Source organism: Notolepis coatsorum (assembly GCF_963971535.1).
Source record: "Notolepis coatsorum genome assembly, chromosome: 14".
NCBI lineage: Eukaryota > Metazoa > Chordata > Actinopteri > Aulopiformes > Paralepididae > Notolepis > Notolepis coatsorum.
This window is the reverse complement of record NC_140178.1, coordinates 32909695-33031355: the sequence shown is the minus strand read 5'-3', so window position 1 is coordinate 33031355 and position 121661 is coordinate 32909695. Positions and strand designations below refer to the sequence as shown.

The window sequence follows — 121661 nt, the reverse complement described above, 5'->3', positions numbered from 1 at the left end:
CTCCAGCTGTGGTCCATTACTCGTTAAGGGGTGGGTGGATAAAACCTGAGATCATTCAGGGCCTTCTGCCACTATCATTTGGTCGTGTGAACCGGCTGGTTTAGTTTGGAGGCCTTTTCTTTGTGTTGGTCAGTTGGTCTGCTTACCACATACAGGTTGTGTCCTATGAACATGTTTGCTTTAGCCTTGTTTAGTTTCACCTCGGTTTGTTCTGGTTGAGTTGAGTGGAGTTATTGTTTGTTAGTGTTTATCCCTCGCCTTGTTTTGTTTGTCTTGTATTATTATTCCTGGTTTGTTCTCTTACAATACTTACAATATGTCATAACTCATACTCAATATTCTATATCGATAATGATTGTACCTAATAACATTTAATAATAACTTTTAACTTAGATCAATGTCCCCAATAAGGTAAATAATAAGTACAAAGTCACTGAATATTCTCAAGCCTGAAACTAATTTCCCACATTGCATGGTCCTGTAGACTTTTGTTTCCATGACAGTCTATGAGTTGTTGTTTTGCCCGTCTCAAGAAACTGCAAGTGGTGGGATGAAGGCGACATGGGGCGGGCTCTAGCAAGAGGCACTGTGCCACTGGTCTGTTATCATCAGCTTGTGAAAGCTATCTCCCGTGCCCACCCGCACATAATCAATACTCCACTTGTTACCATTATCTCACATGATATGTAGACACTCCCAGTCGTCATATAGACATTCCACCCTACCACACGTCTTAGTAAACTTCTGAATTTCTGAATGTCAAAGACAGCCACTGTAAATCATGCAGTTATTTTAGTAATCAAGAGGAATTCCCCCGAGACACACACACACACACATAGAGAAAATGCATACTCACGCGTTCCCCCGAGGTGTGAGAGCACAGGGTGAGCCAGGCATGATGCCCCTGGGACACAAGTTCACCTTCAGTTTTGCTGAAGGATATTGTGACAGAGACGGACACTTTACTGTCATGGAGGTTGAACCTGTGACCTTTCAGTCATTGCTATCCACTGGGTCCGCAGGCAATTTAAATTATACATATAATAATTCAGGATTTTGCTGCTTTGTTGTGTTGTCCATCCATCCTTGTTGTTGTTTTCCCAAGACTGGATCTCCTCCAGGCAGAGTGAGTGAGCAGATGAGTTACATTCATACCAGTTGAGCGTCATACTGAAGATATATATATATATACAATATGCTGCGAGGGTACATTTTGTGAAAGATCATGCAACATTGGAGTAAGAACAGCAGAAGTACTGCTCACTTTGAAACAATGACGTGCGCTTCCCTTTGAGGGTGGAATGGATGGGGCCACATAACAGGCTTATGCAAATATCATATATTGAATGGCACACCAGAATCTGTACAATATGAGGCCTACAGTAATTGTGTTTCTCTTCTAAAAGGAGACAATCGCAGGAGATTATGCTAAAAGCTAATGAGCAAGAAAACATAAAAGCAGAAAGGGACATCTAAATAGAATAAAAACATTTAATAAAAAGAAGAAAATTACACATACAGTAAATTCAATAACAGTCAACCTTTATAGTTAACTGATCATTTGGAGTTCATGAGGGAGGAGCCAATATTTTTTTTTAAATGCCATTGTCAACCAATAGCAAGATACCAAATTCAAATGGTTGAATTCTTATTGGAGTTTGTAAGCAAGTGCTGTAGACGTAGACGGGCTCTATCAGCTTTAGAACAAGTAGGCTGGCATGAATTATCACTGGTAACCAGAGCCTTGCCAACAATGACCCACCTAGTTACAGTATGTCAGCTAACAAACTTTAAACCATCACAGGGACTTGGAATAATCTTATCAAATGAAGATTGTCAATACACTTTCAATTCAGTCAAATAACAGTGAATTTTAACAATAATTCTAATATTTAAGGAAGAATACTAATTTTCTTCTTCTTTCTTTATGTTCCCAATTGTATGATGTTATCCAATTCTGAGTTTTTGAATTGGGGACTGTGTCGAAAATGTCCATTATCACATTTTGAGTTGAAAGTGAGTACAGTGCAGACCTGTCATGGTAAATGGTAAATGGCTGCTTTTTTATAAAGCTTATAATTTTATAACTGCTTTACAATTTGTTTCTCACATTTGACCCATTCACTCACACATTCACACACCGACGGCGGAGGCGACCACCCTACTCATCGGGAGCAATTAGGGGTTAAGTGTCTTGCTCAAGGACACATCGACACGCTGCCCGGGAGGAGCGGGAATCGAACCGGGATTGCCAGATGACTGCTCTACCTCCTGAGCCACTGTCGCCCCCTATCCATCAACCAATCAATCCATTGCTACATTAAACTTAAATGTATGTTTATTTAACACAATACTGAGTTTGAGCAAGGGGACACCATACACATACTGCCACAATACTGAAGAAGAAAGGCTTTCTTGGCTCCTCCTCGTGTAAACATTTCTGAAGACGTGGAAAGCAAGTATTGTGTTGAGCTGCCACAGAGTGGCAGAAAGATTATTCCAGACTTAAGATATTACAGTGAGCTTCGGCAACAAAGCACCTGCTCACAGACAGACAGACGGAGAAGTATGAATTGTGCAAAATTCTACAACTTTGCAGAGCCACTGTAAAAAGAGAAAAAAATGCTAACTGAACTGAATGAAATATCATTGAACATTTGAACAAAACAGGTGATAACCAAAAATACATGTACTTAGATATTGCAGGTTTGTAATTTTGTTTTGTTTATATAAAATAGAGCTTATACAGGGGATTGTTCAAAAGGCTGATTATTTTACTCTTTAGGCTACATCTCAGCCACAGCTTGTTAATAAACAATTCATATTTGTAAATGTTGTTACTGTTAAAACAGGAAACAGAAGGTCAGAAAGAGAAAAACGTTATAGAGTTCACAAAATCTACCCACTCCAATCCAAGTAACACATTATAAACATTTATTTATTTATTTGTCAGGGACAATGCAATTGATTGATTGATTGAACATTTTAACAGATTGCAGAATGGGTACTGTTTATTTACACAGACAGAGTTTCTAAAAGAGAATATACACATTTGAGGGGGAGGAAACTGTACATTGGGGGGGTTGGGAGAGGGGTGGGGGAAACTGTACACTGGGGGGGGTTGGAAAACATTGTAGCAAGTTACAATAACAGGACAATAACATCACACATCTAGATTCACGGGCCAACGTTCATTCGACTGCTCTTACACTGTTGAGAGTGAGGGGCTAAATAAAGTTTATTTGACACCTCACGCTCATCATTTCTCCGCCTTTGTTCCTACAGACATGGAGCTACCGAGTCTGGGCTCATATAACAACACATAACCCCTCTCCTTTTAGACTGCAGGAACCATTAACATCTTGGGCCATCACATGGGAGCATATAGAGGAGCCTATGATGACATATCTCTGTGGGACCGGTTGCTTGGTGGCAGGCTGTGGAGAGTAAGATATGGTCAACAGAGACTGTGTACATGCACAACACAGGAGGCGCTGTTATTGTTGGAGTTTGGGCCTATTTGTGGCGGGCTGATATTACGCCGGCTCGCCACAAATACATCTATTCATGGGCTAAAGTTCAGGAGGGGCTCTTGGACACCTCTGTTGGTTTGATAAGGGTTTCCGGAACAGCTTCCTTGACCTGCAGAGAGACCTACAGTAAATATTGTAGTATATATTCATGCTTAATTATTAGTGTAAGCATATAAAAAAAAAAAACACATGTGCCTTGTTTCAAGTTTAGAAAATATGTCTGTCCATTTATCCCAGTTTCAAATACATTTTATTTGATTTTATCATTATATTTCACAATCCATTCTGTTGGTTGTCATCAGGTTACTATCTTACCCTGCAGATCATGATACGTCTACATGTGTCCGTCCTACATTATTTCGTCACAGCTTTAGTCAGCCTCTGATATTTAGAACAGTTATTGTTAACACACCACATGAAATTAAACCATTCCTACTACCTTTTTTATTTTCTTCTGTACATTGCATGATCATGTATACATTTATTACGTATTATTCATTTTTTTTTATTATCTTTATTCGCATTTTACAGCTTTTTTCCTGGTCACGCAGGACAAATAGAGGAGGGGGAGAGCGGGAGGAGAAGAGGGCAGGACATGTGGCATGGTCACCGGGTGTGGGAAGCGAACCCGGGACGACCGCTTCGCGACTCAGCACGCTATGTGGTGTGCTACTGGAGCGTGCGCCCCGTATAATTATTTTTTAAATGTTTAAATATCAACATTATCTGGCCATTCTCAGTTAACTATCTCTCAGCACTATCAAGCTCATCTGACGTCACTGGTCTTTCCAAAGACAAGAGTTTTCGCTGCACATAGAAACAGCGGAGAGGAGTTGTCAAGTTTCAAGTTTGTTTATTAATTATCACAATAAAATACACGTACTTTACGGTGAAATGCTTGGTTCTGTATGAGCCCCTGAGAGTGTGCTTCCTACAGTAAAAATAAAAGTAAGTCAAAAGTAAGTACAGAGGAATATACAATATACATATATACAATATACAGTAAAAATGAGTAAACAGTGAGGTACAATGCAGAAAATTAGGTACAAAACTTTGAGGTAAGGTGCAAATGCAAATGAGGTATGAATGTAGTGCACATCTCTTTAATAGATAAATATAATGTAGTGTTAAAGTGTCTAAAGTGAGTGTTAAGGTGAGTGTTTGTTTAAAAGTGAGTGTGTGCATGTGGATGTGTGTGCAATGAGTGTAGATGATGGGTTGTTACATGGAGTCATTGAGCATCCTGATGGCCTGGGTATGGAAGCAGGGCAATGTTTACCGCAGGGCTGAATAGCTAGATGTCATAGCTTCTAAAATTGAAGCTATACACTTTGAAAAATGTAGAACAAAATATGATCATAGGATATTATAACTAAAGGTTAAAACAAGCAGACTCCACATGCTTAACTTGTAACGTTATTACTTGGTGTGTCTTTTTTGATTGTGCACCTTGAAAAGACACCACCGTGTTTGGACCCAACAGCTATGGGTGTAACCCCCCCACCCATTTAATCGCTTCACAACATGTCCAAACACAGGTAGGTCATAAGACACATTCATATAGGACTGGAGCAGTGTGAAATGTTGAAATAAGATAAGACATTCCTTTATTGATCCCCTTGGGGAAATTCAGGCATCATGGCAGCATGGGGGAAGGGGTACAGGTAGTAAAAACAACACAAGCAGTGTAAACAAATAGGTCAATATAATTTACTATCTAACTAACTGAAATATATATTCACAGTATCACTTAAGGTGCAGTATGCATAAGGTAGTGTTATAATTTACTATCTAACTAACTGAAATATACATTATTCACAGTATCACAGTATCCACATGAATGAATGAATGAATGAATGAATGAAAACTTTATTTAACAGATTGCAGAATGGGTACAATACAGTACGGCTCAATACATACAATTGTTAAGGGGATGCAGACCTGAGAAAGACGTTTGTCTTGTTTCCATCAGGGTCCCCCATTTTCAATTCATATAGTATATATGAATTGCACATAAGGTGCAGTATGCATAAGGTAGTGTTATAATTTACTATCTAACTAACTGAAATATACATTATTCACAGTATCCACATAAGGTGCAGTATGCATAAGGTAGTGTTATTGTCCTCCTTGGGTTCCTATTAGTTCTAGGTCGATGTCTGGCAGCAGTCCCTGCCCACTGTTGTGGAGCCTGATGGCCGCTGGTATGAAGGACTGTCCGAGGCGGTTAGTTGAGTGTCGGGGGGGTATGAGTCTGTGGCTGAACGTGCTTCTCATCTTGACTAGCTTTTTTCTGAGCTTTACTTTGCTGAGCTTTACTTCTACCAAATCCTTAGAATAACACAGTTTGGCATAACTGAAGCAATATGCAGTGCAAATAGATTAAGCAAAAGAAAACCCAATTATAGTCTCCTATGATTCCATAACATTAATGGCCATGCAGCAGCCATAGCAAATCTCATTATTTTGGTCTAGTCTGAGCAGCCACGCAGAAGATTTAACAAGCTTATAAAATGGTATTTTCACCAAACGGTGTCAGTAGCATTCCACAATTTTATAAGAGCACATAGGACTAATAACTGTCCCAATACCGGTATATGCTATTGCATAGAAAACTGAAAATTTAGGCCTGGCCATCGATTGCTCAGTTTCAGGCACTGTGGGCATTTGATCACAGACACTTAGTTGTGTGACTTGATCACACAAGTATTAGTCACAGTAAATGACCATGTATGGCTTTGTCAGTATTCCAATGTATAGTCCCCCCCCCCCCCCCCCCCACCCAACCCCACCTACCCAATCTCCTCCAATGTACAGTTTCCACGTCAAATGTATATACACTCTTTTCTGGACACTTTTTGTATCACAAACAGTACTGTATTTGCAAATCTGGTATGTCATAAATGTATAGATGTAGCAGTACTGTCTATCTGTATGTCGTGTGTGTCATATATGTTATGATGAATTGAAAATGGGGGACCCTGATGTAAACAAGACGAAAGTCTTTCTCTGGTCTGCATCCCCTTAACAATTGTATGTATTGAGCTCATGAGCTGTACTGTACTGTACCCATTCTGCAATCTGTTAATAAAGTTTTCAATCAATCAATCAATCAATCAATCAATCAATCAATAAATCAAGGATTCTAATTAGGTGAAAATGAAACTCTTCATTACCGTTCCAAGGTTCTAGCTATAGTTGCAATCACATTCATGACTTCCTGCTACTGTTGCCATGGGCTGTCTGAGCACACGTGTAGAGTGGAGGGCTTTAGGCATAACTTTCCTGTGGAATGTCACATAATATGCTTACTACATATATCTATTCTATTCACATATATGGATAAAACTCTTGACTTGACTTGCTTACCACATGTATCTATGGCTATTAGCACAGATCCACCCATCACAATCACGCAAACTGTTTAACGCCTGTCCCGTCTCCCTGTGAGTGGCTGTCTCGTAGTGATGACCAGTGTTGGACGTCCCGTGATGATGACCGGGAGGATGCAACCCTCTCTGCGCCGCCCTCATGCCTCAAATAGACCCGCCATCAGCTCTATTTTTTATCTTTCAAAATGTTCAGTTGCTATTGCATGCACTTATGTGTTTCATTACACATATGAGTGCATGCTTACCAGTGTGTTGGGGCCTGTACTTTTTACTGTCTACATTAATGAGCTAGTCTCTTCACTAACCGGTTGCCAAGCCCATTTGTATGCAGATGACACTATTCTTTACTGTATTGCGGATAGCCCGCAGGCTGCTACAGTCAACTTGCAGCTCGCTTTTAATTCATTGCAGGACACCCTTTCTCAGCTCAGGCTTGTCCTTAACTCAATGAAAACTAAATGTATGATATTCTCAAGAGCTAGAAATGTGGACTTTACTAATCTTCTCATATATTCCCAAATATCTTGGGCTATGGCTCGATGAGAAGCTCTCATTCAAAACTCATATCGACAGCCTCGCCTCCAAGCTTCGGCAGAAGGTTGGCTTTCTATTCCGAAACCGGTCTAGCTTCCCTTTGCTCAGTAGGAAAAGAGTTGTAGATGCGGTATTCTTGTCAGTATTGGACTATGGTGATGTTATCTATAGGCATGCAGCTGCATCTACGTTGAAGCAATAGGACTCTGTATATCATTCCGCTCTTAGATTTATCACTGGTGACAGTTATGATACTCACCACTGCATTCTTTATGAAAAGAAGGGCTGGCCTTCTCTTTCTCAGAGGCGCAGTTACCACTGGTACTTGTTCATCTTCAAAGCCATTAGTGGTAAACACCCTCCTTATATATCATACTTGCTGCTGGATTGGAGTCTTGGTGCTTATCAGACCAGATCCAACAGCTGGCTTACTCTTAGGGTTCCACAAGCGTTCAGATCTGGGCAAGACAGCATTTTTTATTGATGCCGCCAGCACATGGAACGCTCTTCAACAAACCCTAAAGTTAGAGGTCCACCCATCTGCTTCTAAACATCTGGTGTTAAATCGGTTTGTCAAATTGCAATTGTTTTTAGTTTCTTCCATTCTTTTTATATTTTCATTGTGTTGCTCATGTGTGTAAACTCGTCGTCATTGTAAATGAGGGAAATCTCAATGTCCTTCGAGTTAAAATAAAGGTTATAAACTATTTCACCCGTTTTATTGCAACATCTAAGGGAGATCCCCCCTTGAACGGCCCTTATAAGGTTTCACTCCTCCATTTTTTCCTACTGCTAGGTTTTAGTGAGTTTTTCCTTACCTTTGCGTGGGGTATGTCTGGGAGTGTTGCATTTATTTAAAAAAATTTGGACTTTATGGTGTTTTTGTTTTGTTCTTGATTTATTGTGACGTTTCTTCTTGACTTGTTTAAAGAAGACATGTCCGGCCGATTAAAGTGTGTTGTCGGGCCTTACAAATAAATGTTATTTGATTTGAATAGACACCATTCTGTCTGAGCACTAGCAGCATTGTCAAAGAGAATCAACAGACAGGTTAGACCACCCCAAGAGCAGTTCTACATACTCTGGTCATTACCCTTCACCAATGTACTGGCATGAGTGTTCCGACACAAAACAAATGTCTGTACCAACAGACAACGAATTATCATTATTACAACTGGAGTTGGTCCCTGGGCACCAGACTGAGGATACCCAATGCTCCTAAATAGTTAGGATGGGTTTAAATTAGGGATGTCCGATATTATCGGCCGATATCGGCATTAAAATGTGATATCGGAAAATATCGGTATCGGTTAAAAAAAATTTAAATAAAAAATCCTTTCTATAACCTTTATTAACCCAGGCAAGCAAGAAAGAACAAACTCTGATTTTATTTATTGTCAAAAGTATGCATAATGTTGTGTTAATTCCACAACAAGAGATATGTAATGTTAATTACCTGAAATTATTCCATTTTTTGGGGGGGAAACCCTGCATATATCGGTATTGGTTGATATCGGTATCGGAAATTAAGAGTTGGACAATATCGGTATATCGAAAAAAAAAACAATATCGAGCATCCCTAGTTCAAATGCAGGGTATATGTAAAAATGTACCCCATTGAACCAGGAAACTGTATATGCAGGCTATATAATGCATTATTAGCAGGCGTTTTAAGTCTAAATGGGTCAAGATGATAGAGACATTCTATAATGAAAATTAAGAGCTAAAAAACAGACAAACAACGGTATTCCTTAAATAACCATTACCTTTATTCAAAGAGTACATATTTGACTAATTTTGTAAACAATGCCATATTCAATAATCAAAGATGATAGTGTGCGTAAAAAGAGTAGACAGCAAACTAGTGCGAGCTGACAGACCAGTGGGTGGTGGTCTTCAGGAACACTACTAATGAGTAGTCTACACCTGGTCAGTTTGACTGCCAATCAGAAAAGGCCCCCGTAACAGAATAACAGATCGACAGTTTGGACAGAGATGAAACTAAAACGAACGCATGCAATTATAGACATGTAAGCATTAGACACTTATTTGTTAACTTCAATTTACTTGCAGTTTGGCTATTGCAACTTCAATGACATTTTAAACGAGGAAGATTGTTGTGTGACCCAAAACATTCGATGGCAGCACCGTTCAAAACCCAAACACAATAAAGACCGCTGATGGAAAAACGCTTTAGCTTGCAGTCGGCACAGAATCTTAGAGAGTCAAACACCAAGGCATGGGTTTCCCTTTTAAGATCTTAAATGATGTGTGCAGTCTGCAGGGTTATATAAATCGTTTGCATTTATTTGAGATGGATACTTTATAGCTATGAGGAAAGGAATAAAATAAACAAAGTAAAGAATCAGGCAGTTACCGTCCACCAGACAACGAGGCTTATGGAATATAAACAGGGGTTCCCTCCAACCATCCTGCTGTATAGCATCTTCAAGGTCTTCTACCCGTTTACGCTCCTATAGTAACTGGAGGCTCCGAGACCGGGTTCATCACACCATAACCTTTTCACTTTTTAGGCTACAGTAATCATTAACGTCCCGGAGCACCATACTGGAGCAGAGAGGGGAGACGGAAGGCACAACAGAAGCCCAATGATGGATCTCAAGACTAGCGAGTGGTCTCAGTGCATCTCTGTTGATGTGTTCATAAAAACAGAGTTATGGTCTTTTTATGCCCCATTAGGTACAGGGGCGGGTCAAGACGGAGGTGGTATTGGCGGCGACAGTTCACCGATAGCACTGGCCGTTGTTGCTGCTGCTGGTCGGGGCAGGCAGGTTAGGCAGTTAGTGGGGAGGGAGAGCTACATGATGACACACGGTGCGCGGCTTTTGGTGATCTTCCCCACAGGTTTGCCATCCTGGACTTTCTGAACTGCGTCCATGATCTGCAGCGGACAAGTGATAATTGGGAGAGTTAGGTATTGTCCATTTTATAAGGCTTCATGCAAGTTACTGAGGAGACAGATGATTAGGTTAGATTCAAATATATTGTCATTATACAGCACAAGTAAGTACAGTACAACGAAAAGAGGTTTGGCATCCAACCAGAGTGCAAATGTATCAGTCAAGTGGCAATAGTAATATACAGGGGATTAAACTGGGTATAACATATATAAACAACTGAGTGTAGTGTTAATCAGATGCATGTACAGCAATACAGGTATGAAGACAATATGGTATCTACTAGGGCTGTCCCCGACTAAGGATTTGGATGGTCGACTAGGATTGGCCAAAATTTGCCGTTAGTCGACTATTGGTCGACTTATAAAAAAAAAAGAAAAAAAAAAAGTATAATATTTTTTAATCTTTTATTTTTTTCCATTTGGGCTGTGGGGGGTGCTTAATGTCTGAAGGAGTCGACTGAAGGCTTCTTGTCCTCTGCAAAAGCATGCAATTGGTCCACTGATAGATACATCTTGATATTTGTCTAGTCTAGTGTGTTCATTAGATGGGTGAAATCCTCTTTCAGTGCCTCTGTGCCTGTTTTCATAGGCAGTTAGCCTCTGGTATGCGTGCCATTAGCGTTAGCCACGCTTCTAGGCCTATTTTCTTTTGGAAAGAATGATTAAAAAAAAAAAAAAAAAAAAAAAAAATTATATTCGACTAAGGTTGGCCAGTTGACTACGGCCCCTTTCGACCGATTAGTAGACTAATCGATTAATAGGGGTCAGCCCTAGTATCTACAGATGTGTAAAAAGGATTATATGCATATAGCAGGTATGTACAGACCGATGTGGATATATATATACACAGTAAGAAAAAATATATACATTAGAGGTGGGCATAGATATTTTTTTTTAATCTAGATTCATCTATATGCAATCCTGGAGTTAATCTAGATTAAAATGGCTGATTTGAAGTCTGCCGAAGGCATTCAAAATATGTGTATTCTACCCAAATAATGACCAGAAGTAAGTCCTTACTTTTTCTTTCCTCCTTACGTTTCTCAGGCCAGGTGGCCCATTACACCATGAGCCCATCTCCCGTTTCCAAAATGCATTACAGACCGTTTGAAAAAGCTGTTTTGCTACGATAATTGGTAATGAAATATCAAAATAATGTTCAATAAGATGTACTTGTGTTTAATAAATTGTTTTACAATTTAAATCCTCTAATATTGGACGGGTCTTGTATTTACCTCAGCTGCAAAGAGCACCAGGGCCCTCATTTACCAACAATTCTTAGAAAGTGTTCTATTTTCGTTCTTAAGCACAGAATTTAGAATGTGTGTACGTACAGAAAAATCGGGATTTATCACATGTGCGTACACGGGTCGTACGCACACTCCGTGTTGATAAATACCATTTGTTCTTACCGTCAATGCTCGTGCATGATTATCCCAGGGATTAAAGCTAAAAAATATCTCCTGACTGAACTTTTTTTTCAGGCCAAGTCATATTCTTATTTGAACCTCTACTGTATTTTATATATATTTTTAATAGCGTTACCGTTTTAAGGGAGCCTACTTGTAGAGCTACTGTCCTGACTGTGACTATAGACCCTACTGTTGTGGTTGTTGTGCCAGACAGGGAGGCTGTGTGCTGGAGAGCGTGAATGCAAGTCTTGTGGCTAGCTTCTGATTGATGGCGAGCTAGCACCCTTTTCCCATTACTTTGAACCATGAACTAAAAGGCTTGTTATCATACAAACAAGGGACTAAACACGTTTAACAATTATGCCACAACAATGTGGAACGCCATACCCACAGGCGTAAAAAAATTTGAATCCTCAGTGTTTCCCACAAGATTTAGTGAGACTGTGGTGGTGGGTGAACCTCGGCCCCTTTAGGGGGGTCTGGGGGCATGCCCCCCCCCCCGTAATTTGTTTTGTTTTTGTTTTAAAGTTAAATGCATCAATCCGGTGCACTTTGAGAGCAAAATTAAGAGGCTAGATCTATGATGAGCATACATATGAGCCATCAAAGAAATTAAGCAAAAGTGGTTACCTGTGTTGAACTAGTTTATTTTTTAGAAAATGAAAAAATAGACTGGATTACTATTACGACTACTACCAATACTACTGATACTTTATATTAAAAAAAAAAAAGTGTAAAATAAATTTTTATTTTATAAATATAAATCAAAATATTATATAAATATAATCAAATTGACGGAAATCCGTCTCAAGACAGAATGCTTTAATGCCTGTTATCCATATATGGTAATGAAACACCCCCATGGGATGTGAAATAATGGACTAAGCCGTGCGAACTCTGAGAAACTTCACAAGCGAGATTGTTCACGGAGGTCTAAGCAACTAATTTAACGCGCTGTCGAACCAAGAAGACAACGCGCGTTATGGGATAAATACGCGACAGGCTGGCGGACTTGTACACGGTGATGTCAGATATCAACGACTGGCTAAGACCATTGCTGCAATTCTGCCTGGACAGCTCAAAATACTAATAAAGACCGTTAACCACTGTTTGGCGTTGGTGTGTCATTATAACCACTGGAATATGAATGCCTTTATTCGTTTCGTTCGATTGGCTACCGGGTATAATATGATTTGTAGAGGCATACAATCTATTTTGTTGTCGGTATTAGGTAGCCTATATAAATTAGATATAATAGCAGCCATAGCCTACATTATGCAACAGTAACTTGCGCATATATAATAACACATGGCACAGCCCTGCAAAGCCTGCATACAGTAAACTAACTTGATCGTTAATCTAGCTGTTGTATCTTTACGCTTATGAAAACATTAAATAATATGTATAGGCTATAGGCCGTCGTTTGCCTTAATAGCCTATATTCTCAAATGGCATTTAATGGCTATCCGCTGTGGGCTATCTCCTCGCTGACGGACCAGTATACCTTATATCATATCATATTCCTATATGTCTCCAAGGAATCGTGGGGCTCTGGGGAATAAAGGTTGGGAACCCCTGCTATAGCCCATATCCTTTATAATGTTATAGGCTATTTTATTTACAGTTTACTCTATCAGCCTACCCAGCATGTAATACATTCTTTGTTAGAACTCACTCGTTATTATTTTGCGCATAGATTGCAGAAATACGGGAATGTTTTGATTATATTTAAAAGGCTTTGACATTGTAAAACGAGCTTTACAGAGCTTCGAAATTCCACTTATTTCGTTTAACAAGGCAAAGCCTTTTAAATATAATCAAAACGCCCCCGTATTTCTGCAATCTATGCGCAAAATAATAACGAGTGAGTGATTACGCGGAGCGCAGTCAGTACACCCTGTAGTATTCTGATAACGCTATATATAAACCATGCTGCATTCATTCGGAAAGAAAGACCTATTCCAAATGCTATTTATAGGGTTTTGACAATAATTACACTACTGTCGCTATTTTACAATTAACTATAATGAATTACGGGGGGTCATACCGAACACGTCAGTCAAACTAATGCACGAAAGCTTATTTCCGCGTCTGCAGTCTCCATATTCTACCGCAGGGTGCCAGGTCCGAGCTGTGCATAAAAACTAATTTAATCAGATTAATCACTTTGTTCAAATTGAGGATTTTGTTTGAGGATATACATTTTTTTTTAAATTAAGGTTCGAACGTTCGTTCGAAAAACCCTGACGAAGTTCGAATCCCAAAAACAGGCTTCGGGGGGGTAATATACTCACATCATCCTCATATGGGAAGCCCCCCGTTTCAAACTTGGAGAAGATCAGCTGCCCATTGATTTCAATCTCAAAGCTGCCTGTAGATAGAGAGAGAGCATGTTAACGTCACCATCGATTATAACTGGAATGAGCACACAGACTGGCATGACCAAGCTATACTGTGAGAAAATATCATAAGCAAAAAAAAAAGGGGGGGATCACCAAACAATGTAAAGACTTGAGAAACACATAGTTGACTTTGTCATTACAATACCTTGGTTGCACCGATGTTACAATATCCACTAAATCATTTGTAATGGGCAACGTTTCTAGACGTTTTCAGGAGACTTCCGGGGGAACGGCATGGGTCAGAGTGCATTTCCTGCAAGAGGAAATACACTCTGGCCAATTCAGAATCACTATGTTGTCAAGTTAGAAAAGCACTAGAATCTAGGACTGCTCTATTATGGAGAAAAACATAATCACGATGACCCGAGTCCCGAGGACATTATGACGACGACCAAAGGCTTCCTTTCCGTCATCTTCTACAAGTTACCAAAGACTCTTTAAAATAATTGGAAATGCACCGTGGCTCCCTCCTCCCTTTCAACACGAGCTGAAACTACCGTTTGGGTTTGAGGGGAGGAGAGGGGCGGAGTGCACCGCTGTGAAGGAAGGGTGAGCTGCATTTACAACGCAAGACAAAATGAGAGCAACACGACACGAACCATAATCATCGTTATATCTTGTATTCATGATGGTGGGAAGCCAAAATCGCAATTGCCCTACTATAATCCCAGCACTGTTTGCAGATGAGCTGCCATGCCAGAATTAGGGGTTCCTATGGGTTCCCCTCATTGAAGTTACTAGGGCACTTCATTTTGGCATGGCAGGTCACCTGCAAATGCAATCACATGCCAGATTATGTAGCTCCATTTGAGGAAAAGCCATATGCAAACAGTGATGGGATTATAAACATCGCCCTTTACAAATGACAAGAGTGAACATTGTGACATTGGCATGACAGAGCCCTTCCGTGGCTTTGGGGATAGTGTTTTGATATTAGGACGGACAGAAGGGCTGGGCGATTCTTGCTAAAATGTGAAGATTTTTCTCTCTAAGAATTGAGATCACGATTCTCTCACATGATTCTTATTTTTTCAATAAAATCATTTATTGCACTCTCTTAAACAGACAACATAACATAATCAAAGTACTTTACTTAATCTTAAACATATATGAAAGTGCTTGACTCAACTCAAGTCAGAATCGTCATCATTTAAAAAAGTTAAGTAAAAAGTTAAAAAAGAAAGTCATAATTTAGAAATGAGATTGCAGAGGTCTATGAATCGAGATCACGATTTTTTTTCCGATTAATTGCCCAGCCCGGACACTATACCAAAACCACTGTCATCGATTTGGCTCCTGTGGTACATTAAGGTCGCTTTCACATATAGTTTTGGTGGACTCTGTGCGGTTCTGGGGGTGAAGTTGCAACATTGTTGCATTCTTCATTTGGTTCGCCTGCATTCACACAGATATCTGTCAGGCGGACCGAGACCTTCTGAACAATGTCACGCGGTCGAAAAGGGCGCTTGTCTATTGGACAGTGGAAATGTGTGTGTGGCTGCGATCCCGTGTGTGCGCGCGCGCGTGTGTGTCTGTGTGTAGACTGCGGAGCCCTCCAGATCAGCGGAGCCGAGTTTTGACATGGCATTGATCCATTGTTCTATTGAAGCACATTACCACCATCCTCTCGCTAAACAACTTGTAGACCACGGTGTTTTTATGAGTGCCCACAAGTAGCTGTTTTATTAATAATATAATAAGCCGCGCTCGGTAATAATAATAAGCCGCGTTTTTTCTTCCTTCTTCCCAAGATGCACAGATATATAGATAGATAGAGATTAGATGCAGTGTGCTTGTTTTGCAGTGAGTGCTGCGAGCAGTGGTAATAATAATCACTTCCTATATTTGGTTCGCGTTTGGTTCGATGAAGCCGAACCGAGACCTACGTTTTCAGGCGGACTAGAGTTTGCCTGCTTGGTCCGCGGACCGAGTTCGACGCGCATTCACACAGACCCGAAAAACCGGACTATCGAATTCTGGTCCGAAAGTCCGGACCAAACAGCCCCTGTGTGAAAGCGACCTTAGTGTAGTTTGTTGTGGCACCCATAGGGGTTGCTCTGTGGTTGCTCTTGCTCTGTGGTGTAATAGCCTATTTCATGTCTCTTCTCTTCACTTGTGTGGCACAAGCAGTTTATCCTCTCTCAAAAGTGAGAACCCATCTTAAGACATGGTCTCATATCTTTAAACAGTCACAATGTTAAATGTACCAGCTGTGTTTCCTGTCTTCCCACAGAGTTTGGGATAAATAAGTGACATTATAAGTTTTCCTGTTTGCGTGCGTTTTCTAATTATAACATTTCTTGTAATGTCCGTTCCAAAGAAGTATACTCCCTTAAAAATATTCAAAGGTGAGGGTCACCCTTATCTATTAACTTGCACATATGTCATAGGGTATAAAGACTATTGTATTAATTCGGCAGCATTTCCCTGAACAGACTGCCACTGTTGTACTCTGCAACTTGTGATTTTCTCATCACTGATCTTATAATAAACTTCTACTTTGACTCTGATCAACCATCAGCCTCAGCTGGTCTTTGTTTAAATTTTGCTCCATGGGCCGGCGGTACCAACAGGTCGCAAAGTACCTTGCGGAACGAATCTACGAATTCCAATCTGGCTTCAGAACATCCCATTCCACTGACGCATGTCTTCTCTATTTGAACGACCACATGAAACAAGAGGTGACGCGGGCAAATACTGCGGCATGGTCAGGCTTGTCCTTAACTCAATGAAAACTAAATTTATGATATTCTCAAGAGCTAGAAATGTGGACTTTACTAAACTTCTCATATCTACTGTTGATGACTCTTCTATAGAGAGTTACCGATTACAAATATCTTGGGCTATGGCTCGATGAGAAGCTCTCATTCAAAACTCATATCGACAGCCTCGCCTCCAAGCTTCGGCAGAAGCTTTCTATTCCGAAACCGGTCTAGCTTCCCTTTGCTCAGTAGGAAGAGTTGTAGAGGCGGTATTCTTGTCAGTATTGGACTATGGTGATGTTATCTATAGGCATGCAGCTGCATCTACGTTGAAGCAATTGGACTCTGTATATCATTCCGCTCTTAGATTAGTTATGATACTCACCACTGCATTCTTTATGAAAAGGTGGGCTGGCCCTCTCTCAGAGGCGCAGTTACCACTGGTACTTGTTAGTCTTCAAAGCCATTAGTGGTAAACACCATCCTTATATATCATGAATGAATGAATGAATGAAAACTTTATTTAACAGATTGCAGAATGGGTACAATACAGTACGGCTCAATACATACAATTGTTAAGGGGATGCAGACCTGAGAAAGACGTTTGTCTTGTTTCCATCAGGGTCCCCCATTTTCAATTCATATAGACATATATGACATACATGACATACAGATAGTCAGTACTGCTACATCTATACATTTATGACATACCAGATTTGCAAATACAGTACTGTTTGTGATACAGAAGGAGTCAAGAAAAGGGAGTATATACATTTGACGTAGAAACTGTACATTGGAGGAGGTTGGGTGGGGGGGGTTGGGTACATTGGGATATTGACAACCATACTGGGTAATTTACATTGGAGGTGGTTGGGGGGGGGGCGGGGGGCACACTGTATAAACAAGTAACACTGTACATTGAGGGGGGGGGGGGAGGAGACACTGTACAAACAAACACAATTGTACATTGAACTATTGACAAAACCATACTAGGTAAATGACTGTACATTGGAGGGGGTTGGGTTAGGATATTTACAGGGGCCAGTGTTGAATTGCAGTCTCCCGTAGGTGTCCCTTGAGAGAGGGACTCCAATCCTTGCTGGATTGGAGTCTTGGTGCTTATCAGACCAGATCCTACAGCTGGCTTACTCTTAGGGTTCCACAAGCGCGTTCGGATCTGAGCAAGACAGCATTTTTTATTGATGCCCCCAAGACATGGAACGCTCTTCAACAAACCCTAAAGTTAGAGGTCCTCCCATCTGCTTTTAAACAAATTGCAATTGTTTTTAGTTTCTTCTATTCTTTTTATATTTTCTGTGTGTAAACTTGTCGTCATTGTAAATGAGGGAAAACTCAATGTCCTTCGAGTTAAAATAAAGGTTTGAATGAATTAATGCTGGACCTCCAAAAGGCTTTCGACACTGTCAATCACCTCATTCTAATTGAAAAACGAATCGGCTCCTAATCAGGTGCCAGCTCCGTCGTTCACTTTAACACATTGGGTGCCGTTAACGTAGAACTACGTTTCTGTCGCCCAACCGTTGAGTGCCGGCTACGTCACAGAAACGTAGATCTACGTTTTTCTCACAGCATTTCTTTTAATCGCTATTGCCATTCATAATTCAGCAAGGCACCTTGTGCATACTGTTCCGAGTGTGTCTGAGCTGGCAGAAGGTCTTATAACGCCCTCTAACGTCTTCGGCCATTATTGCATCCCGTTAGAAACGGGTTAGTTTCTTTTCTCTACCGAGCTGCGGCGGGTCCTAAACACTCGGCAAAACATGCGCTTGTAGGGATGGTTTGGACTACTGACCCCGCCCGCCCGTTTAAGTGCAATGCCCAACAACGTCGGAGACAGGATCGCTGTGGATAACTGGAATGGCGATCAGAAATTAGATTCTTTTTTTTGCATTACATCAGATACCAGGTAAGGACACTATTATATGAAAGCTTGCGTTGATCTGATATTTATTTCTACCGCGATTGAAGCCATCTGTTTTATGTGTGTGGCTGTTTTCCGTTGGGTTGCAGGAGGGGTGAGCGCACCACTCTCTGGAGGGCCTTCCTGTACTGTGCAGTGCTGTTTCCAAACCAGGCAGTGATGTTTCCAGTCAGAATGCTCTCTACAGCCCCGGAATAGAAGGAGTGTAGTATCTTCCCAGATACTCTGAACTTCCTTAACTGTCTCAGGTGATAGAGGCGCTGTTTCGCCTTTTTCACCACAGAATCTATGTGTGTTGACCATGTCAGGTCCTCTGTGATGTGGACTCTCAGGTACTTGAAACTGCTCACCCTGTCCACAATAGCCCCATTTATCTGCAGTGACGTGTGTGTCCCCTGCTGTATTCTCCTAAAATCCATGATCAGCTCTTTGGTTTTACCAATGTTCAGGAGTAGGCTGTTATCCCGGCACCAGCGTGCCAGTTCATCAACCTCCTCCCGATAGGCCTTCTCGTCATTGTTAGAGATCAGCCCCACCACCACCGTGTCGTCCGCAAACTTCACTATGGAGTTAGAGCTGAACCTGGCCACAGTCATGTGTGTACAGTGAATACAGCAGGGGGCTCAGAACGCAGTAGATTGAAATAAAGGTGTTCTATTTCAATCATCATGATTCAATTGGATCTTTGTTTCCATATGAAGTATCATAAAATGTATCATATGAAATGTATAATTTATTAAATGTATCATACATATATTAACATTATAGACCAGAACATTACCTCAAGTGACGTTACTTTGCAGTAACATTGAATTTGTCAACATGCTTCTCACCACTGATAATGGGCTTTGGACTGAAGACTTCATTATGTCAATGTTTAATTTTCTTTCATTTAGGACACCGCATACTCCCTGACCATGCATGCTATATTTACACATGTGGTATTGCTGGATTCAGCACAACCACACCTTTCCGAAAAAGCCCTCATATGTGTTTCTATGACAATCCATGGCAGAGCTACTACAAAGTAAATAAGAACATTCTGCATAGATATTAATTTTTTACATTTCCACATATTTTGAGTATGTGTACATAGGTATACATTTCCTGCTACATGCATAAATATATTCACATCCAGGTTTTTCTATTATGTTAAGCAACTGTCTGACTGCTAGCATGTCAAGTTTGAAAGCTCTTGGAGCTTGTATTATTAATCTACATGAGTTTATATTAGGGATGCACCGATATGAAAATTGGCAGCCGATACCGATTGTTCAACTAACACTATCGGCCAATACCGATATTTGTATATTTGTATAATAAGTATTTGTAAAAAAAATATTTTTTTTTAAATATTTTTTTAATTTTTTTTAATGAAACTACTGTATATTTGTATGTGTATGTTTGTATTTGTAGGCCTCTTTACTTACTTAAAAAAAGGAAACATCAAGAAATATGTTTATGGTATCACTATCTCTCTCCCAGTATCGTCTTGCGGCCTGCAGAGGGATACTATTTTCTCAACCAGAGCTTTCAACCAATGCAATGGAACCATTCTTGCGGCCTGCAGCGGGATACTATTCTCTCAACCAGAGCTTTCAACCAATGCAATGGAACCATTTTGATTGACAGTCGATTCGGCCAATTACGCCACACCGCTAGCACCCACCTCCTGCTGTCCTTACCACCAATCGGCAAGCGTTTATAAATTGTTCTACTTCCGGGCATGCCGCCATTGTTCTGTTTGCGAGAGCAGAACACACTTAACGTAGCTACGTTAGCTGCCCGGCCCGCCGACCGGCGCTCCACGCATGACCAAATGAGACATAATGATTTTACTGCAACAAATGTTATAATAAAACAAAGCCTTTCTATACATTTGTCTGGTTGAAAACTTTATTAACAGATTGCAGAATGTGTAGTTGGGTACGGAATGAGCAACGGAATGGAACCGAGCTATGAACGGACTAACGGAGTAATGCCTTGTTTACTGCTATCTTCGGGTAAATAATATGCTTGTTATTGAACGTGTAACACTTCATTTTAACAGCAGATACTTTCTTAAATGCCATCTTCCCGAGAGAGGGTGTTGACGGGGAGTTGTGTTATTAATAGCATTGAACAGCTAACCGAAAGCTAGCGTTAACTATTGTTAAAGGTTTAGCCATAACGTTAGCTTGGCTAAAGTTGGGGCTATTCATAATGCAGCAATAATGGCTGCAGACCTGCAAGCAAAGTACAGCAAGTTGACAAAGGAGTATTCCAACGCAAATCACATTTTCACCAGTAACGTTAGTCTTGCATCTCCCGGTAGCTAATGAACGGACTCGGAGTAATGCCTTGCTGCTATGGGTAATAATAATATGCTGATGTTATTGTCCGTGTAACACTAACTATAGAACGCTAATGCCACAAAACGAATGCCTTGTTAATCATAAGTAGTTACTTTGATGCAATAGCTTGTGTGTGTGTGTGGGGGACGGCGGGCGTTGTGCAGGTAGGTCGCGAGTGAACTTTTTTTTTTTGCCTTTTGACGCTACACAAATTGATGGGTATTTATCGGCGACTGCTATCGGCACATTTGAGCTTATCGGCCGATAGGCCGATAGCAGTCAACAAGGCACTTATCGGTCGATACCGATACCCGACTGATATATCGGTGCACCCCTAGTTTATATGTCTCAACTCCCATACGGCCAGGCTATATTTTGGTTTTTTTCCCTTTGGGGGTGTATAACAATATCCATCAATTTAACAAGTTTTGCAGTAAAATATTTGTATACAAGAATCCATTTCATATTATGGGAGACCTTAGAGATTAGGAAAAACATGCTTGTGGTTTGTTCTACCTCCGGTAGGGGTATCTCAAATTTTTTTATTAAAAAAGAAGGTTCGAACGTCCGTTCGAAGAACCCTGACGAAGTTTGAATCCCAAAAACAGGTTTCGGGGACAGCCTTACCAAACATATTATTTACATTATTCAAATGGTCTCAAACATGTTCCGTTGTGATGTCACAGTATGATGTCATAATAGAACATTCTAGAACATTTGTGATGTCACAGTATGATGTCATAATAGGACATTCTAGAACATGATGTCAAAGTATGATGTCATAATCAAACATTCTAGAACATTTGTGTTCTATATATATATATTCAACAATTCTCTCAAGGTCTCAATGTGCATCTTGAGACAGGATAGATAGACTGGCTATCCTACAACACAGACTGAAACCTGCATTTCTCAACCAGGGTGCCTTGCCTACCGTTCTGCTGTGGAAAGGTGAGTGTCCACAACAGCTAGCTAGCTGTTCTACTTGAATACTGAATGTTAATATTGACTCAGACAATACTGAATGTAGGAGCCATTTCATTTGATTTAATAGTTTTTGACTAAATAGCGCCGCCACTGGTCGCCTCGAAAAATGGCACCATGGTCCTCCTATTAATTATGGCCCAGCTGTGTGTAAGCGCACACGCCAGACGAGAAACAGATTTTCAACCGCTCGCTTGCTACACACACACAGCGCAGATTGATGAATGAATGAAAGACTGAAAGAAAGACTTTGTTTAGAATCATTTTGAGTTTATTTGAAACCCTTTTGCTGCGCCTGTTTGTTTTGAAACCCTTTTAGTACAAGTCTGGAGCCTGTTTTGTTTCGTTGTTTTTCCCCGTTATTATTTGAAACTTTTACACAACTCCTTCCATAAAACTCCGAACCCATCAGATGCAACTATCAACAACATCAAACAGTGAGTAACAAAACAGCCCAAGTCAATGTGGTGTGAGCGCGTTAAAGACGTATCCTGGCTTAGATAGGCAAATTGAGCCTACACTGAATGTTAATATCAGACCATATTGAATACTGAATGTTAATTCAGGTTGACAGTTGACATCATTTGACAGTTGACAGGGAGCTGGACAGTTGACCGATCGCATATTTATACTGATTATCGGCCGATAACGATCGGTGGCCGATCGATCGGGGCATCCCTAATTTAAATCAACAAAAAAAAGGCAATGGAAATATCATTTGACATTTTTATTTTTGAGCTCTTCCAGACATTTAAATGAAAAACAATCTATTGTTTTTAATACAAATAGACCTGTTCACTGTTTTTGGTTCGTTTTTCTTTTTTTTCCTCGATATTAATATCCTATTCACTGTCACAGAGCTGTATTTTGGCTGGAAAAGCCGGCCAGATCCTGTTAGTGGGGCTATCCCGAGAATGCACCCTCCTTCCCAGTCCCCACTTCTCTCTGCCTATGGCTCTGGGTTAGCTTGTTAGCTTACACTAACGTAACGTTATCTTCGATCTTTAACGCGACGTGGGCAAAATGGAGTGGCGAGGATTGCAAAGCAGGTTAGATGCATTGGACCCGTTGCGGAATAAAACAGCAGGGACATGTTTTGGGTCACAGAATAGGCACACTAGTCTTGCTCGGCTCTGGGTTAGCTTGTTAGCTTACGCTAACGTAACGTTATCTTCGATCTTTAACGCAACGTGGGCATAATGGAGTGGCGAGGATTGCAAAGCAGGTTAGATGCATTGGACTAGGGCTGGGCGATATGGCCTAAATATGATATCACGATATTTTCTGACCTTTCGGCGATACACGATACACATCACGATGTTTTTCTTTTTTACCCCAAACAATTCATTATGAGGCTTACCAAGACAGTATTTGAGTTTGCAAGCTAACATTAAAGACAAAATAAAATACCCATGCATTTAGCATTTTTATATTATATATTAGATTTAGATTATTAGATTATATATTGCATATATTTAGCAATGAGATATTATATGATTTAGATATGAAATATGATGAATTGAAAATGGGGGACCCTGATGTAAACAAGACTAAAGTATTTCTCTGGTCTGCATCCCCTTAACAATTGTATGTATTGAGCTGTACTGTACCCATTCTGCAATATGTTAATAAAGTTTTAAATCAATCAATCAATAGCATTTTAATGAAACTACTGTATATATGTATGTCTCTAAATGTTTTGAGACAGTAGGACTTACTACTGTGATACCCATTTCAAAGTGTCCACGCATTCAGATGTCATGCTAATAATATGTTCTACAGTAGGACTTACTACTGTGATACCATTTCAATTCAAAGTGTCCACGCAGCGGGGGGCAAAACTAGCATAGGTCAGTGGCCAATCAGAGCGCACAACGAAGCACTGGTTGATAAATTCTACACGAAGGGACATAACAAATAGTTCTCTTAGAAACGGCTTAATTTTATAACTTGCTTTTTTCTGTGGTTTATCTAAATACTAATTTGCTATGACTATGTTTATATCGCTAATCAACATCTCCCCTTTAAACCAGGAATCAGCCAATGGCAACACACTCATTTCTCAAGTCTTTACATTGAGCTTTATGCATTTCGACATGCTAGCGTTGCCAAGTGTACCATCAGAACCATACATACATTTCTGAAAATACGTTACGTAAATTACTTACTTGATCTTCCCACGAAGCCCGTCACCTCCGCATCGGGGAACTCGTCGGTAACAACCCGTGCGAGTTCCCGATAGCGGGGCTCGTACCCTCATGCACCACTAAAGAGATACATGCAATTCAGTGGTAAATTAGGACAACGACGATCCGTGTGAATGCACTGCATGTTATACAAAGTCTAGCTTGCTTACAGTTACAAAAATGAAGCATGCTAACTCTAGTTAGCCTGTTGCAACGAGGTAGCTAGTTAAAGGAAAACTCCAACATTTTGGGAAATTAGCTTATTTGCCATCTACCCTGGAGTTAGACAAGAAGAAGACTGTGCGTGCAGTAGGAGTAGGAAGACGTTGGGAACTAGGCTAATAGGGGAACCTGCTTCCAGTGACTGACGCTAAGCTAGGCTAACGGTGCGCGTCTTCCTACTCGTACTGCATGCACAGAGAAGAAAAAGGTATGTATCTTCTTCTTGTCTAACTCCAGGGTAGATGGCAAATAAGCTAATTTCCCAAAATGTTGGAGTTTTCCTTGTTGTTGTGTGAATGCTACCCAACAAACTAACTAGCTAACGTTAGCCAACGTTACATAAACTGAGACCGTTTTAAAACAACCAACACATATTCAAAAAGCATTATGAAGACATAGTTACTTAGTTACCAGTATTCGACTTTAATTTGCACACCCATTCCGAGAGCGACTTCGCGTTCAACAACAGCACTGCAGTGAAGTCCGTTCCGTCTGTGATGAACTGGGTGGAAAGTGACGACTGCACAGCTGAATAGTATGCAACTGCAGAGCCGCAGAGAGCTCTCAGGTCTGCCGAATTCTACTGCTTCCTCGAAGTTACGTCACCCTATATCCGAACTCCAACAGGTGACATTTTATCATCTACAAATACATTCTGCTGCAAAGCCAATTACATGCAAATATTTACATGCTTATACAGTTCAAAAGGTGCAATGAAAAACATATGTTTAAGATATTGTTAACATAAGATATATCAACAAGACGTTCGTCAGCAAGGTGGCAGAATATTGTTGAGTGAACGATTGTGGGTCATGCGCATGCGTGCGCAAGCGCAGGAGCGCTGGCAGCAGAATTCTGGTGTGCAGTAGAATTTGGCAGAACACATGCGGTCTGAGTACCGGTGTTCTGCGGAATCCTACTCCCTCCTCGAAAACTGCTGCCGTAGCGCGACTCGCTAGACGGGCGCGGACCTGAGAGCGCCGGGCTCTGCGGCTCTGCAGTTGCATACTATTGGCACAGCTGTGGGGTACTTTCAAGTAGTTTATGCTGCGTTCGGTCGGTCCTCGTTAGTTCTAGATGCGTTGATAAACCATACATACAGCCATACGTCACCCAATGCAATTCACACGGCGGACTCACCGGCGCAATCACCACACCCGGGACATTCGAATGTGTCGCTCTCTTTGGACATATTGGGAGACGTTTGTAACGTTGTTAGTATAATAATCTCCTCTTGTCCACGAGATTCACACGGACCATAATTATTATGTGAACGCGAATGGGATAGCAAACACACCAGTAGTAGCACGAAACAGTGACAACTTCGTTGACGTGCGAGGTTAGCATTGGTCTCTCTTATTTGGCCCTTTACGTCTGCACAGGCGCGATACAACGTTTAAACCAACTGTTCACTGGTAAACTCGTGTTTGAAGGTAATTATTATGTCCTTTCTCCTCCCGTACCTTTAAATTCTTTTCATGGGATCATTTAGGTTTCAAGTTTCAAGTTTCTTTAATAGTTGTCATCAAAATGCTTCTTTCTGTTACGCTCCAGAGACTGTGCTAGACAAAAGATAACTAAGTATGAAATAAAATAGTATAGCATGTAAAAATAGCATGTAAAAATAGAAGTAACGTATGTAGACACAGTGTTCAGTGTACAATGTTCAATGCAGAATAGAAGTAACCGAGTTACCATACAATATACTATGCAATATACTAATATACAATATACTATATAGTGCAAAGCAGAAATGGGATGAGGTCATGTAAGTATGTCACGTTGACATACATGCGTGAGGATGGTTTAGATGCTTTTCTAACTAGTCACCCCAGTAATCATAATAATATAAATCATTAGACACAGAATAGGAGTTAAAACAATATGTGTAGAGCACTTGTGTCACTAACAGTAACAGCTACCCATCTAGATGTCGAAATACTTCCCAAAGGTCAGTGAAATTCCACGACCACAATTGATTGATTGATTGAAAACTTTATTAACAGATTGTAGAATGGGTACAATACAGTACGGCTCAATACACACAATTGTTAATGGGATGCAGACCAGAGAAATACTTTCGTTGAAGCTGGATGTAGCCAATTACTTAAACACTTTCTTCACAAACATAGCCACAACACTGGTAAACAAACTACCCTCCCACTCAGGGCAGTATGGGGTAGAACACATAGTAGCATACTACATGAACCTAGGCGTCCACAAAGACGACTTCAAACTGGAAATAGTAACTACAGATGAGGTACTCAAAAAACTGAGCGCCCTCCAACCAAACAAGGCCACTGGCCATGACAACATCCCCTCCAAATTCCTCAGAGACTCAGCAGCAGCCATCACCCCAGTCATCACACACATAATAAACCTCTCCATAAAACAGGGACACGTCCCCAAGGACTTCAAAATTGCGAGAGTAACACCCCTGCACAAAAAGGGCAGCAAATTAGACCCGGGTAACTACCGCCCTGTTTCTATCCTTACATCCATCTCGAAAGTCATGGAAAAAATAGTATACGAACAGATCGAAAAGTACCTCGCGGAAAAAAATCTAATCTACGAATTCCAATCTGGCTTCAGAACATCCCACTCCACTGACACATGCCTTCTCTACTTGAACGACCACATCAAACAAGAGGTGGATGCGGGCAAATACTGCGGCATGGTCATGCTGGACCTACAAAAGGCCTTCGACACTGTCAATCACACCATTCTGATTGACAAGCTAAAAGCAATTGGTTTTGATAGTTTATCAGTGAGCTGGATACAATCCTACCTGGAGGGGAGGGAACAGATGGTGGAAGTAAACGGTACCCTATCCCCCCCCCTCACAGTGAGCTGTGGTGTTCCACAAGGAAGCATACTAGGACCGCTACTATTCCTAATTTATGCAAATGACATGTCGTCAGCTTGTGACTGCAACTTGTTCCTGTTTGCGGACGACTCAGCCCTGCTGGTCTCTGACAAGAACAAGTTACAGGTTGAAAAAGCCCTCAGCTCGGAACTAGGCAAAATCTGCATATGGCTCGCCGACAACAAACTATCATTACACATGGGCAAAACAGAGTCCATTCTCTTCGGTTCAAATAACAAACTCAGCAAGACCGACGGCTTCTCGGTTACAGTGGGTGACAATATTGTCACAAGGAAAGATGAAATTACCTACCTGGGTTCCATCCTAGAGGCTAATCTTTCCTGTGACAAAATGGCATCCAATGTAATAAAAAAAGTCAACCAACGAACGCGATTCTTGTACCGGATCTCCTCTCTGGTAAACAAGAATACCCTGAAGACTCTAGCAGGAGCACTCATTCAAGGGTACTACGACTATGCTTGCACCTCATGGTACCAAAGCACCTCAAAGGCACTAAAAAACAAATTACAAACATCTCAAAACAAGCTAGTCAGACTACTACTTGACCTGACTCCTAGAACCCACCTCACCCCTGCCCACTTTGACAACCTAGGATGGCTTAGAGTAGACGACAGAGTACAGCAACTTGCAATGGGCCTGGTCTACAAGATACACTACGCGACCAAGGTACCCATGTACATGTCAAAATACTTCCCAAAGGTCAGTGAATACCACGATCACAACACCAGAGGGAGCTCCACAAATCATGTAAAACCCAGATTCGGCTCAAACAAGGGACTAAACACGTTTCGCAATTATGCCACATCAATGTGGAACGCCCTGCCTAAAGCTGTAAAGGAATGTGAATCACTACCCACCTTCAAAAACACTCTCAAAAAACACCTACGTGAGACTGCAATTCGAAACTGGCCCCTACAAATGTCCTAACCTAGTTGTACAGTAAATGACCAAGTAAGGCTTTGTCAATATTCCAATGTACAGTGTAAAATGTGTGTGTGTCCCCTACCCAACCCCCCCCCCCCCCCCCCCCACCTCCAATGTACAGCCCTCACCCAACCCCACCCCACCAACCTCCTCCAATGTACAGTTTCTACGCCAAATGTATATACACTCCTTTTCTGGACACTTTTGTATCACAAACAGTACTGTATTTGCAAATCTGATATGTCATAAATGTATAGATGTAGCAGTACTGTCTATCTGTATGTCATGTATGTCATATATGTTATGATGAATTGAAAATGGGGGACCCTGGTGGAAACAAGACGAAAGTCTTTCTCTGGTCTGCATCCCCTTAACAATTGTATGTATTGAGATGTACTGTACTGTACCCATTCTGCAATCTGTTAATAAACTTTTCAATCAATCAATCAATCATACATCAGGGTCCCCCCATTTTCAATTCATAATGGCATTTATGACATACACAACATACAGATATATCATGACATTTCTGACATGACTGTTACATTTGTGAAATACACAATATGCAAATATACAGTACTGTTAAACAGAGATCCTAACAGAAAATATATGCATACAAGTGGGAGGAGACTGTACATGTGGGGTGGGTGGGGGGAGGGGGGTGCAAGGTGCAAGCATAGGGAGGGGGGGGGGGGGGGTTGGACATTTACGGGGGCCAGTTTCTTTGAGAGCGGTTTTGAAGGTCTGTAGGGATTTACATTTTTTTACGGCTGTGGGTAGGGTGTTCCACATTGATGTGGCATAATTGCGAAACGTGTTTAGTCCCTTGTTTGAGCCGAATCTGGGTTGAACATGATTAGTGAAACTTTATTAACATATTACAGAATGGGTACAATACAGTACAGCTCAATACACACAATTGTTATGGGGATGCAGACCAGATAAATACTTTCATCTTGTTTACATCAGGGTCCCCCAATTTCAATTCATAATGACATTTATGACATACACAACATACAGATATACAGATATATATATCATGCCATTTATGACATACATGACTAAAGATATACAGTACTATTACTTTTGTGACATACAAGATATGCAAATATACAGTACTGTTAAACAGATCCTAACAGAAAATATATACATACGAGCGGGAGGAAACTGTACATTAGGAGGGGGTGGGAGGGGGGGTTCGGACATTTACGGGGGCCAGTTTAGAATTGCAGCCTCCAGTAGGTGCTCTTTGAGAGCGGTTTTGAAGGTGGGTAGGGTAGGGATTCAATTTTTTTTTTACAGCGTTCAACATTGATGTGGCATAATTGCGAAACGTGGGCTGTCTTAAATACTTCGAAGCTTCGAAGCTTCGTTCGATGGGCATGGGATTCAAATATGAAAATAAAATTCGATTATTAAAAAAAAAATATATACATTTTTTTTGTGTGCAAAATCAACTCTGCTTCTCTTTGTTAACTACAACAAGCAATGCTGTTTGTTATTTAAAGATGAGGTCGGACTCGGCATTGACAGATTTGTGTTCATTGTGCTGCTTTTATAAGCCTCAAATGACGGCTTACAATATTTCATGAAAGCAAAGTGTTTTGTTTGTCTAAGATTTAAAAATGTTTAAACTTGGGCGGCTACGTGGCGTAGTGGGCAAGGCACTCGCCACAAAATGCTGGAGTTGCTGGGCTTGTCAGTTCGAGCCCAGCGCTCCACATTTGCTTTCAGTTTAGCTGGTCGTCCGTACTAATACACATTGGCCGTATTAGGGGGTGGGAAACTGATGGGTGGGGATCGGGCGTTGTGGACAGCGACTCCTACAGGTCGGTTGGTGCGCCTACACAGTAGAATCAGGAAGTGTCGGGGGCAGCGTGAGCCTCCCACGCGTTACTCCTCGCCACTGAGAGATCGAGCTGCGCAGGTGAAAAAAGATGCGACTGCTGTTACCTCAAGTACCGGAGGGGACTTGTGCTATGTATGACTTAGTCCACATTGCAGCCGGCTTGTGGGAGGCAAGAAACAGCGTCCGTGACAGGGGAGGGTTGAATTGGATGATACGAAATTGGGATGGGAGAAAATATAGAAAATGGGAGAAAAAGTGGATCTCTCTCTGGTGTTGTGGTCGTGGTATTCACTGACCTGGGAAGTACCTCGACATGTACATGGGTACCTTAACACTTTGCCTGCCACGCTTCTATCCATCAATGTATGATCACAATCTAAGCCTATGGAGATGTTAACCTTCTTTGCTGTTTTCTAACCCTAAAAACGCCCCTGATAGGTATCACCGCTGATGTTTTTTTTTTAATCGTATCCGGGGTGTGGGGTCATGAGGGGGTGAACTGATGAACCCCTCCTTCCCTATTTTCTGTTTGGTCAGGGGGTTGGGCCTTCTGTCCTTCAGGTTCCCTGCCGCACTGATTGGTCAGCGCGGCACAGGGTATGGAGAGGGGGGGGTAGGGAGTTCCCTGATTCCTCGCCTTTTTTGGCCGGTTGAGTCATGGGATTCCCCCCGCCATAGAGTATGTCACTGGGCGCGTTTCTATTGGTTGGAGACTTCCATGAGTTCTTTTCAGGCTCCATATGTGGACCTCTGTTGTTGTCAAGTTGGGTGTTGCGGTGCATGTGAACTCAAGAGTTCTGCTGCGCTCTGTTATATATGTCTTGAGCTTTTGGTCACGTGGCTCAATGTTACATAATCTTTTCAATTTGTTGCTCACGTGGGAAGTCTCTCTGGGGGTTCCCCGTCCCCTCTCTTATGGAGCGGGTTGACGGGGTGTTGTTTTTACCTCGGCTGCGTCATATGGGACCCATGTCCGTATTTTTTGGCGGCTTCTTGCCGTTCTCCCAGGCGGCTTGGAGGAACGATATCTGGGTAGAACGATATCTTCCCTCTTTTTTTCTGTACTTTAGTCTAAAAAAATGTAATCTACCTACCTCAGTTGTGAAAAAAAAATACCACACTTTCGACCGTTTTCGGCTTGCCATTGCCCCGACTGCTTTGTTGTTGAATCAAGTCAAATCCTAGGTAAGCGTATATTGTGCGTGTGAACGGTGACATAAAAAAAAAAAAAAAAAAAAAAGTGTACAACAATTATTATTATTTTTTAAACGGCATCTCACGTGAATCGATACTCGGTAGTACCGACGTGTTTCGGTAAGTACCTTTTAAAAGTACCGTATTCGGTACCCATCCCTACTCGTTACTAAGTGACACGATGCCAGCCAGTGTTCTGCCCTACCCCCTCTCTGGAGAGTCTGTGTGGTTCCAGAATGGTGATATAAAGCGCCTCTGTGGATGACCCTAGACCAGTGGTCACCAACCTTTTTAAGCCCAAGATCACTTTTTTTTTTTGGTGAAGGCAAGATCTACCTATTGAAGCGTTGAGAGAAAAAGACAGCCAAGATTGTACTTTAAACTAAATGACTTTTATTTGCCTGTATTCTAATTACATGTGTAGCAGGGTGGATTATCCCTGCTTCGTGGGAACGGTTGCTGGCAGTCAGGAGGTAGCTGGACACAGTAGAACTCTGTCTGACTGCACCCTCGTCTTTGGGCCTGGGGCGTCGACTGGAGGCTGGTAGTGTGAGTGGATGGGGCTCGGGATTTACCAACCTGGTCTGGTACTCTGGTCTTCCTTCCCTGTCGCAGGGCGGTCAGCAGTACTCCCCAACACGCTCCCACTCCTCCCAGTTGCTCCTTAGACCCTCCCACACCTCGTGACAGAATTGTAATCAAATACTCTGAGTTCCCCCCGCAAGCAGTACCCTCCCTCAATGACCCTAGAAACCTTACAATGAAAAGGGGAGAATTGGGTAGGAAGAGGTTAATCATATATACGTTACCCACACCAAAAGAGTTAATGCTGGGCACAGGAATGGACACGCACACAGAACCCCATTCAAGTCTTTATGTTAATTATACTGTCAGTTACAATTATTTAATAGGAGTGGTCTACTGGACGGAAGTCCTACTATAGCTCCGGGTGTAACTCAATACCTCAAACACGTATATTATGCACCCACCTCTGGGTTAATATCAGGGATAATATACTTCACTGTGTTTGACTCATCACCCACGTCTGGGTCTGCACCCTGTATAATACCTCAACAGGCTTTGATTATACGGCCAGAATAATACCTCCAAAGGCTTTAATTATAATGCACCAGGTCTGTAACTTCCTCACAGGGAAGGGTTAATTGAATGGGAAAATATTAATAAACACACATGTTATCACGCTCAAAGAAAAGGAAATAAAACAAAAGTGTGGGCCCACTAATACCTTGTAAAAGTCCTATGCTAATACCGGTATATATTGTCTGGGGTTCCCCTTATGAACTGGTTGTTAGTGTTCACTTCGCCCGCAGGCCGCACCACACTGTGAAACGTGCAATAGATCTTGGGCACCGAAGCCCTAATGTTACTCTACCAAAATGGCGGCCGCGCCGCTCCACCACCGTCCTGGTGGCAAGATGGCGTCGAACGCTCTCGTCGAACGCTCTCGTCGCAGGTGCTAGCAGGCGGAGCTGTAGCGGAGAGGCAGTGCTGGCTGAGCTGGTGCTGGGCGATGACGACCTCTGCTGGTGGGAAAGAACTCCCGTGTCCTGCAGGCAGCCAGGAGCAGGTCTGCTGTAGCACTCCGGTGCAGACAGCTGTTGACGCCCGGGCAGACTGCTTGTAGGTCCCGCACGTATCTGGCTCGCACACTATACCGCACACTGTAACTGCTATAACCCGACTACTGTGAACTCCGATATATTATTAGCCGCACGTTACCTATACCGCTCACTGTAACTATTATAACCCGACTGTTAGTGCCTGGCTCTGCACTAATTGTTCACACACTATCACTGGTACTGCTAGGATATCGTATCCACTAGCCAGTACTTCCTATCACCCGTGCATGGCTATCTCACGGGGCTCTCCAGCTTCACTTCTTCAACGGGGCTATTCCAAAGCACACGCCCGCCGGCTGCGACCGTTCACGGCCTAGTCCAAAGCCGAAGAGAACGTCTCCCTCCTTCCGCTGCCATATATCTCCTTCCAACTCTCCCCGACACTCTCTGCCTGCTACTGCCCCCTGCTGGTCCCGCCTGCCAGTCACACAAGGGGAGGATGGGGAATAGAGTAATGTCATTTATAAACCATCTTCCAGTGATAGAAGAAGGAGACGCCTGTGTCATTGTTCGTGCGAATATAAATGAAACCAATTCGAATGTCTTGGTGTACAAAGGGGAGGTAAAAGGCAAGTTAGCACATCTGAATAATAGACTATTTTCAGGTCGCTACACATGCAATGCTTTGGTCCAACATTAAAACGTCAAAGTAGAACTATTATGTACTTTCTCAGTCAGTGCTAAGTGCAGTCATCTTATGCAGCATCACTTTTCATATCAAAACAAAAGTAGAACTGTAATGTGGACTTTCTCATATTATTAACATTGACAAACATATTTAAAATTAGCATTTTATAAAGTAGAACTGTAATGTGTACTTTCTCAGTCAGTGCTAAGTGCAGTCAGTGCTAAGTGCAGCATCAGTTTTCACATCAGAACAAAAGTAGAACTGTAATGTGGACTTTCTCATATTATTAACATTGACAAACATATTTACAATTAGCATTTTATAAAGTAGAACTGTAATGTGTACTTTCTCAGTCAGTGCTAAGTGCAGTCAGTGCTAAGTGCAGCATCACTTTTCACATCAAAACAAAAGTAGAACTGTAATGTTTACTTTCTCAGTCAGTGCTAAGTGCAGTCAGTGCTAAGTGCAGTCAGTGCTAAGTGCAGCATCATTTTCACATCAAAACAAAAGTAGAACTGTATGTGTACTTTCTCAGTCAGTGCTAAGTGCAGCATCACTTTTCACAAAAGTAGAACTGTAATGTGGACTCTCAGGGTAAGATCTAAAAAAAAAAAAAAAAAAAAAAAAAAAAAATTTCATGGAAAGATCTACAGGGACAGTCTCAAAGATCGACCAGTCGATCAAGATCGACGGGTTGGTGACCACTGCCCTAGACAATGTCTTATCTTTGAGGGTTGGGAGCTCAGCTGATAAAAGGCCCCTGTCTGCGCTGTCTGACTGGAGACACACACATACATACATGGCAGCTGTCCTCCTCAATGTTTATAGTTATAATATCTACTATCTATAGGTTGTAAACCAAATGCAAATCCCTGATTTCCTTCACTTGGTACCGGTCAGGTACCCGAAACTGTCTGTGTTTGTGTTATTGTTGTTTTTCCTTTGTCTATATATTGGGCTATTTTGGGCCAATGTCTTTTGTGCCACTATGGTGTTTGTATTGTGTTGTCTTGTTGATTGCAACCATGGTGAAGACAAAGACAAATTTCCCACTCAACGTGTGCATTGGAATAACGTGAGCAAGGTGACATTGCTCTTACCACAACTAGGTTGAACCGGAATTAAAAGCTCATTTGGGTGTAAGAGCTCACAGATCAATTGTATGGCCTCATAAATGTCTGAATTACGCAGGCCAAAAACAGCAGGTCATTCTCAAAATGTTAAAACAAGTTTGGTAAAAGTTTAACCTTGCCTCTTCAACAGTATTTTACCAACATGTTCATGTTGCCTCCACTTTAATTTGCCTCGGAAACTTGACTGAGACGTATGTTGTAAAAGAGATCTATGTTGTTTTGTGTGTTAGGATGAGGAGAGGGAGGTCTCCGTCTCCCAAGAGAGAAAGGGGAGACATTATGAGGATCAGCAAATCTAAGGTGAGCAGTTTTTCAAATATTATATATATATTAGGGGTGCACCGATGTATCGGTCGGGTATCGGTATCGGCCGATAAGTGCCTTGTTGACTGCAATCGGCCTATCGGCCGATAAGCTCGAATGTGCCGATGGCAGTAGCCGATAAATATCCATCAATTTGTGTAGCGTCAAGACAAAAAAAAGTTCACTCGCGACCTACCTGCACAACGCCGCCCCCGGCCCACACACACACAAGCTACTGCATCAAAGTTACTACTTATGATTAACAAGGCATTCGTTTTGTGGCATTAACATTATATAGTTAGTGTTACACGTTCATAACATCAGCATATTATTTACCCGAACGTAGCAAGCGTTCATACTAGCTCAGTTCCTTCCGTTGCTCACAGAGCCCTGAGTTTTACCCATTCTGCAATCTGTTAATAACGTTTTCAATCAGACACATGTATAGAAAGGCTTTGTTTTATTATAACATTAGTTGCAGTAAAATCATTATGCCTCATTTAAGTCATCCTGCGGAGCTAAAAGCTAAACGTCGGCCGCGCCGTGTTGTTCTAGAAAACCTCTGTTGTCAAAATCAATGGCGGACAAAAGCAGGAGTAAAAAATGCAACACGCTTGCCGATTGGTGGTAACAGCAGAGGCGGGTGCAAGCGGTGTGTGACGTAATTGGCAGAAACGACTGTCAATCAAAATGTCATTGGTTGAGACAATAGTATCTCGCTGCAGCCCAGCAGGTAGACCATGCTGGGAGAACTAGTATCTAGCTGCAGCCCTGCAGAACATACTGGGAGAGAGATAGTGCTATTTCTTGATGTTTCCTTTTTTTAAGTAAGTAAAGAGGCCTATGTTCATATCGGTGAGCACAATTTGTAAGACAAATATACAGTAGTTTCATAAAAAAAAAAAAAAAAAAAAAAAAAAATATTACAAAAAAAATTAATATTTAAAAAATATTTAAAAAAAATATTTTGCCACAAGTATCGGTATCGGCCGATTGTGTTAGTTGAACAATCGGTATCGGTATCGGTGGCAAATTTTCATATCGGTGAAAATATTACCGATCGGTATCGGTATATTTTATAATATATATTATAAAAAGTGTCAACAATACAAAGTATAATACTCTTAGGCTTAGGCTTATTTTATTCTTTATTCTTAGGCTTGTTTTTATTCTTATTCGTGACTTGTTTTGTCTACCTAAATGTTTACTGTTTACTGCGGGCGATTTGTAGTGCCAAATTTCCCTCGGGAAGAATAAAGTATTTCTATTCTATTCTATTTCTAAATGGAGACTGGACAGGTGTAAAAAATTGGCTACGTTCAGACTGGCCCAAATCAGATGTCTTTGCTCATATGTAACTCGGATCAGTTTTTTACATGACAGTGTGAACAGCACACATCACATTGAATCTGATCTTTTAAATTTTGATTTGGGCCACTTTCATATGTGGTCCTAAATCAGATACAGGTCTGATTTCTTGCAATGCGACCTCAGTCTGAACAGTTTTCAGAATTCATGCAACTTTTACATCACTCATTTACATTTACTGTACAGGCGGTCAGCAGATGCAGAGCGTAGGGGTCTTGAGGGTGTGTAGTTAGACCATTGACCGGTGGTAGGAGGGAGCCGTTCCCGTCGCTGCACCTGTATGTCAGGTCAAGGACCTTGTAGCGGATTCGTGCAGCAATGGGAAGCCAGTGCAGCTCTCTAAGAAGTGGGGTAACATGGGCTGACTTTGGTAGATTCTAGATCAGGCGGGCCGCTGGTTTTTTTACGAGTTGAAGTGGTTTGGTGACGGTAGCCAGTAAAGTAGCTAGCAGTGCATTGCAGTAGTCAAGGCGAGACATGACTGTTGATTGCTGGAGGAGTTGAGTGGCTTCCTTTGTCAGGAAGGGGCGGATCCTTCTGAAGTTCTGGTTGTTCAGGTGATGTGAGCAGAAGTTCAGCCGGTCATCAAGGACTACACCTAGGTTACATTCTCCACTGTGATCAAAAGGTCAGTCAGTGGGGAGGATTTGACCAGCAGGTGAACTAGCTCTGTTTTGCTTAGGTTCAGTTTGAGGTGATTGGTCCTTATCCAGGTGGAAATGTCAGACAGACAGGCTAAAATCCACTCAGAGACTTGGGTATCTAAGGGAAGAAAGGAGAGGAAGAGTTGAGTGTCATCGGCATATCAGTGATATGAGAAGGCATAAGACGCGATAATGTTACCCAGATATTTGGTGTAGAGAGAGAAGAGGAGGGGTCCAAGGACAGAGCCCTTGGGGACACCCGTCTGTAGGGGACGCCCGGGACGGGGGCCGACAGGGTGCCTCTCCATGATACTTGGTAGGAGCGGATGTTCAGGTAAGATGACAGCCATGCCAGCGCAGAGCCTACAACTCATTCCTGCAAGAGATGCAAGGAGGATCTGATGGTTGACTGTGTTGAAGTCTGCTGACAGGTCCAGGAGAATCTGGACAGAGGAGATGCCTTAAAAAGTGAAGAGCCTCTGTGACTGCTATGAGGGCAGACTCTGTGGAGTGACCAGTCTTGAAGCCTGACTGATTTGGGTGCGATGCATCAATCCTCAATTTGAAAATGTTAGAATAGATTATAATCAAAATAAAAAATTTTTTTAAGGGGAACTATCTTATAAATGGTTTTTTTCAGTGTTTAGCATTGTTTCCTAGCTATGTGGGCTTATATGAATAGGATCTATGTCTCTAATTCTCATATTGGCGCATTCTTCCAATTCTCCTCTCACAATATTCACCCTCACTGAACTGAGTCATCTGAAAATGTGCATATCTGTGATGTCAGAGATTTCTCAGCTGCATAATAATGTGGCAGTTGATGTGGCAGTTGGCACCAGGCCACACAGAGGTTGGAGCCCAGCCTCAAAACGGCTTAAGATCTTGAGGTAGAAAAATGCTGTTTTTGAGTACTTGATTAGAAATACAATACAATGATTTATTTTGAAAAAAAACCATACAGAGGTGTTCCATAGACTCACAGGATTGTAAGTGCCCAAATAGTGAAAGAAATAGTAAAATAGTTCCCCTTTAAATTTCTTATTTTTTATGTTTTTCTTTTTTTTGTGTATTGTTTTTATTGACCTATAGTCCATTCATGCTGAGTGAATCAATTCCCCCAGCCACATTTGTGTATTCAAAATTTGTTGGGGAATTAACTGATAGAAAATGTATCGAATCGAATCTAATCGTGGTCAAATGAAGAGAGTTCATGACTCATTGAATCGTTGCCTGAAGAATCGTAATAGAATTTAATCGCTCTGAGGTCGCATCGTTACACCCCTATCAGTAATAGATAATCAGTGAGTTGGTTGGATATGGTGCGTTCAAGTGATTTAGAGAGGGAAGAGAGAAGAGATAGGGCGATAGTTATCTATGAGGTGGGGTTCAGGGTTGGAGGACATGGTGGTGTGCAGTTTCCGGAGGTTTTTAGCCGAGGCCTCCATCTTATGGTGAATGAAAGAGGCTTTGGTAGTAGTAATGTTTTTGGAGAATGCCAACACTGACATTTTGGCTGCTTTTTGTATATAAGAATTTGTTCTTAATTAATTAATGCCTGGATAAATAAAGGTTAAATAAAATTAAAAATTAAAAAATGTCATCCCCACCTGTCTGAAGTCCACCATTATCCCTGTACCCAAAAAATCTACGACCCGCTTGCCTCAGCGACTACCGCCCTGTAGCTCTCACCTCCATAGCCATGAAGTGCTTTGAGAAGCTTGTGAAGGGCTACATCGGTTCCTCCCTCCCCATCAACCTGGACCCCCTGCAATTTGCATATCGCCCCAACAGGTCCACGGAGGACGCCATAGCCCATGTGCTGCACACACCTGGACAAGAGGCAGGGGAACTATGTGAGAATGCTGTTCATCGACTACAGCTCAGCATTCAATACCATAGTCCCCTTCAAACTCATAGCCAAGCTCAGGGACCTGGGCTTGAACTATGACCTCTGCCAGTGGGTCTTGGACTTCCTGACGGGTAGACCCCAGGTGGTGAGAGCAGGCAACTGCACCTCCTCATCCATCACCCTCAACATAGGGGCCCCCCAGGGCTGTGTTCTGAGTCCCCTCCTCTACTCGCTGTACACACACGACTGTGTGGCACAGCGGAACAACAACACAATAATCAAATTAGCTGACGACACAGTAGTGGTGGGCCTGATCTCTGCAAACGATGAGAGGGCCTACCTGGAAGAGGTAGAGAATCTGGCGCGGTGGTGTCAGGAGAACTGCCTCCCTGAACGTCAGCAAAACAAAAGAGATGATTGTGGACTTTAGGAGGTCGGGGTCAGGGACTACAGCCCCCTCAGCATCGAAGGGGCACCGGTCGAGAGAGTGAACAGTTTTTAAGTACATCGGAGTCCACATATCCGAGTGTAGTCAAGATGGCACGGCAACGCCTCTACTTCCTTAGGCACCTAAGGAAGTTCAAAGTGAGTCAGAAGATCCTTAAGAACTTCTACTCATGCACAATAGAGAGCATCCTGACTGGCAATATCACCTCCTGGTAAATAAACAACTCAATGTAGCACCCACTTTACCCACTTTAGACACTTTAACACACTTTATATTGATTGGTAAAGAGATTTGCACTACAACACATACCTCATTGCACCTTACCCTAAGTTGTACCTCATCCCATTTCTGCATTGTACTGTATATTGTATTGTAACTCAGTTACAATTTTTTTTCCTACTCTGTATTGTATATGTGTATATTGAACACTTTTGTTTACACTTGCTTATGTACTTTTGACTTTCTATTTTATACTTATCTATTTTTATTTTTATCTATTTTTATTTTTATCTAGCACACTTTATCTAGCAGAAAAAAGCATTTAGCCACTAGGTCAAACACCAGAGGGGATTGTGAGGTCCATTTTAGAAAGACCGCCTTCAGCAAAAATATCGATAAAGGGAAGTGGAACATGGAACAGCCTTCCGGTCCCCTTAAAGGGGAACTATCTTATAAATGACCTTTTCCAGTGTTTAGGGTTATTTTCTAGCTATGTGGAATTATAGTAATAGGATCTATGTCTCTAATTCTCGATTTGGCGCATTCTTCCAATTCTCCTCTCACAATAATGTCCCTCCCTCAAGTGAGTCATCTGAAAATTAGCGTATTCGGGATGTCAGATGGTGCTCATTTGCATAATAACGCCCGCCCCCCTCTAGCTGCCAGCCGAGCGAGAGCGAGTGGGGAATGTCCCCACAACGCGTGTGTGGTTTAGCAGCCTTCATGTGAGAGAAACAGGAGAGGATATCAGGGAAGAGAGAGAGAGAGAGAAGAGGATTGCTCAGGCAGAGTTCTATTCAGGCTGCACTTATTATTATATTATTAAGACAGGTCTGCTCTAAACACATGTTTATCTCTCTCATGGGAGTCGCAAAAGTCTGAGCTTGGTTTGAGAGAGAGAGAGAGAGAGCTGCCAGCCGAGCGAGAGCGAGTGGGGAATGTCCCCACAACGCGAGTGTGGTTTAGCAGCTTTCATGTGAGAGAAACTGGAGAGGATATCAGGGAAGAGTCTTCCCTGATATCCTCTCCTGTTTCTCTCGCATGAAAGCTGCTAAACCACACGCGCGTTGTGGGGACATTCCCCACTCGCTCTCGCTCGGCTGGCATCTCTCTCACTCACTCACTCACTCACTCACTCACTCACTCACTCACTCACTCACTCACTCACTCACTCACTCACTCACTCACTCACTCACTCACTCACTCACTCACTCTCACACACACACACACACTCACACACACACACACACACACACACACACACACACACACACACACACACACACAGACTGTGGACTGACTGTCACTCAAAGTGCTTATGGGCGGAGCCAGGCCATAACAGCCTGAAATCCGGAGGCTGAAAAATGATGGTTTTGAGTACTTGATTAGAAATATAAACCAATGCATTTATTTGAAAAAAAAACTTACAGATGTCTTCAATAGACTCACAGGAATTGTGTAAAGTTGCCCAAATAGTGCTAGGAATAGTAAAATAGTTCCCCTTTAAGGGAATGTACCACTCTGTTCACCTTTAGGGGCCAACTCAGGAAATGGCTGTTAGACAGCCAAATATGCACTCATTAGGGATGTTGTACTGACTGAATGTCATGTTAGTGTGGTCATGTCAGTGATGTCAGTTTTTATGAATGAACGTTGTATGGTCCGTTTTGTGTTTGTTTTATGTTAGGACTACGGGTGGAAATGAGCCCTGTGCTATTCCCGGCATATTTACGTCCTTATCATGCTGTGATGTTATGCATACACTCATGTAAATGATGTTCATTCATTTGTATTGTCCTTAATAAACAAATCTTAAATCTTAAATTTCATATAAAAGTATTCTGTATTTTTGTATGACAACTAATAAAGAAACTTGAACTTGAACAGGTTATGATAGGTAGTGATGTCACCAGTGAGGCGGGTCTTTTTATACTTCCTCTCTGCCGCTCTCAGGCTTTGTCTTTCTTCTCTCACTGCATCTGTAATGCCGTATCTGGGGAGAGAGCAGAGGAAGTTTCACTCAAGGGTAGGGCTGGCAGGATGTCAATGGAGAGGGTGGAGGGGGACAGGAAGTGTAGGTTGTGACAGTTTGAGTTTGAGTGGGTGGTTGGTTTGGGGTTTTAGCATGATAGTTAGTGAAAAGGATACAAATAAGTGGTCTAATACATGGATGGGAGTTGGTGCTACTTATGCCTGAGTCACAGGAGAATATGAGATCCATTGGGGGGTATGACAGTGGGAGTCAGGTCGAAGGATTGTAGGAGAGAGACCACTGTGGCAGACTGGGAAGAGTCAGGCAGGTTGAAGTCCACCATTAGCAACAGGTGCCATCTTCTAGGAAGGAGCTTAAAAGCATGTCCAGCTTGTCTGGAAAGTATTCGAGGGCACCTGGAGGGCGATAGAGAATAACAATGGTGAGATTGAATGGACTAGAGCAGGGGCCTCCAACCTTTTTTAGGATGAGAGAGCTACTTTCAAAAAATAAAACTAGTCATAATAATAATAAATTCAATTTGTACCGCACTTTATATTTGTGAAAATCTCAAAGTGCTACAGGATATAAAGATAAAAAGTTAAATGAATAAAAACAATTAAAATGAATAAAACAACCAATGAAATGGGAGAACATAAAAATAAAATAATAATAATAAAAATGAATAGAAGTAAAATTAAAAGTAAAAGAATAATTCAGGCAAATGCCTTGTTAAAAAGAAATGTTTTTAGGCCCCTTTTAAAAACCTCAACGGACTGTGGTGCTCTCAGATGGTCGGGGAGGGCATTCCACAGCCGTGGAGCAGCTGAGCAAAAGGCCCGGTTACCCATGGTGCAGAGATTTGCTGCCGTTGCAATCCTGCTCTTAACTCGCTCACCTTAGCTGACCGCAGACTGCTGCCAGACGGTCAAACATCTTAATAAGTGTGTTGAAGTGCCGCTCCACAACAAGGCTGGCCCCCAAATCAAACACACACTTGTCTTTTACACTTGTGAAGAAATAGTCAGTCTCCCAAATCTTGATGGAAACGGTACGCCTTCTGTTTTTTCTTGCCTCACTCATTGTTGATCTCCAAACTGTACATTAGCTTCAGTCATGTTAAATTAAAATTCACATTTATAACGTTAATTACGTTCACGTTCGGCTCGAAAACATTAGCATTAGTCGCCGGCTTGCGTTACCGCTACTCACACAAACGTGATTGGTTGATATTCATTGTGGGGGAGGGGGTTAGATAGAGTTGTAGTAAGTAGATAGAGTTCGCTATGAGTGAGGTTTCGTTCATGCATAGGGTCGATTATTTAAATTATTTACATTATTTACATTTTGGATTTGCTTGGGACTTATTGAGGGCCTGCGAGAGCCCCCTGTTGGAGACCCCTGGACTAGAGACAGATACTGCATGATATTCAAGAGAGGAGAGGGTGAAATAAGGTGGTGATATTATGCTTGTAGTCCATGAGGGAGAGGTTAGAAGACCAGTGCCTCCACCACATCTGGAGGGTTGTGGTGGTGTGTGTCTAAAAGTGTATGCTGTAGATAAAGCTGCAGGCGTCGGCCTCATCCAGGTCTCGGTAAGAGCCAGAAGCTGGAGTTTTTTTTTTATACTATGGGCGTAAACAGTTATGACGTGATTCTCCTGATTGGCAGTTCCATAAGCCTACACATACGGTGACGGGTATATTTGTGGCCGTAGACGGGTAGCGGAGGTTGGTAGGCTCGCTTCCGAACTGGCGTGAATGGCCTGAAGTTGGTCTGAAGGAGGAGACTGAAGTAGGGATGGGTAAAAGCACATGGTGAGGGGTAGGTGTAAGTGGCAGAAGGAAAGGTGGAGTTCTCAGGTGAAGAAGGAAGGCAGATGATAAAAAAGAGAAGAAAAAAAAGTTCCAATAAAGAGTAATTAATAGGATAAATAATGGTCTACTTTGCTGTCCGTTGGATCCTTCCTCTGAGAACTCCTGCAGGAAGACTCCCTGGTCTTCATTCGACACTGAGGAGACACCACCACGCCTGCCGCTACAACAGCATGCACCTTATATCCCTAGCTGTAATTACTAATGGCACCTGTGTTCAACTGCTGGGGGTTTGGGGAGGGACTAAAAGGCTGGTTCACAGTGAATAATTCCAAGAGGGTGAGGTTATTTAACAGCTGGGGTCTGTTGCCTTGAATCACCCACGCTAGATTGACATTCACTCTAGTCACTCTAGACCTGGGAGTCACTCTGTGAATACAAACATGGAAGACAGCTGGGATGGCAGTGGTCAGTGGAGGGATAGTGAGGTGTTTACTTTTGCGATCAGCCCCCAGCCCTGGCTACAAAGGTGCTCAATCATTTTCGCCATCAGCGGTGACCGGTCCATTCAGGACCCGGCCAAACCAGATGTGGTCACTTGTCTGAATGGCTTGTCAAATGACGCTTGTCGGATGTTTCGTCTTGTAACTAGAGACTGGAAGCATGGAATAGGTCAAGTAGGGTGATGATCGAAAGGCGGCAAATTAAACTTTCCAACAATGTATTGTTTGACTTGATCGGCAAAAATACAGCGCTAGGCCGACAGACAAGGGCAAAGTGCCGCAAAGTGTGCATGCGGGTGCATGCGGGCTACCGAACGTTAACATGTTAAAGTTCAACAGAACCTTGGTTATCCTAGATTTGTTCCTCCTGCGAGAGACGCCATCTGGATATATCTAGTCTAGCTAACTAAAATGTTGACACTTGATGTAATATCTAGTCAGAAATAAGAATATACTGTTCTTTTCTGTCTTAGCTTAATGTCCAAGTGAACTTATACCTATATAATTTAATGTATAATAACTATAATAAAATATTATAAACTATAATAAAATATTTAATCTGATTAATCGCATGATTGTCCATAGTTAACTTGCGATTAATCGCAAATTAATCGCATTTAAGTAAAACATTTTATCTACCTTAAACACATCTTTTTCAAGTTCCAAGTTTTAATACTCTTATCAACATGAGTCTTTGATTGATTGATTGATTGAAAACTTTATTAACAGATTGCAGAATGGGTACAATACAGTACAGCTCAATACACACAATTGTTAAGGGGATGCAGACCAGAGAAAGACTTTCGTCTTGTTTACATCAGGGTCCCCCATTTTCAATTCATCAGGAAAACAAATCAGGAAAACAAATGCTTGCTTTTGCATCCCTCAACCCTCATGCATTGCAAATTTGCATCAAATTCAAAACAGAGTGATGCACAAAATAACTTAAAAGAAAATAGTAATTTAAAACAATGAATAAAGTGTGCATGAAATAATAGGGGAAAGAAAACATTAGGGACTTGTTACATTCACCCACACAAGGGCTGAGGACTGACACCCCCCTCTCTCACACACACACTCTCCCAGCTCTCTTTCTCTCTTGCCCCTTCCTCTCTCTCTCTCTCGCCCCTTCCTCTCTCTCTCTCTCTCTCTCTCTCTCTCTCTCTCTCTCTCTCTCTCTCTCTCTCTCTCTCTCTCTCTCTCTCTCTCTCTCTCTCTCTCTCTCTCTCTCTCACTCACTCACTCACTCACTCACTCACTCACTCACTCACTCACTCACTCACTCACTCACTCACTCACTCACTCACTCACTCACTCACTCACTCACTCACTCACTCACTCACTCACTCACTCACTCACTCACTCACTCACTCACTCACTCACTCACTCACTCACTCACTCACTCACTCACTCACTCACTCACTCACTCACTCACTCACTCACTCACACACACACACACACTTTGAGTCAGAAACAAACATAGTATCAATAATACACCTAGTCTAGTAAAAAAAAAATTATAAATTTTTTTCAAAGTTAATCGTGCGTTAAAAGAATGGTGGCATTAATAGAATTGTGCGTTAACGCGTTAATACCGCCTTAACTTTGACAGCCTTAATAATAACATAATTGTCTTGATGGTTTTATCTTTTAAGAAAACGCTACCCAAACCCTACACTAGGCATACATTAGGTAATTCCCAAAAGCTGTAAAACAACATACTGTAAAATATAACAGTGACATGCAACACAATAGATGATGTAGCTAGCTCACTGATGTATGTCAACTAGGCAATTAGACAAGTGTGAAAACACATGACGAGCATATTACTGAATAATTATTTCTTACTATAAAGTAAGTATTGTGTAGTAGGGCTGGGCGATTCTTGCTCAAATGTGAATCAGGATTTTTCTCTAAGAATTGAGATCACAATTCTCTCACACGATTCTTATTTTTTCAATAAAATAATTTATTGCACTCTAAGTAAGTGAAATTGTTACTTTGTTGCGGTTTTTATTGATTTGGTTATGATTCACATTGCCAATTGAAGAAACTAACCAAACTTTTAACTAGAGGAAATGCCTATAAGCTGGGGGTTGTTGGAAGCTGATAGAAGCAGTTTTAATTCCCGGACTGCCTGGGAAAAGCACATGGATGGGGGAATCGTTGCTCTGTCTCCCCTCCCTCGACTGTTGTCAAGGTGCCCTTGAGCAAGGCAGGCTAACTCCAAACTGCTTCCAAGGAGCTACTCAGTCACTGGTGTCGTGGAATATTTTAAGGGAGCCAAGACAGTGAACTGTAGAAATTCAGATAGTAGTTTATTTTCTGTGGCCACAGAAAGTATCCTCAGTTTACAATCAGAGACAAGTGTAACACGAGCGTCTGACCAGAAAGTGAGAAAGAGCTCTGGTCAGACTTGCAATAAATACACAGTTTGACATGACAACAAAAGATGACAAATTAATAACAAAAATGGAAAACATAGATGAGATTAGGGGATTTGGTCGTATCTGACACTAGATTGATATGAAGAAAAGAACAAGATGTGATTTTTTTGGACATGTCATATCTAAGTCAAGCTGTCCTGACCCTTAAGTTGTTGAACACCGACAGACTTTTGCCTAGTTAAAACTAGTTAAAGCTTTGTACAGAGAAATATGTGTTTAGAACAGAGAAACATGACATTATTCTATAACACTGGCCAATAGTAGAAGACTGGTTTTGAACTGGGACGTTCCGAGGTGTGAACGTGTGTCACTCCCTTTTCCCTGCAACTACTTCTCCAGGCTGTTGCTGTACCTTTTTACATCACATTTACATTTAGTCATTTAGCTGACTCTTTTATCCAAAGTGACTTACAAGTTCTGTACAACAAGTCAGCAGGAAGGGTACAACTCTTACAGCTGAGTAACAATGTTCATCAAACAGTGCTGAAACGTGGGTGCTGCAGTGTGGACTGGAGTGCATAGTAGTAAAGTAGTAAATACATATTAGTATAGTAGGAAGAACGCATGATAGTATAAGACGGTAGGTTATTTTTTCATTTTTTCATTTCATATATTGATTGAAGATGTGTGTTTTTAGTCGACAGCGAAAGATTGGTTGGGTTTCGGCTGTCCTAACTGTGGTGGAAAGTTCATTCCACCATTGTGGAGCGAGGACCGAGAATAGGCGGATTCTCTTTGATGACCCTCCCGGAGCTCAGATAGGAGTAGGTCTGAGGTGGCCAGAAGATGTAGAGCGAAGGGGTCTTGAGGGTGTGTAGTTAGAGACCATTGACCGGAGGTAGGCGGGAGCTGTTCCCTTCGCTGTGCGATATGCCAGGTCGAGGGCCTTGAAGCGAATTCATGTGGCGATGGGGAGCCAGTGCAGGTCCCTAAGAAGTGGGGTAACATGGGCTGACTTTGGTAGGTTGGAGATGAGACGGGCGGAGCGTTCCAAATGAGTTGAAGAGGCTTGGTGGCGGTGGTCGGTAGTCGAGGCGAGACATGACTGTTGATTGGACAAGGAGTTGAGTGGATTCTTTTGTCAGGAAGGGGCGGATCCTTCTGACATTGCTCAGGAGGAATCTGCAGGTTCTGGTCGTTGCAGCAATGTGAGTGGAGAAGTTCAGGCAATCGTCAAGGACTACACCAAGGTTATTGGCGGTCGGGGACGAGGCCATAGCAAAACTTTCCACTGTGATGGAAAGGTTGTCTCATTTAAATAGTGTGTGCTGCTGGGTCAACTTGCCGGGTTGAATACAAGAAAAAAGGGAGTGCTGTTATCCCTTTCACTACCACACTACAGAAGGTTAACCCTTTACTATCACACTACAGACGGTTAACTGTCTGTAGTGTGATAGTAAAGAGTTAACCTTCTGTGGTGTGGTAGTGAAAGGGTTAACCTTCTATATCATCACGGTGAAAGGGTTAACTGTTTGGTAGTGCGGCAGTGAAAGGGTTATTGCATTGTAATGCTGTGTGTGTGTGTGTGTCTCTACAGTTGCAGAGGATGATCCAGGCGGAGGTGCTGCGTGCAATGAAAGACACAGATGCAGAGACGGAGTGCCTGCTGGGGAAGGTCCAGCAGCTGGAGTCTGAGCCAAAATATGAGTTCTCCATCTGCAGATTAGAGGTGCGTCTAAGAGGTGTGTGTCTGAGGTGTGTTGGATAGGTGTGTGTTTGAGAGGTGTGTGTGTCCAGGCCGCGTAGCTGTAGATTCTGGGCCCCATGAAAGAATGTATTTGTAGGCCCCCAATTAATGCGAGTGCGCGTGAGCGAGCGAGCAGACATTTTTTTAGCCATTTATTTATTGATGAAAATGCATAATATGTTTTTACCTATACATTCGGATCAGCAGTTCAGCACCTGCACTGTTGGTGGGTGAGCCTAGTAAAGGATGTCGCATTGCGTTCATCTTCAATGAATGGACCAATGCAATAGTCTACCAAAGAACCTTGAGTCGCACTAGGCTGGGAACAACCCTGGGTCAAGTGATAGTAAACTGGACTGGACGAACAACATCGAGGCCCTCTACAGGAAGGGACAGAGCAGACTGTTCTTCCTGAGAGGGCTCAGGTCTTTTAATGTCTGCAGCAAACTGCTGCAGATGTTCTACCAGTCTGTGGTTGCTGGTGCCCTCTTCTTCGCTGTGGTATGCTGGGGGGGCAACACCAACACAGACAAAATAAACAAACTGCTCAAAAAAGCAAGCTCTGTGGTGGCAGCGGACCTGGACAGTCTGGAGGTGGTGGGGGAGGACGAGGAGGAAGCTGTATGCTATCCTTGAGAACCCCTGCCACCCCCTCCATGATGAGCTGACCGCAATGTGGTCCACGTTTAGCCACAGACTTATACCCCCCCGACATACCACAAAGCGCTTCGGGCAGTCCTTTGTGCCGGTGGCAATCAGGCTCCACAACCAGGCAGGGCCAGGACGGGCCAACTGCCGTGGACGGGAGGAGCTGGGTTGTGGACTGTAACCAATTAATTTTATTATTTAACATCGTGATTGGACTTGTTTCTTTTTCTTTTCACCACTTTTAGCTCTATTTTATCCCTATTTTAGCTCTTTTTATCCCTATGTATTTGTCCATCTTGTTTTTAACACATACTAATAAGTGTATCTTATGTATTAATAACTGTTTCCACTAACTGTTTTTAAATTTCTGTTATGCTGTAATGGACATCTGAATCTCCCCTTGGGGATAAATAAAGGTTTTCAATTCAATTCAATAGCAGATCTTCTACCTCAGACACCACTACAGGTGGCTCAGTATCTGTGGAATCCTGTGTCGGAGCCTCACTTTGTCCCTGACATTGACTGTCCATAGCTGCTTCCTCCTCATCTGTGCTGCTTTCATGGTCCTCAACTTCTTCTTGTACTACTTCTGCCTCTTCACCTCTGCTCTCCTCGTTGGCTGCCTTGCTCCAGTATCCATAGTGTACATGATTTATAAAATGTCCTATAATAGTAATAACACAGTACAGCTCGAGCTATCTCTTAATTGTAATAATAATAATAATAATAATAATAATAATAATTTGTATAGATATTTTCCAATTGCTCAAATCTAGCTATAGCTACTGTAACAACCTCAATTGAATGTGCCAGTGGTCAATGGTATTGCAATTACTGGAAGAACTAGAGTAACTAAATGTGAATATTACCTAAAGTTGTATTCAATGCATGCATGGTAAGCATATTTTAAAATCTGTTTGTTAACCCCAAGCCTTGCTGCTTACCTCCCTCTCCTTCAACTGGGAGCTGGCCTGAGGGAAGGGGACAAGGGGTACTGATCCTGAAGCCGCATCTGTGCATTAGCGCAGTCAGTGCAATGTTAGCATGTAACATTATACAGGTTAGGTTAGCTAGCCATAGCAAAAGGGCATAGCTGCTGGACACAAATTCACTGGGCTAATCTACACTCATCTAATTTTTTTATAGCAACAGGTAGCTGATGAATTGAAAATGGGGGACCCTGATGTAAACGAGACGAAAGTCTTTCTCCCCTTAACAATTGTGTGTATTGAGCTGTACTGTACCCATTCTGCAATCTGTTAATAAAGTTTTCAATCAATCAGCTAACGTCAGCCACAAAATGTTGGCCAAGCTGTTATGGGCTTCAAAACAAGTTCTGTGAATAAATACCTTTCTTGTGAAAATACTTGGTGATTAGCTGTCAACCTTTTATTATTTTCCTCTTGCAATGCTGATGTTTCTGAGCTCCTGAAACACGAGCTGAGGACATTTTCCTGTCAGTCTGACTCTGTTCAAGCTGCACGCTGTGGTATGTGGTATGTGGACTGAACCATGCAATGAAAGAAGGGAGGGGTGCTCATATTGTCAAACAAGCACCCGTTTGTTTCTTTTGTGACGTTTTTCTTTAATACAGGCAATTATACTTTTGAGTCAACTACATTAACTTACTTTAGGATAATAATAAAACCATATTAATAAAAAGATAATAATAGTGTTCTCTGGCCCCCCCCCCCCCCCCCCCCCCCCCAGTGCTGGGCCCTTGGAATCATCCTAAGCTACCCCCCCCCCCCCAGCTTCGCCCCTGTGTGTGTCTGTGAGGTGTGTCTGAGAGGTGTGTGTGTGTGAGAGGTGTGTGTCTGAGAGTGGTGTGTGAGGTGTGTCTGAGAGGGGTGTGTGTGAGAGGTGTGTCTGAGAGGGGTGTGTGAGGTGTGTGTCTGAGAGGGGTGTGTCTGAGAGGTGTGTGTCTGAGAGGTGTGTCTGTGAGGTGTGTGTATGAGAGGTGTGTGTATGAGAGGTGTGTGTATGAGAGGTGTGTGTCTGAGAGGGGTGTGTGAGGTGTGTCTGAGAGGGGTGTGTCTGAGAGGTGTGTGTGAGGTGTGTGTATGAGAGGTGTGTGTATGAGAGGTGTGTGTCTGAGAGGGGTGTGTGAGGTGTGTCTGAGAGGGGTGTGTCTGAGAGGTGTGTCTGTGAGGTGTGTGTATGAGAGGTGTGTGTATGAGAGGTGTGTGTATGAGAGGTGTGTGTCTGAGAGGTGTGTCTGAGAGGTGTGTGTCTGAGAGGTGTGTGTGTCTGAGGTGTGTGTGAGGGGTGTGTGTGAGAGGGGTGTGTGTGAGAGGTATGTGTGGGAGAGGTGTGTGTCTGTGAGGTGTGTCTGAGAGGTGTGTCTGAGAGGTGTGTGTGAGAGGGGTGTGTCTGAGAGGTGTGTGTCTGATAGGTGTGTGTCTGAGAGGTGTGTGTGTGTCTGAGAGGTGTGTGTGTCTGAGAGGGGTGTGTGAGAGGTGTGTGACTGAGGCCCAGTCCACACGATCATGGGTATTTTTGACACCGTTTTAAAAAAAAAATGATAAAAATAAATAAAACTCTGTCCACACCTTGCACAGAGTGATGTCATATACATGTAGTACAATGCCTAAACCCAGTCTCTCTTGGGCAGAGCTGTTCAGCAGGCTGTGACGTACAGGCATAGAGACGTATACGAGATGTGTGTCTGAAAGGTGTATCTGAGAGGTGTTTTGACAGTATTTGACTCCATGGATGGTTATGATTTGTTGAATCAATGAGAGTAACATGTGTGTCTCCCCTGTATAGTCTCTGTTGAAATGGGTTCTGTCAAACCTTTCTACGCAGGGCGAGGAAATGTGTGTGTGTGTGTGTGTGTGTGACCTAAAAGGACAATATACTACCTTATGCATACCACACCTTATGTGAATACTGTATACTTCATGAGATCATATATTTAGCATTTTCAGACTATATATTAGATTTGATTTCGATATTGGATTAGATAGATAGATAGGATACTTTATTAATCCCCTTGGGGAAATTCGGTGACATACACATACAGCCTCATTAGGAATATTCCACAATTATTACAATTTGACAGTAATAATGACACACATAAATTCACACAGCATGCACATTTGTTGATAACATGCACTATCAGAAAGGAGAAAAAAATGCTCTCTTGAGTAAAAAATGCCCCGTCAAATTAAGTACGGATTACAGCGGAAGGAATTTTAACCACTCCATCCAGAATGACTGAGTGCACTCGTTGGTTTTCTGTGTGGGACGCAGCAAGTGTTTTATTCAGTTCATAGTGGCAGGCCTCAATCTTGACCAGTTTTAGAGCCAAAATCTGATTGCCATCCAAAGGTTTCTTATAGCAAATCCAGCCGCCTACCGCAATCGCTCACAATCCGAGCAGCATGAATGCGATAATCCAGATGTCCTCAGCGACCTCAATTTCGAGGGGGTAAATGCATGAACTATGCCACGCACCCCAAGAGTCAATGTTGATGCCCGATTGGAATATCCCAAGAGGGTAGCGAGGATCAGCCTCATTCTGCTTTCTTGATGAAAATATGCGATCCACCAGTGAAAGTGACCAGCTGACTAGATCCATATCGAGTAGGTTTGAGTGGAGTCTGAGTAGAGTAGAGTCCAACAACGGCACGAAGCACGCGCTTAGCAGATAGCAGATAGAAGGGGGGAGGGAGGAGCTGAGGAGGAATGTGACTTGTCTCGAGGAGAAGCGGAAGTGGAGTTTATATTATATATATAATATTATAGATTATATACTGTAACTATTTATTGTAGGGCATATATAACTGAGAGGGCATACATACCCTCATCTCGCACCTTGTTGACCATTATGCACATGTCCAGAGTGATTTATGTTATGTTAAGTATATTGATTTGTTATATTGTTTACCCTCCCCTATGCTGCTATGATACCTGAATTTCCCCAAGGGGATCAATAAAGCAATATCTTATCTTATCTTATCTTAATTTCTACTTAACTGACATGGGTTTTATTTTATAAATTTGTATTTGATTTGATTTATTTTACCTTTTAATTTTTACCAGACCCTACCAAATACATTTGACAAGAGAGACCTATACCTCTCTTTATCTCTCTCTCTCTCTCTCCCACCCTCTCCATCAGGCCCATATTAAGAAGGTGGGGAGGAGAGGACAGGCAGCTATTGCCTACATCCAGAACATGGCCGTCGGTGGGACACGAGACGACCCGGGTGGACACACAAACAAACGTTCACTCACTCCGACATCACAGAATCAGACCAGACCTGCTGTTTTGGTGGGACACTTGTAAATGTACTTTTATTAAGAACAAAAAGGAGAAGAGGGAATGTTTGTCTGGTCAGTATGAACAAGGGAAGAACCAGGTACCTACTTGTGACTGAAGCAGATGTTGGTGCTAGAACCCTGTGCTCGCTCATCCAGTAAACCACACATTATGCAGGGCGTCTGCAATCTTACAAATCCAGCCGGCAACACCTCCAAAAGCCTATGGTGCCAAAATGTCGATTCTGTCACAAGACGGTTATCTCGATGAAGTGTAAAGTAATTAATTAATCTTTACAATACCACAAGTGTAAACCTGTTGAGCTGAGATCGATTATAAACACACCCACACACTGTGTAAAATATTTTGTCTTGCAGATCTTTGTCTTGTAGCATTACCTACTGTGGATGAATGCGACTAAGGATTTACTCAGACAAAGGTAGACTCAGTTGATGAGGTTTATTAGCTTACAACCCAGGAGAATTGGCAATGAGAGGGCGAGCACATTTGTGAACGCATAAACTATATCTTAAATTATGGCTATGCGTCTAATACGCCTGTCGCTTATCAATGACTTGCTTGCAGTCGACATGTATGAAACGGATTGTTTTTTCATCAGTACATTTCCGTTTTATACCGTTTTCAATACGAGTATAGTTTTGGAAATTTCTAGAAAAAAAAAAAAAAAAGATTCTGCAGGAATCACCCTTTACTGGAATACACACAACACGTTGTCATTTTCCGGCTGATTTATGAATCGTTTTCAAATAAATGCTAGATTATCAATAGTATTATGTGTACTTATGCACGCTAGAGAAGCGGGCTGAAAAATCGATTATCTATGACCTAACGTCATACACGCACACACAGCCACACACAGCCACACACAGACACGTTGTGAAATATGTGAAAGAAAACCATCTGATTACCCCAAAACTGGTCAAATAGATTCCTTACCTCAGATCAGATGTTCTGCAAAAAGATGATTCCAATTCCTGATCGCCATTCCAAATATCGATCGCGTTTATTGATCCAACATTAGACCTCGAAACAGATAATCCATGCTGCTTTCGGTTGCCCCAATGAATGCAATAGTCTCGGGTTACATGGCTCAGAAGTAAAATGTGGAGCCCGGAGTTTATTTTTCACATGCATTTCCATTGAGTCCATTCCAATGGGTGCAATACCATCCGGGAGACGATAGGGGGCGGTATTTGCCCTTTTCGAGCTCAGAGACAGTCCCAACGATAGGCTGGATTGATGAAAAATGAATGTATATCGCTAATAAAAGAAATAACGATTAAATAACAAGATTTGTCGTTGTTGGCACTCAACGCATGGCGGCCAACAACGAGATTTATCGTTGTTGGCACTCAATGTGTTAAAATACGCTACACAACAAATCTACCGTCTATTTTGCCAAGAATAACTTAACGCAACACAAAGACGTGCGGCGCATTTCTTATTACTTCCCTAATCCTCCGTGAACCCGGAAACAGAGCCGGAACACTGTCATCTAAAATGGTCGTATGTACGCTTCTCCATGGAAACCCGTGTCAAACAACGGAGATCCGGGAATTCAAAATCCATGGAGATTTTACAACAGAAACGACTAGTTTGGATACAACGTACCCATTTGTTACCTTACATAATAAACGTATAAACGCACAACATGAAAAACAAACAATGGAATGAGATCGCTGCATAGGTTGATCTGATATAACACCGTTATATGTCTTTTATGTTGTCTCTTCACAACAGAGGCATTGTAAACCTACATTCTAAAAAACATGTTCAGCGTATTTCAGTATTGGGTATCCCCCACTCACGCACTGAGCCGTACAACGATAGACACAATACACAATCACATGCGCACACGCATTTACACACCGGAAAAACAGTACTTGGCCAAAAACGTTTCAGAACGCTTTCTTATCTTTCCACGTCTTTCCGATCAATCATCATACACAGACATACAACGAGACAAACCCCTCCTTTAGTTGCCTAACCAACCGGGCCAAGACGTTAAAAAATAAAATATGTAGTACAGGGGTAGATCTCGGATGGTTCTACAACTTCCCAATGCAATTCCATTGGGCGCACATGTCACATGACCAGAAACGTCAGTGGCCAATCAGATCGCACCAGAAACGTCAGTGGCCAATCAGATCGCATAACGCGAACGCGGAACTGGAAATCCGTTGGTAAAAGAATAGACGCGGCCGGGGGGGTCTCATACGGCCTCCCTGAAACAGGCGAAGCGCTGGTCTATATATGTCATAAAAGGTGAGTGTGTCCAGGTGGGAGAGACAATTGGATTGGATGTGGCGGGGGGGGGTGGTATCGGGTGAGGGGGACGAGGTGAGGGAGGGTGAGTTAGGAGATGGGGAGTGTGGCATGGTTTGGGGGGGGTTGAAGGTGAGAGATGAAAAGTGAATGGATGGGGGAGGGTAATGGGGTGGAGGGAGTTTACTATCTGTCACACTACCTATAGTCTACCCATATAACTCTGTAAATAATGCTGTATATTCGATATATATATATTTACAGTATATATATTTATCCACATCTGTCTAAATATACATGCATATAATAATGTTTATATACCTATTTATATACGGCATATAACCCATATAACTATATATAACTAAAGCTGTATATACCGTATATATATATATATGTATTTATATTTACCGTATATATATATTTATTCCCGTCTGTCTGTTTATACCTGCATGTAATCCTTTAATAATACTATAACACTGTACATACATCTGATTAGCACTATTACTCAGTAGTACTCATTTATATATTTTATATCCAGTTTAATCACCTGTACATTGTATATTGGTATTGCACTTTACTGTTACATTTGCACTCTGGTTGGATGTCAAACTTCTTTTTGTTCTACTGTACTTGTGCTGTATAATGACAATACATTTTAATCTAATCTAATCAGAGTCAACTGGCCACACTGACCGCCAGGTTGGACCTCCCCCGGTAAGGACACATTCAGTCTTTCTCCACAAGGTGGCTGTTACCTTAGCGGCCAATCTGGTACAGACCTCAAAGAAACACCTCAATGTTTTGTTTTCTCAAACTATTTAGGCACAACATGTAAAGGTTTGCGGATGTCGTTCAGGTTAGGTTGTATAGTTGGGTTTGGGTCACTAGTGGGTCTATTACTAGAATACTCAAATCTATTTGAGTTTGGAAATAAAATCTTGAGAAAATTAGGCCCCCATAGAATGTTTGAAAGCAGCTGCTGTCTGCCTGTTGTAGATTCATAGTCCGCTAACTTGATTTTATTGCAACAATATAGTTTGTAACCTGATGTGTGGTATATACACTTATTATAGCATGTTTAGGTCAACATTATTTTAATGTGATAATGTTTTACTTTCCAGGTCTTTTCCAAACTCTGAGGAAGAAAAGATGGAAACTGCATCACAGAATCAGATCAAAACAGGTAAACCTTTATTATCCCAGATAGGGAAATTCTAGGGATGCATCAATTGTGAAATTCTGGGCCAATAGTCAATGGTCCTCATTCTCGAACATGTTCGTAAGTACCTTTGTAAAGATCTTGGAAAAAAGTGTGTACTAACAAATTTACCAAAATCCCCCTCCGGATTCCTGAACATGTGAAACGGTCTCCGTAAGTGGCCAAAATCATTGCATCTGGGTTCCCATGAATGAAAAACGTCACTCATTCTTACACTGGAAGCGTGTTTTCGTACACCTGAATTTGCATACAGACACGCCCCGCTCGCTCCTTATAAGGCGAAGGCCATGTGCAAAACGGCGAGAGGGTCAGCATTGCATCTGCTCCGTGCTGACCTCCATTTTGATTGATTGAAAACTTTATTAACAGATTGCAGAATGGGTACAATACAGTATGGCTTAATACACACAATTGTTAAGGAGATGCAGACCAGAGAAAGACTTTCGTCTTGTTTCAACAGGTAGCGCGGAAGCGATTTGCGACTGATCTCAAAATGAGATTAGATTCAAATGTATTGTCATCATACAGCACAAGTACAATACACCATCCAACCAGTGCAAATGTAACAAAAGTGCAATAGTAACATATGATGAAACTGGTAAAAAGCTTCATTTGGGATAAATAGTTGGTGATTGCATTCAAGTAGATTCTACAGACATCCTCGGAATTAAATAATTATAATAAAGATAAATACAACAATATTTGTATCATTAACAATTACGTTTTGCATTTATAGTCCTGACTCAATGAGTCATTGTGAGCATTACAAACACACTGCAAACTAAATAAATAGAACTAAACTGATCACCGCCGATATAGCTACTGTATAGTGGAATATACTGTATTAATATGCCATATACCGTCTTCTTCTCTATATTATTTATTGTTGGTTTGATTTATTCCTATTGCTAGAAATAAATAAATGCATGGAGCATAAACGGCTTAGTGAGGCAGCCTCAGCACACAATCTGTATACAGCAACGTAGGCTTCTATTATTCTAATGGCTTGTTTTTATTAGGTATTGTAGTAGTAAGTCCTACTGTAGAACAGGACAACTTAGCATGACATCTCATTTAGTAATGTCAATACTGAACGACTGGCTCTCAAGGCACCCCCTGCTCCGTCTGTGGTCATGAACCAGGGGGGGCAGCGATATCCTAATAAAACAAGTCATTAGGATAATAGAAGCCTACTTTGCTGATTCATTACACACACATATACAGTACAGTACAGGATCCCCAAATCACTGTCCAGTATATTGCTAGCCAATGTACAATCAATTGACAATAAACTGGATGACATCCGAGCAAGGATTCAATATCAAAGAGACGTTAGGGACTGCAACGTCCTCTGCTTCACCGAAACATGGCTCACACCGGAGGTTCCAGACCACGCAATTCAACCGGCAGATCACTTCTTTATCCATCGCAAGGATCGGACATCAGCAGAGTCCGGTAAACAACGTGGAGGAGGTATTGCCTTCATGTTTAACAAAAATTGGAGCGATCCAACTAACGTGAAGGAATTATCCAACCACTGCTCCCCAGAACTGGAATATATAACCATCAAGTGTCGTCCTTTCTTCCTCCCGAGGGAGTTAACGGCGATCGTCCTGATCGGAGTGTATATTCCACCGCAAGCCAGTAACAAGGTTGCGCTCTCCAGACTCCACGACGAGGTAAATAGAATACAAGTGGCGAATGTTAACGCCGCCATTTTAGTGCTGGGAGATTTCAATAGCGCCAATCTGAGAAAGGTATTGCCTGACTTCTATCAGCATGTGACTTGCAACACCAGAGGCGGTAACATCCTAGATCACTGTTACACGCAATTTAAAGGTGGCTACAAGGCTCATTCTGATAGTGGCTTTGGTAAATCAGATCACGCGTCCATCTTTCTTTCACCAAAGTACAAACAGAGAATTAAAAGTACTCCTGTAGTCTCGCGAGAGGTGCAGAAATGGGATTTGACGTCAGAGGAGACGCTCCGGTCAGTGTTTCACTACACAGACTGGAATGTGTTCCGCGACACAGATAACATTAATGTCTACACGGAAACAGTGCTGGACTATGTTTGTACTAGGGTGAAAGAAACAATCCCCACTACCAAAATGAAAGTTTACCCAAATCAAAAACCCTGGGTAGACAAATCCGTCCGTGAAGCTCTGAGAGAGCGCACCAAAGCATACAACAACGGCCTAGTGGCAGGCAACATGAATGACCACAAGGTGGCGCGATACAACATAAGGAGGACAGTGTCAGAGGCCAAACGGCGCTACAGGGATAAAATTGAACTCCAGTTTGAACAAGCTGACTCTAGAGCTATGTGGCAGGGGCTCAAAACGATGACAGACTACAAAGGCGCCTCCCTCAAACTGAACAGTGACATCTCCTTAACAAATGACCTCAATACCTTCTATGCGAGGTTTGATGCTGGTAATAACAACACCAGCTCACAAGCCACGGCAATGGGGGGGGGGGGGGGGGGGTCGGCTGCTGATGGAGGCGCAGTGTTCAGGGTAACAGAGCATGAGGTGAGGCGGACCTTTAAAAAAGTGAATATCAGGAAGGCAGCAGGTCCGGACGGCATCCCCGGCCGCGTCCTAAAAGTCTGTGCCGACCAACTGGCCCCAGTATTCACTGACATATTTAACCTGTCCTTAGAACAGGCTGTCATCCCCACCTGCCTGAAGAAGTCCACTATTATCCCTGTACCCAAAAAATCCAAGCCTGCTTGCCTCAACGACTACCGCCCTGTAGCTCTCACCTCCATAGCCATGAAGTGCTTTGAGAAGCTAGTAAAGGGCTACATCTGCTCCTCCCTCCCCATCAACATGGACCCCTTGCAATTTGCATACCGCCCCAACGGGTCCACGGAGGACGCCATAGCCCATGTGCTGCACACAGCAGCATCACACCTGGACAAGAGGCAGGGGAACTATGTGAGAATGCTATTCATCGACTACAGCTCGGCATTCAATACCATAGTCCCCTCCATACTCATAGCCAAGCTCAGGGACCTGGGCTTGGGCTATGACCTCTGCCAGTGGGTCTTGGACTTCCTGACTGGCAGACCCCAGGTGGTGAGAGCAGGCAACTGCACCTCCTCATCCATCACCCTCAACATAGGGGCCCCCCAGGGCTGTGTTCTGGGTCCCCTCCTCTACTCCCTGTACACACACGACTGTGTGGCTCAGCAGAGTAGCAATACAATCATCAAATTTGCTGACGACACAGTGGTGGTGGGCCTGATCTCTGCCAACGACGAGAGGGCCTACCTGGAAGAGGTCAAGGTCCTGGCGGGATGGTGCCAGGAAAACAGCCTCTCCCTGAACGTCAGCAAAACAAAGGAGATGATTGTGGACTTCAGGAGGTCGGGGGTCAAGGACTACAGCCCCCTCAGCATCGACGGGGCACCGGTTGAGAGAGTCAACAGCTTTAAGTACCTCGGAGCCTACATATCCGAGGACTTGACATGGACCACACACATTGACAGTGTTGTGAAGAAGGCACGACAACGCCTCTACTTCCTCAGGCGCCTAAGGAAGTTCCAAGTCAGCCAGAAGATCCTTAAGAACTTCTACTCATGTACAATAGAGAGCATCTTGACCGGCAACATCACCTCCTGGTTTGGGAATAGCACTGCACAAGACCGAAGCAGACTACAAAGAGTGACACGTTCAGCCGAACGCACAATTGGATGGGGGGCTCCCCACCCTCCAGAACATTTACAACAAGCGTTGCAAGGGCAAGGCTAAGAGAATCATTAAAGACTCCAGTCACCCGAACAACTGCCTCTTTGAACTGCTGCGGTCAGGCAAGCGATACCGGAGTCTCAAGGCGAGCACAGAAAGACTCAGAAGAAGCTTCTATCCCCAGGCCATCAGGCTGCTAAACGAACAATGAATGAACACTACACAACAACAACCACCAAACGCACATAGCACACACATCCACACGCACACACTCACTTTAAACAAACACACTGTAGCACCCACTCCACACACTTTATAGCACACACCCACTTTAAACAAACACACTGTAGCACCCACTCCCCACACTTTATATTTATGGATGAAGGATTGCACTACAACTCATACACCTTACTGTAAATTGTACCTAAAATTGTACCTCATCCCATTTCTGCTTTGCACTAGATAGTACTGTACATTAGTACACTGCATAGTATTGTGTATTGTATATTATATGGTAACTCAGAACATTGTACATATGTCTATACCGAACACTGTGACCTCATTTTTCTTCTTCTAAATTCATGCTATATTATGTTATTATGTTATTTGATACTATCTTGTCTAGCACAGTCTCTGGAGCGTAACAGTAAGAAGCATTTTGTATGAAAGTATTCTGTACTTCTGTATGACAACTATTAAAGAACTTGAGAACTTGAACTGTTCAGGGATACGCGGACGACGTGCAGGTGTCATCACGACAGGAAGATGTCATCATTAACATGCTGGCACGCACTGATGAGTTCCTCCAATGGTCAGGGCTGGAGGTGAAGCAAGCCAAGTGCGCCGTACTCCATGAGCGCCGCAGTGGAGGCAACCGCTGGTATAAGGCCAAGAACGACAAGCCCCCCTCCTTTCTTGTAATGGGCCAACCCATCAAGGTGTATTCCCGTAATGAGACCTACCCATACCTTGGCCACAGGTTTAACATCGCTGGAGAGTGGGGGGAGCAGGTCGAGGAGCTCACTACAGAGTTTCTCCATCGTCTACACCTGATTGACCTGTCCCCCCTCCCCGTCATCATGAAGTTCCAGGCTGTGAGAGAGGTGGCTCTGGCTAAAATCCAACACCTTTTTGCCAATGTACACATCCCTCTCAAGGCACTGAGAGAAATGACAAACAAAACTGTTCAGCTGGTCAGAAAGTGGGTAGGCCTCAACACACACTCCACACAGGGCATGATCTTTCTCCCAATGTCGAGTGGACCTACATAACCACCAGGCTAGCCCACCTGCTCCACATGCTTAACAATGATGATGTCACCGTCAGAGAAATGGCCAGGGCCTCTCTCCTGCTGGATCTACGCAGAAGGAAGATCCCCCTGGCCACCGCAGACCAGAATAACTTCCTCGGCTTCAGGAAGAAAGACTCTGGGAAACTGAACTCTCGGGCCAAGGGCTTCGGGGTCTGGTCTGACTGGCCAGATCTCAATGACCTCTGCAACCAGACTGGAGTTCAGCTGAAATGGACCCACCAACACACAGACTGAAGTCCCTGTCTCTGATGAACTTATCACAGACCCCTGTGTGGTTGTGAAGGCCAACATCACAACACCGCAGGAAGAGACTGTCGAACTGCACAGAGACTCTGCAAGGAGGGTTCTGCTTAGCATGAAGCAGTCTGAGATCAGGCAGTACTGGTGTGGACTCAGACTACAGGGAAAGCTAGCTTGTTTGGAGTTTGCTGACCACTCAGTCTCACACTCAGTGTATAAGAACGCCGCTGTTGGTGAGGATGTTTTAAAATTGACCATCAAAGCAAGACTGCAGGTATTACCCACTCAATACAATCTGTCCACTTGGTATCCTCAAACTCACAGTCCATTCTGTTTAAACCATCAGGATTCACAACACCTAGAATCCATTGCACACATAACAAACGGATGTAATGCATACAAACACCTGTACATCGCTCGTCATGACCGTATTGTGGACATTGTGTCTGATGTGGTACGGAACATATCACCATCTAGTGCAGCAATGTACAAACATGCCAGAGTGAAACCAGAGTGGTTTGGCCTTACCAACGATGTTTTTGCTAACATACCCAATACACCGGACGTTGTTTTTGTTGACACCAGCCACGGAGAGGTGCTGGTCATAGAAGTAGGCTGTACCTTTGACCTGTACATGGACCAGGCCTTCCGGGACAAGTATATCAAATACCAACCACTGCTCAGTGTGATGGCTGAACTTGGGTATAGGTGTAGATATAATGTACTTGTGTTCGGATGTCTTGGCCATGTACACAAATGCACCATGACCGGTCTGAGAATTGCTGCAATGTCTAAAAGAAAAGCCAAACAAATTGCCAAATATTGCTCTGTCTCAGCTATTATTGGCAGCTTAGCCACGTGGAGAAGGAGGTGCTACAGTATGTGTACCCTTAAGTGTTCAGTGCTGCTTGGCCCCGATACATTTGATTCCCTGTTTATGTAATATAATTTGTGGAACCAAATAAAGTATTAAAATGTGTAATGCTCACAATGCCTGATTGACTCAGGACTATAAATGCAAAACTGAATTGTTAATGATACAAATATTGTCGTATTTATTATCATTATAATTATTTAATTCCGCGGATGTCTGGGATCGAAGTGACGGCAATTCCCAATGACTTGTCCCAAAGAAAGCTCTTATAAACTTTTGTGCACGCCAATACATCAAGACATAGTAGTTTTTATTATCATTATAATTATTTAATTCCGCGGATGTCTGTGGAACCGAAGTGACGGCAATCCCCAATGACTTGTCCCAAAGAAAGCTGTTGAAAACACGGGCGCACACCGGTCTGTCCGATTTACGTCCAATTTATGACTGCCTTTTCGAGTTCGTAAATCCTACATAAATCCTACAACGAATTTACAATACGAAGCCGTTCGAGAATGCCGAATATGTTCGTAAATCAAGTTACGAAGGAATTCCTTGGGTAACTTTCACGTATGTCCGTTCGAGAATGAGGAGGACCAAATTATTATTATTATAATAATTTTTTGTTATTTATATTTTCTTTCCTGGGTTTGAGATCATTGAGACAATGTAATCCCCAATTCAATTATCATCTTCTTTCCTTACAAATTGAACCTATCTGAAGCCCTTCCTTCTTTTATTGATCCTCCAATCACCTGTTGCTTTTTTGTACTGTACCCTAACCCCTCCAGCTGTGAGGATTGCTTTGTCTGATATGAAGAAGGAGCCAACTTCTCCACCTCTTCTTTCTGCTGCTATTACTCCTCTCAGCTCTCCTCAGCACAAGGTAGGTATGATGCTCCAGTGTTTAAAAATGACATTCATATACTTTGTGTATAAAACATTAGGATTATATTCCTATGGGGTTACACCTCCTTTTCCATAATCCTCCTCACTGTCTACGTCCCCCCTTATTGATTTGAAGTGGATATAATAACTAGAATCAATAAGGAATTGTTGTTTTCACCTAGTCATCGTATTTCATGAAAACTACAAATGTTTCTATACCGCTTTAAAGCCAGCATTAAAGGATCCTTTACGTCCTGACAGTAGCGGGGGCGTTCCCAGTTCGATTCCCACTCCTCCCGAGCAGCGCATCGATGTGTCCTTGAGCAAGATACTTAACCCCTAACTGCTCCCAATGAGCAGGTTGGCACCTTACATGGTTGCCCCTACCATCGGTGTGTGAATGGGTGAATGTGAGACATAAATTGTAAAGCACGTTGGATAAAAACGCTATATGAATGCAGTCCATATAAAGGCAGTCCATTTAGTAATGTCAAAGTCTGTCTATAAAAGTCTGTTCACTCTGCTGCATCTTCGTGACTAATGAGACCTGACTCTTTGAATGGGAAGTCATCTGCAGAGGTGGGACCAAGTCATTGTTTTGCAAGTCTCAAGTAAGTCAAGTCTTGGTACTCAAGTCCCAAGTCAAGTCCCAAGTCAAGACAGGCAAGTCCTGAGTCAAGTCCCAAGTCAAGTCCCAAGTCCTAACCTTTGAGTTTTGAGTCCTAAACAAGTCATAATGCGCTCTTCACCAAATGTAGTACCATTTTAACAACAGAGTAATAATATATTACATTTACACAAGGTTCACTGGGATAGAATCCAGCTGTCAGCGGTACCTCCGGCTTGGTCGGTCGTCCATACTAACACAATTGGCAGTGTTAGCGGGTGGGAAGCCGGTGGGGTATGTATCCTGGTCGTTGTAAACGGCGACTCCTACAGGTCTGTCGGGGCGCCTGCTCAGCAAGGAAGGGAACTGGGGGAGATAGTGTGATCCTCCCACGCGTTACACTCCCCCAGTGAGAGTCCTCGCTGTCAGGTGAAAAGAAGGTTAACTCCACATGTATCGGAGGAAGACATGTGGTAATCTTCACCCTCCCCAGAACGACAGTAGGGGGCAAGAGCGCAACGACCAGGAAGGGAATTGGCATAACGACTAACATTGGGAGGGGAGAAAAAGTACGGAAAAAAGGGGGGAAAAAGATCAATACAAAAATAATTTACACAAGGTTTTTATGCACATGAGTCTCCTGAACACGTAAAACCAAGCCTGGTCACTTTTCCGCACCTACCCATACCGGTGAATGTGTCATGCCTCCACGGATTCACGGAGGTATTATGCAGTGCGCGAAAGTTACCAAAGCGTAGTAAGCTCTGAACGACTCTGGCTTGGTTTTACGTGTTCGGGAGACTCATGTGCACAAAAACCTGATTATGATCAGGTTTCTACCACAACGACAGCCCGAGCTGTGAGTGAATTACGCGAAGGGGAGCAAAGTCTTTATTATATGCCTGATGCGTCTTTATGCTACGGAGATATACACTTAACATTTTTACGGAGAGATACAATTTAACACAAACGTTTCTAAAGATATTAAACTTTATCTGCATATTTTCACACCGCCAACAAAGTAGCCTACTGGGACCATTGTCTTGGAATCTTGGAAAGTACTCAGCCCCTCCCCTACAACCAGTGGCGCTGCTAGGGTCTATTGGTGCCCTAGGCAATAATCCTTAGGAGGGGCCCCCAACCAGTGTTTTTATCTTAAATTATTATTATTATCTTTTTTTTTGTTTACAAATGTGCAACTTTCAAATGAAAACAAGAACATACATACTATAAATATATAAATTATAAGGCTATTGCAAATGCTGCCACTCACATCAAAATGTAATGCAAAAGGAAATAAAAGTGTGTCACACAGACCTTTTCCAGTGGTGTCTTGAACATGAACAAATCCTATGAAATGTTCAGAGATGGCTGCACCAACTGATGGCTCGCAGTTCACTACTCTCAAGACAATAGACAGTTGTTCTGTGTGGCTAATGTCCGGAGTTCAGTCCATTATGATGGAAAAGTATTTAGCTTGTTTCACCTGTTTGACTATCTCATCACATTTTGTCTCCAATCAGTGCTATGATTTCATTTTGAATTTCACTGCTGAGGTAGTGCACCTTTGTTTCTTTGTTTTGAATCCTCCTCAAATGTTCTCTCGTGATTGGATCAAATTCTGCCATCAATTCCACCTGTGACAGGAAATTGCCATTATGTGTGTCATATAGGGCATCTGTATTAGAGGTCTGCAAGGGCCTGACATTTCGGCCCCAGCCCGGCCCAAGCCTGTAGAATTCAGCCCCAGCCCTACCCTAGCCCGAAAAGTTAAGCAATTATTCGGCCCTAGCCCGACTTAAGCCTAAGGCCAATATTATGATGTGATGACAGACATCACACACACAAATGCTACATTATGACAAAAAATGCACAATGCAATAACGACATAGCTCTGCGGCTAACAACAGCAACAATTACATGCCCACAGACAAAAACATTAATGTCATGACACTAAAGTCACTGCAGCATGGTCATGCTGGACCTACAAAAGGCCTTCGACACTGTCAATCACACCATTCTGATTGACAAGCTAAAAGCAATTGGTTTTGATAGTCTATCAGTGAGCTGGATGCAATCCTACCTGGAGGGGAGAGAACAGATGGTGGAGGTAAACGGTACCCTACCCCCCCCCCTCACAGTGAGCTGTGGTGTTCCACAAGGAAGCATACTAGGACCGCTACTGTTCCTAATTTATGCAAATTACATGTCGTCAGCTTGTGACTGCAACTTGTTCCTGTTTGCGGACGACTCAGCCCTGCTGGTCTCTGACAAGAACAAGTTACAGGTTGAAAAAAACCCTCAGCTCGGAACTAGGCAAAATCTGCATATGGCTCGCTTTATACATTTACACACCGGAAAAACAGTACTTGGCCAAAAACGTTTCAGAACACTTTCTTATCTTTCCACGTCTTTCCGATCATTCATACACAGACATACAACGAGACAAACCCCTAATTTTGTTGCCTAACCAACCGGGCCAAGATGTTAAAAAATTTATCTCGGACGGTTCTACAACTTCCCAATGCAATTCCATCAGCGAAAACGCTGGGAAAAAAGTTTTGTGCGACATGGAATGATTTGGGTGATTTTGTGCGAGCACCCATGCACACGCCCGTGCGCGGATCGATGCAAGATTCTCCCGGGGGTAGAATTCAGTGGGGTGCACGATTTCCCAATGCACTTAAATCGGCGAAAACGTCGGGAAAAGGTCGATTTTGCGCAAGCTCCCACACGCGTGCCCATATTCCGATCCGCGCGAAAATATTCACGGGGGAGATGTCCTTGTGGGACACAATTTCCCAATGCATTGTCCCGTGGGCGATATTAATTGAGGGGCGGATTCGCGGTGATGGGGAAATGAAAAAAGGTCACCCACCAAAGTGGCTGGTAAGAGTGAGAGTTTACAAGCTGCTGCCGAATTATACCCGCATTCGGCGGGTGGCGGGTGTTAATGTCAAGCCCTGCTTACAACCCAGGAGAATTGGCTTGGAGAGACCCAACGATCCGCTGGCCGGGGGGGTCTCATACGGGTTCCCTGAAACAGGGGAAGCGCTGGTCTATATAGGTCATAGAAGGTGGGTGTGTCCAGGTGGGAGAGACAATTGGATTGGATGTGGGGGGGGGTGGTATCGGGTGAGGGGGACGAGGTGAGGAAGGGGGAGGGTGAGTTAGGAGATGAGGAGGGTGGCATGGTTTGGGGGGGGGTTGAAGGTGAGAGATGAAAGGTGAATGGATGGGGGAGGGTAATTGGGTGGAGGGGGTTTACTATCTATCACACTACCTATAGTCTACGCATATAACTCTGTAAATAATGCTGTATATTCAATATATATATATATTTACAGTGTATATATATTTATCCACATCTGTCTAAATATACATGCATATAATAATTTGTATATACCTATTTATATACCTGCATATAACCCATATAACTATATATAACTAAAGCTGTATATATCGTATATATATATGTATTTATATTTACCGTATATATATTTATTCCCGTCTGTCTGTTTATACCTGCATGTAATCCTTTAATAATACTATAACACTGTACATACATCTGATTAGCACTATTACTCACTAGTACTAATTTATATATTTTATATCCAGTTTAATCACCTGTACATTGTATATTGGTATTGCACTTTACTGTTACATTTGCACTCTGGTTGGATGTCAAACTTCTTTTTGTTCTACTGTACTTGTGCTGTATAATGACAATACATTTTAATCTAATCTAATCAGAGTCAGCTGGCCACACTGACCGCCAGGTTGGACCTCCCCCGGTAAGGACAGCAGAACCAGAGATACTATTGTATCCTGAGATAATGCATTACAGTATTTGTACATTCAGTCTTTCTCCACAAGGTGGCTGTTACCATAGCGGCCAATCTGTTACAGACCTCAAAGAAACACCTCAATGTTGGTTTTTCCAAACTATTTAGGCACAACATGTAAAGGTTTGCGGATGTTGTTCAGGTTAGGTTGTATAGTTGGGTTTGGGTCACTAGTGGGTCTATTACTAGAATACTCAAATCTATTTGAGTTTGGAAATAAAATCTTGAGAAAATTAGGCCCCCATAGAATGTTTGAAAGCAGCTGCTGTCTGCCTGTTGGAGATTCATAGTCCGCTAACTTGATTTTATTGCAACAATATAGTTTGTAACCTGATGTGTGGTATATACACTTATTATAGCATGTTTAGGTCAACATTATTTTAATGTGATAATGTTTTACTTTCCAGGTCTTTTCAAGAAAAGATGGAAACGGCATCACAAAATCAGATCACAACAGGTAAACCTTTATTATCCCAGATAGGGAAATTCTAGGGATGAATCAATTGTGAAATTCTGGGCCAATAGTCAATGGTCCTCATTCTCGAACATGTTCGTAAGTACCTTTGTAAAGATCTTGGAAAAAAGTGTGTACTAACAAATTTACCAAAATCCCCCTCCGGATTCCTGAACATGTGAAACGGTCTCTGTAAGTGGCCAAAATCATTGTATCTGGGTTCCCATGAATGAAAAACGTCACTCATTCTTACACTGGAAGCGTGTTTTCGTACACCTGAATTTGCTCGCTCCTTATAAGGTGAAGGCCATGTGCAAAACGGCGAGAGGGTCAGCATTGCATCTGCTCCGTGCTGACCTCCATTTTGATTGATTGAAAACTTTATTAACAGATTGCAGAATGGGTACAATACAGTACGGCTCAATACACACAATTGTTAAGGAGATGCAGACCAGAGAAAGACTTTCGTCTTGTTTCAACAGGTAGCGCGGAAGCGATTTGCGACTGATCTCAAAATGAGATTAGATTCAAATGTATTGTCATCATACAGCACAAGTACAATACACCATCCAACCAGTGCAAATGTAACAGAAAAGTGCAATAGTAACATACAATGCACAGGTGATGAAACTGGTAAAAAGCTTCATTTGGGATAAATAGTTGGTGATTGCATTCAAGTAGATTCTACAGACATCCTCGGAATTAAATAATTATAATAAAGATAAATACAACAATATTTGTATCATTAACAATTACGTTTTGCATTTATAGTCCTGACTCAATGAGTAATTGTGAGCATTACAAACACACTGCAAACTAAATAAATAGAACTAAACTGATCACCACGGATATAGCTACTGTATAGTGGAATATACTGTATTAATATGCCATATACCGTCTTCTTCTCTATATTATTTATTGTTGGTTTGATTTATTCCTATTGCTAGAAATAAATAAATGCATGGAGAAACGGCTTAGTGAGGCAGCCTCAGCACACGAACACACACACACACACACACACACACACACACACACACACACACACACACACACACACACACACACACACACACACTGTATACAGCAACGTAGGCTTCTATTATTCTAATGGCTTGTTTTTATTAGGTATTGTAGTAGTAAGTCCTACTGTAGAACAGGACAACTTAGCGTGACATCTCATTTAGTAATGTCAATACTGAACGACTGGCTCTCAAGGCACCCCCTGCTCCGTCTGTGGTCATGAACCAGGGGGGCAGCGATATCCTAATAAAACAAGTCATTAGGATAATAGAAGCCTACTTTTCTGATTCATTACACACACGTATACAGTACATGTGTGTGTGTGCGTGCGTGCGTGTGTGTGTGTAATGCTCACAATGCCTGATTGACTCAGGACTATAAATGCAAAACTGAATTGTTAATGATACAAATATTGTCGTATTTATTATCATTATAATTATTTAATTCCGCGGATGTCTGTGGGATCGAAGTGACGGCAATTCCCAATGACTTGTCCCAAAGAAAGCTGTTGAAAACACGGGCGCACACCGGTCTGTCCGATTTACGTCCAATTTATGACTGCCTTTTCGAGTTCGTAAATCCTACTTATACAACGGCATGCAAATTTCTCGATTCTGATTGGCTGAAACAGTCCATTTACACGTATGTATAGGGACCATTCCACGCTCCTGGTCCCAGGACCCGCCCACAACCGAATCACATCACTCAGCGTCTCCGCTGTGCGGATTCTTCGGAGAAAACAAGATGGCGGACAATAATCTTTAACAAATGGATATGTTGATAGCGTCATAACGACTAAATATAAAGCGATTCTGTCACGGCGAATGTCTTAGTCCTTTAAACAATGTTCGATGATGTAATTGATGGGCCATGAGTCATTGTAGAACAAAAGAAAAATCGCGGATTGATTGATTGATTATTTGCAATTTTATTTAAAATGTCTTCTTCCTTCCCCCTGACTGCAGCGCTCACTCTCACACTGTCCGACGCTGGCGTACCCACCCACCCACCCCCACACACCCACACACACACACACACACACACACTGCAACGGCGGGGGAGAGTCAGAGAGTCAGTAGAAGCAGCTGAGTGCTGCGCTGTTTTAAGTGAGCATGGTCTATTGAATTGATTGATTGGTTGATTGCTAATTTTATTACTTAGGTTTAAAAAAATAAATAAAAAAATAGGGCGAAGAAAACTTTTTTTTCTATAGGGCAAAGAAAACGTTTTAATTTGTTTGACCTACTTTCTATAGAAGCATCTAAGAATGAAGTTCTATAGAAAGTAGGTCTGCATACCCTTAACAATTGTGTGTATTGAGCCGTACTGTATTGTACCCATTCTGCATCTGGTAATAAAATGTTCAATCAATCATTCCAATAACACACAGTTGGATGTGTTAGTTTGTTGGATCCGTTGGATGCACTTCCGAGCTGCTTCCACATGAGACAACTTCTCTCAATCATTCCAATAACACACAGTTGGATGTGTTAGTTGGTTGGATGCACTTCCGAGCTGCTTCCACATGAGGCAACTTCTCTCAATCATTCCAATAACACACAGTTGGATGTGTTAGTTGGTTGGATGCACTTCCGTTGGATGCACATGGAGGCAAATTGTCTTTTTTGTTGTTGTGGGAACTACTTTTTCTGGCGGATGGTTTTTTCAATAAATCTTCGATTAATGTGTGTTTATTGTATAGCAATAAGGTTGGATGAATGTGGCAGTTGTATAAAAGCATTACACCACTTGCAGTGTGATTTGTGAACAATAAACCATGCCTAGGGGGGTCTAACGACCACCCCTAGGCATGGTTTATTGTTCACAAACCACTCCTGCGCGTGATGTAATGCTTAAATAAATCCTACAACGAATTTACAATACGAAGCCGTTCGAGAATGCCGAATATGTTTGTAAATCAAGTTACGAAGGAATTCCTTGGGTAACTTTCACGTATGTCCGTTCGAGAATGAGGACCAAATTATTATTATTATAATAATTTTTTGTTATTTATATTTTCTTTCCTGGGTTTGAGATCATTGAGACAATGTAATCCCCAATTCAATTATCATCTTTCTTACAAATTGAACCTATCTGAAGCCCTTCCCTCTTTTATTGATCCTCCAATCACCTGTTGCTTTTTTGTACTGTACCCTAACCCCTCCAGCTGTGAGGATTGCTTTGTCTGATATGAAGAAGGAGCCAACTTCTCCACCTCTTCTTTCTGCTGCTATTACTCCTCTCAGCTCTCCTCAGCACAAGGTAGGTATGATGCTCCAGTGTTTAAAAATGACATTCATATACTTTGTGTACAAAACATTAGGATTATATTCCTATGGGGTTACACCTCCTTTTCCACAATCCTCCTCACTGTCTACGTCCCCCCTTATTGATTTGAAGTGGATATAATAACTAGAATCAATAAGGAATTGTTGTTTTCACCTAGTCATCGTATTTCATGAAAACTACAAATGTTTCTATACCGCTTTAAACCCAGCACTAAAGGATCCTTTACGTCCTGACAGTAGCGGGGGCGTTCCCAGTTCGATTCCCACTCCTCCCGAGCAGCGCATCGATGTGTCCTTGAGCAAGATACTTAACCCCTAACTAGCCCTCGGGGTCCCAGTATGCATTTTAACGCTAACATATATATAGGTCCGTGACACTGAATAGAATATTAAAATCGAGGTGCGGCTGGGTAGCGCAGCGGACTAAGCGTCTGTCTACCACCACAGAGACTGGGATCGAATCCAGCTGTGGTGCTTCCGGGTTGGCCGACCGTTCATACTAACACAATTGGCAGTGTTAGCGGGCGGGAAACCCGGCGTGGGTGGGTCCTGGTCGTTGTAAACAGCGACTCCTACAGTTCGGTCGGGGCGCCTGCACAGCAAGGGAAGGATCTAGGAAGAGGTAGTGTGGCCTTCCACACGTTACACTCTCCCAGTGAGAGTCCGCGCTGCCAGGTGAAAAGAAGCGGTGGGCTGGGTACACATGTGTCGGAGGAAGCATGTGATAGTCTCCGCCCTCCCGGACCGACGGTAGGGGGTAGAGTGGCGTTATTTTTTTCCGTAGCCGCATTTCTGGCAGACGCTCTCTGATTGGCCACTGACTAACGCTCTCTGATTGGCCACTGACATGTTTGCCCAATCGCGTGACGAGCTGTGTCTTTGCCCATTTCCGCGTCGAACAGCCTGCAAACTACCTGACGTTCTATCGCCATGCTCTAAGACAAACTCTAACCTTAACCAACTTCGAAAGAGTGCCTAAGCTTAACCGTCGAAAGAACTTGCCGTCACGCTCTAAAACAAACTCTAACCTTACCCAACTTCGAAAGAGTGCCCAGTGTAGAAACAGGCGTCGGCCAATCAGAGAGCGGCTTGCCAGAAATGCGGCTACGGAAAAAAATAACGCGGTAGAGTGCGCAATGACCAGGAAGGGGATTGGAAATTGGCATAACGACTAAACATTGGGATGGGAGAAAAACAGAAAAAGAAGTGGGGAAATGATAATAAAAAAAATATATATATTAAAATCGAAAAAACTGATATATATACCTGATTGGTGTTCAACGGTTGTCGAGCAAACACGTATATATACGTGGACGGCGCAGATTGAGTTAAGCTCGCTATGGAGAGAATTCCACAACTTTACACGAATAACTGAAGGATACATCTGTTTAAGTGTGGTATGTAAAAAGATTTTGTAACTTTTCTGCCAATATCTTATTTCTTGCCCTAAACATAATTAACACTGTTTGAAACTTAACCATGTCTTCAAGTTTAATTATTCTAGATATAATAAATAATATGTTTGTGTGTTCTCGATAATTCACTTTATGTGTGATTCTTACAGCCCTCTTCTGTAGTATATATAATGGTTTTATATTAGTCCCATAAGTATTCCACCATACTTCAACACAATAACTAAGATAAGGTGAGATGAGTGAACAGTAGAGTGTTCTCATTGCCTCATAACACACCCTTTACTTCATAACAAAAATACTCTCGGACATCTTTTTTTTAACATGTGCTATATGTGAGATTTCCATGTTAGTTTATCATCCATAATTACACCAAGAAAACGAAATTCAGTAACTCTCTCAATATCAACTCCATCTATGGACAATACTATATTTTCATCTTGTTTTCGATTGTGAAAAAGCATAAATTTAGTTTTTTTCAGATTCAGTGATAGCTTATTTACATCAAACCATTTGTTTTAGCTTTGTCATTTCATACACAATATATTCAGCTAGTTCCTGAAGCTGAACAACAGCTGAAGCTACTGTTTGGGTTCGAGGTGGGGATGGGGGATGCACCGCTTATCTTGTTTTCATGATTGTGGAAAGCCAAAATTGTAATTTTAAATTGAAACTTGATTAATCGCCCAGCTCTAAGCAATTGTGTATAGTTATGTGGACCCCGGGAAGACTAGCTGACGACAGTGTTCTCGATTAATGAGGGAACCTCGTCCCTGTCCATTTTGTTTAGCGTGCAACTCGGAAGCCGGTGCGGTCTGCTGAGGAGAAGGTTGACCATAAGACCGCTAGGGTTAAAGAGGAACCGCCAGAGGAAGAGGTGACTCACTCACACACGCACGCACACACACACACACACTAGGGCTGAGCCCAAACGTTCGAATGTTCGGACCTTCGTTCGTTACGTTGGCGTTCGAATTCTAAATCAACATTAGAATTTTTTATTTTAAAGATTCTTTATTTTTATTTTTTTATTGTGGGCGGCTAGGTGGTGCAGTGGGCAAGGCACTCGCCACCAATGCTGGAGATGCTGGGTTCGAGCCCAGCTCTCCACATTGTTTTCAGTTTGGCTGGTCATCCGTACTAATACAATTGGCAGTATTAGGGGGAGGGAAAACTGATGGGTGGGGATCGGACGTTGTGGACAGCGACTCCTACAGGTCGGTTGGTGCGCCTGCGCAGTAGAATCAAGAAGCGATGGGGGCGGCGTCCCTCCAAAGCACAGACCCCTGATGCTGAAAGATCGCGCTGCGCAGGTGAAAAGATGCGACGGCTGCTACCTCGAGTATCGGAGGGGACTCGTGCTATGTATGGCTTACACGTCCACATTGCAGCCGGCTTGTGGGAGGCATGAAACAGCGTTCGAGATAGGGGAGGGTTGAATTGGACGATACGAAATTGGGATGGGAGAAAAGATAGAAAATGGGAGAAAAAGTGGATCAAATTATTATAATTTTTTTATTGTAACCGCCCGGAGGGGTTTAGATGTAACACACAGTCTGAAACAGGGTTTACTGCACTCTCGATACTCCCACCTAGCAGGATCTGGACGGTACTGCACCCTCGGGGTCCCAGTATGCATTTTAACGCTAACATATATAGGCCCGTGACACTGAATAGAATATTAAAATCGAGGTGCGGCCGGGTAGCGCAGCGGACTAAGCGTCTGTCTACCACCACAGAGACTGGGATCGAATCCAGCTGTGGTGCTTCCGGGTTGGCCGACCGTCCATACTAACACAATTGGCAGTGTTAGCGGGCGGGAAACCCGGCGTGGGTGGGTCCTGGTCGTTGTAAACAGCGACTCCTACAGTTCGGTCGGGGCGCCTGCACAGCAAGGGAAGGATCTAGGAAGAGGTAGTGTGGCCTTCCACACGTTACACTCTCCCAGTGAGAGTCCGCGCTGCCAGGTGAAAAGAAGCGGTGGGCTGGGTACACATGTGTCGGAGGAAGCATGTGATAGTCTCCGCCCTCCCGGACCGACGGTAGGGGGTAGAGTGGCGTTGTTTTTTTCCGTAGCCGCATTTCTGGCAGACGCTCTCTGATTGGCCACTGACTAACGCTCTCTGATTGGCCACTGACATGTTTGCCCAATTGCGTGACGAGCTGTGTCTTTGCCCATTTCCGCGTCGAACAGCCTGCAAACTACCTGACGTTCTATCGCCATGCTCTAAGACAAACTCTAACCTTAACCAACTTCGAAAGAGTGCCTAAGCTTAACCGTCGAAAGAACTTGCCGTCACGCTCTAAAACAAACTCTAACCTTACCCAACTTCGAAAGAGTGCCTAAGCTTAACCAGTGTAGAAACAGGCGTCGGCCAATCAGAGAGCGGCTTGCCAGAAATGCAGCTACGGAAAAAAATAACGCGGTAGAGTGCGCAATGACCAGGAAGGGGATTGGAAATTGGCATAACGACTAAACATTGGGATGGGAGAAAAACAGAAAAAGAAGTGGGGAAATGATAATAAAAAAAATATATATATTAAAATCGAAAAAACTGATATATATACCTGATTGGTGTTCAACGGTTGTCGAGCAAACACGTATATATACGTGGACGGCGCAGATTGAGTTAAGCTCGCTATGGAGAGAATTCCACAACTTTACACGAATAACTGAAGGATACATCTGTTTAAGTGTGGTATGTAAAAAGATTTTGTAACTTTTCTGCCAATATCTTATTTCTTGCCCTAAACATAATTAACACTGTTTGAAACTTAACCATGTCTTCAAGTTTAATTATTCTAGATATAATAAATAATATGTTTGTGTGTTCTCGATAATTCACTTTATGTGTGATTCTTACAGCCCTCTTCTGTAGTATATATAATGGTTTTATATTAGTCCCATAAGTATTCCACCATACTTCAACACAATAACTAAGATAAGGTGAGATGAGTGAACAGTAGAGTGTTCTCATTGCCTCATAACACACCCTTTACTTCATAACAAAAATACTCTCGGACATCTTTTTTTTAACATGTGCTATATGTGAGATATCCATGTTAGTTTATCATCCATAATTACACCAAGAAAACGAAATTCAGTAACTCTCAATATCAACTCCATCTATGGACAATACTATATTTTCATCTTGTTTTCGATTATGAAAAATCATAAATTTAGTTTTTTTCAGATTCAGTGATAGCTTATTTACATCAAACCATTTGTTTTAGCTTTGTCATTTCATACACAATATATTCAGCTAGTTCCTGAAGCTGAACAACAGCTGAAGCTACTGTTTGGGTTCGAGGTGGGGATGGGGGATGCACCGCTTATCTTGTTTTCATGATTGTGGAAAGCCAAAATTGTAATTTTAAATTGAAACTTGATTAATCGCCCAGCTCTAAGCAATTGTGTATAGTTATGTGGACCCCGGGAAGACTAGCTGACGACAGTGTTCTCGATTAATGAGGGAACCTCGTCCCTGTCCATTTTGTTTAGCGTGCAACTCGGAAGCCGGTGCGGTCTGCTGAGGAGAAGGTTGACCATAAGACCGCTAGGGTTAAAGAGGAACCGCCAGAGGAAGAGGTGACTCACTCACACACGCACGCACACACACACACACACTAGGGCTGAGCCCAAACGTTCGAACGTTCGGACCTTCGTTCGTTACGTTGGCGTTCGAATTCTAAATCAACATTAGAATTTTTTATTTTAAAGATTCTTTATTTTTATTTTTTTATTGTGGGCGGCTAGGTGGTGCAGTGGGCAAGGCACTCGCCACCAATGCTGGAGATGCTGGGTTCGAGCCCAGCTCTCCACATTGTTTTCAGTTTGGCTGGTCATCCGTACTAATACAATTGGCAGTATTAGGGGGAGGGAAAACTGATGGGTGGGGATCGGACGTTGTGGACAGCGACTCCTACAGGTCGGTTGGTGCGCCTGCGCAGTAGAATCAAGAAGCGATGGGGGCGGCGTCCCTCCAAAGCACAGACCCCTGATGCTGAAAGATCGCGCTGCGCAGGTGAAAAGATGCGACGGCTGCTACCTCGAGTATCGGAGGGGACTCGTGCTATGTATGGCTTACACGTCCACATTGCAGCCGGCTTGTGGGAGGCATGAAACAGCGTTCGAGATAGGGGAGGGTTGAATTGGACGATACGAAATTGGGATGGGAGAAAAGATAGAAAATGGGAGAAAAAGTGGATCAAATTATTATAATTTTTTTATTGTAACCGCCCGGAGGGGTTTAGATGTAACACACAGTCTGAAACAGGGTTTACTGCACTCTCGATACTCCCACCTAGCAGGATCTGGACGGTACTGCACCCTCGGGGTCCCAGTATGCATTTTAACGCTAACATATATAGGCCCGTGACACTGAATAGAATATTAAAATCGAGGTGCGGCCGGGTAGCGCAGCGGACTAAGCGTCTGTCTACCACCACAGAGACTGGGATCGAATCCAGCTGTGGTGCTTCCGGGTTGGCCGACCGTCCATACTAACACAATTGGCAGTGTTAGCGGGCGGGAAACCCGGCGTGGGTGGGTCCTGGTCGTTGTAAACAGCGACTCCTACAGTTCGGTCGGGGCGCCTGCACAGCAAGGGAAGGATCTAGGAAGAGGTAGTGTGGCCTTCCACACGTTACACTCTCCCAGTGAGAGTCCGCGCTGCCAGGTGAAAAGAAGCGGTGGGCTGGGTACACATGTGTCGGAGGAAGCATGTGATAGTCTCCGCCCTCCCGGACCGACGGTAGGGGGTAGAGTGGCGTTATTTTTTTCCGTAGCCGCATTTCTGGCAGACGCTCTCTGATTGGCCACTGACTAACGCTCTCTGATTGGCCACTGACATGTTTGCCCAATTGCGTGACGAGCTGTGTCTTTGCCCATTTCCGCGTCGAACAGCCTGCAAACTACCTGACGTTCTATCGCCATGCTCTAAGACAAACTCTAACCTTAACCAACTTCGAAAGAGTGCCTAAGCTTAACCGTCGAAAGAACTTGCCGTCACGCTCTAAAACAAACTCTAACCTTACCCAACTTCGAAAGAGTGCCTAAGCTTAACCAGTGTAGAAACAGGCGTCGGCCAATCAGAGAGCGGCTTGCCAGAAATGCGGCTACGGAAAAAAATAACGCGGTAGAGTGCACAATGACCAGGAAGGGGATTGGAAATTGGCATAACGACTAAACATTGGGATGGGAGAAAAACAGAAAAAGAAGTGGGGAAATGATAATACAAAAAATATATATATTAAAATCGAAAAAACTGATATATATACCTGATTGGTGTTCAACGGTTGTCGAGCAAACACGTATATATACGTGGACGGCGCAGATTGAGTTAAGCTCGCTATGGAGAGAATTCCACAACTTTACACGAATAACTGAAGGATACATCTGTTTAAGTGTGGTATGTAAAAAGATTTTGTAACTTTTCTGCCAATATCTTATTTCTTGCCCTAAACATAATGTTTGAAACTGGGGATGGGGGATCTTGTTTTCATGATTGTGGAAAGCCAAAATTGTAATTTTAAATTGAAACTTGATTAATCGCCCAGCTCTAAGCAATTGTGTATGGTTATGTGGACCCCGGGAAGACTAGCTGACGACAGTGTTCTCGATTAATGAGGGAACCTCGTCCCTGTCCATTTTGTTTAGCGTGCAACTCGGCAGCCGGTGCGGTCTGCTGAGGAGAAGGTTGACCATAAGACCGCTAGGGTTAAAGAGGAACCGCCAGAGGAAGAGGTGACTCACACACACACACACACACACACACACACACACACACACACACACACACACACACACACACACACACACACACACACACACACACACACACACACACACACTAGGGCTGAGCCCAAACGTTCGGACCTTCGTTCGTTACGTTGGCGTTCGAATTCTAAATCAACATTAGAATTTTTTATTTTAAAGATTCTTTATTTTTATTTTTAAAATTTTAAAATTTCTTTTTTATGTCTATTCATTCTGTTTAAACCAATGGGGGTTTTCTTCACAGTTGCAGATAAAGATTAGACTACACTAATATTATAGTATTATACTATTATAGTATATGACTCGTCATACAAATTTAAATAAAACATTTATCATAAATGATGCCTCTGCATCATTTGCATGCAATCTGCATCCGCTTGGCACTCCATCAAGACTTCACCATCACTTTCGTACCAACCGTGCCCTTATTGGATTATTTATGTTGACAAACTGATGAGTTATATTCATTAAAGAAAGTTGATTTAATAATTAAAAAAATACTAATTTAATCAGATTAATCACTTTATTCAAATTGAGGATTCAGTTTGAGGATATATTTTATATATATATTTGCCTTTCTTTATATATATATATTTTTTTTTGTAATTTAAAAAATGAAGGTTCGAACGTCCGTTCGAAAAACCCTGACGAAGTTCGAAGCCCAAAAACAGGCTTCGGGGACAGCTCTAACGCATGCACGCACGCACGCACGCACACACACACACACACACACACACACACACACACACACACACACACTATACACTATGGGTGGCACTGACAGCCAGTATTCTCTTGGAAAAGGTTAATGATTATAGAGCGTTGATTTGTCTAGGTTAGTAAGAGTTGTTTTTACCTTGGCGTTGCGACAGTAAAATCTACCGCCTTCATCAAAATCATCACTGGTGGTGCTGTGATGTGTGCGGTCAGACTGGCCATAACACACACTCCAACTTAAACATGACAGCATTTCTGATCCTTAATCTCTACCCCCCGTCCCCCCTCCAGCCTGTCTTTTTCACCTTCCACCTCTGTGCTCGGTCTCCCTAGGATGGCGATGCGGTCCCTACCCTCCCCCCTACTCTGCTCCCGTCTATCCTGAGTGAGGAGGCTGCCTCCTACGCCATGCCCCGGAAGCCCAGCCTGAAGCTGGCTCTCATCAGGAACCCCCCTGGCCTCTCTGTGCTCTGGGACATGGAGGACATAGACCCTGCAGCGTACAGCTACTGGTGAGGAGAGACGGGCACGATCTGTTGTAGGGGCTTGATAGGAAGAACCATGTGAATGCAGCATTTTTCGGTGAGTTTCTCACCTTTTTCAAGAGACCTGCTGATTAAGGGTGCGGCCACGCTGATCCACCACAAAACAAGAGCTTTAAGAGGCCTGCTGATTAAGGGTGTGGCCACACTGATCCACCACAAAACAAGAGCTTTAAGAGGCCTGCTGATTAAGGGTGTGGCCACACTGATCCACCACAAAACAAGAGCTTTAAGAGGCCTGCTGATTAAGGGTGCGGCCACACTGATCCACCACAAAACAAGAGCTTTAAGAGGCCTGCTGATTAAGGGTGCGGCCACACTGATCCACCACAAAACAAGAGCTTTAAGAGGCCTGCTGATTAAGGGTTCGGCCACACTGATCCACCACAAAACAAGAGCTTTAAGAGGCCTGCTGATTAACACTTCCAGTGCCATTCACTGATTTACACGTTTCTGACGCCCGACCGCTGAGTGCCAATGACGTGTTAACACGTTTCTGGATTGTTTTTAATTTTTTCCGATTTTAATACCCTATTCCATCCAGGGAGCCTGGTGTTATCATAGGTCTGAGATTGCAAAAGTCCAATGCCGCCGCCTGGTATGCGGCCGGTATTGCACATCCTTTGAAACGTTGAGTCTTTGGCTGTGCGTCGATGATATAGGTCCGGGCAGATTCTTAGTCGGACAAGTGTAGCGGTTCTAATGCTCGGATTGAGAAGAAACAATTACTCCCGTGGTGGATTCTGTGTTGGATTATGTTGGCGGAACGATGGACATCAATACTTGGTGTTGTGAAGGATCAGATTAAACCGAATATGTATATTTATTTATATATATATATTTAATTGTATTTGTATATCGTTTGATATCCCCTGTATATTCCTTGTACAATATGCATTGAATATCCCCGTTTCTACTAAACAGCCCATAATAGTTTCATTCTACCATTGGACGAGAACCTGGCGCCAGGTTGCCATACCCCTAGGTCCAAGTTCAATCGTGCCGCCTAACATGTCGAGGCAACCCCCGGTTCCGCGCAGTAATATGCCGGGCGAAATACGAATGGTACTATTTGTTCATAGCGCATATATATATGGCGCTCGTAAAGTAGAACTTTCTTTTAGTCCAGTTCTTTACCCTCCAACAGAGTGACAGACGCAAAAGCCTCCCCACGACGCACGTGCGGTGTAGTAAGGCCTACTTGGCCCAGAATAGGCATTGAGATATCGTGTAGATTAATAGTTGAATGGTCATAGTTTGGCACCATACCGTCGAGTTGGACGTATTCTATTAAGCTAATAATAGTCTATTTATGTATGGTGCATCGTTCGGTTAGAGTTCTACAGTTATCAGCACCCCCATCGTTCCTGACGTTATCTGGACGCTTAACCAGGCTGGTCAGACCCCTAGTGGTGATTGCATCCGAGGAGCTCCGGGTCAAGAGCGACTGGACCTGTATATTGGATTACTCTACCCAGACGACGGCGAGCCTTCCACGGCTCTTGGATTATGCTTTGTGTGCTTTGATTATTCCATGGATAAAGGCCAACACTGCCGAGTGTTGGAATTACCCCCCGGAGAGGACTCCAGGTGAGGCGGCGCTCTACACGTGAGGTCGCACCACGTCTCTCCGTTGTGGACCGGCAGATACCGTTCCACAGAGGGTCCAGCTGTATTCGTCTGCGGCCCGAGGTTCTGTGGGCACCGTGTCCAAGACTTTGGATTCTCCCAAGACACCGTCGGCCAGATGGGATACCGCCAGCGGCTTCTCTAACCCCCCCTCCTACTGTCTTACAACCAGCGGGACCCCCCCCCCCCCTTAGTGTATCCAGCTATAATCATTTAAGTACCATCGCTATCGTTTCCTAAATATTCCAGGTTGTATACTTACTCCCTGCGCAACCAGAGATTGGACATTCAATGTTGATTTACCTACGAATACTCATTTGCCATGAAAGTGCATATTCAATATTTCAAATCATAAATGTAATTAAGTGAATGTTGTATACACCTTTTGCTGTATTAAATATTCGATTTGGTACATTTGTGTTGGTTCGTTTCATCAGGTGGGAAAGTGTTCATCATACTTATATCTTGTACTGGGTGGCCAGAAGTTAAAGTACATGAGGTAGTGGTATTAAATATCATATCTAACAATACAGTCAGGGAATTGTACCCCTCAGTTACACTTGGAATGGCGATCAGATAATTGGAATATTCTTTTCGGGGTACATCCTAGTCAAGGTAATGGTATCATATGGTATCAATCTTGCGTTGATCCAATAATGTTTTCATTGTGATCCGAGCGTATGTGTGTAACACTACTCCATAACATATTCCGTTGGTGACGATCAAAGCATCGAAAAACGGATTTGGTATAATACACATTGCAGCTTATAACCAGCCTCTCAGGAATTGGCCCGAATCATTCTAAAATAACACTCATATTCACCACGGTATAAAACGGGAACGTATGGATGACATTTTTTTTTTATTTTTTGCATCTTGACCGGAAGAAACCCAGTGTCAAATGACTATAGTATTGTATCCATAGCTATAATATAGAATATAGTTATAGCTCTACAAACAAGGTGACGGACTACATTTGTTTAATGGGTGGCATGAGGCTATGCTCTTCCCGGAAGAGGCGTGGCACAGAATGTGTTAAGGGTGCGGCCACACTGATACACTATAAAAAAACAAGAGCTCTCTCTCTCTCTCTCTCTCTCTCTCTCTCTCTCTCTCTCTCTCTCTCTCTCTCTCTCTCTTTCTCTCTTTCTCTTTCTCTCTCTCTTTCTCTCTCTTTTCTCTCTCTCTCTCTTCTCTCTCTCTCTCTCTCTCTCTCTCTCTCTCTCTCTCTCTCTCTCTCCAGTGTCTTCATGGCTATGGAGATGGATAAGGGCAGCGGTGTTTTCCCAGAATGGAAGACGATGTACGAGGTCCTGGCAGGTCAACCCCCCATGTACGTGATGTTCAGCATAAATCAGTGTAAGCCGGGCTACCGGGTGTGTTTCTCCATTATCGGCAAAGACCGGTTTGGCCGGTATGGACCTTACAGCGAAGTCATGCCCGCCAGATTTCCCGAGGGCAGCGCTTGACTGGTTCCTACTCGATCTTGAGAGTGTCTTAATTTGACTTTCCGTTTTGTGAAGTTGTTCATACATGCTGTAGATGACGGCTCGGACTGAGCTGTGGCCAAAATACATCCGTCACACTCCTGGGAACAGCGCTGCTCCAGGGTGCGCTTAACCTTTTTGAGCGCTGACTTGAGGTCAGCTTCCCCGCTACCTCTGTTACCTTTAAACTGTAAATATGCCAAATTAACCCCAGGTCAGTATCTGGGGGAAAGTTTGCGATTCTTTGTTTTAACATATCTTGTTGGATTCCTAATCGTTTACAAATAAGCAAGTAAGCTTAATCTGTGTATTTGCTCAGATGTTCAAGGATCCAAGAAAAGGATGAATCATTCATGTCCACAGCCAACCTGAATAAAAAGCATTTAACTTCAAATACCCTGAGAGAATGTTTCTTCCTGATTACATGCAAATCCCAATACTGATGTGAGAATATACGGTAAATGAAAAAATCAAAACACAAATATCGAAAGACTGTTTCTTTTCAACCCCAAAAATCCAGCAGTAATGCTCTCGGTAATAGACGAGCCATTGTAGATCAATAGAGACACCCCTGAACCCGCCGTCAAGAAAATTGGCAGGAGGAAAAACAATAAAAGCTTAGTGTCAATGTAGTCGGATCGCAACCTATGTACCCCTCCCTTTTCATCCCTCTTCCCTCCACAGACCCAAAACCTCTCGGATGGGCATCCTCTCTATCCCCTTTCATTTGCCTTATCGTACCACAATGCTCACAAATACCTTACATTAGGGAAGCACCTATACTGATACCCTTTACACGGGCATCAACAAATCCCTGCTTCGCCGCCTACAACTGGTGCAGAACGCAGCCGCACGCCTCCTCACCAAAACAAAAAAACATGAACACATCAGCCCAGTTTTGGCCTCGCTCCACTGGCTGCCTGTTCGCTTTAGGATCGATTTTAAATTAGCCCTAAATGTTTTTAAATCATTAAATGGCACGGCTCCTCCCTATCTGTTCGAGCTCCTGCACCGCCACACCCCCCACCGATCCCTCAGATCAGCTGACCAGCTGCTATTGGTGGTGCCTAGAACTAGGCTCAAGACTAGGGGAGACGGAGCTTTCTCCACCGCAGCGCCTAGATTGTGGAACAGCCTCCCCCTCAGCGTACGGACCGCCCAGACCATGCAGGCTTTTAAATCACTTTTAAAAACCGACCTGTTCTCCTTGGCCTCCCCCCCCCCCACTTAATCACCACTAGACCCCTGGCCCTTATATCCTCTTTGTTTTACTGTGTCCTACCTGTTTTTATTACTTTCATTGCTTTACTATGTTTTTAATCTTATATTTTGCATCATATTATTTAGTTTTTATTACTTTCATTGCTTTACTATGTTTTTAATCTTATATCTTGCATCACATTATTTTGTTTTTATCAACTTGCCTGTGAAGCACTTTGGTGCCAGCTGCCGCTGCCTGGAAATGTGCTATATAAATAAAATTGACTTTTATACCGGTATAACTGATGAGAGTTCGGGAGAATTTCCCCCAATACTCAAATCTGTTTCCCAAGAGCTATGTTTAAGAAATCAAAGCAAAATTACTTTATGAAATCTTGACTAATAAAAAAGGCAGAAAGTGGATTCTATTTTTGATTGTTCCTCCAATGAACCAAAACTGATGGTCTAAGTTTATACTGTTCAGTAAAAGTATCATGGATCAGATCGGTACTAGACTCTTTTCACAGCTGCCACCCTGCCATGTCACAGCAGGGCAAACACTAACTAATAAGGTTAATTGTGGCTTTGGTCCATTAGGTGTGCCAGAGGCATTACAGTGAGCCAGTATCCACAATACCAGGACCCTGGCGCTGGCACCCCTGAATGAAACGGAACCCTAATAACTAATGTTAGTTACACCCGATTTGTGTTTACCCTGCTGTGACACGCCAAAGTGACCACTGTGAAAGGGGTCTCTTAAGGTTTAGTAATTATAAATTGTATTTGCATTCACAATGTCGCATTGGTGTTCCCCTACCAGGCCCGGATTGGCCATCGGGAGCACCGGGAGTGTTCCCGGTGGCCTGGCCTGCGCAAATTAAAACGTAGAAGCAGGCCAGCCCAGTGTTTCTATTTGCGGCGGTGCGACAGTTAGATAACCTAGGTGGGGAACAACCGGTGGGGAACAACCAGGAGATCACGACGACGAAGGGTAACAGTCTAAACGCACACAAGTTGGAGAACTCTCTCTCTCTCTCTCTCTCTCTCTCTCTCTCTCTCTTTCACTCACTCACTCACTCACTCACTCACTCACTCACTCACTCACTCACTCACTCACTCACTCACTCACTCACTCACTCACTCACTCACTCACTCACTCACTCACTCACTCACTCACTCACTCACTCACTCACTCACTCACTCACTCACACACACACACAAAGGGAGCCGCATGTGATTGGTGGAGGCGGGACCAGGCCATACAACTGATTGACAGCGAATGGAACTAAAGTGTTACACTCTTACCATTAGGGGACTAAATTGTCCTCTTCAAAAACAGCATAAAAATATTATAAGTTGAAATACTTGTCCAATATTTTTTTTCATTAATCTTTTATTCAACTTCATATAGCTAGCCTGTAATAATCCCCCCCAGAAAAATCCACTTTGCATTTGATACATTGAAAATATTTAAATGTTTGTGTTTCTTTTTTTTTTTTTTGCAATAATTTGTGATGCCATCACAAACACTGGCATTTAACTCATTCCCCGCCAACGATGAGTATACTCGTTATTGGCCGCCAATCGAATAACGCCAACAACGAGTATACTCGTTATTTCATCGTTATTTATTTTATTCGCTATTTCCATTCATAATCCATCCAGGAAGGCTGTGTAACCATAGGCAATGTGTCTGAGATCGCAAAGGTCCAATACCGCCGCCTGGTGGTATGCGGCCGATGTTGCACTTCCTTTGAGACTGTGTATCTCTCTGTGCGTCATTGAAATTCCTCCGGGCGGACATTTCTAGTAACGTGGATCAAGAGCTTCACCCGATCACATTGAATAGTTTTCGGGACGCCCGATTCATTAAAAAAAAATAAAAAATCAACAACTTTATTGTCAATTTTCTATTTTGCAAGACATACAGAAAGTTGAAATTATGTTTCCCTCATTTCCACAGTGTATATAAAAAGATATAGACAATAGAAACGACAAAAGTAAAAATGTAAGAGACAATATACAAACACCCAATATACAGGACTGCAAGATATGTGCAATATATACAATAAATTAGAATGAACTCAAATGAGCTTAGTGAAAATATTATATATATTTTTGCAGCAGTAGTACTGAGTAAAGTAAAGTGGCAGTGAGTAAAGTACCGGTACAGTGTGTGTTAAAGAGGCATACGGGACGCCCGATTCATTATGCTGTGGGGGGTTATGTCGTGGCCCAAATGGACATATACGATCTAGCAGATGGCAATCAAATAATTGGAATATTCTTTTTGGAATCTCACCGGCCACAGGTAAGGGCAATTTACCGTCAATTTCAGCTTGGTTGTGCCTTGTTTTCATAGCCATTGCCCTGATCAGCGTATGCTGTTGTACTAACGAATGCCGTTATTGACAATCAATTCATCAGAAACTACCCCCCCCCCCCCTTTCATGCATGCATGATGGAACATAATATACCGATCATATGCATTTGAATTTGTAATTGTATCGTGTATAGGGACGAAAGCCTCCCAGGAATTACCCTAAACCGCTCTAAAACCATACTTATATTCACCACGGTATAACACGGGAACGTATGGATGGAAACATTTATTCTTTTTCACATCTTGAACGATAGATAGGTGATGTCAAATGGGCCATAGTATTGTATCCATAGCTATAATATAGAATATAGTTATAGCTCTACAAACAATCTTTTAAAGCGTGGCAGTGCTAGAACGGGGGCTGACTAATTCCCGGCGGTCAATGAGTTAATATGCACTCTCTGTATTTTAAACCAATAAATACAAATAAATACAAATACGTTTCAATGCGACCGAGTCAACCTCTAGGCTTCCCTGTACTAAAAAACTGTGCCCGGAGCGTTTTAAACGTAACACACGGTCTGGAACATGGTATACTGCACTCTCGATACTGCCACCTGGGAGGATCTGGCCGGTACTGCACCCTCGGGTCCCAGTATGCCTTTTTTTTCTTTTTTTTTTAAATCTTTTTCCCCCTCCTTTTTCCTCCGATTTTCACCTATCCCAATGTTAGTCGTTATGCCAATTCCCAATCCCCTTCCTGGTCGCTGCGCACTTACCCCCCACATTCGGTCTGGGAGAGTGGAGGCTATCACGTGCTTCCTCCGACACACGTCTAGCCAATCAACCGCTTCTTTTCACCTGGCAGCGCGGACTCTCACTGAGGGTCGGGGCGCTGAGCAGGCGCCCCGACCGAACTGTAGGAGTCGCTGTTTACAACGACCCGGACCCACCCCGCCAGCTTTCCCACCCTCTAATACAGCCAATTGTATTAGTGTGAACGGCCAGCCAAGCTGGTGACAACGCTGGAGCTGTGAGCTGGATTCGAACAGGCGAATCCAGCGTCTCCGGTGTTGGTGACGAACGCAATCTCCGCTACGCCACCTGACCGCCCCCAGTATGCCTTTTTTTTTTTTTTTGATCCACTTTTTCTCCCATTTTTTCTATATTTTCTCCCATCCCAATTTCGTATCATCCAATTCAACCCTCCCCTGTCACGAACGCTGTTTCTTGCCTCCCACAAGCCGGCTGCAGTGAGGACTAAGTCATACATAGCACAAGTCCCCTCCGGTACTTGAGGTAACAGCAGTCGCATCTTTTCACCTGCGCAGCTCGACCTCTCAGTGTCGAGGAGTAACGCGTGGGAGGCTCACGCTGCCCCCGACACTTCCTGGTTCTACTGCGCAGGCGCACCAACCGACTTGTAGGAGTCGCTTGTTCACAACGTTCGATCCCCACCCTTCAGTTTTTCCCTCCCCGTAATACGGCCAATGTGTATTACTGCGGACGACCAGCCAAACTGAAAAACAATGTGGAGAGCTGGATTCGAACACGCGAATCCTAGCGTCTCCACACTGGTGGCGAGTGCCTTAGACCACTACACCACCTAGCCGCCCGTGCCCCCAGTATGCCTTTTAACGGCAACATACAGGTCCGTTGAATAGAATATTAAAAATCTAAAAAAAAAAGGGAAGCGATCCGTTTTTTGGCCCCTAACGGATTGCGAGCAAACACGTATATAAACATTGTTGGCCCTGAATGAGTTAACACGCCCGTTTCCATCATGGAAAGCCTGGATCCCATGACTGCAGACAGCACATTTTTACTGGCCATCCCAACCAAACTAAAACTAGGATTTAAATGTAAGACAAACAGAGTAAAACAAAACAGCCACAGCAGGCAGGCAGATACAGGTGCTAGTTTAGGAGCAGTTGCAAGTGTCAGTATAAATGTCCATGATACACTAGTATCCTTGAAAGCTGATTTGGCGATGAAATTGTCCAGTTTGAAACTTTTTGGTAAAATGTTCCAGTCTGTGACTGAAATGATGATTGACCAATTACTGAGTGTATTTTGGGGATTTTCAACAGGATGAGATTTGTAGAACGGGCAGCCGGTGCAAATTTCAACAAATGACACAGGGGGGTGACAGACCAAGGAGAGTTTTACAGATTAACATAAACCAGTGTATTTCACGATGGGTGTGTAAGGATCCCCATCATACTGCACTGAGGTTTGTAAAGCTCTCACACATCACTGTACCTTGTACACCAAGGCGAATTAGCGCTCTTTGTCTATGCGGAGGCAACGCCCATTGGCTCACATTTATTTACAAGTCCATTCTTGGTATGCTCAGCACACCTTCATGTCACGCAACACTGGCAGCTATAACCTATCTGACCTGTACTCATTATCTGTACCCAAGGTCCGCTCAGAACTAGGTGAGTTGGCTTTTAGGTATTCCGCTCAACATTAATGAAAGACCTGGAGTGAATCGGGAGCTGTCTGTGTTTCTGAACATCTCACTTCCTTTAACCCCAGCCCTGAACACTTCGCTTTTGTATGATATTATTCTATGTATTTATTTTGCATTTGTTTTATGTTTGTAGCATCTGTAACTGACATATGTTTTAAATGCTGCTGTCTTGGCCCGGTCTCTCTTGCAAAAGAGATTTTTAATCTCAATAAAGATTTCCTGGTTGAATAAAAGTGAAATGTAAATAAATTAATACCACTCCCACAGGGACAATGGGGGCAGACAAAAAAACAAATGAATTAAATGCAGTCTTTCCTCATAAATAAACCCATTATGATAATAATATCTGTATGAAACCAGCTACAATACTAATCACATGCGAGTACTAATACAATACTAATGAGTGTTTGCACTCAATTGCCCGGGGGAAAGATCCTATCCTACCGACCAAATGTAGCAAGAGACACGACTAGGCCGTCCCAAGAGCATAGGGAGCTCTAAACTGACTAACTTTAAAATAGTTATTTTATATGACTCTTGGCAAGAGTGTGCAAACAATAACAGACCAGGAATTCAAAGTTACAATTATATTTTATATGCTGTGACGAATCCAGCGATGACCAGACTCATCATGGTTAAAATACAAACAAATTCAAAAGGTCCACACAAGAGAAATATCAATCAATAAGAATATTTATTGAATTAAGGCAAAAATCCAGTTTGATAAGCAAGAGAATGGTCATAGGCAGTCCGGTGGTCAAAAACACGAAACAGGTTGCAGACAGAAAAAGGGATTGTTCAATACTCAGGGTAGTCGTCCGGTCCAGGGTCAGTACATAAGGGAGAATATCAGCCAGTCCAGGGTCCAGTACACAAAGAACACTTACTCGCTTTCCTCTTACCTCTCACTACCTCTCACCATCACAACTCTGAATACTAATCTCTCTCTCTACACCTCAACTCCAACTCCTTACTCCGCTCAACTTACTCCTGACTAACCAAGTAGCATTGTAGTGTGTGGGACGATGTGTGTGCATGTGAGGTGTGTGTCAACTAATTATGTGCAGGTGTACTATATCAGTACTAATCAGCTAGTGTGTGTCTCGGGAGTGTGTGCATGTGAGGTGGGTGTGACTAAATGCTGTGCAGGTGTGTTCTATCAGTACTAATCAGCTACCTAAGTGACGGATATATCTCCCATCCTTCACGTATCCAAAGGAGGGGGGAGGATATCTGTCACAATGCCAAGAGTCTGAAGCATTTCATTTCCTTTTAGTATTCAGGATTTCCCCTGACTTTTTGGGGGGATTATGTGCTGTCTCTAGTCAACTATGTGCCTCCTAGACATTGCGATCATCTACTACTGGTCTATTGAAGCGTCGATCACGGTAGAAAGAAATATCAGATCAACGCAAGATTTTATATATAGAGTCCTTACCTGGTCTCTGATGTAATGCAAAAGAAATAATCCAATTATCTGATCGCCATTCCAAATACTGCTCGTGGAGGTTCGTCCCACATTACCGAGCGTTACACATGAACGGGCGGGCGGGGTTACGCACGGCTCAGATCGTCCCAGAAAAGAAACTACACCATTTCTAATGGAGTGCAATACCAGGTGGTAGGCGGCTGTATTTGCCCTTTTGCAAGCTCAGACCCATTCCCAATGATAACATCAGGCTGGATGGATGAAAAAGCTGCATAGTTCAGGGTTTTATTTCAAAGTAGGTCTACAGATGCCAGTGTTTTTTTTCTCCTTTTCTGTGTTTTATTTCAAAGTAGGTCTACACATGGTAGTCTTTTTTTAAAGTGGACTACTTTTTATTTTATAAATGTTCCACAAATAAGGGAAGGACTCAAATATACCTGAATAGTTCAGGGTTTTATTTCAAAGTCGGTCTACAGACACCAGTGTTTTGTCTCCTCTTCTGTGTTTTATTTAAAAATAGGTCTACACAGCCAGTATTTTTTCTCCTCTTCATAAGAGTTTGAGGTTTTCCTTTGTTATAACAGGTAAGAACAGCAATAAAAAGTCAAAACTTTTCTTTTTGTTGCTTTATAATTCCATTAATGCAATAAGTATAAAGTATAATAAATAGCAAATTACTTTGGGTATGCAATTGTCAGGCGTTTTATGCTAAATGTGAGGTATGTTTGGGGATATATAAAACGTTATACACTGTGTTATCTTCATTTTAAGGGTAAATAGGTTGTGCGGCTCCCTGAGCATTTTATTTTGTGGAAGGGGGGAAAAGTGGCTATTTTGATAGTAAAGGTTGCTGACCCCTGGACTAGACGTATAGGGAGGGCTGGAAATCTATAGTGCTCCCTCTGTCCTGTGGAGGGCGGCAATACACCTAGACGCGTAGTCCGCCGGAAATATACAAGAAGAAGAAGAAGAATACTAGACTTAGAGTCTGCTGTCACGGCCATAGATATATATATAGAACACTAGATAGCTTGCCCGCGCTGCCGGCCAATGGAGAGCGACGTCACTGAACCGCCGCCATCTTGCCAGGGGCAGCCTTGAGTGAGAGTGAGTGAGCTGCACAGACAAAAATACTCATAACTCGCTGAAATATTGACGGATTTACAAACGGTTTGGTTTATTACAAGCATTATTAACGTGGCTATGATTCAAGCGGTTTGTAAAAAAAAACATCTTTAAAAAAAATTTTTTTTATAAGTATGCAGTATCATAACTACATCTTTGATGTTTATAGCAAACCAACCCGTTTGTAAATCCATCAATATTTCAGCGAGTTATGAGTATTTTTGTCTGTGCAGCTCACTCACTCTCACTCAAGGCTGCCCCTGGCAAGATGGCGGCGGTTCAGTGACGCTGGTGACTCCGCCTTAAGCTATCTAGTGTTCTATATAGATATCTATGGTCACGCCCGCATCTCCACATCCCAGCCCCCACACGAATGAGGCAGATTGGGATCATGACAGACAGCAGAGACCCGCCAGTGCTGATAGCGGATATCCTCGAGCTCCCCCTAGTGACTAGGGGCCTCCACTACACACTAGTAAAAAAAGAAATAAAATAAAATACGAAAAAAAAAAAATATGATCAGATGCAGCGTTTACTTTCACAGCATCTATAGTGACTACTAGTATCATCTCATCTCTATCTATTTTTATTGAATTTTTTGTATTGTAAATAAAAATATGATTGATTGTTTGATAATGAGGGGGTGAGAGACATTGAGGCGACGTGACACTGACGTCCAGGTCCAGGGGTCACTGTCAGGTCAGGTGACCACTGACCGCGAGAATTCCACTTGCAAGTTGATCAAGTAGGCCAAGACTCGAGTAGTACTGTATTATGAGACTCAAAAAACATGGATAAAAAAGTTAAACGGTGGGAAAGCGGAGCTGCTAAGTTAAAATCTAAACAGGAAAGGGACAGAAAGAGCGCGTTACTTCGGCAAAGCATACCGACTATCTCAACTTTTTTCACCCCGTCAGGTAAGGCTAGCCTGGCTAGCACTAGTAGCAGCAACGTTAAAGAGGCTGAGCCAGGCGCCGCGGGCATAGAGGACGAGAATGTTAACGTTATTGATGCTAGCGACAGAGAAGAGGCAGCGGCAGCCTGTAGTTCAGCCGGCCCACCAGTGGCTGCCACCTGTTCGTCTACGCCCGCCGCATCTCCACAGCCCAGCCCCAACACCAACACGAATGAGGCAGACCGTGATGATGACAGCCCGCCGCCGGCGGTGCTTGAACATGAAAACCAGGATTGGTTGAACAATGTTACGGATCCAGCTTTATGGGAAGACACGAGCAGCGATAGGATCAAATCTGTGCTTATTGAGAGAGGTGCGTGCAGCATATCTTGTTATAATAATATCATATATTTGCATATCGTATATGTCACAAATGTAACAGTACTATATACCTGTATGTCATGTATGTCCCTATGCCATAAATGTCATGATGATGTCATTATGTTGTGTGTCAGTCATACATTTAAATCTGCCCTAAAAACATGGCTCAGCAGCAACTCAAATTGGTCTTAATATGGTTGTTAACTCTTTTATCATAACTTTCTTTTATTTCTCTTTATCATGAGTTGCTTTTAAGGGTTTGCGGATTTTCTTTTAACATTAGTTGACTGTATGAGTTGTCAGGTTAGGTGTTATTGTAAAAGAAAATTGGATGTGTCCTGTCTAGTGTACATGTCCATTTGTGTTTTTGTGCCCTTTATGTTCCATGTATGGACCACAATGGAAACAAGCCTTGGCTTTATTGTGTTTTATCCATTTTTGACCAGCGTGTTGACACTGTTATTGTTTGTCTTTCAAATGTTTGTCCTACAATTGTGTCAAAATAAAGTATTCAATCAATCAACTATGAATTGAAAATGGGGGACCCTGATGTAAACAAGACAATTGCACTGTTGCAGAACTGTTCTTTCTTTGTTTCTTTGTTGTTGAAATATTAAAGTTATCAATTTTCTGGTTGTGTTTTCCTGCATTTAACCTTTTCAAACAAAGCCATCATGAAACTGACAGAATATTGTGTGGTACCCTGTCAATAACTTTGGCAGACAGGGAATATAATACATTTCCCTCAACTATACTTTCTCTCTCTCGATGGATAGCTGTTTGTTGACGTGTTAAAAACGCATCAGTAGCAGGATTACTGTCATTTTGATTACTGTAGTTTGCCTGGTATGTAGCCTTGGTTAGTGGCTGCCCCACCAATGTTTTACATATAAAAACGCCACTCTGCGTGCGTGCACTTGTATGTGTGTGTGGGGGCGTCCACAAGAGTCTGGCCAAGAGGCCTCTGAATTCTTAATCTGGCCTTGACGAGGGAGCTAAACAAATACTACCTGTCCCAGAACTTACCTATGCTAAAAACACAACAAGGAGGGGGAGAGGGAAGGTACAAACACTGGGTAGCAGTCGACAGAGAGGGTATAATAGGGGAATAATGTTACGGTTCCACCTACACAATCCTCTCTGCCTCCGTCACACACCTCCATGTCTGTCCCATACACTCCCTGCACTTCGGCGCACGCTTACGCGCAAACGGCACAGGTGAAAATCATGACGCTGATGGATGGAGACTCCGCACCTGCCTGCTAATCACCACACCACCCTACAAGATACCAGGATCTCCATGCATCAATCGTCAGATCTTCGTTTTAAGATGGCCTGGCATTAAGTATCTTTGATATTCCTTCCTGTGAATCTGTTTTTTTCGTCGTTTCTATGTTGACCCTATTCCCGTTGTGTTTTTGTGTATCCACCCGTTCTGTGGTTTTCTTTTTTTACATCTCATGTTTTTGTGTTTTTGTAATCGTGTTTTTTCCAGTGTGCTTGCCTTTGTTCTGCTGTGAAGACTTATTTTAGTTTTTCTCCTCTGCTGTCTTCCCAGCTTCACTCCCGTGCTCCCCACCGGTCACGGTCATCCACCCGCCAGGCTCAAGACTGCACTGGTGTTTATTCACTTTTTGCAACGTATTAGCAAATGCCCTACGCCCTACGTGGTTGAACATTCTCCTGTCTCCCGTGTTGTGCATTTGAGCCTACCTATTACCAGTTCCTAACAAATAAAAACTGACCCTGGGTCAGTGGACAGTATGCTGCGCTAATAATACTGACTTTAAAAATCTTTATGTACAGTGATACAGGTATAAAGACACTCTAGTAATAAGTCATACAGGTCAGCAGCATAACTAATAAGAGTAGGTAAGGGATATGTACAGATATAGATATAGGATATGTTAAAAAGGATTATGCAGGTATGTCCAGATGGATGTGGATAGCAGAAGCACAATATTTAATGAATGGAAAATTAATGGAAGGATAGCCTGCCACCTGGGAGGTGGTGTTGGCAGTGAGTGGACACTACCTTACTTTATACTGTATGCCTTCTACTTTTGGCAAATAATACCAGATCTTATCTTTTTCATGCTGATAACTTTAAGTTGCTGAGAGCTGTTTTTCTGTCAGAGTCTGACTATTCAGGACAGCCAACCTTCAGACTCATAAACTCATAAAACTCATTTGTCGCCACTCCTTCCAGAGTATAGGTGTCTTACTTCAGGAGGAGCCAATAGAAGGAGTGGTTGTAAAAGTACTTGGGAGCGTAACAAACCTATTTGTTTTTCAATAGATTTGCTTTTTTGGATAATTACGTTGGGTTTTAGAGAGCAGTGGACTGGGTTGTGGGACGGTCCATAATACGAAATGGCAACCGGAGACCTCTCAACATGTAAGTAGGTCATTTCTTATATTAACTCTTATCAAGACAATATTTGTGTTGTCACGTTATCATGAATTGTAGCCCACTTCATTATTCTATTTCTATGGTTATGAATTTAGGCTACTACAGTTGTTTTGGACCTTACTATATAAATGGACTTTGTGCTGATGGGCTGTCTTGTGAGTTTGCCATGTGTATTAATAGTTAAGGTTGCCATGGTAATGTTGGTAACATTTCAGTAGCCTACTGCGTGATCATGCTTTTTAAAAGCTTGTCAATCACCTAGCCTGGTGTTGGTTTGGTTGTGGAATGGGGTGTGTTTGTAGTGTAGCTCTTTCAAAAAATATGTCAATGTGGCTCCTGTCCTGAGTTGGCCAAGTCTGAGTACCACTGCCCTAGAGTAACCATCCATTATACTTAGCCTATAAGTGGTTGTGTGTGCCTCGATGGGGCCGCGGGTGAAGTAATATCCGCAGACTGGTTGTGGTGGGCTGGTCTCTGTCAAAAGATCCAGGCAATTTTTTTTGTCCCAGTTCGTCCCTGAATCCTGATGAAGAAACTTCAAGATTCTATTATAAAATTGCTCAAGATACAGGTATAATCAATGCAATACTGAGTCAATATACAAAACCTGGTTCTTTTTCAGGCCTCTGTATCATGTATTATCTTAGTGTGGCAAAGTACAGTACAGTAAAGTGGCACTCTAAAGAAATGTTCTTAGATGGACATGAAAAGAAATTCCATGGGAACAATAGTCATCATCCGTATAATTATGGTAGTGCTGTCTATTCAATGGTAAATGGTGCATTTATATAGTGCTTTTATCCCAAGCGCTTTACAATTTTGTTCCTCACATTCACCCATTCACACACACACTGACAGCGGAGGCAACCATGCAAGGTGCTCATCGGGGGAAGTTAGGGGTTCAGTGTCTTGCTCAAGGACATTTCGACACGCTGCCTGGGAGGAGTGGGAATTGAACCGGGAACCTTCAGATTACCAGACGACTGCTCTACCTCCTGAGCCACTGTTGCCCAAGAATAAGGTTTGAATAGGCTGAAATGAGATGAAATTTGAATAATAATGCTAATATAATATTTACATATTACCACATTTTACACAGGTGTAAAATGCTTACAATTAACAAGCTCATTTTGTGCTGTATTTGCTATTATAGGTAGTATCTAATCTATAAGAAACTTATTTAAACTATTAAAGTCCCATTTATTAAAATCAAATCAAATTGTATTTGTATAGAGCCCGAAATCACAACGAATTGCCTCCATGGGTTTCACAGATCAAGAAGAAACATCACAATAGATCCACAATAAAAACCACCATAAAATCCACTATTTTGCAACACCCCCAGACTTTCCCCAATGCAGATAAGGAACAACTCCCTGAAACCTAGCAATAGGGAAAAAAAGGGGAGAAACCTCAGATGGGCAGTTCACCATCAGGGTGTCGGTTATAAGAGGCACGGTGGTGTAGTGGTTAACACTGTCGCCTCACAGCAAGAAGGTCCAGGGTTTGATTCCCGCTTGGGGACCAGGTTTCCATGATGCCAGGTACCCAGGTGGGGTATCTCCCAGGCCTTTCCGTGTGGAGTTTGCATGTTCTCCCCGTACAAGGTTTTCCCCCCCGTTAAGATAAACCCAATGTAAAAACATGTGTGTGTGTATCCCGTGTGTGTGTGTGCCGCTCCAATTGCATGTCCAGTTCGTTGCATGCCGATTAAAGACCCCCTAAAGAGTTCCTGCATTATTATTATTATTATTATTATTATTATTATTATTATTATTATTATTATTATTATTATTATTATTATTATTATTATTATTATAATGGTGTCGGAAGAAGCAAATAATCGGTTTGTATATGCATATATACATATTATGGCTGTCAAAGTTAACGCGATATTAATGCATTAACACACAATTCCTTTAACGCCACTATTTATTTTAACTCACGATTAACGTTTTAGAAAACAAAAAAATATATACCTATTTTTTACTAGACTTCACTATATTCACTGTATTATTGATACTCTCATTGATACTATGTTTGTTTCTGACTCAAAGTGTGTGTGAGAGAGAGAGAGAGAGAGGGGCGGGTGAGAGATGAGGAAGGGGCAAGAGAAAAAGAGAGCGAGTATGTGTGTGAGAGAGGGGGGGGGCAGGGGGTGAGTCCTTTATTCATTGTTTTAAATTATTATTTTCTTTTAAGTTATTTTGTGCATCACTGTTTTGAATTTGATGCAAATTTGCAATGCATGAGGGTCATCCTTTTGTGTTAAATGGCTGCATAAAGCAATCATTTGTTGACTCATGTTGATAAGAGTATTAAAACTTGAAAAAGATCCGTTTAAGGTAGATTTAGAACAAATAAAAAATATGCGATTAATCGTGAGTTAACTATGGACAATCATGCGATTATTCAGATTAAATATTTTAATCGATTGACAGCCTTAAAAACCTCTTCCACCCATGGAATATTTTCTGAAAATCCACCTAAAATATATACCTACTGTAGGTAAATGGAATATTGCTCCACTTCTACAACGTCCATTTGCATATCTTGGTAAATAGGGACATCTATGGACCTCAGGGAATGTATTCACAGTGTCAGAAATATTGTCTATTACTAGACTTGCTTAAATTGTGATGAAACAAAAGAGAATATGAATTATGATTTTCTTTGCATTTTTGACAGTGAATAACACCATGCTAATAATGACCAAACATTAAAAACTGCCACTGATGCGGCTGGGTGGCGCAGCGGACTAAGCGCTTGTCACCAACGTGAGAGACACTGGTATTGAATCTGGCTGTCAGCGTTGCCTCCGGCTTGGCCGGCCGTCATACTGGCTCAATTGGCAGAGTCAGCGGGTGGGAAGCCGGTGGGTGGTAATCTGGTCGTTGTAAACAGCGACTCCTACAGGTCGGTCAGGGCGCCTGCACAGCGAGGAAGGGAGATGGTGAGGGTAGTGTGAGCCTCCCACACGTTACACCTCACCAATGAGAGTCCGCGCTGGCAGGTGAAAAGAAGTGGCTGGCTGACTCTGCATGTATCGGAGGGGACATGTGATAGTATCTATCAACCCTCCCTAGACCGACCAGTGGGGGGCACATGCGAGCAACGACCAGGAAGGGGAGGGGGGAATTGGTGCGTGATTTTTTTTCATAGCCTCTGTTTGTGAAGACGCTCTCTGATTGGCTAGGCCGCGTACAGCGAAGAAGAAAAGATCCTCTCTGACTGGTTTAGCTCCGAAGGGTCTCTTCCGCCTTGTACATATATTCTCTGCTTTGAAGTGGTTATGCTTAGGCATTCTTTCGAAGTGGTTATGCTTAGGCATTCTTTCGAAGTGGTTATGCTTAGGCATTCTTTCGAAGTGGTTATGCTTAGGCCCTCTTTCGACGTGGTTATGCTTAGAGTTAGGGTTAGCCAATCGGAGAGCGTCTTTTTCTTCTTCGCTGCAATCAAAGAGCGTCTTCGCTCACAGAGGCTACGGAAAAAAAGCACACGGAATTGGCATGACTAAATTGGGGGAGAAAAACACAGAAAAACAGGAGGAGAAAAAGTGGATAAAAAAAAAGAAACAGCCACTGATCTTGTTCAGTACCTTCTTGAGATCATGTGTAAAAGAAATCTAAGGAAATCAATAAAGGGAAGATGATTAAACAGAAGGTTCTGTAGATACAGTACTGAATTCTCCCATCCGGACCAATGCAATTTTTATTATAGAATATTATAAATATATTATTATATTATTATAGAATATAGAATAAGAGGCTTATAAATTACTTTATTATAGCCAATTCGCAAAAAAAGTACCCAGAAATTATACTTAAGTGAAAGTATGGGTACCGTCTCAAAAGTAAAAGTCAAAGTATCTGGCTAAAAACACACTTGAGTAAAAGTAAAAAAGTCCTACTTTTAAATGTACTTAAGTACTAAAAAGTTTAAGTAAATAATTTTTTTAAAGGGATAGACCAGGGGTCTCAAACTCATTCCATCATGGGCCAAGTTTCCATTTTAACTATACATTGCACCAGGTGAGTTAGTTGAAGAGGTGAGCCAATTAGTGAAATCATCAGCTGGTGTTTAGACAAGGCTGGAATGAAACCAGCTGGTGTTTAGACAAGGCTGGAATGAAACCAAGCATACACTCTGCCCACAGTGGAATGTGTTCTGCGATAGACAATGCTGAAATGAAAGAACAGAGGACACTTTTTTTGCATTAAAATTATTTAATGCACTTCTCCATTGAAGGTAAACTAACATGGACAGCATTCACATCACAGCATGAATAATATCACAATATTAAAAACAGAATGGTGTATCCTGAATAATTTCACAATATTAAACACAGCATACTGGATTATCATGAATAATATCACAATATTAAAGGCAGAATACTGGAGTACCCTGATTAATATCACAATATTAAAGACAGAATACTGGAGTACCCTGAATAATATCACAATATTAAAGACAGAATACTGGAGTACCCTGAATAATATCACAATATTAACCACAGCATAATGCGGATCAGACTGTCTATTCTTCTGATGTGTTTTAAGATCCCCGCTTTCTAGTGTTGCACAAGAACCAATCAGCATGGGTATGGGCGGGTTCATTTTCCATTAATGGGGATTTGATTGGCTAGTTCGGCCAGATAAACTATTAAAATATACTAATTAAAATGGTTGGACCTGTGAGATTTGTACTTTGTACTTTGTAGGTCTGCATTTTAAATGTAAGGAGTAAAAAGTATGTTTTTTTTCTCTGAAATGTAATGGAGTAAAAGTACAAAGTATACAAACCTAATAATACTCGAGTAAAGTACAAATCCCCCAAAACAGTACTTAAATATTGTAACAAAGTACAATTACTCAAGTACTTTACACCCCTGTATACATATATTATCTTTCAAATGCCCGAGTTCAATTTGGATTTAGTATCACCATCCGTGCATAAGAACAGATAATGAAATCTACTGTAATCTACTGTACTTTTTTATTTCCCCCACAGTGCAACCGTTTTGAAACAAATTTCAGATCTAATTGTTCCTACATGTTAACAATAGGGAAGAGAAAGGGCGGCTAGGTGGTGTAGTGGGCAAGGCGCTCGCCATCAACGCTGGAGACGCTGGGTTCGAATCCAGCTCTCGGCGTTGCTATCAGCTTGGCTGGTCGTTCATACTAACACAATTGGCAGTGTTAGGGGTGGGAAAGCTGATGGGTGGGTCCTGGGCGTTGTGGACAGCGACCCCTACAGTTCGGTCGGGGCGCCTTCACAGCGAGGGTAGGATCTGGAGGGAGGTAGTGTGACCTTCCACACGTTACACTCTCCCAGTGAGAATCTGCGCTGCCAGGCTGGCTGCCGGCTGGCTGCACATGCGTCGGAGGAAAGCATGTGACAGTAGGGGGGAGTGCGCAACAACCAGGAAGGGGGTTGGGAATTGGCATAACGACTAAACAGTGGGATGGGAGAAAAAAAAATCGGAAAAAGAAGGGGGGAAAAAGATAATAATAAAAAAAAAACAATAGGGAAGAGAAACTAACTGCCTTTCAATATTTGTCAAAAACTTTACCCTTTGTGGCTTATTATCCCGAATAATAACAGTTATTGAAATAATTCATACAGAACTCTGAACCTTGAACCCCATAGAACCTTACAGGAAGTGTAGTCTTCCAAAATTCCAATGCAGAACCAGACCTGTGGAATTTGCTACAAAAAACTACAATTCCCATGGTTCAAAATATCCAAACTGGTCGCCCTCGCGAAATAGACTTGACCAAATCGAAAAGTAAAATCTATCTAACACTTTTAACCTATTGCTAAACTAACGTATTGATGATAATATACATTCTACATGCTCTTGTGACATATTTATGATGTTTATACTTGAATACGTTTGAAATAAAAATCGCTACTTTTATACAGTCTGAAAAATATTGATTTATGACCAGATGTCATTTCGGGACCGGTACCGGTCCTGTCGGGTGAAAGAGTTAATATATATAAGTCCTCGTTTTTTAACAAAGATGAATTAAATCGCCATCTGGGGGCCCTTGTGGTCAGTTTACCAAACGATGCTGTGAAATTATATACATGTAACACATATACATACATAGTAGTAATAGTATCTAAAGTATTTAAGAACATTTTAGGGGGCAGGATAACCACTCAGATCTAGTTGAAGTAGAGCGAGCATGGTTATATGCTGTAAATCAAATCAAATCAAATTTATTTGTAAGGCCCGACAACACACGTTAATGTCCCCATGGGTCGGACACGTCTTCTTTAAACAAGTCAAGAAGAAACATCACAATAAGTCAAGAACAAAACAAGAACACCATAAGGTCCAACAAATTTAAAATAAATGCAAAATAAATGAATGAAATGAATGCAACACTCCCCTGCAACACTGTAGGTCATACTGAGGATGCCGTATTTATTGGCTTGTATTGCAGGCAATTCGGGACAAGAACCAGTGATGCCTTTTCAGTTAATCTCATATCAATAATGTTTTTATTATGATTATTATTTATTTACATTTTACTGGCAGCTTGGTACTCTAATTCATATATACTTTTTCAAATTAGAATATTGAAATTCATTTTGATAGCCCTATTATACGGTTCAACTTCTCAAGACCAACTTGTGCTGCTAATGACATAAATGACACCGTTGTCCAGCTTTGTTTTTGTTTGATACTGTGGGTTCGTGTCACATTGTCCTTTACGCATAAATAAATATTCTTGGAATATGAAATATAATTTAGATTAACACAATACAACACAAATTTCGATGAACTCACACACACACACACACACATCTGTCTCTCTCTGTCCTTCCCTGTGTATTAATTTCTTTCTCTGACAGGGGAGGGTTGGTGGACGTCACATCTCAACATCGTTCTCCTCGGTGGGAGAAACTCCGGAAAGAGTGCTGTGGGCAACGTCATCCTCTGCAAAGAGGAGTTTGTCACCAAGGAGAGGACCACGTGCTCCAGGAGGGTGGGCTCGGTGGCAGGGAGGCGGGTCACCGTGGTGGACACACCCGGCTGGTGGTGCGACTTCAGTTCGCGAGACACCGCCGAGCTGGTGAAGCGGGAGATCACGGGCAGCGTGTCCCTGTGCCCGCCGGGGCCCCACGTCTTCTTGGTCGTTGTCAAGGCGAGCTCCGTGTTCTCGGGGCGACGCCGGCGGGCCCTGGATGAGCACCTGGCGCTGCTCGGCGAGCGGGTCTGGAGTCACTCCGTGGTCGTCTTCACCTGCGTCGACTGGCCAGAGCGCGCGACGGTAGAGCAGCACGTGCAGAGAGGAGGGACGGCCCTCCGGTGGCTGAGTGAGAAGTGCGGCCGGAGGTGTCATGGTGTTGCCTTCGGTAGTGACGTCGTCGGCCGTCGGGTCGGAGAGCTGCTGGTGACGATACAGAGCCTGGTGGCGGAGAACGGAAACAGACCGTTCGAGATGGAGCGGAGTGTTTTACGAGACGTCGCTGAGAAAAAGCAAACGGTGGAGCAAAAAGCCAGACAGAGGCTTATGAGGGTGAAGAGACGGAGATCTCTCCTGCAAGGTACTTTCAGTTAGAACTTGATGAATGAAAGATTGAATCTATCAGAATGTTTCTCCCTCGACTAATGACTTTGTCTTTTGGTCCGACAGAGGAGTCGCAGCAGCTCTCTGACACCAGGATCGTGCTGCTTGGAGCCAGGGGGTCAGGGAAGAGCTCAACAGGAAACACAATATTGGGCGCAGAAGGACGCCTGGAAGTAGGTAGAAGAACTGCCCGGAGCATCCCGGGAACAGCCTCTGTTTTTGGGAGACGTGTCACCGTCGTCGACACGCCAGGCTGGTGGATGAACTACTTCACTGACGAAAGTCCCATCTTTGACCAGAGGGAGATAGTGCTCAGTCTGTCCCTCTGTCCCCCGGGTCCCCACGCCCTACTCCTGGTCGTCCGTGCGGACAGGGCCTTCACGGAGACCTACAGGAGAGCGGCGCAGGAGCACCTGGAGCTAATCGGCGAACATGTCTGGACTCACGTGGTGGTTCTGTTTACCTTCGGGGATTGGCTGGGAGACACGACCATCGAGCAGTACATTGAGAGCGAGGGGGAGCCTCTCCGATGGCTTGTGGACAAGTGTGACAACAGGTACCACGTCCTCAACAACAGAACTAAAGCCAACGGGTTTCAGGTCAGAGAGCTGATGGCGAAGATTGAGGAAACGGTAACTGCCAATGGCTGCCGTCATTATGGGATGGAAAGGAATGTAATGCAACAGCTGGAGGAGAAGATGAGGACGGAAGAGGGGAAAGCCAAGGAGAGATTGACGATGAAGAGGAAACAAAGACAAGTAGCAAGTGTTCAGTTGGGTGAGTTTAAGAATACGTGTAAATGTGGGGGGAAACATCAATTTAATCTAGTCTTTTATCTGTAGTAATGAAACGACTTAATTGAGCTACATAATGAAAATGTCCTTGCTGCCAAAGAAAAGATATCTGCATCTGAAATGGAAATGGCTGCGGTTCCAAACAAGCAACACATAAAGAGCTTCAAAGGCGACGCTCCCAGAAAGGCAGTAATGATACATAGTCCATGTTTAATAAGAAGCCTGCAAACAACAGCCTCTCACTATTTAGTTATTTTTGTGGGAAGTGAGTTCAATGTATTGTCATATAACAAACTCATTATTCTAACAAAACATTTTAAATATTTGTTTCTAACAGAGAAGCTCAACTCTCTCTCGGAAGTGAGAGTAGTGCTCGTGGGAGGCAGAAACACGGGCAAGAGTTCAGCGGGAAACACCATCCTAGGCGGAGAGAAGTTTGATGCGGAATGCCAAACCGCTGGCTGTATCGAAAGGCAAGGCCGGGTCTGCGGTAAGACGGTGACGGTGCTGGACACACCGGGTTGCCCGTCTGTAAACCCTGAACTCTTGACGGCCCCTTCGGCCTGTGGACCAACCGCCGTGCTCCTGGTCGTCAACGTGAGCTGCTCTTTCACCCGGCCTCTCTTGGAGGCCACGGAGAGGCGGCTGGAGGCGTCGGGGGAGGCGGTGTGGAACAGAGCCATGGTCCTGTTCACCTATGGAGACTGGTTGGGGGAGACGAACATAGAGCAGCGCATCGAGAGTGAGGGAGACGTGCTGCGGAAGCTTGTCGACAGGTGTGGGAACAGATACCACGTCTTGGACAATAAGAACCGGGGCGATGGAGCCCAGGTTACTGAGCTACTGGGCCAGATTGAAGAGATGCTTGTGGAGGAGAGACTGGAGATGATCCAGAGAGGTGATCAGATGGGGAAGACTGTTGCTGGGACACGGGAGCTGCAGCCGGATGGAGTGACACGGCACGGAGATGAGTTACAGGTGTTCACAAGCTGCAGAGATGAGCCCTCCCATGACAGTAAGTGTAATGAGGATATTAACAATCATAGATTCCATAATAAGTCATACATTTTGCACTGTAGTAGTACAGAGTATTGAAAAAGTTGGGTTCTGAAATATTTTTCTAATTCATTGTCGCACGTGTGGACACCAACATTACTATTTCCTTCACAGTGTTCGAAGTAGCCAGGTTTGCTAACATTCCATCGCTAGACTGTTTAGGCCCAGATGTCTGTGGCCAGGTGGTGGCACTACCAAGAGCCACAGGACGGAGGACAGAAGTGGGCCTCACCATCCTGGACAAACAGCAGTTCCTGTCCAGCATCGCCTCTTTGTTCCATGGTAACGGGGTGCCGCAGCGGGGCATGGGAGGCGGGCAGACACTGGTGTTAAATCTCCCTGTCTGGTTGTCTGCTGATCATCCACACGGACTGAGACTGAACAGTAGGGGCCACGTAGATCCATTCCCACGCAGACATCAACCACTGGTCTCGTTGCTACCTGCCGATCAGCCTCAAACACAAACCAGAACGCTGATGGAGGAAAAGGAGGATGTTGTGGATATGCTTTCTCTCTGCCACCCCAGAATGAGAGAGAGGACCCTTGAGAAGCTCAGCGAGACGGGAGGCCTGCAGGCACTAATCGGCCGATGGGGGAGCAGTAACTTGGAGGAACTGGAGGCCTTCATTGACTCTTACTTTGAAATGGTGTGGGAGGAGGCCATGGGGTCAGAGATAGCTGAACAAGACTGTCTCACCGCCGATATCCCAGAACAGACCGTAGATGGGCCTGGTCATGAAGTGCTGTCATCCATTGACAAGAAGCTCTCCAAGCTAGATCTTCTTGAGGAGGTGCAGAGGGACCTGGCTGAGCTGAGGCAGAGTCTGGAGCACAGCTGCAAGATCATACAGGAGCTCTCTGACAAAAGAAAAGAAGAGCAGGACTCTGCTGAGGCAGGAGAATCAAAATAGATGGTGCAAACTAGGGGTGTAACGGTACGCAAATACGTACTGTACCGCCTCAATGTGGTCCTCCGGTACAGTACGCGCTGTGCACCGAACGATTGCAACCGTACGGAACCTTTTTTTGTGGAACTTAAATCCCCCCGGCCGTAATATAAGGTGCACAACTAACCGGATGTTGTTTGTTCATCCAACGCAGCGTGCAGCCACGCTGAGCGAGAGCTGCAATTCAGCATAGCATATTAGCCTTAGTATGGCGAGTGCAATACTAACTGACCAGCCAGAGCTAGAAGATGCTCCCACAACATTCAAGTCTCCCGTTTGGGATCATTTCGGATTCCCAGTTAACCACAGTAATGGACAAAGACGGGTGGATCGCACTAAAGCTACGTGCCGGCTAGCCCCTTTCGTGACTGTGATGCACACTTGTGATTTTTCAACTTTATTGCAAACTTTATCACGCATTTGAAACGGCATCACCCGAATGTGAATATCACTGGTACACGGAAGAAGCAAACCCAGCTCCCCATGGCATTCAAGCAGCATCTCGCTATTAATTCAGACCGGGCCAAAGCAATAACAAACGCCATAGGTGTTTTTATAGCAGCAGATCTGCGACCATACTCCGTTGTCGAGAACACAGGGTTTAAGCACATAGAGCATAGAGAGTAATAGAGCCCCGCTACCTAGTTCCCTCTCGTCCGTATTTCAGCCAGCAAGTCATACCACCAGCTCTGTATAAACAAGTCCCTTTCGTGACTGTGATGCAAGCCCTGGCTGCCTCTGTATTCAAGCAGGGCTTGCATCACAGTCATGAAATGGGGCTCTGTATAAACAAGCACACGCTACAGTTGTCCAAGGCATCTGCCATATAATAATCTTCAGATTTACTTTAAGTGTTATTAGTAGGTTACAGCAGTAAGCATTAGTTTGCTCAGTAAATTATGGCCAATTCGTTTTATATTGTTTAATACAGTTAAATAAATAGATAAATGAAAAGCACTGTACTGAAAATAATACCGACCCGTGACTTCAAAACAGAGGTACGTACCGAACCGTGGATTTTGTGTACCGTTACTTACACCCCATTTTCTCTGTGAAATCATGTGTGCATTTGTTGTTTTAATAATATTTTTGTAATAATTTCCATAGTATTTTTCGTTTTATACATGTCAGTTTAAAGCATTACTTCACAAGCTAAAAGCAATTGGTTTTGATAGTTTATCAGTGAGCTGGATACAATCCTACCTGGAGGGGAGAGAACAGATGGTGGAGGTAAACGGTACCCTATCCCCCCCCCCCCCCTCACAGTAAACTGTGGTGTTCCACAAGGAAGCATACTAGGACCACTACTGTTCCTAATTTATGCAAATGACATGTCGTCAGCTTGTGACTGCAACTTGTTCCTGTTTGCGGACGACTCAGCCCTGCTGGTCTCTGACAAGAACAAGTTACAGGTTGAAAAAACCCTCAGCTCGGAACTAGGCAAAATCTGCATATGGCTCGCCGACAACAAACTATCATTACACATGGGCAAAACGGAATCCATTCTCTTCGGTTCAAATAACAAACTCAGCAAGACCGACGGCTTCTCAGTTACAGTGGGTGACAATATTGTCACAAGGAAAGATGAAATTACCTACCTGGGTTCCATCCTAGAGGCTAATCTTTCCTGTGACAAAATGGCATCCAATGTAATCAAAAAAGTCAACCAAAGAACTCGATTCTTGTACCGGATCTCCTCTCTGGTAAACAGGAATACCCTGAAGACTCTGGCAGGAGCACTCATTCAAGGGTACTACGACTATGCTTGCACCTCATGGTACCAAAGCACCTCAAAGGCACTAAAAACCAAATTACAAACATCTCAAAACAAACTAGTCAGACTACTGCTTGACCTGACTCCTAGAACCCACCTCACCCCTGCACACTTTGCCAACCTAGGATGGCTTAGAGTAGACGACAGAGTACAGCAACTTGCAATGGGCCTGGTCTACAAGATACACTACACGACCAAGGTACCCATGTACATGTCAAAATACTTCCCAAAGGTCAGTGAATACCACAATCACAACACCAGAGGGAGCTCCACAAATCATGTTAAACCCAGATTCGGCTCAAATAAGGGACTAAACACGTTTCGTAATTATGCCACATCAATGTGGAACGCCCTACCAAAAGCTGTAAAGGAATGTGAATCACTACCCACCTTCAAAAACACTCTCAAAGAACACCTACGGGAGACTGCAATTCAAAACTGGCCCCTACAAATGTCCTAACCCAGTTGTACAATAAAGACCAAGCATGGCTTTGTCAGTATTCCAATGTACCCAACCCCCCCCCCCCCCCCCCACCTCCAATGTACAGCCCCACCCAACCCCACCCCACCCCACCTACCCAACCTCCTCCAATGTACAGTTTCTATGTCAAATGTATGTCAGTATTCCAATGTACAGTGCCCCCCCCCCTACCCAACCCCCCCCCCCCCCCCCCCCACCTCCAATGTACAGCCCCACCCCACCTACCCAACCTCCTCCAATGCACAGTTTCTACGTCAAATGTATATACACTCTTTTTCTGGATTTTTTTTAGTATCACAAACAGTACTGTATTTGAAAATCTGGTATGTCATAAATGTATAGATGTAGCAGTACTGTCTATCTGTATGTCGTGTGTGTCATATGATGAATTGAAAATGGGGGACCCTGATGGAAACAAGACGAAAGTCTTTCTCAGGTCTGCATCCTCTTAACAATTGTATGTATTGAGCTGTACTGTACTGTACCCATTCTGCAATCTGTTAATAAACTTTTCAATTCAATTCAATTCAATTCAGGTTGTGGACCGGAGCTGTGTAGATTTGAGTGACTGCTAACATTTGGCCACAAGGGGGAGCTCTTGGATAGGATAGGTTTGTGAAAATGTACAGAGTGAAATACCACACCTTGTTCCATTCATCCAGTGCTTTTAATTATTAAAATACAAAAAGTGGACTGCATGAACAATCACTGTGTCACGCGTAGAAGAAAAGGAAAAACGCCTTTTGAAGAGTTCTCTCAGCGTCCAACACTCACCGGGGAAGCCGTACCGTGATGGAATAGAGAAGACACAAGACCAGAGTAGCGATGAGAGCACAAAGTCTGTCTATTACATTAGTCTGCAGAGAGATGGAGCTCCGGGGAGACACTGTCTGCAGCATCAGCCTCAGTTTGCCGCGTGATGAGTCACTACAGCTGAGAGAGAGAGAGAGAGAGAGAGAGAGAGAGAGAGAGAGCAATAGTGGGGGGCAGAGAGAGATAATGGGGGTGTACTGGTGTAGTAGGTGTAGGTGGGGGGCTTTCCTTGTAAGTACTTTGCTTTCTAATTATGCTTTGTAGGGCACAGCTTCATACATGAAGCTCAAGTAAGTTTAATGTGTTTTGAAATTAAGTGTTTAGGCACGTATACAAATAAAATCCTACTACATGTGTTGTCCTTAACCTTAACCCTTTCACAACCACACTACAGAATGTTAACCCTTTCACTACCACACTACAGACGGTTACCGTCTAGTGTGGTAGTGAAAGGGTTAACCTTCTGTAGTGTGGCAGTGAAAGCGTTAACCATTTGGTAGTGAAAGGGTTAAAGGTAGTCTATAATGCCGACACATGGGGACCTCCAGGTTGGTAAAAGAGGACTGCTTGGTATTGCACTTTCTTGAAACATGTTTGGTCTGGTTGGAGTTTTGTAACTAATTATACTGTGAATTTCTCTAGACCTATAGAATACAGAGGCTTAATAGGTTTCTTGCTGAGTGTAAACATAAACATGGTTCAAAGTCAAGGTTAGTTGCTAAAAGCAAAGTTTTGGTAATATTGGGAAACCAATATTACATTTTTTAAATGTGGCATTATGATGTCAGTTATCCATAAAGTTTCTTACCCGGACTATATGATTATGAAAAGAGGGTATAATTTATTATGGCCCACTACCATTTTATTTTCTGTGAAGCACCTTGAGATTTCTTTTCATTTTAAAGTGTGCTATATACTGTACATATAATGTCTTATTATCGCATTACCATATAAGCAATCTGAAATCTCCAATTTACTGGTTCTATTCCCATTTCCAATTCTGATATTATATTTATCCAGACAGAGGCCTGGTGTGTTCATTCCTTAACCCTATTCTTGGTGCATTATGACATTTCTCCATAGTTGAGGTCTCTCGCAGAGCCGTCCCTGGTGTGCGCCTGCCGAAAGGTTCCTTCATCAAATGATAAATGTGATATAAAAAAAAAAGACAAGAGAAATTGCGACCATTGGAATACAAGAGGGGCAGGAAAGCGTTTGGAGAACAGACTTGCTGGCAGCATATGGCAAAGTGGTGATTTGTCTGCAATCATGGCCTATTTATCTCTGTCATTCCTTATCTTGGTCTTTCGTTCTTTGCATTAGCTCTCTTTGAATATCATTATTCTCCCAATGCTGTCCTCGCTCTGCTCCTCTGTGCTGCTTATCATCTATCTTCCTCCCCTGTCAACATGTCACTCCTCTACTCTATTCTGCTAGCCCTCTCTCTCTCTCTCTCTCTCTCTCTCTCTCTCTCTCTCTCTCTCTCTCTCTCTCTCTCTCTCTCTCTCTCTCCCCCCCATCATCACCCCATCCTCTCCCTCCAGACCTTCCTCCCTGGCAGGCTCCCTCTCTCAGCTCAAGTCGTGAGACACAGCCCTCCCCTCATTAAAAGAGATACCGCACAGCTCTGGAGAAGGAAGCGGGGAGGAGAGAAATAGATCTCTCTCTCTCTCTCTCTCTCTCTCTCTCTCTCTCTCTCTCTCTCTCTCTCTCTCTCTCTCTCTCTCTCTCTCTCTCTCTCTCTCTCTCTCTCTCTTTCTCCCTCCCCCTCTCACGGCGGCCATTCGGGAGACAACTCTGAGCCGGCATCCATCTCCATTAGCGGGACGGTGCAGTGGCCGGGACGACCCCCACCGCCGACACCAGGATCACATTTCCTCGCCTGCTAGTTTTCCAGGTGGAGGGAGGGAGAGAGAGAGAGAGAGAGAGAGAGAGAGAGAGAGAGAGAGAGAGAGATAGAGAGACAGAGAGAGGATGGGAAAGTGAGCTAGAGACGGAGAGAGAGAGAGAGGATGAGAAAGTGAGTAAGAGTCTAGAGACCAAGAGAGAGCGAGAGAGGGAGGATGAGAGGGATGGTTTAGACTTGATGAAAAAGAATCAGCCAACCTTCACTTCTCCTCTATGCCTCAGTACAATAACCTCCCCAGCGGGCGATGTGTGTGTGTGTGAGGTGCTGCTGCCTGCTGGTATGTACTGTAGAACAACAGGACAGCCTGGACTACCTGATATATACTCTTTGATTTCACAACAAGTGTCTGTGTTGTTGTTGGCCTGCCTGCAATTAAGAGCGAAAGGTAGAGTGAAACGGCGATATGGAACGAGCCGTTACATGTTGCCGGGTGCACCGGTGGCTTTAGGGGTGGGAGCGGCCCTGTGATGCAGCTGCAGGGAGGCTCAGACTTGGATCACTGAGAAACTGAATCTTAATTTGGATCAATGCTATGATGACAAACAACAGTGAAGCTCTTCGGTGATGCCATCGGGCATTTATGTATATGGCTGGTACCCAGCGAAGGGAATGTGCATTGCAAACTAAATTACAATTGTGGTTTGGCCCGAATTCTAAGAATTCCATACACATAATTAATATATATATAAATAATTTTTTTTGCCATCAACCAATTTCAACTGCTATCAATCAAGCAAATCAAAAAAAATCTTATTTACAATGACGGCCTGGCGAGAGGACAAAAGGGCCTGCGATAGAATCCTTAAAAGGCAAAAGAACTCAAGGCAGTAAGGTGGAAGGTTTTGGCCTTCTCCTGCCCCCATTATGCTCTGGTTTCCCTGTGGGAACACTAGTACTGATCTAGAAAGCCCTTGTGGAGAGAGAGAGGGAGCAGAGGGCCGCTTCAGAGATAAATCAGGTGTCGTTGACTTGGTTTCCACCTGGTCTGGAGCAGAGCCTGGTGTAATACCCACATTTAAACCCCTGTCTCACCCCCCCCTCCCTCAAACCACCTCTGTCTCTGCAGAACTCCCTAACCAGGATATCCAGGGTCAGGGCAAACCTCAAGGGCAAAGAAAAGGAAACAATTAAGTGAGTAATTGGGCACCAGTGAACCCAATTCCAGTTCCATTTTGAAATACGGGTCTTTTTCCCAGGGAATTTCACCCGTTAAATCATTAACTCTGTCACAACCAAGTCCAATTTAAAAAGAAAAGAAGAAAAAAACCTGACGTGCATTTTAAAACCATATAATCCATCTGCATTGCTGCCATTCGTCAGTGTAGTAGTACATCTATTAAGATGGGAGGAGACGAGAGAGAGAGAGAGAGAGAGAGAGAGAGAGAGAGAGAGAGAGAGAGAGAGAGAGAGAGAGAGAGAGAGAGTCCTCCTGATCAATGGGGACTGGGTTTCCATTATCTGACCCTGACGTCTGTTTCACCTTCAGACATTTAGCTTCCAATCAAAGACTGTCTCCTAAAATGCTTGCACAGCATTTCATCAGAGATACATGTCAGTGTGTACAGTATGCACAGTATGTATTAGCAAACATCCATGTGCTGTTTAAATGCAATGGAGAACGTGTCAGAACACAAACTGCTAACCTTTTAAATATTTCACCTCATTTCTCGGTTAAAAAAACATGACATGACCTTTTTATTACTGGTTGGTTTCTCTATCTCTAGTCCATCCTGCCATCATATTATCACTGGTTGGTTTCTCTATCTCTAGTCCATCCTGCCATCATATTATCACTGGTTGGTTTCTCTATCTCTATCCATCCTGCCATCATATTATCACTGGTTGGTTTCTCTATCTCTAGTCCATCCTGCCATCATATTATCACTGGTTGGTTTCTCTATCTCTAGTCCATCCTGCCATCATATTATCACTGGTTGGTTTCTCTATCTCTAGTCCAACCTGCCATCATATTATCACTGGTTAGTTTCTCTATCTCTAGTCCATCCTGCGATCATATTATCACTGGTTGGTTTCTCTATCTCTAGTCCAACCTGCCATCATATTATCACTGGTTGGTTTCTCTATCTCTAGTCCATCCTGCCATCATATTATCACTGGTTGGTTTCTCTATCTCTAGTCCAACCTGCCATCATATTATCACTGGTTAGTTTCTCTATCTCTAGTCCATCCTGCCATCATATTATGATAGATCACCTTTCTCAGACATAGTATCTCTATAAACCAGATATTTCAGTGGAATCGCGTTGCTAGGGAACAGTTCAGACACATGTTTATTTCCTGGTGCAGTTTTTGCTAATGCCAACAACTGGCAGGAAATCAAAACGTTGTCCATTTAGAATGTCTACGTTGTCTTCCGTTGCTAGGGCAACAGCCTCTTTGCCCCCAGTTTGTGTCCCGTCGGCTACTGTATATTAGCAAACATTGCCACAGGAAATACATTTAGGCCCATTTTAAAATGTTTATGTTGTCAAGTTAGAAAAGGTTGAGAGACGGAGAGACCCGAGTGTCTGTGACTGGAATCACAAACAACATAAAGAGCTGTGAAGTGGTCATCAGGATGCACACTGTGTATTTGGAGGTTTGGGGTGACGGTTATGAAAGGGAGATAACGGGAAATAGGAGAGAAATAGGGAAACGGCAGGGTGTGGAATAAAGATTCTGAATTGAGATCATTACTTTAGTGTGAATAGATGTACGCATACTAATGCATGGGCACACACACACATACATGCATACACACATAATATGCTTATACACGCATGGGTACATATGTATACAAACACACACACACACACACACACACACGCACACACACACACACACACACGCGCACACACACACACACACACACACACACACACACACACACACACACACACACACACACACACACACACGGAGAAGGAACGTTTATTTCTGTTTGCTTGTTGAGGATTTCCAGGACATTAACAGTGCGCTGGTTGACTGAACATGACCAAGCCACCCCAGGTTCAGGTCTCTGATCACTGCCAGTGAGGCGGACAACACCATGGGTCTGCCATGTGCAAATAAGTACACACTGAACAAACACGTTTAATTAACTATTAAAAGAGGAGTTAAGAAAATAGAAAACGTAAAAAAAAACGAAGCAAAAAAGGCAGACTCACAAAATCTAAATATCGCTCACTAAATATTTGCATTTTATTTTATTTATCGGGAGTCATTGAGGGAGACCCTAATTTTCAATGGCGCAGAGTGTACAGAGCATTACATGTAACAGGACGCACACAATACATTTAAAACAATAGATCAATCATAAATACATAGTCATAAAAAATTATAAAAAATAATACAGTTCATAAGCAAGAGGAATTAGCAGAAACAACTACATGTTGATGGTGGACGGTTATTGGGATATATATATATATATATATATGTATCCCAATAATATATCCCAATGGGTTATATATATATATATATTACCTTGGTAGCAGCTAATGGGGATCTGAATAAAAGGAATAGAATCACTGAACAAGGAATATCGGTGGTCAGATATAGACTATAACATGAAAAAGGAATACACATAGTAAAGACTGAAGACACAGAACAACACACGCATGCACACAACACACGGTGATTAGCCCACTGAATGAAACACATTCATCAGTCAATATTATTTAATAGTATCGAGCTGTTTGTGGAAGGTTCGGAGGCTCAGAACGCAGGGTGAGACCCCGGCATGGTATCACATTCTGAAGGGGAAGGATGCAGGGAGGAAGAGAGAGACGGGGGATCAGGTTATCGATGATTGCCACTCAATACCATCCGACCATCCAATCGTATTACTCCCTCTCTATGCCCTCCAGTCAGTGCTCATCCTCTAATGTTTTTAGACAGTTCACATTTCTTTCTATATATCTTTTTTTTCCCACAGTACCGTCCTTGTCCTCTCTTATTTGTGACAAATTGTAAGGCGCTGACCCATCACTGTACCCTGTATGCCCGGGTTGGCTGGTCTGCACTGGCCACCCGCAGACTTGTGCATGGGTACATATTGATTTACAAGTGTTCAGAGTTATTTTTTTTTATGTTCTCAACGTTTGCTCCTGTTGTCTGTTCCCAATGTTCGTACGGAAATGGGAAAGAGAGCATTTAGTTGTTCTGCTCCCTCGGCTTGGAACATATGTTACAGAATGACCTGAAACTCTCTGGCTGTGTATCACTGGATGCTTTTAAATGCCTCATGAAAGGACTAGAGGTCGAATCAATGGACTGTCGTTGTTTTGATTTGCCCTAATAGTCTATTGTTGCTGCCTGCCCTGCTAGGTTGCCTCTGGCTCTGATATTGGTTGTTTGGTGTATTTGTGTACGTTTTAATTAAATAAAAATATTTTTTTTTGCATTCCCTTGCTGCAGCTTGTCTTGGCCAGGTCTCATTTGAAAAAGAGATTTTTAATCTCAATGTGACTTTCCTGGTTAAATAAAGGTTACATAAAAAAAAATGTATATTCCTAATACCTCACACACTCCATTTGCCTCCTTCTTCCCCGCTCTCCCTCTACAGTACCTTTTTCTCCTCAGCTCTCTCCCGTCCCTCTCTCCTGTCCTCCCAGGCACTGTCCATTTGAAGCAGTCCACCGGACTGCATGGAGGCCCTGGCCAGGAGCCTGTGGTTGTTAAAGATCCCTGAACACACTGGTCGTACAGAGAGAGAGAGCTTTAAATGATGGTCTCCTGGCCTGATTCCCATGCACTGCCTCGCTGACATTAAGCTCCTTTGATCACTCCACATTGTCTAAGTGCCCCCATGAAGCTATATGCCCAGTATGCCTGCTAGACAAAACGGTTGTAAGGGAAATGCGATGTAAATGGCTCTGTCTGCAACGGGCCACGTGCCTGGTTCTTTCTGCCTCTATTTGTATAAACAGCGAGGAGGTAATTGAAGTTCTCATATGTGAATATATTTGAATCACACTCTGTGTGCCGTGAGCCTTGTTGTTTGCCACTAACGATATACAGTACAATATTCAACCGAGGTCCCTGCCACCCATGCTAGAAGCCCCCAGCATCGACGTCAAGATCCCCAACCACTCAGCACCATCAACATCCACCCTGGCAAATGCAGGCCATCCATTTCAATGATTAGAGCTATTAACTCAACCGTAGCAATGCTGAGGGAAGAGGAGAGCAGGAGCGAGGCTGCAGATAAGATGCTTTCTCTGTCTAGATAGACCTGAGATTGTGTAATCAGTGGCATTGCCTTGTTTCATTGGAAGGGAATTAGGAAGGTGTGCATGGCTCGCCTGAAGAGAGCAAGTGAAAGGAGAATCTACACTGATGTAATCCATTATAACAAAACATTTTCATCAAATGATGAATTTAATTAATGGAAGAGGACTTTAACTCATCACAATGTTTGAAACAGTGTCACAATGTTTGAAAATATTCTCCAAAGGCAGGGGCTTTAAAGGAACACGCCAACATTTTGGGAAATTAGCTTACTGTCTTCTCCAGAGAGAGACAAGAAGATAGATACCAGTTTCCTCTCTGTGCGTTCAGTAGAAAGCTATCTGGCTGCATGTTAGCCTAGCTTAGCACAATGAATGGAAGCGGACATGTATGGGTAGCCTACGCATTGTCCAACTAACACCTCAGTTACCCGTACATGTCCGCTTCCATTCATTGTGCTAAGCTAGGCTAACGTGCAGCCAGATAGCGTTCTACTGAACGCACAGAGAGGAAACTGGTATCTATCTTCTTTTCTCTCTCTGGAGAAGACGATAAGCTAATTTCCCAAAATGTTGGCGTGTTCTTTTAAAACAGACCACGTGGTAATACACCACAGCAAACAGAGGACCATAGTGTGTCCAGCTCCCCATCAGTACCTTGTTTCAGCAAGACAACATGATACTGAGTACAATGAAATTTAGTTGATATGATATGCTATACAGTTCAAGTCAAGTCAACTGTTTCTTGATCAATCCCCTGCAGATGTCATAGCAGCATGGGGGAGGGGAGGTACAGGCAGAAGAGGTAATAATAGAACATAGAACATAGAACTTGGAAATAATAATGATAGGGATAACAGTAGAGCGATAGTAGGATTCAATCAGTCAGTGTTTAGTATTAAGAGTCAGATAGTCAAGGGCTGCTAGGTGGTGTAGTGGGCAAGGCGCTCGCCATCAACGCTGGAGACGCTGGGTTCGAATCCAGCTCTCGGCGTTGCTACCAGCTTGGCTGGTCGTTCATACTAACACAATTGGCAGTGTTAGGGGTGGGAAAGCTGATGGGTGGGTCCTGGGCGTTGTGGACAGCAACCCCTACAGTTCGGTCGGGGCGCCTGCACAGCGAGGGTAGGATCTGGAGGGAGGTAGTGTGACCTTCCACACGTTACACTCTCCCGGTGAGAATCTGCGCTGCCAGGCTGGCTGCCGGCTGGCTGCACATGCGTCGGAGGAAAGCATGTGACAGTCTCCGGCCTCCCGGACCAACAGTAGGGGGGAGTGCGCAACAACCAGGAAGGGGGTTGGGAATTGGCATAACGACTAAACAGTGGGATGGGAGAAAAATCGGAAAAAGGAGGGGGGGAAAAGATAAAAAAAAAAAAAATCAGATAGTCCTAACAGTTGTTAAGTTCTCCAGCTGTTAGCTCTCCAACTATTGGCAGCAGTCCATGCCCACGGTTGTGGAGCCTGATGTACTGTAGTGTGTCGGGGGGGTATGGCTGAACGTGCTCCTCATCTTGGCTAGCTCCTCGTAGAGGGGGTGGGAGGGCTTTTCCAGTTTAGCGTCCAGCTTTTTTCTCATCCTTCCCTACGGAACTAGCCTTCTTGACCAACTTGTTCAGATTGTTAATGTCTCTTCAGTTGATGGCTACCACGGACTGGCAAAAAGACTGCAGCAGCCTGCTACACACGTTGAAATACCTCAGTCTCCTCAGGAAGAACAGCCTGCTCTGTCCCTTCCTGTAGAGCGCCTCGTGTTGTCCGACCAGTCCAGTCCACTGATCAAGTGTACTACTAACCCTACCTCCTCCCCTTGAATAATGATGGGAGTAGGGGGCCTCTTCTTGCCTCGCCTAAAGTCCACCACCAGCTCCACCAGTAGATGATACATATATATATGATGATATACAGTTATTTTAGTATCACCTGTATAAATACAGGCTGCCTCTGGTGCTTCCATGTCCGATCCTCCCCATGTGTCAACTGGTGGTTCCTGGGTCGATCAGGGTCATCTGTTCCAAGGGGTCAGGTGTTTTACAACACCAGTGCACCATCATGGTGACAGCAGGGGGTGAGTCTGGATAAGGGAGGGTGGGGGGTTCTGCCACCAGCCACGTAGAGACAAAAAAAGCAATAACACTGAGGGTATTTACAGCTCCCCAGCACCATGAAACTGCCCTTGCATGCTGATACTGTACCACCGCCGGGCCCTGTGTCTGTGTTTGTGTGGACAGTGTTGGTTTTGTGAGGTGTTTAGTGCATATGTTTTGTGTCCCCACCACAGTCATTGAGAGAAAACGGTGCTTTTTCAATGTATGTGATGTATAGATTGGGGAGAGATGACCACAGCTAAAATGGTAGATCGAAATGTGCATGGAAGCAGGAGACGGTGATAGAACGGTGGTGGAACCAGTGGTTTCACAGGCACAGGCCGCGTCAGCGAGGGTTTTGTTATGAATTCCTTAGAAGAACATCTGAGATTAGAGTGTACTGTCTCCCAGGACAGGAGGGAGAGAGGTTCATCTTAATGAAACGTGAATTTATTAGTGTTAAAGGTTATGCAGTTGTCATGACAACACGTCGCATGACAACCAGAAGGCGGGGCCGTCGTTGCGACGACGAACATCTATAAGTCGAACGGTGTTTCCGGGTGTTGAGCAGACTAGAATCTGACTCAGACCAGAATCTGACCAAGAGCGAGTAGGACTAAAATCTGACTGAGACTAAGAGGGAAGAAACCAGAAGAGACTCTCTCCTCTCATTGAGAGAGAGGGGGGGGGGGGGGGGAGAATGGCACATCACCAGTAGCTTCGGCTACCACGAGGATGGTCTTAGGCTAACGACTAGGCCTGACCACTATTGGACTGAACAGCAAAAGGACAATCTGAACACACCGAGAGATCATTAGAATACTCTTCAAGGACGATACAATTTGATAACATCTGATTACGAGGTTCTGTTTATAGCAATAAAACAACGCTTCTCCTCATAAGGTATTTCACGGTGTCGAAGTGTCGAATTCTTACGGAAGTGGAGAAGTATTATGGTTTATGGATTGCACTAACGGGGGGGAGATAAGGATCTTATCTACCAGTATCGGAGACGTCAGGACCATTAAAAGTACACAACGCAGAGGAATTGGATGGAGGGCCAAACAGACGAAGACGTGATACTGGCCAGTTTGATCAGAATCTTACAGTTGGTGCCGTGACCCGGATTTGCAAGAGATTAAAACAACGGGAACAGTTGGTTGTTGATGACAGCCGGATTTGCAAGAGATAAGAACAACGGATAAAGACTTTTTCAATAATGGGGCGACAGTGGACAACAGTCATCAATGTGTGGGAGAATCATGATCGAAGCAAGGCCGGCCAGCCCTGGGAGAGAGCGGCGAGTCGAGCGGTCAGGAGGCGAACCAGCGCTGTAGGGGAAACAGCACTCCGATCAAAAATGTGAGTTCACTGTGCACACGGTTGTTTTGATTTTAAGCCAAATAAAAACGAACAGATAGTGAATCCGTAAACGTAAACATTTCTAGTTCGACAGAGAGAATGCCAGCTGTAATAATATGAGCAGAGAGCCATGGTGAAAATCGAGGGTGTTATCTACAGAGAATGAAAAGCAAACGAGGCAGGCTGCACAGTTTTGGTTTAAGGAGGGTAAATGCGAGATGAGGAAAGGGGGGGGGGAACGCTTGAATCAGATCGAAAAATTGTTATGGCGGGACTGTTTTCATAACAGAAGGAAAGTCGAAAGGAGATTGTACCAGTGTGTATTATGTCCGATCAGGCAAGAGTATTAGTCTGAGAAAGCGTCCCCTGATAATGGATAGGAAAGAGAGGAAAAACAGCTGTGTTTTTAGGCCTTGGAAGGAGGGGCAGCGTTCGTTTTGTTTGTGAGAGAGTAGCCATTATGAGCGAGTCAAAATGGCCGTGAGCACCACGAGGAGATAACAACAGATAAAGAACCAGGAAGTGACACGTCAACTAAAACACCATGGAGGAGGAGTAGGTCGCCACCTAGTGGCGGAGGGGGGGTAGTGCTGGGGAGTTTTCATTACCCATAGGGGAATATTTAGATAGAGGCCTGTACTACCATCTAGTGGCGGAGTGGGGGAGTGATTCAATAGTGAATCTAATGAGATTAAATAAGAATTGCACAGAAAGATGGTGCAGTTATTTGAATGGGTTAATAATTGAATAAAGAGGGAGTTTGAATTCCAGTGGGGCCTTCTCACACCTAATAAATAGGCAGAGTCTTGAGGGGACACGTCACCAGAAAGAACTGGCGCGCGCTGGGGGTCACCCGTGGGACAAACGTAGAGCGCCGAGTGGGTATCGTTTAGCTGCTGGTGTCACGCCGGAAGACAACAAAACAGGGAACAGCCCTGTAGGATTAGATATGGGTGTTGAGAAGGTGGGGGACTAATAGAGAACAAATAGGGGCTTGCAGAGGAAAAAAAATATATAGAGAACGAGCTGCAGGCCCAAAGCCATGGTAGACTAATAGCAAAACAAGGGAAGTCGAGTGTACAGAAAGACTGCCGGTGTTGTGTTTCTGCTTTCAAGGGGGGAATGACACCGACAGCGATGGAGATGGCCAGGAGACAGACTGGAGGAGGAGGAAGCCGCAGGGGCCAGGCACCGACGCCTGGTACACAGATGATCCACGACGAGAGAGAGGAGACGGCGGCGGTGGAGGAGCAGATGTGGAGAGGACAGCCAGAGACACTGAGCAGTAGCAGACCAGGGGGGACATTTTTGCCTAGGGGACCGCGCCCTGGGAGGGGGACCAGCTCAGGAAAGGAGCCGTCACTGAAAGGGGCCCTTGCCCTAGAAGATGGGACCGGCCCAAGACGGGAGGTGTACTGTAAGAGAGGGAAGGGAGCGCTCTGATTTGGACGTGGGGTACCTGATAGGGGGACCGAAGGGTTTTAGGTGTGTCGTCTGAAAAGTTGCATCTGTGTTTTTCTCTGTCTCTCTCTCTCTCTCTCCTCCATGACCGTTGTTTATCCTTTCTGGTTTGGGTGTGATGCGGGTAATGGAAAACAAAAGGAAAACAGCAGACGGCGGGGCCCTAATTGTTATGAGTCTATTTTTGTGTATAATTAATTGAAAAACCAAGTAGTCTTATGATTCTGAGGGGTGATAAGAATCAAGGGGGGATTGAGAGAAAACGGTGCTTTTTCAATGTATGTGATGTATAGATTGGGGAGAGATGACCACAGCTAAAATGGTAGATCGAAATGTGCATGGAAGCAGGAGACGGTGATAGAACGGTGGTGGAACCAGTGGTTTCACAGGCACAGGCCGCGTCAGCGAGGGTTTTGTTATGAATTCCTTAGAAGAACATCTGAGATTAGAGTGTACTGTCTCCCAGGACAGGAGGGAGAGAGGTTCATCTTAATGAAACGTGAATTTATTAGTGTTAAAGGTTATGCAGTTGTCATGACAACACGTCGCATGACAACCAGAAGGCGGGGCCGTCGTTGCGACGACGAACATCTATAAGTCGAACGGTGTTTCCGGGTGTTGAGCAGACTAGAATCTGA

General features: G+C 43.2%; 4 protein-coding genes across 6 annotated transcripts in view; 3 read left to right on the top strand and 1 right to left on the bottom strand.

Moving 5' to 3' along the window:
• Window positions 1-9206: 9206 nt before the first annotated feature.
• LOC311240093 (migration and invasion enhancer 1-like) lies at window positions 9207-25115 on the bottom strand. Its single transcript, XM_084328620.1, has 4 exons — window positions 24974-25115; window positions 24323-24420; window positions 14086-14162; window positions 9207-10361 (listed from the first exon to the last, which is right to left on the bottom strand). Exons 1-4 carry the CDS (start codon window positions 25000-25002, stop codon window positions 10278-10280), a joined length of 288 nt encoding a protein of 95 aa, XP_084184746.1. The 5' UTR covers window positions 25003-25115; the 3' UTR covers window positions 9207-10277.
• Window positions 25116-25735: 620 nt separating this feature from the next.
• On the top strand, window positions 25736-84830 carry LOC311240037 (uncharacterized protein). Of its 3 annotated transcripts, XM_084328535.1 has the most exons (15): window positions 25736-25995; window positions 35048-35117; window positions 47925-48056; window positions 52849-53001; window positions 55949-55989; window positions 56397-56458; window positions 63407-63501; window positions 67864-67904; window positions 68363-68412; window positions 71597-71691; window positions 73920-74006; window positions 76632-76718; window positions 78789-78875; window positions 79959-80137; window positions 83040-84830. In XM_084328535.1, the coding sequence occupies exons 2-15, from the start codon at window positions 35049-35051 to the stop codon at window positions 83263-83265; spliced, it is 1404 nt and encodes a 467-aa protein (XP_084184661.1). In that variant the 5' UTR covers window positions 25736-25995; window position 35048; the 3' UTR covers window positions 83266-84830. The 3 variants fall into 3 exon arrangements, with proteins under 3 accessions (XP_084184661.1, XP_084184662.1, XP_084184663.1); XM_084328536.1 differs by lacking the exon at window positions 47925-48056; XM_084328537.1 differs by lacking the exons at window positions 35048-35117; window positions 47925-48056.
• Window positions 84831-95485: 10655 nt separating this feature from the next.
• LOC311240495 (uncharacterized protein) lies at window positions 95486-105872 on the top strand (the record flags this gene model as incomplete). Its single annotated transcript, XM_084329073.1, has 5 exons — window positions 95486-95510; window positions 102393-103088; window positions 103178-103888; window positions 104243-104920; window positions 105076-105872. The coding sequence occupies 5 exons, from the start codon at window positions 95486-95488 to the stop codon at window positions 105870-105872; spliced, it is 2907 nt and encodes a 968-aa protein (XP_084185199.1).
• Window positions 105873-118084: 12212 nt separating this feature from the next.
• The window catches only part of ngfra (nerve growth factor receptor a (TNFR superfamily, member 16)), a gene marked incomplete at both ends in the record, with an annotated part of 78814 nt that continues 75237 nt past the window's right edge, over window positions 118085-121661 (top strand). The window contains one exon of the mRNA XM_084329072.1: window positions 118085-118181. Within this exon, the coding sequence (XP_084185198.1) occupies window positions 118085-118181 (97 nt within the window). The remainder of the gene's footprint in view (window positions 118182-121661) is intronic.

What these genes read in the sequence shown, in the direction of transcription:
- LOC311240037 (XM_084328535.1), top strand. Translation starts at nt 35,049, where the DNA reads ATGAGGAGAGGGAGGTCTCCGTCTCCCAAGAGAGAAAGGGGAGACATT. An exon ending in TCTCCATCTGCAGATTAGAG is followed by an intron (nt 48,057 to 52,848) that starts GTGCGTCTAAGA and finishes CCTCTCCATCAG; the next exon opens with GCCCATATTAAGAAGGTGGG. An exon ending in AGGAACCGCCAGAGGAAGAG is followed by an intron (nt 76,719 to 78,788) that starts GTGACTCACTCA and finishes CATTTTGTTTAG; the next exon opens with CGTGCAACTCGGCAGCCGGT.